This window comes from Odocoileus virginianus, chromosome 10, assembly GCF_023699985.2.
Source record: "Odocoileus virginianus isolate 20LAN1187 ecotype Illinois chromosome 10, Ovbor_1.2, whole genome shotgun sequence".
In the NCBI taxonomy this organism is placed as follows: Eukaryota; Metazoa; Chordata; class Mammalia; order Artiodactyla; family Cervidae; genus Odocoileus; species Odocoileus virginianus.
Window position 1 is genome coordinate 54,170,953 of NC_069683.1, and position 144,179 is coordinate 54,315,131.

At 42.1% G+C, this 144,179-nt stretch overlaps 2 protein-coding genes and 1 pseudogene across 2 annotated transcripts; all 3 read right to left on the reverse strand.

Moving 5' to 3' along the window:
• Nucleotides 1-14,794: 14,794 nt before the first annotated feature.
• Nucleotides 14,795-24,567, reverse strand: POU2AF3 (POU class 2 homeobox associating factor 3). The gene is made up of 6 exons (XM_020882292.2): nucleotides 24,538-24,567; nucleotides 24,083-24,248; nucleotides 22,653-22,747; nucleotides 18,433-18,487; nucleotides 16,817-17,046; nucleotides 14,795-15,456 (listed from the first exon to the last, which is right to left on the reverse strand). Exons 1-6 carry the CDS (start codon nucleotides 24,565-24,567, stop codon nucleotides 15,103-15,105), a joined length of 930 nt encoding a protein of 309 aa, XP_020737951.1. The 3' UTR covers nucleotides 14,795-15,102.
• A 10,130-nt stretch (nucleotides 24,568-34,697) lies between these two features.
• Nucleotides 34,698-72,415, reverse strand: POU2AF2 (POU class 2 homeobox associating factor 2). Its single transcript, XM_070472877.1, has 5 exons — nucleotides 72,406-72,415; nucleotides 62,612-62,721; nucleotides 39,156-39,198; nucleotides 36,557-36,855; nucleotides 34,698-35,462 (listed from the first exon to the last, which is right to left on the reverse strand). Exons 1-5 carry the CDS (start codon nucleotides 72,413-72,415, stop codon nucleotides 35,061-35,063), a joined length of 864 nt encoding a protein of 287 aa, XP_070328978.1. The 3' UTR covers nucleotides 34,698-35,060.
• An 18,272-nt stretch (nucleotides 72,416-90,687) lies between these two features.
• Nucleotides 90,688-91,237, reverse strand: LOC110152078 (adenosine 5'-monophosphoramidase HINT1 pseudogene; annotated as a pseudogene).
• Nucleotides 91,238-144,179: the final 52,942 nt, after the last annotated feature.

Here is a 144,179-nt window from a genome sequence, read left to right on the forward strand (position 1 = left end):
TTGCTCCCTTGGAACTGTGCCCTGCCCCCTAGAAAGACATGAGAAGTGCTGCCTGGGGCCCACTGCTGGTCTAGCCATGCCAGGCAAGCTGTGGGCATCAGTGCCAGCTGGTCCTGGCTGGTGGAGGCCACATATGGCTCCTACTGTGCCACAGCCCAGCAGTGAAACCCGACACGCATCTTGGCTCCACAAGGCGCTGGGCATTTGCCTTCTTATCGGGCTGGGCACATTCCATGACCAAGTGACCACCTGGGTTGCCTGTCAGGGTAGGTCCACTTCTGGCTCTGTGTGGATTTACATTGTTGCCTGTCTTGCAAGTTTTGCATTTTTGAGAGTCTGGCCTGGTGATGTGGGGGTTGGCATTGGGGGTGTGCTGCCTTGACTGCTGTCCTTGGCATGACTGAGGCATCCGGCATCCTGGGACAAGTGTGGTTCTGGTAGAGAGGACCAGGCTTTGAATCCTGCCCACCTTTCTTGATTGTACAACCTGGAGCAGATCACCTCACCCCTTTAGGCCTCACCCTCCTTTACCATAAAATGGAAATGGTTAAAAAAAAAAAAATACCCACCCTCAGTTTCATTTTGAGTATCAGATATTATAAGGAGCCTGACCTACCTTGCTAGGTGCTCCATAAAATTAATAATCATTTTTAACGGTAATCACTGCCTCTGGAATATTGAGAGCTCTGAGCTCTAAAATAGTGCTCAGAAGGGATGAATACAGGTACGTGGTATGAGGCTGCCTCTGTGTCTTTCTTGTGCAGACTCAGTAGAGACCCAGCTTCTAATCCTCAAATGGGTGAAGGAATTTGAGCTGAGTTTGAGCTTGTGGAAATCCTGCGCTCCAGCAGATTGCTCAGGAAGATTGTGTGATTGTGATAAAACTTTGCCCCTACGAAGTCTCTACTGGGCTGACATGTGTCTTGAAGGGAGTTTAGCTCAAACGTATCACCCAATAGGGTGCTGTAGCGATCATAATGGGCAAATGGCCACTTCTCATCTGTCATATCCGGGGCTCAGTGGAGAGAGAACACTGTAGGTGTCAGAGGCACTGGGGTTTCAACTGTAGCTTGCCATCCGGTGACCCAGGGCACATTCCTCCGCTTCTTTTGGTCCCCTTCACATGTCAAGAGGGCTGCATTCCTCTGCCCTCTCTTGTCCTCGGCATTTACAAGAGCCCTGTGAGGTCAGCATTATGATGATGGTTTGTGTGTGTGTGCACGCGTGTGCGTGTGTGAGGGTGTGTGCGCATGCGCTCAGTCGTGTCTGATTCTGTGTGACCCCATGGTCTGTATCCTGCCAGGCTCCTCTGTCCCTGAGATTCTCCAGGCAAGGATACTGGAGTGGGTTATCACCTCCTTCTCCAAGGGATTGTCCCAACTCAGGGATCCAACCCGCATCTCCCATGTCTCCTGTGGACAGGCAGGTGGATTCTTTACAGCTGAGCTACCTGGGAAGCCCACTATTACTGAGCAATCAAACCTGGGTCACTTAAGTGACTTGCCCAAGCACTCCTGTAAGAAACCCAGAGTGAAAACAAGGTGTCACACCAGGCTTGAGCCTCGTGTTGAAAACTTCATCCAGATCCCCCGGGATCCTCTGGAAGAAGTTCTGGCCCAGTGGTCCAGTTTGAAACCTTGAGTCCTTTCTTTGGCATCTTAATCACTGTGCTTTTCCAAATGAAATTCCTCTCCTCTGGTAACACTGACAGGATGTTTGCGTAGTGTATCTTTGAGAACAATCTCAGGCCCAAACCCTGTCATTTTATGAGAAGTTGGTTAATTATAAGGCACCACCGGCCTGCAGCATGGAACAGATAGGGTAGACTGACTATTTTCGGGGGTTGTAAAAATTCTCTGGATGGCTATTGCCAAAAACAATTTCTAAAATGGACTGCAAGGTGGTTTTAACAGAGACATTTTTGGGGAGGGGAAGTCCAGCTTTATGGAGTCACTAAGAATAATGGAGGTTGACCTGGGGTTTTGATTCTGATCAATTCAGTCTGAAATCAGCTTTATTCTCAAAAACCTGGCCAATCAGCCTACAGCCCTGAAGTCCCAGTCATGTGAACTCAAGGCAATTTTGGTGAGAGGGTGGAGGTGGTTCTGGTAGATTTAGGCTTATTTTCTGAGTTTCAATAGGTGGAATGACCCTTTAGGTGGAAGACCCATGGATTAAACATAAATTTTATTTTCCTCCAGCAAACGAACAATTCACAATGGCTGGAGGAGATGCTGTGCTTTTTGTGGACGCAGCCTTAGCACTGTTTTCTCCACTTGGGCTACCCTGGTCAGCAGGAGCACACGGCAGCTGAGCAGGGAGCGGGGAGGAAGAGGAGCTGCAGGATGGACTGCACTTATCGGGAGGAGACCCTGAGACCTCTGCTAGATTTGAACTCGCTCAGCTCCCAGCTTGGAGAGCCAGGGGCAGACAATCCCCATTCCACACGAGGAGATGAGGTTGGCACACGAGACGGCTGATGGTTGTGTGAGTTAGGCCAAGACTGCAGGCACAGTGGTGTGACTGGCAGGTTTCGAGACTGGAACTTGGGAGCTGGCTGACCTCTCAGCCTCAGCCCTCTGGCCCCTAGGTGGGTACCATTCTCCCCCCACACACTTCATGGCATGTAAGTGAAGGGAACCAGAGGACCAAGTGCTCCTCAAAGTGTTCCTTGAAGCAAAGGTAGCCGAGTCTTGTCCTTCCCAGTCAAGCTGCCGAACCCATCAGTCTCTCTTTGAGTGTCTACCTCTCCTTCCTGGCTTAGGTGGTGAGGAGTCAGGAGGCATCCCACAGGGGATGTTCTAATATCCTCGCTCTTGTCTCTTTTTTAATCAGCACCTGAGATGTGCTTGGAATAGGGTCCTTGCCTTCTCCTCTTCCTCTCACTCTCATTGGTTGCTCTCTTTCTCCTCTTCCTTCACCCTCTGTCTGTCTTCTTTATTCTCTTTCCCCAGCCCTTTCTGCTTCCCTGTTTTGATGTGTTGATTTTGCTTCCTACCCCTGACAATCTTGCCTCCTTAACAGAACGAGGGGCTCCCTGAGGCCAAGGACCACGACTTGAACTTGTGTCCCATCCGGCATATGGAGAGAGCCTCTCGAACCATTTGTCAGCGTGGTTCTCAGTGAGCCTGTGTTCCTCACGGCCCGTGACTGCACTTCAGAGTACTTCCTTCCCTCTCCAAGCCCTCCTGGACTGCTTTCCTGGGCTGTGGCTCCTCTGGGGCAGCTTCAGTAGCTGATGGGGGGGCTTGCCTCTGCCTTGGATGGCCCGTCCTGTCCTCAGCCCCATCTCCACCGCCAGCTGCTATCTCTACTGCACAGACCCCGTTCAGCAGCCGACGAGGGCTTGGACAGCGACTGGGCAAGGCTGCAGTTCCCCATTCTCGGCCATTTCTTTATCCCTCTTCTGGCAGCAAGAATTCTCAGTGACTGGAAACACTAAAAAAGATCCGACCCAGCCTGTCTGAAAAAATAATGCAAACAAAATAAAAATGGAATTTGTTGAACTCTACTTGTAAGATATTATTGTAGACAAACATACATCATTATCCAACTTTAACAGCAAAATCTTGGCTTTTCATGGCTGGAGACTGATGGAAACTGAGACCAAAATGCAGAAGTTGTGTGACAGTGGCAGTCAGGAAGTCTCCCTGGATGGTTTAATTGGAACCCTAAGGTCAATAGCTCATTGCCAGCCATCTGGTTAGCTGTTTCATGTGCATTTTCACTGAGTCCTCCAGCAATCCTAGGAGGCAAGTGAGTGTTAAATTTTTTGCCCATTTTATACACAAACTACTGAAGCTTAGGAAGAGTTAAGCAGTTTAGCCAAAGTAATGTGCATAGAGATTTAAATCTGGGGTGACTCGGGCTGGTGCTTACATTCATAGCTACTATATCGTACTACCTCCAAAAACAAGTACAATAACAAGTTTGGAAAGCTTTCAGGAATCAGTCCCTGGACTGAGGCAATCTAATCCATAATGAGCTCTCTGATTAATAAATCATCACATTTGCCTCTGTATACATTTACGTGTTTGGGTCTATTAGACTAGCCCTAAAAAGTATACTGTTTTTACTTTTAGACACTATTACTATGGTTTGTGTAGCTGCCACAGATGAATAAACATCCCAGTCCCTTGCTACTCAGAGTGTGGTTGAAAGACCAGAATTGCCAGCCTCAGCTGGGAGCCTGCTAGAAATGCAGGGTCTCAGACCCCACCCCAGACCAGCCCAAGCACAATTTCCACTCTAAGGAGAGCCCCCAGGGACCCACATGCACATGGGGTGAGCTGGGCTCACAGCTTAGCCCTGTGGTGGGTTACCTACACAGTTGAAGACAGAGCTAGCTAATTGATTTATGATTCAGTCCACCCAGTTTTCCAAAGGAACACAACATTTTATTATTTAAAAAATATTTAACCACTCCTGATGTAACTGATAACCCTGACTAGCTCATAAAAACTAACCATTTAAAAACATTTCTGTTAAACAGTGAAGTTTACCTGAATCCAAATACCTGGGCATACCTCAAGTACCTCGTTCACTGAACACCACCTGCTTTCTGTCTAACAACTTCAGAGTCATTCCACAGGATGAAGTCCTTGAAAGTGGCTCAACGAAACATTTAGCCAGCTATGCACACTATTAGAGAAAAGAATAAGGATAATTACTACTTACTGAGTACTTTCTACTGGGGGTCAATAGTGAGTTATTTGTAATCCTATTATTTTTAGGGATGGCATGGGATGTCAACTTTTGCATCTCTTCTGGTTTATTTTGTAGAAGAGAATTTCATGTAAAATTGTGAGGTTTTATTGACAGGAACTATCTTAGAGTTCCTGCAGAACTATCTATCTGCAGAGTGCCTGGTACAGTATTTTATACAGAGTAGTTGCACAGTAAGCATTTTTAAAAATAAAGGACAGTCCAGCAACTCCAAGCTCCTCCTAAGGATGTTTCTTAAAGACACCTTTTGATTTTTCTTTAAGACATTAAAAACGTTCCATGGCATCATGTGAAACAGAGCTCTACTGCAGCAGTTTCCTCGCAGAGACCATGGCAATAGCTGATCAAATTCTCTTTGTTTCCTTTCTGGTCTGCATCAAGTTTTAACCACAGCTTTTCATTTCAGCCTTTTTTTTTTTTTTTGTCAGTCAGGGATGCCTTCTTTCTTTTGATGTTGTTGTCCATGGATGAAGAGTGGGTTAGTGGTATGAACCTCAGGAGAACTCTCTCCTAGAACTCTGTTCTAGGGCCTTTCTTAGGGCAAGGGGGTCATAGACTATGGGCTTAGACAGATTTAGGTTTGAATTATATTCCTCTAACTTATTGACCTGGTATTTGACTCAATCTTTCTGAACTTTAGTTTTCTCATCTATAAAATGGGATACTAATACTTAACTTATTGGCTGGTTTGGGGGACCAAATGAGCTGATGGCAGGTAGGTGACCTAGCAGGCACAAAATTACCGGGAGCTCCATCTGCATAGTGATCAGCTGAAGTCAGCAAGGCCATGATTTTCTCCTAAAGAGCAGAGAGAACAGAAAAACCAGATAGTTAGGGAAGTTTTTCCCAAAGGAATGGATACAACTCTTTCTCAGACCCTGGCAGTAGCACAAAGCTCTCACAATCCCCATTCTCTCCAAGAGAATGATGGCCTCTTGTCTCAGTGTCTTAGAGAATTTGGAAAGCTCTTGGATAGTCAGGTCATGCAATGTGACCCGACTTCCTAAGCCTTTTTTTTTTAATTGAAGTATAACTGACCTATTACGCTGTTAGTCCCAGGTGCACAAACAGTGATTCTATATTTCTGTACATTACACGATGATCACTACAGGAAGTCTAGTCACCATACAAAGTTATTGCAGTGTTATTGACTATATTTCTCAGGTTGTACATTGCATCCTGGTGACAGATATGAGCTCCTTTTGATCAACTTAAAAAAAAAAAAAAAGCATTCCACAAGTTGTTCCCAGGACAAAACCAATTTTGAAGAGTTTTTCTGAATGAGTAGGTTTTACTCCTTTGATTTGTGTGCTTTGGTCACTAAAACCCAGAGAGGTTAAGGCACTTGTCCAATATCACAGAGCCAATAGGCAGTAGAACCAGGAATCAAGCCCAGGTTGGTCTGCTCCAGCGATCGTAAGTCTGGGCTGTATGGCATGGTGTCTGGGAAGCTGGATTCCCACCCCCCTCATCCTGCTGCAGGAAGGAGACAGACAGATGCTAGTGCTCCTGTCTTCCCTTGCACAGGTGGGAGGGAACACGGCGGCTCAAGCTCCGCATGGCTACCCAGATCAGGAGGCTCAGTTCTGTCCTCCCCAGGTGGCCTCCTCCAGGCAAGCAGCCAGCGCCGCTCCCCCCCACCCCCACCCGCCCCGGCCCCGCTGCTTGGAACAGGGAGGGAATGGGATGGGGGGATTGGGGGTTCCTCCTCCAGCCATTCCCATCTCACGGAGAGGAAACTTCAGGGAAGGACAGCCAAGCCCATTATAGCTTTGATCCTTCCTGCAAAATACTGGGAGCACAGAGAAAACTTCAGCCTTTTCATTTTCTTATTCGCAAAGCTCGGCGAGTGAGTGCTTAAAAACTTGTGGAGGAGAACTTTAGAGGAGCCACGGGGAGGACACTCCCCGTCCTCCCACCTGAGTCTAGCTCTGCTTGCTAAGCCCGTGGCAGAGACAAGCGGCTCAGGCGAGCCTGGCTTCTCCGACCCAGCTCAGACTGGCTGCAGCCGATGTGAGCTGCGCTGGAGGGAGGAGATCGGGGTCAGGAGCCCCACAGTTCTCTCCTGCCACACCCTTCTGCAGGTCCTCAGCCCACTGCCCTGGGCCCAGACTCCAGTGAAAGGTCAGAAGGATGTCCTTGCTGTGTCCTTCTGTTTCAGGTCGAGGGTGGCAGGCAGAGGGGTTTACTCAGTCTGGGGCGGTGCTCAGGCTGGAGCCATCTCACTAGATGCGGCCGCTCTCCATACCCACCCCTCGCTGGGCTGGTGGAGGCTCGCAGTGTAGGAGCAGGCTCCCGCAGAAGGAAGAAACATTCCTGTGGCTTCCTCGGGCCCCAGTGCACGGGAAATAGAGACCCAGAGCCCCACAGAGCGTAGGTGGGTGTTCCCACCGCCTGGTTCAGGGCCTCAGTGGAGACGCCAGGAAGGTTCCCCGGGCGGAGCATGGCAGGAGGTCATCTGAACAAGTCCGATTGCGTGTCCCACCCACCGAAAGTCTTTTTGCAACATGTAGCAAGGAGCCACGCAGAGAGATGTTCAAAGGTTATGAGCGTTGACATAATGTCAGGCCCCGATTCCGGGTTGGAATTCTCTGATAATAACAACCAGAGTGGGAGATGTTTACTGTTGGCCAGGGTCTGTGCTTTTTATGAAACTTTAAGAAGTGCTTTTCAATAACCTTAGGAGTTTTGAAGGGCTATCAAAGGCTGGATTTTCTATTTGTCCCTTAAGGGGAACTAAACAATGAGGCCCACGTCTCTTCTACCTCTTGCTTCCCCCACCATCCCGCCCCCCAGTCGTCTCTTCCTCAGTAGCTCCTTGTTGACCTGTAATGGCTTTTTGTGCAATAAAGAACTTTTCTGCCAAAAGACTGTCCTGTCCTGGGACAAGTCACTTTGCTGCTCTGGACTCAGTTTCCTCGCCTGTGGAAAGAGGGTTGATTGGACAAAACCACTGGTTCTCAACACTGACTCTGCATTAGTATCTTCTGGGTGGAGTCCTGAAAACATACGAATGCTTACTTCATAGATACCCATACATCCATGACACATAAATGCACACATGTATAAAGGGTGAAAGCTGCATAAGATTTGTAGTCTAGTTAATAGCACTGTACCAATATCACCTTCTTGATTTTGCTATTGTACTGCAGTTAAAAGATGTCAGTCACCACTGAGAGAAGTTGGGTGAAGGGTGCATAGGACTCTAAGTACTTAGTACTATTTTTGCAACCTCTTGTACTTTTAAAATACAGAGTTGAAAAAATTCCTAATGCCCAAATTCCACCCCAGAGATTGTGATTCATTTGTCCAGGACTTGGATGTCAGTGTTTTTTAAAACCTCCTTGGCTACTGTAATATGCAGCCACAGGGTTCAGAGCTCCTGAAATAGATGATATCTGGAATCCTTTCCAGCCCTAAAATATTATCAGCCAAATTAATCTCAATCCTTCCTCAAACTATTTAAATGTTCAACTTGTAGGGGTCATTTTTATTTTTAAGTTTATTACCCACTGCATAAGGTGTTCTTTTATTTGTCCTAAAGTTACCCCTTGTCTGAGTGACCTAAGCTTTCATTTTCAAGCACCGTCGTCCTCTGGCTGGATCTTGGAACTGCTGCTTCTAATAGATGTCCTCTCCCTGGGTTTCTTGCCTCTGCCATGGTTGACATTCATGGGTGGCTGTTCATTTCTTATTCACCCTAGACCACAAACTCCTGCTTAGATGCGGCCAGCTGAACACAGGTCTCAGCAGACTGGGGCGAATTAGGCAGGCTTCCATTTAAATTCTCCTTACTTTATTCTCTGTACTTCCACCCAAACCTCTATGGGTAACCCAGACTTTTGGGAACCATTCAGGTTAATCAATAGGAATTATAATGTGGGAAACGAAAGATTCAAACCTAATGCTGAATGGGACTGTGCTTGGCATTTGAAAAAGAAAAAAAGCATCCCAAATTTAAATCTCTCATAGGGATTCCACTTGAGGATTTTCCCCTGTTCTAATGCTAAATCCCATGTCCTCTGATGAATAGTCTTTTTAGAGAACACCCCTTTTTTTTGCACAACCACAGAAAAATTGTTACCCTACCCATCTTTAGGGAAAGTGTCATCCACGTACGAATTGATCTCTTTTGGTTATCAGGGCAATCCTAGGACTTGAGTAACCCAGCAGAGCTCATCTCAAAATTTGGCTATTCAACCTCGAGTCACACAGTGCGGGAGGGACGTGGGCTTCGCTAGGACACACCTATGTGGGCTTCGACAGGTCTAGTTCTGACAGGCTAAAGGCGAATGTCTCCTCTTTGCTCCTGATCACCCAGGTAGAAACAAACAGATGTCTCTCTCTCTCTGTCACGTACACATATTTTCCTGGGACCAAGTTCGTGTTCTCCATATTAAGCAGGAGAAACTGTTTTCTGAATGGACACAGATTCCTGCCCTCAATGAGTTTAGAACTTTATTATTGTGTGGACCTGTCTCCTCTCAGATTTGTTCATCCTTCAGCTCCTACATCTTGCCCAGAGGCCTACCAGAGTGTAAGAAACGGGTAGGCCTTTTAAAGCACAGAGCTGCCTAGCCCTGAATACCCCTCACCCCTGTCTTGCTGCACTAAAATCTAGTCATTAGGGCTTTGTGATACCCTGCCTCTGACCAACTTTTGCTTCTTCTGCAGGGAATCTCTATTCTTCATCCATATGAAGAAGCGAGGAAGTGTGAAGGTTAATTTTTTTGTGCAGTCATGCCACCATTGTGCAGGCATCACAGAGGGTTTGAGGATTTAGAAATCGTTTTAAGTCCATATTTCTTTTAATCTATGATAGTCACAGTTTTCATTGGCTTTGACTCTAATTTATTTTAGCCTTCATCTTTCTAGAATGAATAATCATTTTAAAAAACCATTTGCTACTGAAAAGGGGCACTGCATGGCCCCTCTCCTCAGCCCTGCCCGGCTCCATCACTCCAGTTATTCTTATCTGTACCTTGCTGTCTGATGTCCACTTGCAGTCTTAGGCCAGCTGCCAAATGTCACTGCTCTGGGCCATTGATTGAGGTAATGGTTTCCAAATATTTACTACTTTAAACTTTGTCTCATCTTATCTCTCTCAGGCTTCAAGGTTTGACCCTAATATACATTTCCTAAGAATCTGAAAATCACTCCATGCCCATCCTCCCAGTTTTAAATTTTAAAAATCACATCCTCATTTTTTTGTGTGTTTTTAAATTTAATTTAAATTTTTTATTAGAGGATAATTGCTTTACAATGTTGTGGTGGTCTCTGCTGTAGATCAATGCAAATCAGTCATCATCATATTTATATGCCCTTCCTCTTGAGCCTTCCCCACGATTCTGCCCCTCTAGATCATTACAGAGTGCCAAGCTGGGCTCCTTGTGTTACATAGCAGTTTCCCACTAGCTATCTATTTTTACACATGATAGTGTATATATGTCAATGCTACTGTCTCAATTTGTCCTACCCTTCCCTTCCCTCGTTGTGTCCACTAGTCCATTCTCTACATCTCTCTTTTAAATTTTTGACTGGATTTTGAAGGCTTGTAATCAGTCTTGCACATGATAAGCACTTAATCAATATTTTGTTTTATTAATGTCCCTAATGGTTCTGAATGGACTTCCCTGGTGGCTCAGATGGTAAAGCATCTGCCTACAATGTGGGAGACCCGGGTTCAATCCCTGGGTTGGGAAGATCTCCTGGAGAAGGAAATGGCAACCCACTCCAGTATTCTTGCCTGGAAAATCCCATGGATGGAAGAACCTGGTAGGCTATAGTCCATGGGGTCGCAAAGAGTTGGACACAACTGAATGACTTCACTTTCACTTTCAATGGTTCTGAATAACAAAAATATTCATTCATTTGAACTTATATTTATAACCTTATTAAATGTCTCTGTGGTATGAGGAACTGGCTACAAATATTCGTGTCCAGATACACATGCAACTTTTAGGGCAAAAGATCAAATTCCAAATAGATTATTCCTCCAGGTCTAATGCATGGAATGTATGCTGAGACATTAGTAGTTCTGACTGTGGCATCAGATAAACAGAACTGGAGGACTCTGTCCTGATTTATAGGTTGTGTGACCATGGGCAAGTTATTTCATCTCTCAAAACAGCAATTTCATGATTGAGAAAAATGAGACCATTATAGTGTCTATCTCGTGTGGTGTTTGAAGATTAAACGAGATAGGGCCCACTGTGTTGGCCCACAGAAAGAACTCAGTCCATATAAACTATTATTATAGCTTCTAAGTTCTTGTAAGTTACAAGGGAACAATCCAGACAGGGAACATCAGTGTTTTTTCATTTTATTTTTAATTGGAGGATAATTGCTTTACAACATCGCATTGGTTTCTGCCATGCATCCATATCAGTGTTTTAAATGTAGACAGAGGACCACCTATATCAGAATCAACTTAGGACTTACTGAATGAAAAAAAAAGAATCAACTTAGATACATTTAAACGGCAGATGAGTGGGCCCTACCACTGACTTAGTGATCATGCTTTTTCACACTGAGGTGCTGTCGCTGCTCTCTCAGTCCTGCCCAGACCTTTCCGACACCATGGACTGCAGCACGCCAAACTTCCCTGTCCATCACTATCTTCTTGAGCTTGATCAAATTTATTTCCATTGAGTTGGTGATGCCATCCAACCATCTCATTCTCTGTTGCCCCCTTCTCCTCTTGCTCTCAATCTTTCTCAGCATCAGGGTCTTTTCCAAAGAGTCAGCTCTTCACATCAGGTGAACAAAGTATTGGAGCTTTAGCTTCAACATCAGTCCTTCCATTGAATGTTCAGAGTTGATTTCCTTTAGGACTGACTGGTTTGATCTCCTTGCTGTCTCAAGGGACTCTGAACAGTTTTCTCCAGTACCACAGTTTGAAAGCATCAATTCTTCAGTGCTCAGCCTTTTTTATTGTCCAACTTTCACAACTGTATGTGAGTGACTACTGGAAAAACCAAAGCTTTGACCATATGGACCTTTGTTGCCAAGGTGATGTCTCTGCTTTTCAATACACTGTCTAAGTTTGTCATAACAAGGAGCAAGTATCTTTTAATTTCATGGTTGCAATCACATCCATGGTGATTTTGGAGCCCCCCAAAATAGTCTGTCACTGTTTCCACTTTTTCCCCATCTATTTGCCATGAAGTGATGGGGGTGGATGCCATGATCTTAGTTTTTTGAATGTTGAGTTTCAAGCCAGCTTTTTCACTCTCCTCTTTCACCTTCATCAAGGGGCTCTTTAGTTCCTCTTTGCTTTCTGCCACAAGAGTGGTGTCATCTGCATATCTGAGGTTATTAATATTTCTCCTGGCAATTTTGACTCCAGTCTGTGCTTCATCCAGCCTGGCATTTTACATGATGTACTCTGCATAGAGGTTAAACAAGCAGGGTGACAAGTTAAACAAGCCTTGAAGTACTCCTTTCCCAATTTTGAACCAGTCTGTTCTTCCATGTCCGGTTCTAACTGCTGCTTCTTGACCTGCATACAGGCTTTTCAAGAGACAGGTAAGGTGGTCTGGTACTTCCATTTCTGTAAGAATTTTCCACAGTTTGTGGAGATCCACACAGTCAAAAGCTTTAGCATAATCAATGAAGCAGAAGTAGATGTTTTACTGGAATTCTCTTGATCTTTTTATGATCCAACGGATGTTGGCAATTTGATCTCTGGCTCCTCTGCCTTTTCTAAATCCTGCTTGAACATCTAGAATTTCTCAGTTCATATACTGCTGAAGCCTAGCTTGAAGGGTTTTGAACATAATTTTGATAACATGTGAAATGAGTGCAATTGTACGGTAACTTGAACATTCATTGGTACTGCCTTTCTTTGGGATTGGAATGAAAACTGACCTTTTCCTGGGCACCTGTATTTTATCCAGCTTCCTAGGCATCTACCGATGAGAAGTGGTCTAGATTGCCTCAGTGCTGCCATGCAGCTCCCGTGTCACTGTGTGGGCTGCGGTGGGGAAGGAGTGAGGTGGACTGTGTCCATTGACTTTGTAGTGTGTCGGGGGTTCTGTTGCCCCCAATTTCTGCAAAGATCTTAAGGACCACTTTATGTGCTTTGTGCGCAGTCATGTCTGACTCTTTGTAGCCCCATGGACTGTATATATCCTGCCAGGCTCCTCTGCCCATGGGATTTTCCAGGCAAGAATCCTGGAGTGGGGTGCCATTTCCTACTCCAGGGGATCTTCCCAACCCAGGGATTGAACCTGCATCTCTTGCATCTCCTGTATTGGCAGGTGGATTCTTATCCACTAGCACCACCTCTGAAGCCCATTTTAAAGTTGGAGTTATTCATCATAATACATGGTAGAGATATTAGCTCTTGTCTCACATTTTTTTAAATGAATCTTTTTCCATGCCAGATTTAGGGGAAAATTAAGGGGCATGTGAAGAAAGAGCCAGAAACAAGGAAGCAGGAAGTGCTCTCTATTAATGCTGCAAGGTCACCGATTCAGAAGGCAGAGGATAGAAGTGGGGAATGAAAAAAAGAATGGCATCCAGGAAAGAGATTTTGGTGCCAACCACTGGACATCTGTGTGTTCTTTGCTCTTTGTCCCTTTGAGGCAGCTGCTGGGGGTGGGTACAAGGTGTGCAGGGGCTTTGGGCTGTGTGCACAGACATTTGTTGACAATAGACCAGTTTCAGTTTGGTTTGAAACTATTAAAATTTTATTTTTATTGGTGTCTCAGAAAAGCAGTAATTGTTCTGTTCCCCTGGCACATCTATCCCAGAGGCAGGTTGTAACTTGACCTATTTGCCCAAGCCTTAGTAGAGCCCCCAGGGAGGGGACAGTCAGATGGTGTCAATTTGAAAGCAAATGTGTCTCCTGATCCAAAGAAACCCACTGAGGTGGAGGTTCACCTTCTTCCCCTCCGTCTCCCAGCTCTTGTGCTTCGCACCGTCCTCTCCTGTGGACAGTCTGACCCAGCTGGAAAGCTCTGACTGTTTGTAGGCAGCTGGGAACACAGTTTTGTGTCCACAGGGAGGTTGGGTTTAATGGAGAATGATTCCTCAGGTTCCTGAACAGTCTTTCACAAATGGCAACTCCAAATTTTCACCAGTGGAGAGTAGGGAGCAACACTTGGTGTTTTTCAGACCCAAGCGCAGCCACTTATTGGCTGCCTGACAGTGGGCAGGTGACTTAACTTCTCTGAACCTCAGATTTTTCATTTTGCAATCAGTGTTATTGTGAAAATTAAGTGAGATGACATGTAAGAAGATCAATAGATGCTTCTGGCACATAGGAAGGGCTCAGAAAATGATAGCCGTGGGCAGTACCAATGGTACCAGTATTGCTTCCATTGTGCTGAACCTCAGGACATGGAAAATGCCCCCAGACCTCACTGTGGAGATGAAGTGCTGTGCCTTCATGCCCTCAACAAACAGGATTCAACAGTATAGTTTAGGACAGATAGCTTTAGTAGCTCCTCTTCACCTTGAGAGACAGTTGGCCTTGTTCAAACAGATTAATCCACGGAAGTTCAGCTGTAAATAACATGGTTGATCCTATAAATCAATCTGTAAATAAGTGATGCATATTTAAAGACCTAAAGCAGAAATGCAGAAATAGAAAGTAACAAAGAATTCTAACCTTTGTGGTACACCAATTGCATGGCAACTCTCAAGAGAAAGATTAAGTATTTGCCCTCGAAGTTTACAAAACAGGATTTTGGGTATGAAAAGAATTACCTACAGTTTAACTGTGCTGTAGGTAAGATGTGCTTTTGGGGCATCTTAACCTTCTATTGACCACTGATAGGCATGAGAAACTACTGATGCATACACGTCTTTCTCTGATGTTACCCAAGACATATACCCTTGTCTAGCAGTGGAGGTTGAAGGTCCCTCTTCAGCCATCACAGCTGTGTCTACCCTCCATGTGCATCGGAGCCAAGGCACCTCACCACATTAAAATAATTTTCAATCTGTGAACAAGTGGGATTAAATAATAAAGAGTAAGTTTTGATTTCCAGAGTAACTTGATATTATTCATATCAGTTGGGGAATGACTAGTGGAAAATTTAAACAACAAGCCAACTTTTAGTGTACAAAATTATTTATTAGTTAAAAAATTATCATTTGTTCGTTACACAAAAAAAGTAAAACAACCGAGTGTTCCCTACAAAAATTTCAACCGTAAGCATACAAAATAGAAGTGGCACTATGACTGAGCCTGAGGACTCCATCTTGATGCCGAAATTAGTGTCAGAAAACCAAAAACGGTGACATGTAAACTGCACCTGTGATATTTTGTTAGCTGGTTGTATATTTTGAGTTGTCATCTAGAGGTGGTAAAAAAGAAAAGAAAAAAAAGATGTACGCATGCCATGTTCCAAATAGACGTCATTTCTATTAACTGTAGCAGATGTCCCAGTTTGTTTCCCTCTTATAGAAATCACTGCTTGCTGCTGCGGAGGGAGCGAAGTTCACATAGTCTGTGCTGGGGTAGGAAAAGCAGTCTGAAGCTCGGAAGGCGTCCAAGCATTCGGCCTCACAGGAGGCGCAGCAGCAGACCGAGGCGGGGGCGAAGCTGTCATACTGCGCGTGCGCGTAGGTGCAATCTCCCGAGGGGTGGCCGCAGTTCCTGGGGTCCAGTGCGGGGAGAGCGGTGTGACTCTCCGGGGCGTACGAAGGCAGCTGAGCAGGACAGTAATTGTAGTCTAAGGAGCCAGACAGAGTGGAGGAATCCGAAGGCGATTCTGGCGTCTAGAGAGAGGAAAACCAAGGACCCCAAAGCGTGATAAATTAGACAGGATTAGAAGAGCTGAATAGAGCGGATTTATTAACTCAGAGTAAAAGAACATTAGGGGTAAAAGAAAAAAGGCACAACAAAAGCATCTAACCCAACCCAAATCTGCAGAACTAATTTTATTTGCTGGCTGTGTGATTTCATGACACCACATTCTCTGTTTACCTATTTCTTTCCCAACAATAAATTGCCCTGCTTCACTGGCTTTCTTTGTTATAAGCATACTTTACAGGATGCTTTGTTCTTGAAACCACAGAATCCCATTGTGCCTGGTCACCTGCATATCAAATCTTGCTGTGTGCCTCCAGGTAAGCGGCAGGCACTCTGGATGTTCCTGCACACCCTTGACTGTGGAGAACGAGGTGAACATACACAGACAGAGCTGGGATCCTCTCTGAGCCAGTGTCTGGGAGGCTCCCAGACTCCAAACTACTGTTACAGGCACTAAAGTCTTGTCCTCTGCTCCCTCTTAAGCGGGTCCACAGTTGTTACTGAGAAAGCCTAACTTGGAAGCTGGAAGAGAAGTGGATGTTTGGCGGGCCCTGTGGGTATATCCTGTAGAGTTAATTTCTTATCCCCTTAAAATTCACTCAGATACCTACATGGACTTTTGACAAACCAAAAGTGAGAAAAAATTTACATTAAAAAAACACTATTTTTAAAGTTTTTAACAGTATCTAAAAGACATCTTTTAACAACTGGTAACTACCAATGGAAGCCTCACTCCATTTAAACTGATAACACATTTTCAATAATTTAAGGTCTGATATGAACAGACAATGTAAATGTTTTCAACTATTAGGGCTTCATTTTTTTACCAACCATCTCAGACCAAAATGGGCTCTTGTGCCTGTACCAGACCAATATGACCAGTTAGGAGAGCCAATTAAGTGTCAAAATAAAAAAGAATCCCTTATCAGATAACAATTTGCCTTGTTGACACAGCCTTAATTCCATTTTCTAGAACTCAAAAATCCAAGGGCCATTGTTTAAATCAGTGATTTCCAACGAAGAGAATTCTGAATTTCACAGTTAAAAACCATTAAAGGAATATTGCCGGGAAACCTCTTTTTATGGCCATACACCAATGTACTTGGGCATGGCTGACTGGGGAAATCATGATTACACGTGTTCCCAGAGGTTTTTGCCCTTCAATGTGTGGCTATTTCTACCTCCACTGGGTTTTACATCGGTCTTTGCTTGCTTCCTGGATGATTTCCTTGTTGATAGTGTTTGTATGATTTCTCACGAGATGATACAAACTGTCTGCCCCATAGTAGGCAATAACAGGTTTTGTGAAGAACAGAGATAAATTACCAGGCTCTGGTTAAAGCAGAAAGGGGCAGCTTGGAAGCTGTCTGGGAAATAGTGTGGAGTACTTTGCATGGAACTGAGCGAAGGATCCGGGTGTGTCTCTGGCTGAAGGTAGGAATCAAATATCTGGTCCAGAAAGCCTGGGTTTTCTTCACAAGAAACACAACTGGAAAATTCTCGGGGTTGGAAATAATTGGGTGTGGAAGGAATTGGTTCGGGCTCAAAATACAGTCCTAGAAGAAAAAGGAACAGGAGAGGTTTTGGTTTAAAAACTGCACTTACATATTTGAATGGAGTTCTAGTCTATATTCTGAGTATTTACTATATCTAGGGGGAAAAGGGGAAAGTTTGAGAAAAGTAAATAGGCAGGCAATTTGGATTTTTTAAGTTGCCTTAGTTAATTCAAGCCCAGTGAAATGAATCTGATTAATAACTTGGAGATTTATTCAGAAGGTGAAAAGAAAAGAATGGTGATCCAATTTCTGTCCAACTGTCACAGCCAAGCTCAAACTTCCACTGTCCACTTTCTTGGACTATAAGCACCAACACCCAGCCCCTATCTGCAGTCCACGTGAACCTCATCTCTCAAAAGTAAACTGTAGAGTTGCTTGAGGCTTTAAGAAAACTGATGCCATGGCAAATAATCCTCTTGATCTAGGGTTAATTGCTTTCTAAAAGTTTTCACACCTAGTAACTTATATTTTGAGAAGTATTATAAATGGCAACACAAATCATTAAAGGGAGAAACCAGGAGTATAGAATACAAACTAGTACTGTTTTATATTACAAAAAACAAAAATGTTTCCTTAGTGAACATGTTACGTTACACGTGATCAAGGAATTAATCTAAGTGCTTACATACCAAACAAGAATAGTTCTGAAAACATGACTCCTTTTCCATTTTAGTATTAATAGGCCCCAATTCTGATTATTATCCTGAAATGTTCAAAGAAGATAGGCTTAGAGGAACAACAGAACACTGGAGGTTTTGAAGTCTCAAGGCTCCTTTAAGGTTAAGTTAAAGTGGCACATTCAGTGGGGAGTTCCCATAGCACAGGTTTCCTTATAGATGACCTCCTTCAACTCTGAGCTGCCAGTAGCATAGGTAGGAGTGTTTATGTAATAGCATTATTTGTATGGGCTGAGAAAACACACTTGTTTGAACTGCTTTCTGAGAAGAGAGAAAAGAAAGGGAGGGAAGCCCCTGTCCGCTAGGAACTAAGTGAAACAAGAGCAAAGGCATTATTCTAGGACCGCCGGATGTTCTGTTTTCCACCTAATAGTACACTTAAAAGATAACAGGTTTCAGAAAGCAATCCTGATCTTTTAATCAAGATTAGTTACTTGGAAGTGAGGACCTGGAACTAATGTGAGGAGCAAGCTCTTGGGACAGAGTAGATAGCAGAGAATAGACAGTTCAGAAATGAGGACAAAATGTTGCACCTGTTTCCTTGCTGGGCTTATATTTGGAGTCACCATGCCTTTTTTTTCACCTTCTGATTGGTTGGATTCCAATTAAATGGTGGTGCCTATCTTAACCCCTGAATCAAGTACTAAAAGCCTTTCGAGATGGACTTTGCAAGTGTTTTTGAGGGAATTGTAAGGCTGGCTGTACTGACCTGCAGAAGATGGTGGGACTGGGTCTGAAAGGTGGACACTGTTGCCTCCGGACTGCTGCCAAAGCAAGATGACCACAAAACAAAGTGAAATAAGAGTTCTTTAAAGGGAAAGCTAAAACATTTTGACATGAACTATGTTGCCTTCTACTTTAAGGTAAGCCAGATCCTTTCTTCTAAAAAAACTTGCTGTTGTGAAATACAACTGATGTTATATCTTATTCAGATACAACTTTTATTTTTGCTTGGGGATTTTTTCTAATGTCTCCCACTTAAATTTTTATTAATTTTGATAAAAATTAATTTAAATAATTTTTATATTACATAAATGAACAGTTCAAGAAGACTCAGTAGTCTGTTAAATGATTTAATTTAAAATTAATAAGAACTAACATTTATTTAATCCCAACTAGCTATAACTCAGTCGATCATTTTCCCCAAAATCTTCTTACACTATCTGTTGGCTTAGTCCTGGATAGCTAAAAATAGTCACATGTTCTTCCTAGCTATGATATGTTATAACAGAAAATATTTTCTTAAAGTCATAGTAACTTGGAGCTTATCTACATTGTAGTTAATGGTTGGGTTGGGAAATATTTTACTTCTCTGGACTTTTTATGCTATTTTCTTTAAAGTTGCTTTCTTCACTACAATAAATACCTGAAGTTTACCAGTCTGTTCCTTTTAACTATTCAAAGTAAAGCAGCCTGTGTCCTCTGGTTAAATTAATAACGGTACTAACCGAGTAATTTAGGACTTTTTTCTTTTAGGTTTCAGGTGGTGGCTTTAAAGTTTAAAGGGACCAGCCTTGCTCCGAGAGTCTGTGCTAGGAAGCAGAGCTGCGCACGCCCATCTCCTGTCTCTCGGGGTACTCCAAACACCCGTCTCCTGTCTCTCGGGGTACTCCGCATGCCTGTCTCCTGTCTCTCGGGGTACACTCACAGCTGTATACTGAGCCGCTGAGAGCCTGCAAAGTCAGTCGCTGCTGAAACAGGAGGTGGTGTTAATTTTGAAAACGATCCATGCTGTAATGTCATGAACCAGGAAGCTGGAATCCTTCACCAGCTCTTTATGCAAATATTTGGCTGCAGCTTGAGCTCAAGCACTTGGAAGGAGTGGGTTTTAAAAACTCGGCTTCATTGTAGAGCTCTCATTAACCCCATTCCTCCCCCGGAATGGTCCCTTTGTAGACCTCCCCAGGTTATCTCCCGCAGGTATGTTTACAATATTTTACGTGATATTATCTCGCTAGTCATGGGTTCACTTTCTACTCTACTCCAAGAATACAAAGAAAGTCTCCTCTCTCTAGATTTCAAACAGTGCAAAAGTCCACAATCTATGATTTATAAAGGCACATCATCTGTTTAAAAAAATTAATAGTAGGAAAGGGTAAATTATGTTTTTTGGTAAGTACTAATTCAAGTTTCTCTTTATCCTGTGGGTGAAAGAGTTATGTGTGTGCATGTGCATGTATGTGTGTAGGGCTGTTTGTAAACTGATTCTGCTGAAGTAAGCTTTTGAAATTGATAAATCTGACATGCATGTGTGTCTCCTGGCACTATCGGATACCTTAACATTTGTCTCAATCTATACCTTCCATCCAGGATTGCCTTCTTAAAATTTTGAATTGTGGATACTACTCTGTCTTTATAACAAATTATGATAAATTTCTTCCTGCTTTACATATTTGACAAAAATACGTAATTTGGCTTAATGCTTCCCAAAGGTCTCCTTTACCCACTGAACAAATTGGAGATGATCTCTGTTAAACCAGAAGCAGGCATACATACACTGTCCCCTGCTACCTGCCATCCGTGTCTACTGACTATACCTCCTAGGCTTCCTAGAATCCCAGATCCTTCTGCTGGTTCCCAGTGAGGAATTTTACATCTGACTCTCATAGTTAAATCATCTTTGTGTTACTCCTCCATGCCTGCGAGGACCTGGGTGGATATCATCTTCCAGAAAGCAAAGCTGGGGCCAGCTTTGCCCTGCATGTTCCTGCAAAGCACTGGTTTAAAAGTACTGCTTGATTATTTTTCAGAGAGGAATTCAGAAAAATTTAGATAAATCAAACTGCTCTAGGGATTAGATACTAGTCAGATACACAAATGAAATGTTTCAGCCTTGCTTTCATTCCAGCAGCTAGCTAACAGGGAAACAGTGGGCAAACCAATCCAGAAGTGGCCAAGAATAATACAGTAGCCATGTGCAAGTGAGGCTTCTCCACATTGTAGCTGGAGCAGAATTGTACAAGGTACCAAAGCCCCTTAATGAAAGATTACATTTTGTTAGGAACATCCTGATGATGTGTTTTTTTTTTTTTTTTTTTGGTACCAGTAGTATATCCTAGTTTCTTTGTTCCTGGTTTTATTAATTTTAAAATAATCTCTGAAATAAAGGAGTTGGTAGTTAAGGCTACCAGACTTCTGCTCAGTACAGTTGGATCTGCAGGAAGATGAATTTAGGGAGCCAACAGGTGGGAAGGTTTTTTTTTTTTTTAAAGAATAAGAAGGTCTTGGTCCCACTTTTTGCTCTACCATTAGCAACTGTAAGGCTTTGAACTTTAGCTGTAATAGAGGCATACAGATCCCTGATTCACTCACCTCTCCTGGTTATTGTAAGAACTAAAAGAAATAGTGAGTGTGCAAAAGTGCTTTAAAAGAACCACTGGAAAGCCCTCTACAAATGGAAGAAAGTTTTATGGCATGAGCTGAAGTTCTACATGTGGAGGCACTGACTTTGCATGCATGCTCACTGGCTCAAAAGTGTCCGACTCTTTGCAACCCCATGGACTATAGCCTGCAGGCTCCTCTGTCCATGGGATTACCCAGGCAAGAATACTGGAGTGGGTTGCCATTTCCTCCTCCAGGGGATCTTCTCGATCCAGGGATTGAACCCACATCTCCTGTGTCTCTTGCATTGGCAGGTGGATTCTTTTACCACTGAGCTACCTGGGAAGCCCACCGACTTGACATCTAGCAAATATAAAATTTGTGCTGCCAATGCTATATCACAGCAACCTCTAAACTCCCATTAGAACTCTAAACTCTGAGCAAAGAGTGTGAGTGAACACTAGTGAATATCTGGCTTTTAACTTCTGATTCTAATTTTATTTTAGCTACTTTTCACAAATAATAATAATGATAGCTAACATGTATTGAGCACTTTTTAAGAGGAAAGTGTTCTTCTAAGTGTTTATGTGCAATAACCCACTTACTCCTCACAGAATCCCATTATCTCCAGCATAAAGATGAGGAAGCTGAGACACGAGAGACTGAGTAACTTGCTCAAGTCTTCACACCATGGAGGAACTGGGGTCTGAACCCAGTTCACTGGTTCTAGAACCTGTGTTCACCACTGCTATGCATCTTCCCCAAAAGGCCCATTTTATGAAATCAGGCATTGCACACAAACAGCACTGGATACAAAAACTGTTGTGGGACAGATGCCAATAAGCTGAAGACAGGACCACTGGCAATATGGGCCCATCCTCCATATCTGAATCTACACCCAAACTAACCCAAAGGCAACTGTGTGATCAAGGGCTCTCAGCGATGAATTGCCCTCTCTTGGGGGAAACCACCCTAGTTTATTTGGTTCTGTTGCTGAGCATTCTTGCTAGTATCTTCTGCTTTAGGATGCACGTAAAGTGGTAGGTACCCTTATGACTGCCCAGGTCTATCTCATAACCCAGAACTGCTTAAGGCTTCATCACATATAAGGAGGTGGTTCTATATGCCAAGCTGTCTCCTCTGAGGCTACACAGCCCCTTTCAGCTGGGTAATTTCAGTGTTTGGGATCAGAAGAATGAGGACAGAGGGTGTGTGTGTGGTGGTGGGGGGGGGGGGGGCGGGTTCCATGGAGAATCGCCCCATGAAGGGCTCCCTAAAAGGACATTTCTGGGAGAGATTTCCTTTGCCTATGTGAGGACATACACTATCTTCCTACAGAATAAGAACCTACTTACCTACTGGCTGCATTGGACCAACATGCTCGACTATGATCAGTGAGGGCTGGACTCCCCCAAATCCTGAGCCCTAGAACATGTCTGTTTTCTGTGGTGAACTGGGATGAAGGTGGGCACAGATGTCATAAGATCAGCTAAAGAAGGCCAGCTCTGGGGATGGTGATGGGCCCAGGGAGGCCTCCTACACCTTTCCGGACTCAGGGCAGAATGAAGCTGAACATGATCTGGGAATGAGTGAAGGGTTCATGCTTACGGTTCCCCCTGAGGCTGCCTGATGTGCTCGTCTCTGCTGCAGCAGCTCCTTCACCGTGATCTTCACCCGGACACCTTGATACACCTTAGGTTTTTCTGGGGAAAGGCAACTGAGTCAGTGGTCAAGTGTAAGGTCTGCAGTGTCAGGCAGGGGTGTAGGGGTCTTTATAAACTAGGCATCTAATGCCAGATCTCCAGGTCTGGATAACACAAACAGAATGCTAAAAGACAGATGGGAAAGAAACTCAAATTTCTCAAACTTGAACGGATGAAGAGATTACCACGGGCAGGTTTCAGGGCCCCAGTGGAAACAGAACCTATGGAAATCTGTGGGCCCACCCACCCCAGGCTGGGCACAGGTTTTTCTGCTCAGGAATGTGGAGACCAGTCTGGAGAAGCGCTCCTCCTTGGCTCAGTTAGGGAAACCCAGGGTTCTGGTCTGGAAGAGAGACGGGGGAGGGGCTGGATGCTTCAGCACTGACCTAGCCCACCCCACTCCCACTCCAGTGCAAGTTCCGAGTCCCTTCCTTTCCCACGGGACCAGTCGTGGCTTCTGGGGAGCCTCTAACCTCAGTGCGCCCCTGGCCTGGAAGCCAGCCCTGGGGCAAGCAGCGGGCGGGTGGGGTTTGGCCGACCCTGGTCCTTGGATCGGTGAGGGCTCACTAGGCTGAGCCCAGTAAAGGGTCCAGGCGTGAGAACTGCCCCCTCCCTCTCGTCTTTTTCTCCTGCCTCCTCTCTCCTCGCCCCCTTTCTGCTCCTTCGCGTCTTTCCCGCCTCCCTCCTTAGGCCCCGCTCCTGCTCGCCCCTTTTCCCGTCTCTCCCCACCCCCTCCCTTTCTGGGGCTGGCATTTCCCGGCGGCGCCCGAAGACTCCCAAGTCGAGTCCGCGCGGCGCGAGCCCTGGGGAGGCGTGCGGGGCGGCCCAGGACCGCGCGCGCTCGGCTGGGAAGCCGCCCTCCAGAAGGGGCCGCCCCGGGCTGCCGGGCTCCCGGGACAGGCCGGGCGCCCGAGGGGTCGGCGGGCAGGGCGTCCGGCGCGCCGGGAGCTCGGGGCAGCCGCGGCCCCGAGTGGCGGGTGGTGGTGGGGGAGGGCGCGGAGCCGCGGTGAGTAGGTCGGGCCGGGCGAGCATTCGCGGGCGGAGGTGGCCACGGGAGTCCGGGCGCGACTCCGGCCCTGACCTCGACCCGGGAGTGCGCGAGCGCGGGAGAGCCGCGCGGGGTGGGGGCGGGCCGCGCGATCGGCCCGGGCGCCCGCGACCGTGTCGGGCCGCCAGCGCCTCGCCTGGCCACTGCGGAGACCGCCGCAGGACTGGTGGGAGCCCCCGGGGCCGGGTCCCGGGAGCTAGACGTCTCCCCCCGCGAAAGGGGTCGCGCAGTTCGTCGCCCAGACCCAGGGGATCCCGCAGCTGGCCCGCGGGGCCTGGGCTCCGCACCCTCGCCGCCATCCACCGTCTCCCGGAGACTCCCTCGACGGGTCCGCGGCCCCACGGGCAGCGAGTGCGGCCCGGGGTCCGCGCGGGAACCGCCACGGCCCGGCTCTGAGCGGCCGGCGCGCGTCCCGGGCTCTTCGCGAGCCTCTAGCTCCCCCCGCCGCCGCTGCTGCGCGCGCAGAGTCCGCGCCGCCGAGAAGTCCCAGGGTCACATCTGTGGCCAAGTGAGAGGGCCGGTGGTGGACCGCGGGACGCGGACCGCCGCGGCGGTCAACTGGGTCTCTGGGCCTCTGCCCTGGGGACCAGGCGCCGAGTGGGAGCGGCCACAGCGTGGCCCGTGCCCTCTCCCGATCCCGGGCTCCTACTTGCACGCCCTGACTTTGTGCCTCTCTGTTCCATGCAGGAAAAGTCGTGGAAATACACCCGGATCAAAACGCCCCTCGCCCTCGTGACCCTACCCCAGAAGAAGCAGCCGAGTTACCCGACATCGTGGTCAGCAGAAGCTGAGGTGGTGGCTGGATGCTGCAGCTGCAGGGAATCAGCGTGGAGGAGGGCTCCTGTGCAGGGGGAGAAGCAGAGATGCAACATTTTTAAAGTTTCACAAAGCATCCAGCTGCACCCAGGTTCCTGGAGCAGGAGACAAACAGAATTAATGTTTTATACCTTCGGGTATAGGTTTGAGTTTTTTCCCCCTCATGCCAAGTATTTAAAACCTCTAGAAACCCATGATTTGACAATCAATGATTGCGCGATACTTTCAATTTGAATATTCAAAGGCTTAACAAAATGGACTATCTTCTGCAGAAATCCTGCATACAGGCACCCCAGGGAGAGTCCACAGAAACAGGGAGTGAGACCCCTTTGGGTCCTGACCCTTGCTTTTACTGTATTTTGAGCATTTTGCCCACCTTCCCACAGAGAGAGCAGGAATCCTCAAAGATGCTCTGTGTTTCTGCCTCAAAGGGAGCTCTGGGATCCCTGAGTGACCTAGGCTGCCCTTCGTGTCCACCTGAGCCAGACTGACTGGGCTGACTGGTTTCCATCTCCTCAGTCTCTGTTTTAAGGGAAAAGCTCAGGTTTTGGGGAGTGAACATGGCCGCCAGTAGGTATGGCCTGGCAGAGAGTCACTCCGGGCCCAGGTTGTAGGCTGGAGGCCCGCAGAGGCCTTCGCTCTGCGCCTCATCTGCTTCTGGCCCCGCCTGGCCACGTGCCGGCTTCCCTCCCCTTTCCCCCACTCTCTCGTCTGTGCCCCAGACACTGGGGTTTCAGTATGGTATGCCTGCACGTTAAGACCCTTTGCTCCCCCCCACAGAGCTGGGGGTGCCTCTGGGGCCTCACCCTCTGGAGAGTTTCTGAGTCTGGTGGTTTTTCACTGTGAAGTTCCCTTTTTCCTTTTTTTTCCTCTCCTCTTTTTCCCTCTAGAGCCACCCCTGCCTTTTGACCACAGGAGCATGTTTTGAGAAAGGATGATAAGCTTGGCTTCTGCTCATTTTAGCTGAAAGGATATGGATTTGGGTTCAGGCCTTCACACTTGAGGTGTGAGGTGGGAGGGCTTTGAGGTCAGCTGCCCCCTCGGTCGCAGCCTAATCCCCTCACTGATGACCTGAGATTGTGCGGGGTTATGTTCTTCAACCACCTGCTGTACCTCTCCTGTGTGATTTGGAAGCTCGAGAAGATACGAGTGGCCCAGAGAGGGAGTGGGTGCCAGGCCAGATCCTCTCCTAGCCCCCAAGGGAAGGCAGAGTGGGGTTCCCTTTCCAGGTAAGCCAAGACATTTCCATGTTGCCAGGACAGGCAATGTTTATAGGCCCCTTTTCTTTGTTCTCTGAAGTGCGAACAGTGGATTTGAGCAGAAAAAAATCCAGATGCTCTGGGATGTGTTGGTTGCAGGGTTGAGCATGCAGAGGTGGAGAAAGGAGTTCTCTAAGAGTGACAGGACACCAAGAGTGTGATGGATAAGTTGCCTGACAAGTGGACCCATGTCTCTGGGGGAGGAGATCAGGGCTGGGGACCCTTGAGGTGGCTCCTGGCGGTAGATTTGTCTCCAGTCTACCCGGAATCTGTCAGCTCTGGAGCCTCTTTCTCCAAAGGCACCGAGCCTGTGTTTTCCTGATGGACCTCAGGACCAGCCTGGTGAGGAGGGGAGGCCACCGGGAGTGAGAGAGGAGAGCCCCTGTTTCCTCTCTCCATGTCCTGTTGTGTGTGGGCCCAGGCCTTCTCAGGAAGCAGTGAGTCAAGCAGCGTCAAATTAGGGACAGTCTCTTGTCCTCCTAGCTTCTTCCATGACTTCTTTTCTCATTTGTCCTCCTTTTTCTTTTACACTTATTTTCTTTTGGTTTGCTTAAAAAAAATCTTCTCTTGGACCTTTGTGGTGTTACTTTTTTTTTTTCTGGGTTTCTTTTTTTTCCGTCTTTTTTTGCCATTACTTTCCTCCATTCCTTATCTGCATTGCTGTTTTTTTTCCTGGGCTTTGTGTGTGTGTCTGTTTTCCTGTGTTCTGGGGTGCTCAGTTTTTCAGGCTTAGTCACCTTCCTAATTTCTCCTTTCATGAGATGGGCAGGGATTGCAGGAGCCATAGAGTGCTTTTAGCAACATCATGGAAACTGATGCAGTGATTGGTTGCCCTTTGGAGAAGGCAGGCAGGGCTGGGTGAGAGGTGAGCAGTGTGGAGGCCACACACTCTCTAGGGACAGCAGAGACCTCTCTGTCCCTTCCTCCAGAAGCCTCTGCCCAAACCAGAGCAGCAATTCTGGGGGCTTCTGTGTTGGCCCCTAGCTGAAGTGATGGGTGTTCCAGTGCTGTGGCTAGCTCTCAACTTTGGAAAACTGGATTTCCTTAGGCTGGAGCTCTGATTTGAGAAACAAGCCCCCCCGGTCCACTCCTGCCCCAGTTTGTAGCCTAACATTAAGGGGTTTGGTTTCTACTGTTTCTATAATTGCAAAACCCTGGCACAGATACATTAGAGCCAGATGCCACACCAGTAGGGATGAGGGAGCATTCTTTCTAACTTGCGCCTGTAAATTCTCCTTGTGGGGCCACGTGAGTCCTGTGGTCTGGAGCAGTGATCTTGGCTCTGAGACCCCATAGCCTTGGATGTTCCTCGTAGACTTTTTAGAGTTTGTCCTTCATCAAATGTTTGTTGCATGTCAGGCACTGAATGGAAGAACCTCCCCAGATCCCAGACAAGGAAACGGGTCAGAGGGATGAGCAACATGATCAAGATTACTGAGCAGGTACATGGCAGGATTAGGAATCAAAGTTTCATAAAGCCCTTACTCTTAACTATTATAGTTATCTTCCTAATCTTTTATAGCAGACGCTTTCACACTTTTTAGACTTCAACCCACAACTAAGAAATTCATCTTACACGTTCACATACTATAACAGTATTTATATGTTTATAGAATAAATTTTCGTGGAACAATGTACACCTATGCGTGTAAGATGTTCTGAAATTTTCTGTTCCATCTTTTCCATCTCATATTATTTAGAAAAAAGTCTATATTGATTGGGAGTCACTGAGATAATTTAATGATCCGCAGATGAGTTGTGACTAAAAACTGGGAAATATTGGCTCTGAGACGTGTAGACACACTTGTAAGAGCGTGCTCAGACAGCACAGCTGTTGTGTGTGGACTGTGTGCTGTTGGCGTGTGTGGGGAGGCTGGGGCAGTGCAGATACTGAGTGGAGAGTGGTCTGTAAACACTGGGGTCACTGGAACCCCGAGAAGAGGCTGCCTGGAGGGGAGGAGGAGCTGCTGATTAGGCTAATGACAGCTTGTGTACCCTGGACTGGGAACTCTTCTTTCTTGCTGGGGGCATGTGCTGTGCTTAGTCATTCTGTCATGTCCAACTGTGTGTGACCCCATGGACTGTAGCCCTCCAGGCTCCACTGTCCATGGGGATTCTCCAGACGAGAATACTGGAGTGGGTTGCCATGCGCTCCTCCAGGGGATTTTCCCAACCCAGGGATCAAACTCACGTGTCCCACACTGCAGGTGGATTCTTTACCATCCGAACCACCAGGGAAGCCCAAGAATAGTGGAGTGGGTAGCCTATCCCTTCTCCAGGGGAACTTACTGACCCAGGAATCGAACCAGGGTTTCCTGCATTGTAGGTGGATTCTTTACCCACTGAGCTACCCTCATGGCTGCCTGCTAAGTGTCTGCCCTGAGGTCCTGATCATCACTTTGGAGTTTTTAGTAAAAGACTGAAAAATAAAATGTTGTGGACTTTAACAGGTTCTCTTGACTCAAAATGTAACATAGGGTCCTGATGTTTGAATGTTTAAAGGGATCTCTGAGGGACTGAGACAGACTTGGAGTGTTTTTCAAACATCCCTGCTGGTGGTCGTCTGGCTAAGGCTCCCTCTACCCTTGGGTTGAGCTGTAGGCCTGTAGATGAGTTTTGAGGAAATGGGAGCTCACTGCATGTCAGGCAGCCTGTTCCACTGCTTTAAATATAATGATTGCTGGCTGAGCCAAAATCCAATGTGTTGTGTTAGTTGAATACCATCTACATGCTTGGCCTGGTATCAAGCACCAGGAATACAAAGACACATAGTCCTGCTTTCTGCCATCAACTGCTTGGTGAGTAATGTGGATTACCTGTTCTCCCACTTCCACATTGCTGCTCCTTCATTATGGGTCTGTCCAGTACATTCATTGGTTCATTCATTCATTCAATGAGTGTATAATGATGACCTGCTTTGACTAGGCCCAGATAAGCCTGAAGAAATTCACACTTCCTTCCACTCCTACTGTAAACCTTTTCTTTTTTGAGGTTCACCATCCATAGCTTCTCTAAGTCTTCATGTATTACAGTATTTCAGATCTCTGAGCCACTGATCTTAGAAACTCTTAGTTGTTCCTTGACCGTCTTGAAGTCCTATAACACCAGAATAATGGGAATAGAATACATTTCTTTTTAAAGTTTTAAGCTGAATATTTTAACTGAAAAGTTTTGGCAGGCTTTTGTATGCAAATGACACTGCAAAGCATTGTATTTTTCCCCCAAAGTAGGAGATTTTATTAAATTACACACATTTGACACATGGATATGGAAAGACTTTCAGTATAAGAAAAAGGAGTTTATTCCCTCTAAATTTGACTATGACTATAAATTCTCTTTATTAATGCAAAGCTCTTTTGTCATTCTTACTGAGGAACACTGTTACCAAACCTTGTGGGTAATATCAAGTTCCAAAAATATGGAGGAAACAAGTAGTTACTGGGATCAGTGTGAATGCTTGGTCCATATGAAAATGACCAGGAACACTATTATACAAAGGTTATTTAATGATTTGTAGTAAGTCAAACTCTTTCCATAAAACAGATTCAAAGTTTTTACTTTAAGAGACTTCCATGGGGAATGAGCATTTGATAGTTTATCATTTAGGAAGATACCATCAGATTCTTCTTGAAAAGTTCATCTTTTACTTAAGACATTTTTATTATGCAACATTTAAGACATACAAAAGCATTAAGATTACCATGATAAAAGCCTATGAATATGTTATCAAGATTAAGAAATATTATCAAGGCTAAGAGATAAGTAACATAACTCATTTATATTTAATTTTTTGAATTTTTCCACCTAAGATATTTGGTTAAGAGAGAAGGTTATCGATTTTCCTAATGTGAAGAGCTAATTCTTAGATACTATTTGTTTTATCCACATTTTTTCCTTTCAGAATTTGGACATTTTTTACCTATTTTCCTTTTGGCTTGTAATATACTGACAATTGCATATTGTAAACCCACATATCTTATTTATCAGAAATTATAAATAAAGGACACTTTAATATCAAAGATCAAATAAGTCATGGTCTCATCATTTACAAATAAGTATAAAAGATTTTCTTATTATTTATTTAATGTGATCTTTAGGGATTCTAATTCCTAATCTATTTATCATATTTGTTTTAATCACATCAGATATAATACCGAATATTGAGTAACTTCTATTTCTAAGAATTCTTAGTAATATTTATAGTCTACATAGATCCTAAATGAATTCATAAAACATTTTCTGTGCTACTTCAAATGTTCAGCGATTTTCCTTGTTAAAGACATTTAAAAATACAAAATCAATCATCTTAAATATATTACCAGTAAAACTTAATATCCAGTACTGCCTGAGTTTGCAAAGAGTATGACTAAGTCAAACACTAAACCTAGTGAGGATTTTTCTTATACATCAGAACTGTCATCCATGGTGTTGGGATCTAAGTTGTTATTCATCTTTGCGGTATCATTTTTGCTCAATTTAACAAAGACTAACGGAACACCTACAACCTGCTGGACACTAAGCCACCTTCTGAGGACATAGAATTGAAACAACCAGGAGTCTTTTCCTTGATGAGTCTAGTTAGAAAAGCCTCTTTAGCCAGAGGTACAATTTTGCACTTAACCCCTCAAGAGTCAGCATTTATCGAGTATGGTATATAAGATGAACAGTGAAATATTGTTTTCAACAGAAGGGCTACCTGATAAAGAACTTAAAGACAGAATGTAAAGAATGAGCATAGGGCCTTCCCTGGCGGTCCAATGGTTAAGAATTCGCTTCGCCATGCAAGGGACATGTGTTTCATCCCTGGCCAGGGAACGAAGATCCCACATGCTGATGGGCAGCTAAGCCAGGGTGCCACAACTACTGCGCCCGCATGCCTGGAGCCAGGCTCCGCAGCTAGAGAAGCCGTGGCAGTGGGAAGCCCGTGCAATGCAACCAGAGTAGCCCCACTTGCTGCACCTAGGGAGAGCCCACATGCAGCCAGGGAGGCTCGGAGGAGCCCAATAAAATGCGTGAGTGAGCGAACAGTTCTAAAAGGGTATGATTTTAGTGTTTTTTTTTGTAGAATGATTGTAATGTAATGTGACTTAAACCTTGGACACCAATTGTTATTTCAATTCTTTAAATATAGCTGATGTTTTATTTTTATGAATGTATTATTTAGATTTACATAGTGAAAATGGATCACAGAGATACTACTAATACCTTTATACACACACACACACAGACACACACAGACATAAAGACACACACAGACACACACACACATACAGACACACACAGACACATACACATACACAGACACACACACACACACACACACAGACATACAGACACACACACACAGACACAGATAGACACACACAGACATACAGACACACAGACACAGACACAGATAGACACACACACACACACAGACACACACATACATACAGACACACACACAAACACACACACAGACACACATATACACACATATGCATATACACACACAGACACACAGACACACACATATATATATATACAGACACACAGACACACATATACACACACACATATATATATACACAGACACACACACACATAGATACACACAGAAACACAGACACATACACACACACACATATATATACATACACACACAGACACACACACACATATATACACATATGTATATACACACAGACACAGACACACACACAGACACACACATATATGCACACATACACACATATATACATACACACACAGACATACACACAGACACACACACAAAGACATATATACATGCAAATATTTATTTTACTATTGAGGTTAGTAATTCTTTTCCCTTTGTGGAACTCTCTGTATAGTACTCTAGCACTGAAATCTGCTCCCTGTCCACTATCGTGCCATCATATTGCATTAAATAGTAACTGAGCTGTAGCGAGTCATAATGGTCATTTACAAGCAGTTATTAAATAAATGAGGTAAAGCTATGGTTTTCTTCTCTCATTCTTTGGGGTTTGTATAATATTATAAGAGAAATGCAAACACTTTCAACTACATTCTATAATACCTGTATTTAGTGATTTACAGGCAATTGCCTGTATTTTAGTTTTCGCATGGGCAAATTTTGCTTTCCATTTTTTGCGGACATTATCCTCTAGGGAGATTTCTTAGCTTGAGCTTGATATCACCATCTCTGCTTGCTTACTTTGTTTATTTTAAACTTGCTATTGGCGTATAATTCACTTACATTGTTGTGTTAGATTCAGGCATACAGCAGAGTGAGTCAGTTATACACACACATATGCACTCTTTTTTAGATTATTTTCCCAACAGGTCATTATAGAGTATGGAGTAGTTTCCTGTGTTATACAGCAAGTTCCTATTAGTTATTTATTTTATACATAGTAAGGTGTATATGTCAATCCCTCTCCCACTAATCTCTGCTTATTTCACACCTTAAGGGACCTAAAAGGGATGGTGTTTTGAACCTGAGCTTTTAAATTTTCTCTCACTTCCCCAGGAAAGCTGTGAATCTGAGAAGAGCAGGTTTAATAAGGAGAGGGAAAGGAGAAGGTGTATTTTTTTTTTTTTTTTGACATCATGCATTATTACAAAAAGGTACAGTTAAGTCTCTGGCATGCTCTAGGAAACAGAGAGTACTTGAATGGGAAATGGAATAGGGAAACAGAATTAACTTCCCTGACATAAGTTTATATCTTGGTCTCACTTTTTAACAAGTATTGTAAATTCCCAGAGCAATAAAACAGAATTAAAATACATACAGTATAGCAATACACTGGCAAGCTAAAGAGAATTCTTAAAAATTATTTACTGTTTGGAATTATTACTACCATTCCCCACTCCCCTTGACATTTTAGACTGGAGAACTGGAAAGGGTACTAAACAGCATATGGGCTGGTGTGTGTCTCCTTTTTTATTAATTAAATTTCCCCAACACTATGAAAGGACTTGGGTGCTCTAAGAAGGATGTAGACACCACTGGTCACTGAGCTCTACTTATCTGAGAGCCAGGTTGTGAGAAGAAGAACATGACAGGTGAGCAGAAAGCAGCAAACCAAGAGAAATAAGCATGCCTAATATTTAGTGTTATAATCAAATCAAAATTAAAGTTACAGGAACATATACTTATGATTTACACATACATTTTTAATTACTGTGTTGTGTGCTACTTAGTAACACATAGAAGCGGTAGATGACTATAATGATTATCAATTTTATACAGTCAATCTAGAAAAGTGACTTTAAGACCCTTCCTTGTGAAGACTCCTGCACCTCCAGGGATGGCCAGATCTTCTGACATGGGGCTTGTCGTCCAGGTTTGAGTGAGGCTGGATGACAGATGGCTCTGCCAAAGATACTGGCAATCAGGACTAAGTTCTCCAGTTTCATCAGACTTCAGAAGGGCAGCTCCCTCTCCCACTGTAGAATTTACCCTCTTCCATGGTAGCTCAGAGTGAATACTGAGCAAAGTAAAGATTAGGCTGTGGGAAGGAGTGTGGGAGGAAGGAGTAGGCCGGTGACCTGGGAGAGTATGGTCCAGCAGCTAGGTGCTCCTTCCATCAACGTCTGTTCCTCTGAGGATGCTCTCCCAGGAGTGGGATGAAGGGTGTGAGTAAAAGAGGCTCCTATTCAAGCATTTCTGTGGGGATGCCACAAATCAGGAGTGTGTTTGCTGAACCAGAATATACTCTTGAACACCCAGAGAAGGAGGAACATCAATTATTCACTTCTAAGTGTGAATTAATATCCGTTTTTTACTTTCTAGACTTCTAAACAGAGTGTGGGACCCTGTCACAGACGATGCGATGGAAACTGTTTTGAGTGGCCTTGGGCCCCCAGGAGATGGAGGGAAAAAGCATTGGATTAGGAGAAACCTGAAGGGTTAGAAAAATGTGGTGAAGGGAATAAAGAAAGGAAGGTGGCGAGAAGACGAAAGGAAGATTCTGGGTGTAACCTGTGGAGCTTGACACAGGCTATGCGAAGTTAAAGTGTGTGTGGGGTGTTTATGATGGGCTTGGCCTGCAGACAGGCATGTACATGGTGGGAATTACTGTGAGAGCTTAACTGGCAAAGGAATCCAAACCAATCAGACTTATATGAGACAGACTGATGCTTCAAATGTCAGTTTCTTCATTTAAACAAAGCAAGACCTATATATTTCTGACCAGTGAGCCACCAACAAGGTCTCTCTTCAAACAGGAGCTGTGTGTACACCTGACGGTATGTCCTTCTTCAGAGGCCCCTTGCTTCTGGCGATCTGCAGCCTGTTTTTTCTTGCCAACAGTTCAGGCCTTCTGTCTGCGTTTTCCTTATAATGCATGCATTCTTATTTGATTATAAGAATGTCCATTTCACTAATCTGCTCTGATGACTGTTGGTGTATTCCATCAGAGAAACCATATCTAGCTTAACTGATCAAAGAGGACATTGGTCAAAGAAAGTTTTTGGCCTTTATTGTTTTTTGGATTAGCCTAATTTTTGGACATCCTGGGCTTTAGTGCAGAGTCAAAACCATATAGTTATGAAGTCATAGATAGTGTCCTGGCTTCATCCTACTTTAATGACAATAAAGCATTTTTTTATGGCATCACATGTGTTACTTGCAAGTTATTATTTGTTATTTGCAAGTCACTGTAAGGAGAGAAATGTATATAATACTTCACACTTTATAAAGTCACATGGTATAAAGTGCATTTTGTTTTATGTGCCCTAATCTATTTGACACCCTATGCATTATCTTTTATTGAGGAACATACACAGTACATAACTAAGAAAAATTAGACAGGAAAATCAGTATGTTTTATGAGCTGCATAAAGTTTTTAATGTAATTTAAGGAAAACTATCAGTGCTAAAATGATACTTCAAAGATAACAGAAGATTCAGAACACAGTGGGTTATTAAATTCCCCCCAAAACCTCACTGTGCGGGTTATTAAATTTCCCCCAAAACCTCACTGTCAGGCTGTCTATCTAGAATATGGTCCCTGACACACGGAATTCACATTGTGGTGTGTTTCAGTGGGGTTATGGTGGGTGGATCACAAAGAAATGCCGTCATCTATTAACAAAGGGTGGCACAACGGCTTGTCCTGAAAACCCACTTCTGAAAGAACGGCCACACCACAACAGTCTGTGAATACAGAGAACTGACTTCAAGCACAGAAGTCCTCTGGTGCCCTCAGTAAGCCCTGCGGCACTCGTATGCCCCCCACGCCAGGCTCCCGTCTTCTTTGGTCCACGGAGAAGCGTCCTGGAGGGCAGAGGTGTCTGCCCCCTCGTCTGGGGAGAAGGGCCCCACCTTGGGCGGTGGGTCATTGGACATCGTCATGAAAGAGGTGAAAGGGTAGGGGGCCGGGGTGGGGTACCCCTGCGTGTGGTACAGATCCTCCAGCGCATGCAGTGAGTAGGACTGAACCCCGGTGAGGGGCCCGCCGCAGCCGGCGCTCCTGTGCTGGGCGACACCGCCCGACTCCAGCTGGGAGAGGCAGCCGGTGTTGGGTGCCAAGCTCTGCAGGGCATCGGCTGGCACGGGGTCTGGCTGGCTGAGGCCTTCGGGCACCGTCTGCTCCCACGAGTCCCTCTAAGGAGGACGGAAAGGTCAGTGGGGTTAGTCCCTAGGTGATGGTCTGACGGGGACACATTTCCTTCCCGACACAGGGGCTGCTGGCCTGTGTCTTCCACAGCCTGCTTTGGAAGCACAGCCTCGCTGCGCTGCCCAAGGCCTCCTTACAGGCGGCTCTCTCCTCTGCTGTGGGGCAGTGAACCTTCTAGTGCCTTTCTCGAGAATTAAGTGTGCGTGTAAATAGAGTCCTTTCCCCAGAAAACATTAAAAGAGTAAATGTGAAAATAATAAAATGAACATTTAGGCAGCATTTCATCTACCCCTGGAAGGAGAAGCCTCTAAATTACAGGGTGGGCTTCTCAGGGGGCTGGGAAGGCTACCCTGCCCCCAGGGAGCAAAGACCTGGAGCCTCATAGGTTGGGGGCTGGAAAGGTTTAGGTCTGATTCAATGCTAGGTCACTTACTAGCTTCCTGCCTCTGAGTGCCTCACTTGGTTCATCTGTAAAATGGGGCTTTAATAACTGTACCCTGAGTTGTTGCCAGTATTAAATGAACATGTGCACATGATTCCCACTCTCCGGAGGCCTGTTTGGTCTAAAACCCCAGGCCCACAGAGTCATTCCTTTGTGGTCGCAGGCTTTACAGCTTTGTATAAAAAGGTGATTCGTGTTCTTTCTTATAGACTCATCTCGGGAAGGACTGCGAGAGGAGAAGTTCCAAAGGGGAGAAATACCGTGGGAGCGGGAGGAACGAAGGGGAAGGAGAGAGGCGTCCTGATGCACCTGCCCAGGGGACGGCCTCGCTGGGTCTGCGAGGTAAGTCAGTGCTCTGTCCTCAAGCGCTGGCGGAACAACGGGGAACATCCAGCGGAATCCTTGGAGTGTTAACGCAATGGCTGTAGTCCCGTCCTATTCAGTCGTCCCGCCCCGACCCCTGCATAGACAGAGACTCCTACAGCGTGGCTGGCACAAATCCCCGAGGAAGGCTCTCTGGGCGTGGATCCTGGCCTCTCCCGGGGCGAGCAGACCCTTGGCTGCTGGGCGCACGGGCTGCCCAGGGCCGCGGGAACCCCGACCTTGGTGACCCCCTAAACTAAGCCTCTGCGTACTCACCAGCATGAAGTGTGCGGGGTCGCTGGGGAAGGGCGGCGGCAGGAGCGGCGGCAGGGGCGAGGCGGAGAACAGGGTGCCGCTGTTGGGGGTCAGGGCTGTGGGCCGGTGGTCCCCGTAGGGCTCCGGGAAGTAGGGGTCCAGCAGGGCCGCGTGGCCCTGCCCTGCTGAGGACTCGCAGCCAAAGGGCTTGGCCCCGCTTGACGTGCAGGCGTCGTTGGCAAACTGCTTGGTGTTGTGAAAGTCCGCGTCGGAGAGGAAGGATCTCCTGACACCATAGTACCCTGACATCACCGGTGAGCCTGTTGCCAAGGGGAACACAGACGGGCAAATGTTTACTTGGAGGAAGTCAAGGCATATCTATGGCAGCTGGGTCTTTCCACGTGTGGCATGGTGTTTCTAACGCAGGCCTGACGCCAAGGCCAACATTTAAATAGATAGATGGCTTGAAAAGCATTCAATAGAGTGGCATTACCGCTTTTAAGTACTCTGGCCCCCCAAACTGATAGGTTTCAGGTTCGAGCTGCCTTTGGTAATGAGCTCACTTTACATGGAGATATTACTTCCCAGTGTCTCTCACATACACATTTTTTGGGTACACCTTCTGTCTGCGAGGCACTCTACTAGGAAGTGGCTGGGCTAAAGAGGACAGGATAAGAATCCCCTGGCATTTGCTGTTATCTAATGAAGCATCTTTTTCACAGCTTCTGAGCCTTGTCCCCATAGATTAAGAGACTGCTTCTGGGGCATGCTATGTGAGATTCAGTTTCTCTAGATAAGGTGACACTGACCTCACCCCGAATCAGAGGCAAGTTGTACTCTTCTTTTGATTTTTGTACACTGGTGGTGACTTGCACCTAGCAGGCAGCGGAAAATGGTTTGCCTTCTTTTGCTTCTGCGAAGCCAAGTTAGAGGATCACGGAAAACGTTTTCTGGCTTTGAAGAGTCTGGTGTTATTTGCTGCCCTCTCGTGGCCAGTTTGAGTCCCCACTCAGCTCCCCTGGGCCCTGCTAGCTTGAGAAGGGAAATCCTGGCCCAGAAAGCCCCTCTTGGTGGAAACCTGGAGAGGCCGAAACTAAAAATCTCCTTTAAGGGAAGGCCAGTGAAGTAGTCCCAAAGGAGAAGAGATGTGTTTGCTAAATGTTTTCTGAACCTGTAGCTCAGTTGTATCAGGGCACCCTGTATCATTTAGGAGCATAGACTCAAAGACTGTAAAACAGATTTTTTTTCCCCCCAGCTGGTGTTGGGTGTGATCCAGTTAGCTCAGACCTACTCCCTTAACCATAAAAGAGTTGAGCTGGGAGGAAGTTGTAGGTACTTGTCTTTCTTACTTTCCACGATCACAGTGGACTGCTTCTGAGCTTTGTCCCTGCCCACCCTGCCCACTCTTCTGCAGGGAGAGAAGACAGACTCATCAAGACCCTCCTCCTTGTTACCCTGACTCAGTCGTAGGTGACTCTCCAGACACAGCACTTAGACCCCTGCTACCCAAGGCAGCACATTGTATTGTGCTCAACACTCTTTTGTCTGAGCGTAGTCCTCTTTCCCATTGACCCACCAGCCCTACGTGGGAAGAACTTACATCTTACACATTTTCTGTAAACCCAGTAATATAATACTATGTGCAACAATTCATGTAAATTTATTCATTCATTCAAAAGAAATCAAAATTCCTTGCAGACACTTAACAGCACAATTCCACTCACTCTATTTCCATCTTAAATTCTATAGCCCCTGGATTCTAATCTGCTCATGAATTTGAAAGCTGCAGTTAGAGGTTTCATCATAAGCATACTTCTCTTAAAAAAATACCTGTGCCCATGAAAATCAATATCAAAAATAAGGTTTTGTTTCATGCCATGAATCTATATCCATTGTAGTGGTTAAGGCTGCGAACAGCAAGGAGACTAAGTAAAAAAGGCTACCAGGCTCTCCTGTCTGCATGTCCAATTTCCAAATAAAAAAACACAGAGAAAAAATCCTTTGCTGTTTAAACATGTATTTTTTTCTCCTTAAAAAGAGGAAGAGCCATTCCAGATAATGAGAGAGGCTGCAGAAATTTTCTTCTGTAGAATGGAGCAGATACAACCAAATTCCAATGACAGTAAATATGATTGGAAAACACGGTATAGAGATATTCAGGCATGCGGGATCTTCTGCTCTAATTTCTTTCCCTTATCCAGCTCTGAAGATGACCCACATTAATGGAGAAAACTCCACTTCTGAGTTTGGAAGTGGAATTCTCCAGAATACTGGAGTGGGTTGCTGTTCTCTTCTCCAGGGGATCTTCCTAACCCAGGGTTTGAGCCGGGGCCTCCTGCATTGCAGGCATATTCTTTGCAATTTGAGCCACCAGGGACGCTGTAAAAGCTGGATGAAGGGCCTAATTGCTATTGCTTTTGCCCAATAAGCTTATACTGGACAGAACTCATTCCAAATTCAGGAACGGCTGCCATGAGGTCTGATTTTACATTTTAAAAATAAGTATGTCAAAGCACCAAAATGTTCAAAGTCTTGTAAGGCATCTATGGAAGAATGGAAGCCTAAATGCCTGATTTACTTCAAAGGGAAGGAATCGACCCCCTTGAACTGCAATACTTACCTGGCACCGGGCCAAATGGAGACTGAGTGGAACCGACACTGCCCTGGAAGAAAGAGGGGCATGCATGTTTTATTCTTTAAAAGAATTTTAATTGGCGGATAATTGCTTTACAATATTGTGATGGTTTTTGCCATATATGAAAATGAATCGGCCGTAGGCATACTTGTGTCCCCTCCCTCTTCCCTCCTCCCTCCCCACCCCGCCCCTACAGGTTGTCTTTAGTTGCAAGTTTGAACTTAAGAATACATTTCACAAGTTTTATTTTCTGCTGCTCAGAAACTGAGAGTTGACAACAAGTTGAATACAAGTACCAGAAAATGAACTTCTACAAGGGACAGAAAGAAATCAAAGTTTTAGATTCTGGTAAACATGCCAAAAAACATAGACTACGTGAAAGGAAATCATTTATCCTTTTTTTTCCCCTCTACTGTTTGCATTAATGAAAGTGAAAGTTGCTTAGTCATGTCCAGCTGTTTGTAACCCCATGGACTATACAGTTTATGGAATTCTCCAGGCCAGGATACTGGAGTGGGTAGCCTTTCCCTTCTCCAGGGGATCTTCCCAACCCAGGGATCGAACCCAGGTCTCCCACATTGCAGGTGTTCTTTACCAGCTGAGCCGCAATATCCTTCCACATATCCTTCCACAATACGTATCAGTGATTTATATAAATGGGCTATGGACTTCCCAGGTGGTGCTAGTGGTAAAGAACCCGCCTGCCAATGTGAAAGACATGGGAGATGCAGGTTTCATCCCTGGGTTGGGAAGATCCCCTGGAGAAGGGCAGGGCAACCCACTCACTCCAGTATTCTTGCCTGGAGAATCCCATGGACAGAGGAGCCTGGCAGGCTACAGTCAGTCCATAGGGTTGCAAAGACGACTGAAGCAACTTAGCATGCATATGACACACATGTTTATATAGGTACATACATACACAAATAAGGTTGTATTCGGTTTTACCGTTGAATGGCCCCCTTTTAAACTGGCTGCCTCCCTGTAGAATGGACGTTTCACTAAGGGTAGAAACCTTGACTGTGACTTGTTCTCTGCATCCAGAATAGGGAGTGATTCAAAGTAGACACAATAAAAACATGTGGAATAAAAATAGCAGTTTAATGAGCATAAGAGGTTGAGGATGTTGTCAGCTGAATTATGTCTCCTGGAAAGATACTGAAGTCATAATTACCAGTACCTGTGAATGTGAACTTATTTGGAAACAGGATCTTTGAAGCAGTAACTAATTAATTTAAAACGAATTTACTCTGAAGGCTTGTGGGCCCTAAATCTAATATGACTGGTGTCCTTATAAGAAGAGCGAAGACAAACACAGATGCAGAGGGGAGAAGGCAGTCTGAAGAAAAAGGCAGAAATTTGAGAGCTACAGCTTCAAGCTAAGGACCACTAAGTTTTGCCAACAACCTTCAGATGCTGGGGAAGGGGGCACTTCCCCAGTGGCTCAGCAGTAAAGAATCTGCCTGTAATGCAGGAGATCCAGGAGGTGAGGGTTCGATCCCGGGGTTGGGAAGATCCTTTGGAGGAGGGCATGAAAACCCACTCCAGTATTCTTGGCTGGAGAATTCCATGGACAGAGGAGTCTGGCAGGCTACAGTCCATGGGGTCTCAAAGAGTTGGACACGACTGAAGCAACTAGGCACCCAAGCACCTACGCCAGAAGCTAGAAAGGGGCAAAGAAGGGTGTACCCCTAAAGACTTCAGAGGAACTGGTCCTCCTGACAACTCAATTTTCGACTTCTAGCCTCCAGATCTGTAAGAAAATAAATTTTTTTTTAAGTTGCTTAGTTTGCGGTAATTTGTTACTGAGCCTTAGGCATGCCCTAATACAGGGCGTGATTGATGATGAAGCAGAATTCACTGCAGTGTGAGAAGGGGCACTGTAGGAGTAAGATGGGGTGAGGTGGAAACTTAAGTTGTATTAGGAATGGGGTGGGGAACACGTCCTGGAGGAGGAGATGCTCAAGCTGACTGCTGAAGGAAGGGTATCCAGGTGTGTTGAGTCTTAAAATGCCAATTCTGGCTCCAAGATGCCCAGGAACAAACTAAGTGGAAAATGTAGCTGTAAAAGTGAAGAGGTATCAACATCCACTTTTTCGGATTTGAGTTCTTAGTCCTGTCCTGACCCTGATAATCCTACAGACTCTCAAGCGTTGGAGGGATTTTATGGAGTCTTATTCACCCAGCACTCAGTGCTGAAATCCTCTCCAATGTTATTAACCCTGGGTGCATTCAGCCTCTAGTGATGGAGAACTCAGCACCCTCTGAGAAAGCCAATTTCTTCTTTGGCAACCTCTGTTACAAAGTAGGATGAAAATAGTCTTGAACTTAATTCGAATCTCCTTGATCCATACCAAATAAGTTAAACCCTTCTTCCATAAATAGCTCTTCAAATATCTGAGAGTAACCCATCATCTCCCAACTGTCTTAATCAGACTGGGCTGATATAACAAGCACCATAGACTTGGTGGCTTAAACAAGAAACACTTCTCCAAGTTATGGAGGCTGGAAGTTTGAGATCAGGGTGCCAGCATGTGTGAGTTCTTTGCGGGGCCTTCATCCTGGTTTGCAGATGGCTGTTTTCTTGCACTGCCTTCATGCAGCATAAAGAGAGATCATCTTTCCCATGTGTCTCTTCTTACAGGAGCACCAGTCCCATTCATGTGGCTAAACCCTCCTGACTTCATTACCTCCCCAAAGGCCCCATCTTAAAATACCATCATACGGGGGACCAAGGCTTTAACATATGAATTACGGAAGAAGGGGGTGAGGTATACAAGGCTTCCATCCGTAGGACTAAATTGGAATTCTATCTTCTCTAGGGAAATATCCACCAAGTGGCAAGTTTTATTTTCTTGGGCTCCAAAATCCCTGAGGATGGTGATTGCAGCCGTGAAATTAAAAGACGCTTCCTCCTTGGAAAGAAAGCTATGAAAAACCTAGACAGCATATAAAAGAGCAGAGACACCACTTTGCCAACAAAGGTCTGGATAGCTAAAGCTATGGTTTTTCCAGTAGTCATGTACAAGATGTGAGAGTTGGACCATAAAGAATGATGAGCACTGAAGAATTGTTGCTTTTGAACTCTGGTGCTGGAGAAGACTCTTGAGAGTCCCTTGGACTGCAAGGAGATCGGACCAGCCAATGCTAAAAGAAAATCACCCCTGCATGTTTGTTGAAGGGACCGATGCTGAAGCTGAAGCTCCAATACTTTGGCCAGCTGATGTGAAAAGCTGACTCATTGGAAAAGACCCTGATGCTGGGAAAGATTGAAGGCAGGAGGAGAAGGGGACGACACAGGATGAGATGGTTGGGGGGCATCACCAACTCAATGGATATGAGTTTGAGCAAACTCTAGGAGATAGTGGAGGACAGGGAAGCCTGGTGTGCTGCAGTCCATGGGGTCGCAAAGAATGGGACACGACTGAGCGTCAGACACGGCTTAGCGACTGAACAATAGCCACTCAGAGGGAGCACGGTATTTGAAATTGAAGACTTTGGAATGAGTGTCTATATTTGAATCCCGGCTCTGCCTGTTGTTTGCTATGTGATCTTAGGCACATGATGATTAAATATGATCTTATATGTCATGCACTGAGAATAGTTCCTGGTTTTGAGTAATGAGGGCATAAGTATTAACTATTATCACTCAGATGCATTTTTACATATGGTTTATTCCTATAAACATGTCACCATGTCTGATGTTAAAGTTTTTTAAAAAATTATTTTACTGATGTATAGTTGATTTACAATGTTGTGTTAACTTCTGCTGTAGAGAAAAATGATTCAGTTATACACATTCTTTTTCCTATTCTTTTCCATTATGGTTTATTATAGGATATTGAGTATAGTTCCCAGTAGGATTTTTAAAAAATTTTTATAAAATATCCATTCTATTTATAGTGGTTTGCCTCTGTTAATCCCAAACTTCTTAGTAGGTGAACAATATGTGTGGGGTCCAAGGTGGTGTAGGTCAGGATGCTGTGATGTCTTGTACGGGAAGGAAAGGAGGTAGTGATTAATTAGAGAAGAGCTTGTGTTCGGGCACGTTTTCCCATGTTGCCAGGGCCCATGTTATCTAGTGTTTCCCTCTGCTCTCCGGCTCTTTCTGGCTGGGTCTCTCCTCAGAGGCCCGCGCCAGGGTCTGTTCCCTCTGCCTCTTGCCTCAGCCTCCTTCCCTGGGGAAGGAGAGTGTGGCAGGGTGGTAGCCGTCCTGGGCGCTGCCTCGGGGGGTGTCCTGTTGCCTTCTTGCCTCCGTTTCTGTCTGCCTGCTCCCCTTAAACTGCTCTGGCCAAGGCTGGGGCCAGGAGGGAGGCTTCCTGTGAAAGGCGGGGTGCATGTCCAGCTGGACAGACAGAAGTGTGAGCGCCTCTCAGTAATGCACCAGCATCAGCCGGCCCGGCCCTGGCCTCGGCCTGAAGCGTGAGCAAAGGTTACCCTGGGCTCACGCAGTCCCTGCAGCATCTGCCACCACCAATGCCACCAACAATCTCCCTCCACCCCTTTTCCTTCTGCCCAGTTTTACTTATTACTGTGGAATTGCCTGCCCTGTACCCCCAATCCAGTTTTAATACCTGAAGAACTTTCATAATGACTAAGCTAATTGATTTTATTTGTTATTTGATGAAAAGAAGCCTCTTGTGTTCGTTTCCCCTACATGATTTTGCCCTTTACCTGCTGTAGAAATTAAACACTATTTCCATTCTTTATGGGTAGTCATAAAATTTTACCTTGCGTATTTAACAAAGCCTACAAAGAGCATCTTAAGCCTCCCGCTGACAGACAAGACCTTAGGACACTAACTCTTTTTGCTCCTCTCCTAATTTGCATGAGTATGTCATTTCTTGAATTTTTAGCTTAAACCTCCACAAATTAAACATGATTATTTTCATCATCATTTTGCCAAGTAAATATGTATTAGAATTACTACACGTTTATCATTTCCTTTGCTTATCTGTCCTCCAAACTTTTTTCTAGATTCATTGTCCTTCTTCTGAAAGAACCCTTTAGAAAATTCTTTTCCTGTAGGTGGTGGTGGTTTAGCCTCTAAGTCATGTCTGACTCTTTATGACCCCATGGACTGTAGCCCACCAGGATCCTCTATCCATGAGATTTCCCAGGCAAGAATACTGGAGTGGGTTGCCATTTCCTTCCCCAGGGGATCTTCCTGACCCAAGGATTGAACTCGTGTCTCTTGCATTGCAGGCAAGTTCTTTATTGACTGAACCACCTGGAAAGTCGGTGTTGGTGGCAACTTCCAGCTTTTATGTAACTGAAAATATAATTCCTTTTGCCTTTGTACTTAAAAGATACTATTTCTGGATTCACAATTGTAACTTTACAAGTATTCTTATCTCAGCACTTTAAAGATTTCACTTCACTCTCTTGTGTCTTCCATGATTGCTGTTGAGAACTTTGTTATTAATCTTACAGATATTCTATGTAACAATCTTTCTTTCTTTTCTGACTACCCTTTAAAGTATACTCCCTTTGGTTTTAAGATTTTTCAGCTTCACCTCCTTTTATCTTGAAATAGATTTTTAAAATGTATTCTGATTGTATAGGATGTGCTTCATGTGACTGGGGATGCATGTCTTTTGGAAAAGTTTCAACCATCTTTTACTTAAATATTATCTTGTCTGTATCATCTGTATTCTCTCCTTCTGAGTCTTCGATGTTTGTTAAATCTTTTACTTTTATCCCCAATAAATTCTCAACTTCTTGTTACTTTCCCTCTATCCATGATTCTATGTTCTATGTTTTGGAACAGATTGGCATAGATTTCTTCAGCTCTATATCCAGTTCACTAATTCCATCTTCAACAGCAGCTAATTTGCTGTTTAACTCATGCATTGATTTCTTTTAGTATCAATGATTAGATATTTTCTCAGTCCTAGGAATTCTATCTGATCTATTAAAAATATTGGTTGGTCTTTTGTTGAGTGTTCACTATTTATTATTATTATTTCTGTTTTAAAATTTTGTATTTGGTTATGCTAATACCAAAATTCTCCAAAAGTCCTGGGAATTTAACTTAATTGTTTATGCTGATTCTCATTCCTAGTGATTTGTTTCCTGATGCATTTGGTAATCTTTGATTGAAACATGTATCTGGGTTGACCTTAACCTGTGAAAATCTGAGTTCCTAACGTGAGGTTGGGTTTCTCCAGAAGATTTATGCTTATATTTCTTGGGAAGCAGCTCCCTTCCAGGCTCCCCAGTTCCAGGTTTAGCTACCCCAAACTTAGCAAAACTAGCTCGAGGACCAGTCAGTCTTCATATAGAAAGCTAGTTTGGGCCCCTGTCCTTTGTGGACTCTGCCTTTCCATTGTGATTATCTTCTCATCATTCAGTGTCTTTATTTCTGCTCAAACATTTCCCCTCCTTTCCATGTCAACCCTCAAACCACCCCACCAAACCCCCTAGTTTTACTGGTTTCCCTTATATCCTACCAGCTCAACAAATCAGCAAAAAATTTTTATGCAGGATCCAGTTTTGTTGTGGGTATAATCTCCCCACCTCCAGACCATTGACTCTGCCTGAAACAAAATCACATCCCTAAGGATTAAAAATAGAAGTAGATGCTGTCCTGTCTTTCACACACCAGATTTAAAAATTTTTTTTCTACGACTTCCAACATTTTCCAGCAGAGATATGAGTTATAATAAAATTCATAAGCATATACTTGTAGAAATTTTATAAGCACACTATTAAGCACATGACCAAATATGTTATATTACTATCTCACTTAATTATTAAACCACCCCAGAAGGTAAGTAATATTATTTTCATCTTAATGATGAGGAAATTGAAATAGAGAATAACTCAGGTTCCTCTGCAGGTAGTGTTGTTGCTGGTGATAATGGTATGATTTCAGGGTCTGTTTCTTTAAAAAAATTTTTTTTATTGGAGTGTAGTTGATTTATAACATTGTGTTAGTTTCAGGTATATAGCAAAGTGAATCAGTTTTAGATATACATATCTCCACTCTTTAAGATTCTTTTCTCATATAGGCCATTATGGAGTATTAAGTAGAATTCCCTGTGCTATACCATAGGTTCTTAGTAGTTATCTATCTTATATAGAGTAACGTGTATATGTCAGCCCCAGTCTCCCTATTTATCCCCCACCATCCCCTGTGAACTGTAATTTGTTTTCTACATCTGTGATTCTACTTCTGTTTAAAGCTTATTTCATAACTACCACACCAGACTGCCTTCCAGGAGTTTTAATAACTTGAAAATAAAAGTGGGAAAACATCATAGTTTAAAAATTTAGTATAAAGGAGACTTAGGATATTCAGCATTACTGACTCAATGGACCTGAGTTTGAGCAAGCTCTGGGAGTTGGTGATGGACAGGGAAGCCTGGTGTGCTGCAGTCCGTGGGGTCTCAAAGAGTCAGAAACGACTGAGTGACTGAACTGAACTGAACTGAGGACATTCAGAGAAACCAAATAATTAAATAAATGCTCCCAAAGAAGATTCAGTGGGAATCTTATATTTCTCTGTGTTTGTGTGTGTGTATATATATATGTGTGTGTGTGTGTGTGTGTGGGTGTATATATATATATACACACACACTTCCATATCTATATCTATCTATCTATACATTTTTAGCCTTCAGTGAGTATTCCATTTTGGGGGGAGGAGTTCAAATTAATTAAGGCATAATTTATGTACAATGCAATTTCCAACTTGTAAGCATATTATTTGATCAATTTTGACCATTTCAAAAAGCTCCTATATGATCTCCCCTATTGTGGTATAAAACATTTCCACATAATTAATTATTTATAGCTATAATCAGTGCTTATGGTGACCTGAGAAATATTTAGATTGGATAAGTCATATAAAAGGCAATGATAGCACACAACTTTTGTTCATCTCACAGAACATAGAAGAGTTCTAAAAGGCCTATGTTGGGACCAGGAAGGGTTTCACTGGACTGATTTCAGAGCTGGTATCCCAGATTCATATGTTGAGAAAGAACAGCCTAAGACATGAGCCTTAGATACGCACTAGGTTTCTTTGCCCATGTGAAGGGAAAACACATTTCTTTTTACCTTGTTCAAGATATTATATTCATTCAGTTGCATCTCACCATATGAATTCTTTAGAAATAATATTGAAATTAATATTGAAAAGCCCATAACTTTTGACCAAACAAGATGGTATATAATTTTTATTTTGCATACAGCAAACAACAGGATCTTGCAATGCCAGGTAGCCAAATTTAGAGGTTTACATTTGAATGAAATTTGCCAGTGTGCAACTTCCTGTAGCTAACACAGCAGCCTCACAGCTGCCCTGAAAGCCCCTCCATGAAAATGAGTTAATTTGAACTAATAGGTCACCATGATAGTAAAGTGATAAGATCAGGAGTTTCCCTTTACTACATTCATTGTCACTTTTATGACCCTATACTATTTTTAGGTGCCAGCCTGAAAATTGAAAGACCATGTGAGATGTACTAAAGAAGAGGGCTGCAAGGCGTGTAAGATTTTTCACGATATATTTTAAAAATTCCGACTATATAGTTTGAAAGTGTCTCTTTAAACTCGAAGATATTGCTGCTGCTGTTAAGTTGCGTCAGTCATGTCCGACTCTTCATGACCCCATGGACTGTAGCCGACCAGGCTCCTCCGTCCATGGGATTTCCCAGGCAAGAGTACTGGAGTGGGTTGCCATTGCCTTCCCTGAAGATATTGCTGCTAATGCTTAAATAAAAACCATAACCTCTGCTGAATGGCTGGGATTCCTTTTCAAGGAATTCACAGTATATTTAATTTCTCTCTGTCATCATATTGATGATTGGGAGAGAGGTAGAGATGATATACTGAACATTTTAAAACCATGTTTTAATAAGTGAATTGAGAACAACCATTAGTCACACAATTTTCCTCCGACTTTGAAATGAATGCCAGGTATAACGTTGTCATCCTTTAAATAAGTATCTGTGTTAGGATGGAATACTTTCTTCCTCCACAAGAAAATCGGCATAGAGAATTAGATGCCTTAGCTAATGTGACAAGTATGTAGTAGAACTGGGGCATTCTGATTGGTGTGAACTCTTACGCAGTGACTCAACTATAACAAGCCTGTTCTAATAAGTCTTATTAATTTTGCAAAGTTTGAAAAAGGTTTTGATTTATGAACCAGTTATCTGAGTTACCTAGTAATTTAGCCATAAATATTGATAAAAGAAATACTCCATAATGAATAGGAACTAGAGTTTTAAGCATCTACCATGTGTCAGAAGCTTTATGTAATGTTATCTTATTAAAAAGTAGATATTATCATCTCAAGTTTACAAAAGAGGAAACCAAGCATCAGAGAAGTTAAGTAACGTGTCCCAAATTATCTATCTTATAAATTACAGGACGAGGATTTAAACCCAAACTCTCTGATTCTAAGATTTACTCCCCTTCAAGCTCTCAGTGAGGTAACCAGTAGGTTCTGTGCACTAGACCTTCCATCAAACCAAAGATAGCTCCTGGCGCTTCTGACATGCTGAGTACAATGTTGAATGCTTCAGGTGCTAGAAAAAATGCAACCAAAGGGCTTAGATTAGGATCTACTTAGGGACACAAGCCATTTGCTATAGATTAAGTATGGCCACAATTAATTTGCAGCTCTTCCCATCAATAAGTGGCAGACCTCTACTGGTCTTGAATCTGGGATGGTTTTGTGACTTGTTTTGGCTAGTAGAATGTGGACTAGCATTTTATGAATACCTCCTTCATGCCAGACTCTATGCCAGGCACTTTGTATATATTAGTATGTATTTCATCACTTTTAGTAATTAACATTTGTGTACTTTATATACTCTGCATAATGCTAAGTGACACTGTTTCATTAAAGCCTTGCCATTATACCAATGAAATAGATCACTGTGATTCTAGATTACAGATCGGAAAACTAGTAGGCGGTGTAAAGACTGTCAAGGTCACAGAACTAGTGAGTGACACAGGCTGGATTCTAATAGATCTGCTCGAGCTATGCACGTAGAGATAGGGTAGGGATGAGGGTAGCAGTGGCTGTGAGCTGCTGTCCTGAGGGAAGTGACTGAACACCACACTGTAGGTGATATATGAATCTTATTTTGAAGGATGACAGGAAATCAGTAAGCAGGTAGGATAAGGGGTCTCATTGTTGAAGGGCAAAGCAAAGGCTCAAATGTGTGGACAGCATGTCACAGATGTGGAAATATGCAGACAGGAAAGCTGGAGGAAGGAGCAAGTGCCAGGTTATAAAGAGCATTTTTTTGAGCCAGGCTGAAGGAACTTGGACTTTGTCCACAACAGGAAGTGGTTCTTTAGATGGCTATTAGCAGTGTAGACATACTGAGAGTGGCATTCTAGGAAATTTCATCTGGGGCTGAAAATGATGGTCAGAAATGGTTGGCGTGGGGAGTGTATGGGCTCCTGGAGCTTCCCAGATCTGTGATACAGGTCCAACAGGCTCTCGGTGGGGCAGGGTCGGGGTGGCCAGCAGGTGACGTTTATATCCACTTCTATTTGGCTTTGTGTTGGAGCCTGGTGAAGGCTGATATTCGCCCTGTGAGTGCTAAGGGCTGCTGGCCACCTGTCCCAGTTGTACCAATTCCCAGGGCTCTCTCTCTCTTTTCTTCTTTATCTCCAGCCTCCCCGTTGAGACCCGGGTGTAAAGAGGGGCCTGGCATGTCTTGCTCATATGGCCCTATTTACAGAGGGAAAAACCCTATGTCCTTAAATGATTTAAGAGGTCACTGTATAGGTCCAATCCTAAAGCCTGTAAGAATTTGTGAGGAAGTAATATTGAAACATAGATCTTTAAAAACATTTGCCTTGATTCTATAAAGCCTAGATTATAGAGTATTTATCTCACAAAGAAGAGTTGATTTGGGGCACTTTATCTCCAATATCTCAGGTGACAGTAGGGACTATGCAATTGATATAAGATGGAGACATGTTAGTATGAAGTGCTTTGCCTCATGCCTTCAAACATATAGAGGTAAAATGAAGACTAAAACAGATCTGCTTAAATTTTGTCTTGGGAGAAGGAAATTCAGCACAAGAACACTATGCATTTTTGTAATAGTGTGTGTAAATAACATAGATTTTGATATTGATTAACTTGGTGCAACAACTTAATTTCTTTATAATAAAATGTCATAGAGAAATTCTGGAAGATTGCACACGACCCTGGGAAGTAGAACAAGTAGGCAGGGAAGGTCAGTAGACTTAAAAAAAAAATTATACTGTTTTATTAAGTTTGAAATTTTACCATGTGTTATTTTTGTAATTGAAACTAGTTAATAAAAATTAAAAGCCAGAATTTAGGTCTTGTATCTTTATTGTAGATAAATTAAAAAGAAAAATTAAATTAATTAAAAGTTAAAAAGAAAAATCTGTGGTTACAACTGTCTTATATTCCTGGTCTATGAACTATTTTATGCCCTTTGGAAAGTAACACTATTATAGAATTCCAAACTTCTGACAGTTTCTTAAAATTTTACTGTTAAAACTTTCCTGCTTGGCACAAAATTATGTCCAGGCTGCCTCTGTGAGAAAGTTATTTCTGTTGCCTGAGTTACAAAATGAAATACATTTTTTTTTTTCACCTTTGGGTCTTGGCGTGGCTTTGGAATGTTATTTGTATTTATGTATATCAATAGCTAAGTTAGAATGACAGGAGCTACTGGGATGCACATTAATAAATGGTATCGTACAGTTTGGCCAGAACGAAATGTGCAGAACTTCAGCTCTGCCAGATGGACTTGCTATGGCTGTTTCACTGAAAAACTTGATTACTTTTGCAAGCTGAGTAAAAGAATTCACCACCAGGAAATATTTCAAATTTCATGACATTAAAAACAACCACTACAGAACCAATAAGACAGCCAAAAAAAAAAAAAAAATAAGGTACTCGTAAAAAAGTTTGCCTTTATTATTATTATTATTAAAAAATTTCTGCAATTGTGGAGGAGCAGGTGGTTGGGTGGGGAACATGGACTGGAAATGTGGAAATGTGGTTCAGTTCTCCAAACAGGCAGGACTGTGGGTTAATTAAAGTCAGACAATGGGCCATTTTGAAAGCTTTAGATAAAACATTCATCCAAATGAATGCCAGGGATATAATATGTACTTCTATATTCAAACACTGGCGTTTTGTGTTTACAGGGCATTGCTTGCTTGGAAAATGTTTGTTTCTTTTTTTAAATTCTTTCTGGGCTCAGAAGGGGGTTAGTTGGCAATGTTAACAAGCAATATGCAAAGCACTGTGCTATGAAAGTTGTGAAAGGTGTGGGGGAGCATTCCCAGGGTAGACACTGATTCCCTTTATCGATAACCAGACAAACATTACAAATGAATGGATCCTTCTGCTAGCAATTCAGAAAAAAGTAACAAGGGCAAGTGAGATGTACTCCTTAAGGAAAAATCATATTTTTTCCTAAGAATTTATATTCAAACACGAAAAGAACAGGTACTTCTAAAATATTTTTTTTAAGTAAGAGAAATAAAATATTAGCAAAGCAGGAAGATACACACTGGGCCATCTGATGACCATTTGCTATGCCCAGGCAAGCAGGAAATTCTTATTAAATCCAGAGTACATTACAGGATGGGTTTATGAGAGTTGAAGAGATGAAAACTAATTTTTATGGTAAATTTTTAGAAATCATAGAAGAGCATGAAGGTTTCTTGTAATAGCAGTGGTCCAGATAATTTGCACTTGTGCGTACTCATTCAGTCATGTCCGACTCTTTGCAACCTCGTGGACTGTAGCCAGCCAGGCACCTCTGTCTGTGGGGGTTCTGCAGGCAAGCATACTGGAGTGGGTTGCCATGCCCTCCTCCAGGTTATCTATCCAACCCAGGGGTTGAACCCAGGTCTCCCTCATTGCAGGTGGATTCTTTACCTCTGAGTCACCAGGGCAGCCCAATTTGCACTTATATGTCTTCAAAGATTGAGATGCCTCTGACCATGAAATCAACAGAACATGCCTGTTCTCTGTTGTCTTGACAAGTCCAGAGAGGACTGCAATGGCTGTGATGTCTTCCGTGAATTTCTATGTGGCCAACCACGTACATTTAAAGCATGGAGGAGAGTAGGAGGGCATGGCAACCCATCATTCCTGTCTGGAGAACCCCACGGATAGGGTAGCCTTGAGGGCTGCAGTCCATACGGTCACGCAGACTCAGACAGGACTGAAGCGACTTAGCACGCATGCACAAATCAGTTTGTGGGCTTATTTATATTCTGCCTCTTCCTTTCACTTAGAATTTTCCTTGCTATTTAATACCACCAGTAGAATATCAAAGAGAAATAGCACAATATATATAAATTGCCCAAGTTTTAGGAAACTTTGGAAATTGTATCTTGATTATATCTATCTGTCTTTAGCATGGAATTCTAAAAACCACCCAGGAAATGAGATTCTTGGTAGTCTATCTCTCTCCATCTCTTACCATATATTCATAAGAAGATCAGACAAGGAAATGGCAACCCATTCCACTACTCTTGCCTGAAAAATCCCATGAACGGAGGAGCCTGGTAGGCTGCAGTCCATGGGGTCGTGAAGAATCAGACACGACTGAGTAACTTCACTTCACTTTTCACTGTCATGCATTGCAGAAGGAAATGGCAACCCACTCCAGAGTTCTTGCCTGGAGAATCCCAGGGATGTCGGAGCCTGGTGGGCTGCCATCTATGGGGTCGCACAGAGTCGGACAAGACTGATGCGACTCAGCAGCAGCAGCAGCATAAGAAGATAAGAGCAGAAGGAAATTACCCTCCCCTTTCCTTACTAGCTATTTTATTTATTCAGCGTATGCATATGATTCTTTAGTGTGTACAACTGTGAGAGAGTGCTGGAACACCATGTAGGTTGGGAGAGCATCTAAGAGGTGAATGACCAGAGTGAACTGGTAAGCTCGGCATTTCCCTGAGCCTGGGGTCTCTTCCAGCCTTCAGAAAGGAGCTGAGACGGTCTCCTCCTCCTAGAGTGGGAGAGTAGTATATTACCTCCTGTCCCAGGAGCGAGTCATGCGATATCAGCCTCTCAGGACAGGTCGGCAACTTTCAGAAAAAAAATCAGACTTCAGCAGAAGGCAGAGCAGGGTAGCAAGCTTCAGGCAAGAAGAGGTCAGAGTGAAGTGGGTTGGCTGAGGCAGACCTAAAGAGCTCAAGAAAAGCAGCAGAAAGGCTTCTGTGGGGTCTGTGTGGACTCTGGCTCCGGAAATGCTTTTCTGTTTTACAGGGAGGGCCAGGTGCCATAGAGAGCCCAGGAGAACACAGGTCCAGGAGAGGTGGGGGATGGCTGAGAGGAAGGACACTCCAGTAGCAGGTTCTGGGATGGAGCTAGAGATAGGTTCTTGAAGGAAATCAAGTCCAGTTTCTTCCAAGATGTCTGGGTATCAAAGCAAAGGAAGGTCCTGGCTCTGGTTTGCATTGGGTGTGGCATCATCTGAACGGTATACAGAATCACTGCAGGGACAGGCAGGGAGACAGACGTGTGGTTGAGAAGGAGCAAAAGACATGGGGCAACGACCTGTGTGGAGTTTGGAGGGGGAGCTCAGGGCTGAGCAGAGGACCTGAAGCAAAGGGGTAATTTATTTCCAAAGCTCGTCCTTCCTTGGACCTGAAATGTGAACTTAGAAGGCACTATGGTGGGTAAAAGAAAGACTGTGAGGTCCAACAAACCTGGTTTCAAATCTATGCTCCATTGATTCCTACCCGATTCTTAGTTTCCCCATCTGAAAAATAGATATGAGTGTCGCCCTCTTAAAGCTATTGTGCTCCTTGTTGATAAGTGAAATTTACTCTAAAATGAATAAATGAAAATATTTGTGATATCTTTACTTTGGAGCCTAGAGGAAATGTTAGCTATTATTATTAAGAATTCTTATTTACCCCAAAGAAAATTGAGGGGACAGAAGACTCAGGCCCAGAAGTCACCTCAATTGTTCTATCCGTGCCAGTCTTTGACTAGATATTTAAGCTAGTATAGAACACTTGCACTCTTTGTAATTGTTCTTGTGCCTTATGTGATTTTTCTATTGCCTATTTCCCTTGCAAACTCAATTTGCAACTCTAGCTGAAGTAGAAGAAAGGAGGTTTATCTTTCTCAGAATAAAGAAGGGATTACAGCTTGGCTTTGGGTAGATCCATCAGGTCGGTGAGTAGGGTGGAACATGTTCTGGGGTCGGGAAAATTGAGCAAAGCAGGAAGAAACAGCTGTACCCAGTGGGGAGAAGGGGGACACATCAGAAACACTATGAGTACTGGTCCCCTCCCACCTGTACCATTCATATGATTATATAATCCTTTGTAACTGAGAAAATATAGACTTAAAAAAGTAATTTGCTAGGTCAGTAAATTGATAACTCATCCTGATCAAAATGCTGAGACTTTTCTTTCTTCCTGCCATTTGAAGTTCATGTTTTCATAAAACAGTCATACATGGTGGTGGTGGATAAGAATAATACTTGATTTGTTATTAGAGAATAGTTATGTTTTTGGATATTTAGGACTGCAGGATGGGAGCAGTTGACTCTATCTTAATGAAATGCATGAAGCTGAAGCTTCAACTTAGCCATCTCCTCATGTATAATGTGGGCTTTCCTGGTAGCTCAGCTGATAAAGAATCTGCCTACAATGCAAGAGACCTGGGTTCTATTCTTGGGTGGGGAAGATCCCCTGGAAAAGGGATAGGCTACCCATTCCAGTATTCTTGGGCTTCCCTTGTGGCTCAGATGGTAAAGAATCCACTTGCAATGTGGGAGACTTGGGTTTGATCTCTAGGTTGGGAAGATTCCCTGCAGGAGGGCATGTCAACTCACTCCAGTATTCTTTCCTGGAGAATTGCCATGGACAGAGGAACCTGGTAAGCTACAGTTCATGGGATTGCAAAGAGTTGGACATGGCCAAGTGACTAAGCACATGTACATGGGAGAACTGAGTGGTATAATGCTGGTATTGCTGAGTCAGAAGAAAAGTAATGTTGCTAACTGTTGCTTCCATTATTTTGTTGTTTCATTTGCTCACAGTGAATCAATTTTTCGAATCTACAAAAGGCATCATCTGATGCCTTTCTAGTAGCCAATTTATTTACACAGTATTAGTAATGTAGTACTTAGTAATTAGTAGTAATGATGACAGAAGTATCTATTTCCCCAGGTTGCTGTTCAGAGCTCACCACCACCTATGGATATCTTCCTTTTCACAGCACACTAACATGACAGATAACATTTATCAAATGCTGCCATGCTCCAGATACTAGGAAAACCATAAAAGCTGCCATTTTCTGAGCATTTACAACATGCCATGCACCATGTACGGCCAACCAGAGGCTATGGGCATAGAGGGGAGTGTCTGGGATACCTCTGCAAGCAAGACTAGAACTAAATTTTGAAAGGTCACACACTAGGCCACTTCACTTCTCCACCATTTAGACCAAGAGGGTCCACCAACTGCGTATCACAGAGTCTCTCCTCTCTCTCTGGACGGTCACCCCCCCCTTGTGTTCTTTTGAACTCTGCCCCTCATCACTGCCCACCTGAGTTTTCTTCTTTCCCAGCTTAGCTCAAGGCTCATGCTCCTCCAAGAAGTCTTTCACCTTCCCTGACCATGTCTTGCCCGCCCTCTTTTCAGCCTCTGCCTGCTCACTGATGGTCACCGTCCTGTGTTTGGGCTTGGATACCAAAGCTATCTTTTAATTTTTAATCACTTATTTCATGTGTAATTCTTTCTCTCAGCTGGGCTGTACATTTCTTCAGTTCAGTGAATTTCTTATATCACTTGAATGCTAATGTTCATTGGATGAAATATTTAATGCTCTAGCATTGAACGCATACCATGTGCAAAGCCCTTGACACATGTTAAATCTAACGCTTATGATAACTTTGGGAGGCAGATATTATTATCTTCCTTTGACACTAAGATTAAAGTACCTTTACAGTCATCATGCAGTTGGCAAATGGCAGTGCTGGGATTTGCATTCAGGTCATCTGGATCCAGAGCCCAAGCTCTTCATCATGCTATGCTGTCTGTGTCTTAGATGAGAAACCCTTGCGAATCTGAGCACTGAGGGTTCTCAGATGACAGAGTGATCTGAAACTCCAGGTCACGGATGCTGGAATTGGAATATGAGCTGGTTCTCAGCAACTGAGATATATTTCAAACCATAGTGAGATGGGAACATTTGAAATACGAACAGTAAAGAAGTAAGGGGATGGGATAAACTGTTAAAAGTTTGAGTATTAAAATTGAATACTGAAATAGGACCAACCAGACTCTACTTTTATTGACAAGGACAGAGGCCCAGAGAGGAGAGAGGAATTCCTGGAGACCACTGATAGCCAAAAGGGGGGTCAGTCAGTCAAACAGACTGAGGAGGGAGCAATTTCTTTTTTAATGCCACGGAGAAGTCTCAGAAGTGTTTTCCAAAGTTTCAGGGAAATCAAAGAAACTTTGAGATGCTATAACATGCAATTTTTAATTGCCTATTTCCATTTTTTAATACCTCATGAGAAGCTCAAATGCAAATCACAGATACGGACATCATGTTTACACTTGGTGGTAACCGAAACGCGCACGTGACTGGTGCCACAAAACAGCAGCTGGATACAGAACGAAACAAATCTCTAACTAGCAGTCCTGACAGAAAGACAGTTGTTACAGATGGAGCTGGACAATGTGCATCTGTTCGACAGTTAGAGGTCACCGACCTCTCAAGGAAGATCAAACACTTTCATATAATCTATGTCATAAATGCATTATATGACTTCCATTCACCTTCTGTTCTTCCAGTTTTTTCCATCAGTATGTACTGTTGTCATGCTTCTTTTTGTGTTTACAATGTTAACTTCCAAAAATAATCAGGAAAGGGTGATTAACCGAGATACCCAGCTGGCAGTGCAGCCTTATCCTATATGTTCTTGATGTAGAGATTTTAGCAGCTAATTTAAGCGTAAGGATTCAGGAAAACATAGAAAAAGAAAATGACTGTAACTATTGAAGCTTACTATTTGGAAAGGAGATACTTGAGTTTAATATAAAAAGGATCATGTCGAGTGGAAATAGATTTTGGTCTGTGTATGCATATGGTATATAATTCAAGGCTGGTCTAATCCAAATATATTTCTCATTTGGGATATAGCTCCTCAACATTTTTCTCAGTTTGGGTCTTCTAAAAACCACCAGGAGTCATCGTTTGTTTTTCCTCTGGTTTATGTAGAATATTAACTTAAAATCACTTTCTTATCTATTTCCTTATTGTTCTTCACTATAGCATTTTGATGAATGAGCAGAACAGGATAACTGCTAGGATGTCCATAAACCAATAAAATAGAGTAAACATCAGACCCTGATTACCAAGCCCATTCTTAACCCCCAACACTGCACTGTACCCCCCATTCCACTACTCAGTTTTAAATCCAAGCTGATCTCTGTTTCCTATTTAGTAAGTTTAGATTTTTTTTCCCCTCATGCAACTGTTGTATATTCAGTAATTTTAAATGAACCTTAATCATAGTTTGAGGAAAAATCAATCAGAAATCTCAATAGCCTGCAAACTGTTCACTGAATTTCAAAACAAAATGAAAAATTATGGCTATTAGATTTACAGCCTCTTCTTTTTAAAAAATTATTTATTTATTCTAGTTTTATTTATTTTAGCCAGGTTTATTTTTTAAATTTGATTAATTTTCAATTGGAGGATAATTATTTACTACGTTGTGTTGGTTTCTGCATACATCAACATGAATCAGCCATAGGTATACATATGTCCCCATGCTCTTGAAACTCCCTCCCACCTCCCACCCCATCCTACCCCGGTGGGTTGTCACAGAGCACAGGTTTGAGCTTCCTGCGTCATACAACAAATCCCCACTGGCTATCTAATTTAAATATGGTAATGTATGTGTTTCCACATTGCTCTCTCGATTCGTCCCACCCTCTCCTTCCCCCACGGTGTCCAGAGGTCTGTTCTCTATGTCTGCATCTCTATTCTGGCCCTGCAAATAGGTTCATATCCGTGCCATCTTTCTAGATTCCATATATATGCATTAATATACTATATTAGTTTTTCTCGTTCTGGCATTTCATTTTATATAATAGTCTCTAGGTTCATCCACCTCATTTTTATGGCTGAGTATTATTCCATTATGTATATGTACCACAGCTTCTTTATCCATTAATCTATCAATTCTTCTTCTTTTAAATTTTACTAATGATAGCTGAGAGTTCACTGAAATTTGTTAATATTGTTAAAATTTTTCAATGAATAGTTTTTATGAAAAGTCATTGAAATAGTGTAATTGAAAACAGTGCAGCATAAACTTACATCAAAAGTCTAAATATACATCTTTTGGTGGTAGATGCTGGTGAGTGGCTCCTATTTAAAGTGTTCTAGTAGAAAATCTAGTAGTGTAGTAGCGAGTAACACAGAAAAAAATTGGAAAAATAATAAAAGGAAACAATTACTTAAAAACAGATACACATGATAATAGTTCTGAAACCACAGGATTATGGCTAAAATGAACAGAAGTGGTTTTAAGTCCATTCTTTGGTGAAAGACTCTTTGGATGCAAGGTATTTTTTCCTCTTTGATTCCTACTTCAAAAATGTGAAAACATTTCATGGTATCAAAAACAGATGTTCATGAAGGAAACTGTGGTAAAGATGAGTCAACATAACCCATGTAAACTTATCCAAGGACTGTCACAGTGAGCAGAACAGAAATTTGGGCATCAAATAGATGCTTCCTAGAGAGTACTTATCTGAGGGACACAGTTTTCGTATCTGTGTACTAGTTTCCTAGGGTTACTGGAACAGATTACCGCTACCTGGGTGGCTTAAAAACACCAAAATTTATTCTTTCATGCTCTGGGGGCTGGCAGTCCAAATCGAGGTGTTGGTGGGACTTGCTCCCCACGGGGCCTTGAGGGGAGCCCCCACTCTGGGCCCTCCAGCTTCCTGCCTGATCACGTGGCCCCAGCTCTGCCTACTCGGTCACGTGACCACGTCCTCTCCTGTGTGTCTTCTCTTTGGTGTGTTCCTCGCATAACTCCCTTCTGTAGAGTTCATGGGGTTGCATTTAGGGATCAGCTTTTTCCTAAGAGCGTAAGTGCCTTCACTCAAGATCCTTTACTTAATCACATATTTTGCCACTTAAGTGAGCATTCACACGTTCCACAGGATTTGCAGTAGAATCTTTTGGCTCTGTTTTCTGGCCTGCAGGTGTGCTAAGTCACTTCAGTCACGTCTGACTCTTTGCGACCCCATGGACTATAGCTCATCAGGCTCCTCTGTCCATGTGATTGTATCATATGAGGAGGTGGGGCCTTTGGGAAGCGACTGGGTCATGAGGGTGGAGCTCTTATGAATGGGATTAGTGCCCTTATAAAAGGGCCCTAGAGTGCTCTCTGTGCTCTTCCACCAAGTGAGGACACAATGAGAAGCCTGCAACCCAGAAAAGGGAAAGGGCCTTCACCAGAACCTGACCATGTTGCAATCAAAACTCGGACCTCCAGCCTCCAGAACTGTGAGAAATGTTTTCTGTTCATAAGCTTGGCTTCCCAGATGGCTCAGTGGTAAAAAATTTACCTGCCATGAGGAGACACAGGAGATTTGGGTTCAATCCCTGGGTCAGGAAGATCCACTGGAGGAGGAAATGGCAACCCACTCCAATGGTCTTGTCTGGAAAATCTTGTGGGCAGAGGAGCCTGGTGGGCTACAGTCCATGGGGTTCCAAAGAGTCAGACATAACTGAGTGCACATGCACACACGCACACAAGCTACCCCATCCCATCTATGGTATTTTGTGATGACAGTCCAAATGAATGAAAACTGCATGAATCAGAGATGATTCTACTCCAGTCCACATTGGTTTTTCCCTTTAAAAATGGTGTGGAATTGAGCATCAGAAGACTTGCTACTTGTTAACTGTAACCTGCAGATAATCTCTTCCCTTCTTTTGTCCTCAACTTTTTCAACTATAAAATGTAAAACTACATCAATATCAGTCTCGAGGGGCTAGGGTGTCCGTCAAATGAGATAACACACAGGAAGTGCACTTTAAACTGTGCTTATGTAAATAGTGTCCCAGTCTTCATATCACATGGCAATGCTGCCCAGTCTTTTGTCTCGAGTATTCAGTGTAGTGCTTGGTTATATGGTCATATATTTTTAAAATATATATATAAATATATATAATATATTAAATATATAATATTTATATATGTACACATATATATTAAATATATATATTTTAAATAATATATATTTTTCCTTTCCACCAGGTTATTTGATGTTTAATGGCACAGACCATGTATCACATGGTTCCTGTATACACTTCTGTATAGCATTCAGTGTCACTGGGCCAGTTGCAATAGCTCAGCAAATTCTTATCTGGGTAGAGATAAGAAACTTGGCTGGGGGGAGGGGTTTGATAGCTGCTCTTTGCTCTGTGGTGAAGTTCTTATACTGTGATGTGCAAAGAAATCACTCAAGGAGCTTATTAAAAAATGACCATTCCCTGGCCCCAGCCCTGTAATAACTACGTTCTTAGACATGGTACAGGGACGAGCAGTCTGCATTTTAAAATGACAATGTAATATGACTTACTATTGTTTATATTGTTATGTCTTTTAAAAAAGCTAACACATCAAAAAAAAAAAAATAAAGAAAACACAGTCACAGAGCTTAAAAAAAATCATGTTAGGGAATTTTTAAATAAAAATATATTTACCTCCACCATTTGAATAGGAACCTCTTTGTCTTGTTATATAATTCCGCCTGGTACAGCGCCTTATCATTGTGTATGTGTTTCCATGACGATGTCGAGGAGGGAGTTATACCCTGACTCACACGGGGTAGACACACAATCAGCTCCTTGCCTATGGCATTGTGCTCATTTCACTCTTATCTTCCCAACTGACCGCACACCTGGAACTTTAGCAAGTTTCACAATCCTAGCGGTGGCAGTGGCCAAGCACTCCACTTGCATCCATGAAGCTGTGGTTCACTCAGAGTAGACTCTGAATTCTCTCTCTCTCTCAAGAGACTCGATTCATAGGGAAACTTTTAACTCACATTCCAGATGATCCTGAGGAAGTTTTACAAGGAACATGGTACTAGGAGCAGACGAGAAGCCAATTATTCAGATTTCTGTTTATTAACTAAGCTCCGTTTGTTGAACTAGAAGACAAGAGGAGGTTCCAAAGAAATGAAGACCCCAAAATACAAGGGGTTCTTAGATGGCAGGAAATTGAATCTGGAGTCAGTTCACTTGAAACACGTCCCAGAAGTTTGACTCTGCAGCAGTGTTGAAGCTGGTGCTGATGTTTGGAGCAGAACACACTGGAAGAACCAGTTTGCCCTGTGTCCCAGCCCCTGTGGTTGGTGTTATATGTGGCCCCCTCCTTTATTCTTGGTTATCTGTTTCCATGTCCTGACCCCAGCAATGCCCTGGGGGATGTCTGATATTCATGTTGTTATATTTCACCCAATAAGGTGAGTGATTATATACCCAACCTGATAGCCAACTGCTATCTCCATTCAAGAATCATTGTTGGAGATTTGGGTGTAACTACTTAAACATTTTAGGTATAGAGAGGGGCTATTTATGAAGACAAGGGTGACAGATTTTAGACTTAAGACAAATCCTACCAGGATTTTAAAATCTGATTTTGCATGTTACAGAGAAGTTGTTTGTTCTTAAGTTGTCTCTATCAGATTTAGAATAGCCTGGGGGTGAAGGTCTGCCTGCAGTGTGGGAGACCTAGGTTCGATCCCTGGGTCAGGAAGATCCCCAGAGAAGGAAATGGCAGCCCACTCCACTCTTCTTGCCTGTAAAATCCCATGGACGGAGGAACCTGGCAGGCTGCAGTCCATGCAGTCGCAGAGTCAGACATGACTGAGTGACTTCCCCTGCTGTGGGTGAAGGTCAGCTTTATTTCTACCAGATGAACCATTGCTAGTTCCTGACTGGGGTAAATGAAAATATCAGGATACATCATCCTTTTATACCCATGAGGTGAAGTGGGCAGCCTATAAATTCACAGAGGTCTTGGAATCCTTGTTCATAGATTGACATATGTGCCATAATGTTAATAACAGTAATTATATAGTGTGTGTGCCAGCTAAAGGAAGACCCCATGGACTGTAGCCCACCAGACTCCTCTGTCCATGGAATTCTCCAGACAAGAATACTGGAGTGGGTACTTATTCCCTTTTCCAGGGGATCTTCCTGATCCAGGGATGGAACCCAAGTCACCAGCATTACAGGCAGATTCTCTACCTTCTGAGCCACCAGGGAAGCCCTGGCTAACACTTGCTATGGAGAATATCAGACTCAAGAGGTGAGAGACTGGTGTGAAGATGAAAGGAAGGGGAGATAACTAACCTTAATAGAGGACTTAGCCCCCAAAGACTTTAGAATGTATTTAACTGAGACTTACATTAAATCTTGAGTTACTTGTCTGCCTGGATCGTTTTTCGGCCAGCAGGTCTTTGACCGTGTGCTTCACTCTCACTCCTTGATACACTCGCTTGCTGTAGTCTCCTGGGACTTAAGCAAATGGGACAGTAAGAATCAAATGTAGATGGTATAATTAGGTTAACCTCCCTAGGGATGCATTCAAAGACTAATTTTTGTGATGCTATTTTCTTATTAGAATGTTAGACTTGAGTTTGAAGTGATTTCAACAGAGGTCATTTAGTCCTATATCCTGGTTCCTGATAGAAACTGACCCAAGCTTTGCTTAAATGAAAGAAAGACTACTCCCCCCTTTACACAACAGCTCCTCAAATTGTCCTCTTTTTTGTATTCTTGCTTTCCCAAGACTTACTCCTGAAAGATTTACAATGTATGCTCTAACTACAAGATCAAGGATTGGATGCAACTTGAAATAATGCTTAGGATATGGTACAAAAGTTGGATTTGTATGATTCAGGTTACAGAGTGACATTCTTGCTTTGTCACCTTCCTACCTGATGTGGGTGAACAGGTCAACTGGACTGTTTTAAGAAGATAATGTTCTAAAGAAGGAAGTTATTTTTTATCTCTTCACTGCACTAATACTTAATGTATTTTTATTTTTTAAATTTTATTTATTTATTTAGCTGCAACTAGTCTTAGTTGCAGCCTGTGGGATCTACTTCCCTGACCAGGGATCGAACCTGGGCTCACCTGCATAGGAAGTATGGTGCTTTAGCCACTGAACAACCAAGGAAGGCCCCTATTAAATATATTTTTAATTTCTGAAATTAAATACAAGGCTACTTGTGTTATTTCATTTGATTCACTTCACAGATGAAGAAACTGAAGTTTGGGGCTAAGTTATTTGAAAGGCTTCATAGCTGCTAGTAAACAGTTGAGCTAGGATCCAGATTTAGGTCATATTGTAGTTCTAATTACCAAAAAAAATCCTTACTTTTCATCGTGACAAAATGACAGAGAGATAACAGACAATAGACAAAAATATTTCCCCGATGTTCTGAAATTGGCAGCACTGCTTCCATAAGCAGTGACTTCATTGTCACTGAGGATGGTCAGGCAGGGAAAGAAACACCTTTAGTCTGGAGTGTTATAGAAAGCATTTAAGCACTGAATTAGCAGTTGAACTACAGGGATTGCCAGATATTTTCTAACTCTGAACTCCTGTTCTATAGTAGGTTGGTTGGTTTCAATTAATTTTAGTTGAGGTGTTGCTGGCTTACCAGCACTTTCAGCTGGCACAGAATTCAGCATTAGTCTGTATGGCATAGAATCAAAAAATCTTCTCTAGTCTAGGATTGACTTAGGAGTCAAATCTTATTACAAAAAGAATAAAAAGAAGGAAAGAAAGAAGAAATCCAAACCAAAATGAGAGGTAGAGTGGAGCGTTGGGTGAAAGAGGCTGCTGGCCTGGCAACCAGTGCTTGCTGACTTCATATGAGCCACTGACTTCGGAAAATTACAATTTCTCAGCCCTATTTTTTTTCATCTGTATAATGGGTATAATAATCTCTGTAAAACTGACCGCAAAATTTTATAAGATATACACGTGAAAATGCTGTGAAAAGTACCAAAGTAAATACAAAATGTCTGTACACAATGAGGGAGACAAAAAACAAATAAAAAAACCCCATAAAAACTAGGTTCCAAGACAATTTATCATTCAATTCAAATAAAGTTCACATGCAATCTGATTTCGGCAAAACAAAGTTATTTGACTGATCCTTTGGGTCTTATTTTGACAGGATTTGGTCTATATATCTTTTAATTAAAGAGGCTTGGAGTATCTCTTTCAAATCAGCCTCAAATTGAAAGCTTAAGGATTTTATGTTTGTTCCAAAGGAATCTACATGTTGCTCTTAGAATTGTGTCTGAGGCCTTATTTTGGGGGGAAACACCAAGAGTACATTTATTCATCAATAATTTATTGAGTATTTTTTAAGTGTCAGGCATTGTGTTAGAGCTGGGGATACAAAAGAACATGTTATCTTGTGGGAGGCAAGAAATACTCAATTATAAGGCAAATGTGCTAAGTACAAGTACAGAAATATGCATGAACAGAATACTCAGAAAAACACAGAGTGTGGCAATTCTTCATGAGCGTGGGGACAGATTTAGGGAAGGCAAGTTGATAGCAAAGGTAAGAGGTAGGTATGATGATTAATGGGCAAGAGCAATCCAGGAATGGAAGGCAGCAGGACAAAGGCCTGGAGGCAAGACCAGAAGGAGGGAGAAAATGAGGTTGGGGAAAGGAAATGAACGAGCCTCAGTCATGAAGTTTCTCGTGGGTAAGGGAGTTTGGACTTTATCTTATTGGCAGTGAGCCATTGGAGCTTCTGGGTATGGGGGTAGTGTGGTTAGGTTTGCATTTGAGATAGATTTTTCTAACAGTTGTATGAAGGGCAGATTCAGATTTAAGAATCACAGAGCCACAGGGAGAACAGTCAGCAGGATTCCAGGATAATTCATCCAAGAGATTGTGGGGTCTGAGCAAGGGTTGACAGGAGGGCGAGGAGAGGACAGTAAACAATAATTTGGAAATTATTATTTAGATGTAGGAGGGGAAAGGGGAGGGAACATTCAAGGGTGATTCTCAAACTTCCACCATGGGATTGGTCTGGGGACACATGTTTCAGAGCCATCACAATGCTGATAGTAATGAAACCAAGGAAGAGAATAAACTTTCTTGGAATGTTTGCAAATTAGAACCATACCATTGTGCACTGGCTTCCCAGGAGGCCCTAGTAGTAAAGAACCCAGGTGCCGATGCAGGAGACAATCCCTGGGTGGGGAAGATCTCCTGGAGGAGGGCGTGGCAATCCACGCCAATATTCTTGCCTGAAGAATCCCATGGACAGAGGAGCCTGGCGGGCTACAGGCCACAGAGTCAGACACGACTGAGGCAATTTAGCACACATGCATCATGGTGCACACAAAGACCATATGCATCTGGCATGTTGGGATAAATAGGCCAGGCTTCTCCCAACAGCTCAGAGCATCAATATTTTGGGAGCTCGTACAATGATGATTCCTAACACACTGGTTGGGAAGTTGTAGACTAAATGATCAAAGATAGAAGCCTGGGGAATATCCACATTTGAAGGGTTGTCAGAGGAGATGGAGGGAACCCTCCATGAAATGGTTGGAGAAGAACCAGAAAAACAGCAACAACAAGAGAATAAGACATTACAGAATTTGAGGGAAGGAATTTTGAGAAAGAAGGAAAAAGAATAAGATACAACAGAATTGTGCAGGAAGATAAGGACTGCAAAACATCCATTGCTTTCACTCCAGTAGCTGGTGTTGACTTAGCAAGAGCAGTTTTGGGAGTGTGAGGTCATCAGAAGCCAGGTACTAATGTCATAGGCAGAGGTGGGGACAGGGAGACTACTTCTTGAAGTTTGAAGTAGAAAGGGAAATAAGAGGTTGGATGATCATTGGAGAGATCTACAGGGTCAAGGAGAGGTTTGTGTATGTTTTTGTATCCATTCAATGAATTCCTGGAAGGAGATACTTGAGAATATTTGAACAGGAAAAGGGAGGGACTGAAGATTTAGGAAAGAGGGAGAAAATGATGGAAGGAGATTTCCAAGAGGAAGCAAGAAATTGGGGTCAAGGGCACAAGCTGGCTCTCAACTTTTGAGCCTGGAATAAAGAAGGGCAGGGGAGGGGTGGTGGTTGGAGCATGTGGTCAGTAACTAAGACACCTCTGGGGCCCATCTAGCAGCCTGGTATATGACAGTGATTCAAGCACTAAAACAGAACAAAACAGGAGTCAAAGCAAGACAGAAAAGTCCAAGTGAGAGTACACACCAGTGATCCTCAGTGTGAACCTGGGGTCAGGAGCAATAGCACTGGCTAAGAATGTGTTAAAAATGCAGATTCTCAGGTCCTTCTCTAGATATACTAAATCAGAAACTGTAGGGGTGGGCCCAGCAGTTGTGTTTTAACAAGCCCTTTGGGTGATTCTGATGTTCTCTGAAGTTTGAGAACCTTCAGAGGTTCTCAGATATACACATGAGTAGGGATTTTATGTTTCCTGTGGAGGCGGGGGCCAGCTCTAACCTAGGCATTCCTAGCTGAGCAGAAAGGGGGAACGTCTGGCTGATTGATGGAAGTGTGGACTTGGGTCTGAGAAGTCTGGGGTGGATGTTGAAGAGGTCCAGGCTGATCCTTTGTGTGTTTGCAGACTGTCTTGTTTTTACTTTTTTGGGGAAGGGCTTTTCAATTGATGGGTTAAATCTGAATTACTTATTTGTGTTTTATGTGTATGCCAAAAAGCCTAGAGGAAATATACCTATTCTAAATAAGTTTAACAAATAACCACATAGAGACTAATAGAGGGATAAAATTCATGAGATGACAAACAAACAGATCAAAACTTCTGAAGTTTTGCCATAAGAAAAAAATCAGTCTTACGTACCGGTTGGCACTGACTTTGGTGCAAAATATGGGGCTATATGCCGCAGGGGATGCAAAATAAATTTAGAACTTACAACAGATGTCCTCAAAGGCACCTTATTTTAGTGAGAGAAATAGACATTCACTTGTGAGGGATTAGGGGAGGGGGAAGAGTGTATTTTGGTTTGTTGATGAAAACTTTGTGGGAAGGGATGGGACTTAAGCTTGATTCAGACTGACGTGGATAGGTTAGGAGGAGGGAGAAAGGTCATATATATTAGACTTGGTATGAGCAAAGGCAGAGGCAGGCGGGAAAAAGCAAGACATGCGGAAAGAAAGGGGACAAACTAAGGTCATTGGAATTAATAGATGTAAATGCCATCAATATACAGATGAAGTTCAAATGGGTACCCCTAGCCCAGACCTGTCCTGGACTTTATACTTCGACGTCCATCTTTTTTCAGATGTATAGTAGACGTTTCCAACTCCACACGCCCAGCTCTGAACTTTGTTCTTCCCTCTGTATTTGCTTATCTGAAACATTCCTGTCTCAGTGGTGATGATGGTGCTGCGCTCAGTCGTGTCCGACTCTGCAGCTCCATGGACTGTAGCCCACGAGGCTACAGTAGCCTGCTAGGCTGTAGCCTGCTAGGCTCCTCTGTCCATGGACGTTTTCAAGCAAGAATATTGGAGTGGTTTGCCATTTCCTACTCCAGGGAATCTTTGCAACCCCGGGATCGAACCTGCATCTCTTGCATCTCCTGCATTGGCAGGTGGATTCTCCACCACTGTGCCACCTGGGGAGACCCCCTCCTATCTCAGTTGATGGCAACCCCATTCTTCTGATTGCCCAGAAGCTATAGAGTCACTCTTGGTTCCTCTCTTTTCTCTCAGACTTCACAATCCATCCTTTAGGAGTGTCTGATGGTGCCACCTATGAAACAGACCAGAATCTGCAGACTTTTCTCCAGCTCCACTGGTAATCTGTTTGTTAGTCACTCAGTTGTGTCCGACTCTTTGCAACCCCATGGACTGTAGCCCACGAGGCTCCTCTGTCCATGGAATTTTCCAGACAAGAATACTGGTGTGGGTAGCCATTCCCTTCTCTAGGAGATCTTTCCAATCCAGGGATTGAACCCAGGTCTCCTGCATTGCAGGCAGATTCTTTACCATCTGAGCCACAGGGACGTGCCACTCCCCCCCCCCCCCCCCAACCTGCTGCTAATGTCCAGGTACAATTGACTGTCCTCTCTCATAAAGATACTGCAGTAGCCTTCCAACCTATCTCTTTGCTTCTATTCTTCCTCCATCCCCAGTCTATCTAAACACAACAGCCAAAGTGATTCTTTCTAAAAAACAAGCTCCAGTTGCCTCAGTTCTCATCTCAAAACCACAAAATGGCTCTCCATTCTACTCAGAGTAAAAGCCAAGGTCCTCACGATGGCCCAACATAAACTTGTGCCCCCACATCTCGGATCTCATCTTGTGATACTGTATGTACTGCAGACAGTTTCTGAAACACATCAACCCACCACTTCTGCCTTAGGACCTTTGGATTAGAGGCCGTCCCCTCTATCTGGAACATTCTTCCCTCCGCCACCCACATGACTAAATGCCCTTGTTTCCCTCAAGATTTGGCTCAAATGTCATTTTCTCAATGAGAACATGTTTAATTTAAAGTTGCAATTACCCTCTTCTACTTTTTCTATGCGTCGCTTGTCACTTTTTAAATATCCTATATACTTTCCTTATTTATTAAGTTTATTGTTAATTGTCTTCCTCTCCTTTGCTAGAATGTAAGTTCCACAAGGATGGGAATCTTTGCTTGCTTTACCTCATTGGAACATTTTAAGTGCCAACGCCTAGAACAGCACTTGGCACTTAGTAATGTGAAAGTCACTCAGTTGTGTCAGACTCTTTGTGACCCCATGAACTATACAGCTCATGGAATTCTCCAGGCCAGAGTAATGGCAAGGCAGTTAGTAGCCCTCCAGTAAATATTTGTTGAAAGTATTTTTTTTTTTTTTTGGGTTGAGAATAATGGAAATGTTGAAGGTCTTGAAAATCAGGCTGTAAAAGTCTATTCTTTATGTTGTAGATGGTGAAAACCACTAATCCTTTTGAATAGGGGAGTATTATGACTTTACCATATTTAGGAAGATTTGGAATTCTGGGGGGAAGATTAATCTAAGGGCACACCTCAGGATGGGTTAAGGATGAAGGCGCAGAGAGGATGGAAAATGATAAAACAGTGACAGGCTAGCCAGAAACTTTGGAAATGAACAGGAAAGGGCAGGTTTAAGGAATCTTAAATGTCTCTTTCAAAAGAACACACACACACACACACACACACACACACACACACACACACACACTACCATGATTAAGAAGAGAACTAAGAAGCCAGGGAAGATTGGTTCTGACACAGAAAAAAGAGTTCAGTTTTGAATATGTTGACTCTGAGGTTGTGGTGGCTTAATCAAGTGAAATTATCCTGTGGATAGATAAGAACTTCGACAAGGGTTAGAATTGTATATCTAAGAAACCTCTCTAAAACTATGCTAACTAAAACTATGGAAATAAAGTTCTCCAAGAAAACTTTTCGGCAAAAGGAGTAGAAATCCAAGCCCTGAGCCCTGGGAAAAGGTGATAGTTCTGATGCCCAGGGAAAGGCAGGAGATAGGGAGGGTCAAGGCAGACGCAGGTGGGGGACGGGGCAGAGATGTAGGCATGTGATGCTGTGGTGTGATAGCAACAGGGACCTGAAGGAAAGAGGAAGTGTAGAGAAAGAGGAATAATCAGTGGTGTTAAGTATCTGGGACCTAGTAGGTGTTTAGTGACTACTTGTGGAGTAAACAAGATGCCTTAGAGAATCTAAGGAAAATGGGGGCACAAAAAGAAGGCTAGAGATCTTTAGAATGTGGGAGAGATCAGTTTCATCTGGGGCATGGGTGGTAAGAAAATAAGGACAATGGGGATAAACCAGGCTCTGAAGTGAATACAAAAAAGTTTAGTTAAAATACATGTTATTAAAACATGGAACCTCATAACAATTCTTTAAACCTATTACCCAGATTACTCTTCCTGTTTTGGGGAATTGAAAGTTCCTTAACCTACCCTATCCTCCTTTTTAAAAGAGGAATGATATTTAGAGTTTAAAAATATTGCCTGTATTCATATTTCCAAATGTTTCCCCCCTTATACACTGTCTATTTAAAGAACACACACCTGCATAAACCAGGAGATGCTGAAGAGTTTTTATTCAAATACTCTAGATACAGACTTGCATTCAGATCAGTTGTTGAGAAAACAAAGATGTGTTTCCAGAGAGAAAGCACAAGCAAATTTGTTAATAAGAATCCATGTATCCTTTCGAATTTCGGGGAAAAATTTATGCATTAGTATTGTGACTATGTATACTTGGCAAATTGTCTCAGTCATGCCTTCTCCTCATTCCTGTTCACTTTGAAGAAGAACTTGGCCCATAGTAGATTTAATGATGTTATTGCTTTAATATTGTTTCTGAAAATTTAATTTTTTTCTGTTAAATCAAACTCATACATTCTGCAACTGGTTATTAAAAATGTAGGATATTCCTCAATTGTTTTTAGTTATGAAATATGAAATACTTTTATGACATTTGAAGCACCTTATTTTACTACTTTTGATGATGGTCTCTGGAATACATTTTCTTGCTTTTAAACTCCTTAGAGTCTCTAAGCAGGTGTGTGTTACATAAGGTAAGGAATTAAAAAGAGAGTTTGAAACAAAAAGAGGATAAAACAAAAAACCATCCCATAACTTTAGAAAACAATTCATATTTTGAGTTGCAACATTAGATAATGGTAAAGTTAAGATAATAGACGATGTCTCTCTGAATTGTAGTTCCTGATGGTATGAAATACAAGTACACTCTCACTAAAGTAGAACAGAATAAACATCCTGAATGATGGATTATTGGTGAACAGCATCCGCAGTGGTTCCATTTCTCTGCTTGTCAGGGAAGTGCCAAGAGTGAGGTCTTGGACAGGCCAGTGGTAATACAGTGTGCTGGCCCACTGTCTGGCTCAGGTGCCAGTTCTGGGGCTGTGGGTACCCTCTTGGCCGCCACCAACCTCAGCCTGTCTCGCTCAGGACAGAAGCACTCTCCCCTGGAGGAGGCAGATCCCCGTGTAGGATACAGTGCTTCCTCCATGCCCACTAGAGGCTCAGTGTGTGTGGCTCTGCTTCTGGTCTGGGGAAATGATACCATACTTGTTTATTATGGGAAACCTCCAGGAGAGCACAAGGGAAAACAAGTTCAGCAACTAATTGGGAAATGTTCAGTATATTAATTTATACATACTGCTTATGAAGTTTTACTCTGAAATAAAGACTAAAACTTCTAAAGAAGTGGAGCTAAATTAGTTAACATGTGAAGATTTTGTAGAAGTTTGATTTACCTATTACCATAGGCACCCACGAACCCCTCCCAGTAGTCACCCTCTGGCACTTTTTAAGCCTCAGAATTAGATCCCAAAACTTAAAACTTCCGTTTATAACCAGTTCTATACTGCAGGAGACAGATCTCTTATGGCTTTTTAAAAATTTTTTGGGATCAGTCTTTGAGAAGTTGTAGAATTTAAAAAAATATTAATTTTTCTTTCAAGCTACTTTACAAAGCATTTAAAGAATATTTCTTCTATTATCATTTATTAAAATTTACAATGCTAACTTTTAAATCTCGAGTTTGTGTCTGAAACACAAACTTGAGGCTAATATTAAACTAATATTATTATGTTGACACTGATATCTGTATCCTCAGAGTGAAAAAACCAGGAAAGATCTATATACAGCTTGAATTCGTGTAATAACAGCTCTTCTTTACCATGTGTATGTGGAAAGTCCTTCATCCTTAATCTTAAAAGCAAGATGCATGAATAAAAGATATTTCAAGCTCTCTATAAATGTGTATTCTTCTCCTGCACTTTTCTTACAGTTGAAAACTTGCTAGAAATTGTTACATCTGATATACTATATGGCTACACTGGAAAAGAATGCTTTAATATCCAGGTTCTTATTTTATAAAAATAATGTTCAGTAGAATTGATCTTTCAGAAAACATATCCTCATGTACTTGATACAGCAAAATAAATCCATCAATTAGTAATTAAATGTGAACAGAATTGTGAAAATATTATCAAGAGTTCTAAGTTGTTGGTCTCTGGTCTGTTTTGATATCTTTTCATGTTCGAGCTAGAGTTAGGGATATTTCTTCTTGTCCTTTGCTTTCTGTTATAGCTTTGTGATGTCAAAAATAAACACTAGGCTTCTCAAAGTTTTAAAAAAAGTTTTAGATAATTGATATTGACTCACCACTTTCCATTCTGGATGGTTCTGGTAAATTTCCTTCTTAAGGCAACGTAGGATTTCAGGTGAATGGTGGATTTTCCTTGATAAGGGAGCCAATCTCCTGGAAAGGTCAGCCTGATTCTGATGGGAAAGGCTTCTTCTGTACATGGTAATGATGCTTCTGAAATGACTTGCTTTAGATTTGATTAAATGCAAATCCTTTGGTGTCTGTTTCTCTACAATTTGCATCTCCAGTGTAGATTATATATGAAGGTACTTTTTCCTTCCCCAAGTAGATTTTTATTCTGTAACAATGAGTTTCCATTAGGAACAAACTCTCTTAAACATTTATTATGGAAACAAGGAATCTATAATTTGTTTTATGAATAGCAGTGGAATTTTCTATCCCTTTTACATAGAGTTTGGTTTTGAAAAATACTGTGTATGAAAGAAACATATTTCCCAGTAGGAAATATAGGTATTATACTGTTAATTTTGTAATTATGAATACATGATTTTTATAAGCTACGTATCTTTTAGATATAGATAGAATTCAGAAAGGAAGTTGTTTTTGTTTAGGAATAAAAAGAAAAGTGAATGTCACTTTAATACAATGGGATAACTTTTTATCATATATAAAGCATAAATATATTATCTATATTAGAGGTTTCTAAAACCTGCCAGTACTACAGAATCACTAGTGGAGCTTGTTAAAAATACTTTTACCCAACCCCACAGCCAATTCTAATTCAGAATCATCTGGACTAGGGCTCAGAGAGCTATATTTTGAAACAAATTTTTTTGAGTTAAAAAAGAAATTTTTTTAAAAAAAATGCACAGTCAGCATGAAATCTTCTAGATCAAAATTTAAAGAAACCAGATTTGAGGTCCTTTCTGACATTTTCATTATTTATTTTTACCCGCTATTGCAGCTTAACCTAATTTTGGTCTCCCAGTCTTGAATAAAGTTAGTTCCTGGTTGTTCTGGATTTGTGTAACACTTGGTGTTTTAAGACTTCAGGCTCCTCTGGTGGCTCAGACAGTAGAGAATCTGCCTGCAAGGCAGGAGACCAGTGTTTGATCCATGGGTCAGGAAGATCCCCTGGAAGAGGCCTTGGCAACCCACTCTAGTGCTCTGTCCTGAAGAAACCCTGTGGACAGATGAGCCTGGAGGGCTACGATCCACAGGGTTGCCAAAAGCTGGACACAAATAAGCGGCCAACACTTCAGGCCTTCAAATAGGTGACAACAAATGTTCCTCCAACTCTGCATCACATGCACATTTCAGAGAGATGGAGTCCAGACAACAGTGGTTGTGTTTTAGTCAAAGGGTGTTCTGGACATCTTCCAAGGTCCTGGAGACTGGTTCAGAAGATCAGCATAGTTGAAACTGATTTCATAATAAAAACAAAAAATTATCTGCCCTTTATTCTCTCATTCTCTCATGAATGCCCAGAGGAGTTTTCTAGAAGCTACATGAACTGTGCTACTGTAACATATTGAATGGAGAAACAGATCGAGTCCAGCTGTTTTTCTGAAGCCAGACAGTCAGGCCATTTGTAAAATTGTAAAACAGTGCTACCCTTTTCAATAAATTTGTTTAGAGTTTGGAAATCATAGCTATTTTTATGAAAAGTTATTTATGTTGACATGTTATGGTTTATCATAACTATTTTAAATGAATAATGAATATTTTAAATACTATTAGTTTTAACTTACAATGTAGTAAATATATATGAATAATAGTCCTATAAAAAGCTGGTTGATGTCCTCATGGTGTATAAAAAAGTAAGGGGTTCTGAGACTGAATAGCTTGAAAACTCTCCTCTGGAAGAACATTTGTAGTTCAAATGAGTTTCCAGAATGTTCTAACTCACAGTAGATTTGAGGACGTTGTGTCTGCATTTCTGTTACTGATAGACTACACCTTTGTGGTCTCCACATTTCTATAAGAAAACCAAAATGACAAATTTATTTCAATTTTCCAGTTTCCTTTACCTGTTTTCTTTACTCTTTTAAGCAAATGAGAAGACACACAGAGAGGATAACCACATTGGTCCCAGAGCCTGTGATTTTTATCCTATTTTAAGCAGGAGTGCCCTGCTGGGCATCCAAATTCATTCTTGCTTACTCTTTGAACCAACAGCTCTATATTAAAATAAAATATAAAAATTTAAGCCACAGCAAATTCTCTAACATGTATATTCTTCTCAACACTGTAGTTTTAAAAGAGCTGGAACATTATAAAACTTTCAAGTATAATAACCTTTTACAAACATAGATACAGCACCTGCTGCTGAAAGAAAAGAGCTCATCCTCCTCAGCATGGCACTTCTATGGTCTGGCCCATCCTACCTTTCTTTCTGTCTACCATTTCTTCCCCTAGCACAGCCTCCACCCCAATGCACAGTGTGGTCCTTGACTACCTGCCTCAGAATTACCTGCAACACTCAATCAATGCAGTCTATCTTAGATTTACTGAATCAAGGATAAATCTGTCCATCCTGTCAGATAATCTGCATTATACATTATAATTGTGATTCTTAATAAATACTGAAGGTTAAGACTTGCTCTAGCTATAACCGACCACTCAGTGATTTTCAGGATTCAGCAGAAATGCTACCTTCTCCAGGCAATTCGCTTTTATACTCATCAAGATGGATTCAGTGGCCCATTTCATGGTGCTTCTTGCTTGAGTCTCTAATGGCACAGCTTTCTATGCTGGTCAATGGTTTTTGCATAGCCAGCCCCCATCCTCAGCCAGAATGCCTCTCCCTTCTGCTCTGTATTCTGCTCTTAACTGTGTTGATGGTGCTGTGCACCTAGAAAGTCCCCAGTGAGTGCCTGCCATGCTGAACCCTGCTACAGAAGGCATCAGAGATGCGAGTTACTGGGTAGAAGTAGCAATATGAGATAAAGCATAGCAGAGGGAATTCCATTATTTTTCATGGTAGAGAAATGCTATCACAAGTACTGAGTTAGCCAGAAAGTTCATAAGATGTTACACAAAAACCTGGATGAAGTTTCTGGCCAACCCAGTATAATCTTTCTCTTTACATAAACTGAACACAACTGAACACAACACCAAAGAGTTTGTAATCATCTTCCTGTAGGCTGCTCCTGCATCTGTATCATAAATTTTCTAGAAACATTTTAATCTAGAAATGTCTAATACACTGCAGAAGCATTTCAGAGATTAGACATTATTGGGACAGCTGAGATGCACTGAAGTTGAGAAATTGGTTTGCAATCAATACAGGCTTGAACTTTAAAAGTAGGCTGTAGTACACTTGCTGTATTTGCATAGAACTCCAGAATTGTTTACATAGAATTAGATACATTTAAAAAGAAATCCCTGGAGAGAACAAGATGGTGGAGGAGTAGGTGGATGTGGAGTACTTCTCCCTCCACCGGTGCATCAGGAATACACCTTCAGACATAGAAGTGGATGCCGAACAACAGCTGAGGGTGGACAGGAGTACCTGACCAGAGGAAAAGAATGTATAGAACCATGCAAAACTCAGTAGGATGAAGGAACTAGGGGGAAAAACAGGAGTGTTAGTTGGACTGGACCTGCCCTTTGGGAACTTAAAGAAGGGATCCAATTCCCACATCAGGGCAATTGTCTGAGTCAGAGGAGAGACATTTAAGGCTGAGAGGGTAACAGCTGATCTGTGGCAGCCTAAATGGAATGAGAATCAGACAGTCCTTGCTGCAGCCATACATACCCTGGACAGGGGTGCAGGTCCCCTGGAAGGTGCAGTGGCTGGGAGCTGGAGTTTGGGGACTGTGGAGCAATCCCAGGGCAAGGGCTGCTGTTGATTGCAGAGAGGGGCATTGAGGGGATGTGAGGAAGGAGGTTGTGGTGGGAAAGGGCTGTGGAGGAAAGCCAGGCAGCCATGGAAGCAAGGCGATACTGCTGTCATGCCTAGCGGGTGGAGCCATCACCATAGCCTCTTTCTCTCTACACACCAGCACCTGAACAATAGAGAGGCTGGCCCAAAAAACGCCTGAGGCACTGAACTACAGAGTAGGACCCCAGGCAGGGTGCCCCTTTAAGTGCCTGACATGCTGATCTACAGAGTAGGACCCCAGGCAGGGCGCCCCTTTAAGTGCCTGACATGCTGATCTACAGAGTAGGACCCCAGGCAGGGCGCCCCTTTAAGTGCCTGACGCGCTGATCTACAGAGTAGGACCCCAGGCAGGGCGCCCCTTTAAGTGCCTGACATGCTGATCTACAGAGTAGGACCCCAGGCAGGGCGCCCCTTTAAGTGCCTGACATGCTGATCTACAGAGTAGGACCCCAGCCAGGGCGCCCCTTTAAGTGCCTGGCGTGCTGATCTACAGAGTAGGACCCCCCAGAAGGGCCCTTCTATGTGCGTGACGTGCTGAACAGCAGAGAAGGACTCCAGGCAAGGGAGCCCTCAACGTGCCTGAACGGGCGGAGCTATGGAGAAAGACTAGCCAAAGAGGACTTCGATTGCCAGCTACAAGAGGCTGGAATAAAGACTCTGAGAGGACCATAACTCCTGCGGCAGAGGCAGCCTGTCCCTGCATACTTGGCGCTGCCAGGGTCCCCGCAAGCCAAGCAGCTGCGCCACCTTCATGGTTAACTCTCACTGGGGCAGAGCTGCCACAGGCAAAACACGTCTTGCATCTATGCACTCAGGGTCGCTTCAGTTGTGTCCAACTCTTTGTGACCTTATAATCTGTGGCCCACCAGGCTTCTCTGTTAGGGAAGTGGGTTCTCCAGGCAAGAATACTGGAGCGTATTGGCCAATACTGGTTGCCATACCCTTCTAGAGCACTATATTTCCTGCTGCCCTAGCTGCCAACTCCCCTGAGAACCTGGTGCTGCCGGAATCCCTGTGACCCAAGCAGCTGCACCACCTCCACACCTGGCCCTCACAGGGGCAGACCCAAGTCCTCCAGGACAGCCTCAGGAGCAAACCCCAGTGCACGACCCATATGCACAGGTGAAAATAAAACCACAATTGAAACCAGGGGCAGTGTGGCCAAAGAAGAAGACCCAAAACCTTCCCACCAGCTATACAAGCTGCAGATTAAATTCACACAACCAACTGGCCAGACTCTGTGTCTATGGAATATATAAAAGGCTATTTAGAGCTCCCACAGAAGAAAGTGAACTCCTTTTGATAGCTGTGGACTTGGAGGCAAGAAGGCACAGGAGTAGGACCAGATTAGGATCTGAGCTGCCTCCACAGCAGGTCCAGAGATCAGCACAGTGTTGGGGGGCATCCTAGGGAGGCGAGGTGGACTGTGACTCCCAGCGAGGGAAAGGACAGCAGTGACTCAAGAAAAACATTTATTATTCTTATGTTTTGACTTGTTCTGTAGATTCTTTTGGACTTTTTTCTTCTTCCTCCTTTCCCCCCACTCTGTTATAGTTGTTCATTTTATTGGCACTATGAAATCTAATTAAGCTTTTGAGCTTTTTTTCCCCCTCAGTCATATTTTTTATTGTTATTATAAACCTCTGCCACTTTTACAGTTCTGTGGAGTTCTCCTCCCCTTTTTTCTTTTCTCTTTTTTTAATTTTAATTTTTTAAATGTATTGTTACTTTTTCTACATTTATTCATTTGTTTGCTTTTCCTACTGTTCTTTTCCCCTTGCAGTTAATCTTTAATGTATATAAATCTTCTTTATCTACCTCTATTTAACTTTGCCTATCTATTCTTTCTTTCTTTTCTTTCTTTCCTTTCCTCTCAATATATTTGTTAGCTTTATTTTCATTGCCTTATTCCCCAATAGGCACCTTGCTTTAGTTTTGTTTTCCAGTTTTTGCTTTAGTTAGTTTTGTTCTGGTAGATATCATTTTTGGTTTCCTATGTTTGCCGGGTCCACCTATTGTACTTTATTTTTGTTGGACTGTTTTGATTTTGCTTATGGGTATATGTGTATATTCAGTCACACTTTTCATTGTTGTTATAAACCTCTGCCTCTACATTGGGCTTTTGCAGTTCTGTGGAGTTTTCCTTTTTTCCCCATTTTTCTTTCTTCTTCCATTTTTTTTTTCTTTTCTACTTTTTGATTTTTAAAAACCTATTTTTTCTACATTTATTCCTTTGTTTGCCTTCCATATTGTTCTTTTCCTCTTGCAGTTAATCTTTAATGTATATAAGTCTTCTTCATGTACTTCTATTTAACTTTGCATGTCTATTCTTTCTTTACTTTCCTCTCAACATATTTGTTAGTTTTGTTTTCATTGCTTTATTTCCCACTTGGCATCTTGCTCTAGTTTTGTTTTCCAGTTTGTGCTTTAGTCAGTTTTGTTCTTAACCGGTAAATATAATTTTTGATTCCCTTTGTTTGCCTGGTCAATCTACTGTACTTTATTTTTGTTGGACAGTTTTGACTTTGCTTATGGGTATATATGTATATGTGTATATTCCATTATTTTAATTATTATTTGCCTGATTTCATAACTTCCCTTTGTCTGGGGTTCATCTTTGTTTCTCATTTCTGGATATTTGTGTAAATCTCACAATGCAATAACAAACCACTTCTGGAATCTTCATTCTTATCCCGAGGTCAAGCCCCGAGCCTCTGGAGTGGGAGCACCGACTCCAAGGCCCTAGACTCCCAGAGAACTAACCCTGGGGAGTATCAGATAGTGAGAACTCACACAAAGGAAACCATGTGAATACAAGACCCAGCATCACCCAACCATCAGTAGCAACCTGTGTAGGACACCTCATCTAAACAACAACAGAACAAAAATACAAACCAAATAATCAACAGACAGGATTACCACCTCACACAGCCTTGCCCATCAGAGGAAAAACAAACAAAATCTCAGCACAAATCTCACCCTATACGAAGTTTACACAAACCACTGGACCAAGCTTAGGATGGCAGAAACCAAAAGGAAGAAAGGATTCAACCTTTAAGCCTGGGAAAAGGAGACTTCAAACACAATAAGTTAAAAAAATAATGAAAATGCAGAGAAATACTACACAAATTAAGGAACAAACTAGAAACACCGGAGTCCAAATAAATGAAGAGGAAATAGGCAAACTACCTGAAAAAGAACTCATAATAATGATAGTAGAGAGGATCAAAAACCTTGAAAACAAAGTGGAGAAAATGCCAGAAGCAATGAACAAAGACCTGGAAGAATTAAAGAATAAACATACAGAGACAAACAATACAATTACTGAAATTAAAAATACTCTAGAAGGAATCAATAGCAGAATACCTGAGGCAGAAGAACAAATCAGTGAGCTGGAAGATAAAATGGTGGAAATAACTTCTGAAGAGTAGAATATAGTAAAAAGAATGAAAAGAACTGAGGAGAGTCTCAGAGACCTCTAGGACAATATCAAATGCACCAATATTCAAATTATAGGGGTCCCAGAATAAGAAGGGAAAAAGAAAGGGTATGAGAAAATTTTCGAAGAGTTAAGCATTCCCCAATATGGAAAAGGAAATTGTAAATCAAGTCCAAGAGGCACAAATAGTCCCATTCAGGATAAACACTTGAGAGAGAAGCCTTCTGATAAACTCTTCAGAAAGAAGCCAAGATGCATACTAATCAAACTAACATGCTGCTGCTGCTAAGTCGCTTCAGTCGTGTCCGACTCTGTGCAACCCCACAGACGGCAGCCCACTAGGCTCCCCCACCCCTGGGATTCTCCAGGCAAGAACACTGGAGTGGGTTGCCATTTCCTTCTCCAATGCATGACAGTGAAAAGTGAAAGTGAAGTCGCTCAGTTGTTTCCGACTCTTCCCGACCCCATGGTCTGCAGCCTACCAGGCTCCTCCGTCCATGGGATTTTCCAGGCAAGAGTACTGGAGTGAGGTGCCATTGCCTTCTCCATCAAACTAACAGACTAAACACAAAGAAAGAATATTAAAAGCAACTAGTGAGAAGCAACAAGTAACATACAAGGGAAACCCCATAGGCTTAACAGCTGATCTTTCAGCAGAAACGCTGCAGACCAGAAGGGAATGGCAGGATATATTTAAAGTACTGAAAGGGAAAAATCTACAACTAAAATTACTGTAACCAGCAAGGATCTCATACGAGATAGTTGGAGACATCAAAAGCTTTTCAGGCAAGCAGAAGTTAAGAGAATTCAGTACCACCAAACCAGCTTTACAACAACAAATGTTAAAGGGATTTTTAGTCAAGAAATACAGGAGAAGAAAAAGATCTATTAAAAAACAAACTCAAAACAATGAATAAAATGGCAATAGGAACATATATATCAATAATTACTTTAAATGTAAATGGATTAAATGCTCCAACCAAAAGACACAGACTGGTTGAATGGATACAGATGCAAGACCCATATATATGTTGTCTGCAAGAAACCCACTTCAGACTTCAGAACACATATAGACTGAAAATGAGGATGGAAAAATACATTCCATGCAAATGGGAGGCAAAAGAAAGCTGGAGTAGCAATCCTCATATCAGACAAAATAGACCTTAAAATAAAGAAGACCTTAAATAAATGAGGTTAAAATAAATAGACCTTAAAATAAAATAAATAAAGAGATAAGGAAGGATACTACTTAATGATCAAGGGATCAATCCAAGAGGAAGACATAACAATGTAAATAAATATGCACCCAACATAGGAGCAACTTTAATACATAAGACAAACACAAACAGACACAAAAGGAGACATTGACAGTAACACAGTAATATTGGGAAACTTTAACACTCCACTCACACCAGTGGACAGATCATCAAAACAGTAAATTAACAAGGAAACACAAATCTTAAATGATATATTAGATGAGGTGGATCTCACTGATATCTTCAGGACATTCCATCCAAATGCAGAATACACCTTCTTCTCAAGTGCACATGGAACATTCTCCAGGATAGACCACATCTTGGGTCACAAATCAAGCCTCAGTAAATTTAAGAAAATTGAAATCGTATCAAGCAAATGCTATGAAATTAGATATCAGTTACAAGAAAAAAAACTACAAAACACACAAACTCATGGAGGTTAAACAACATGTTTCTAAACAAGCAACAGGTTGCTGAAGAAATCAAAAGGGAAATAAAAAAAATTCTAGAAACAAATGACAATGAAAACATGACAGCTCAAAACGTATGGGATGCAACAAAGGCAGTTCTAAGAGGGAAGTTTATAGCAATACAATCCTACCTCAAGAGACAAGAAAAACATAGAATAGACAACTGAACTTTACACCTAAAACAACTGGAAATAGAAGAACAAAAACCTCCAAAATTGCTAAAAGGAAAGCAATCTTAAAGATCTGAGCAGAAATAAATGAAAAAGAAATGAAAGAAACAAGAGTAAAGATTAATAAAACTAAAAGTTGGTTCTTTGAGAAGACAAACAAAATTGACAAGCCTTTAGCCAGACTCATCAAGAAAAAAAGAGAGAAGAATCAAGTCAACAAAATTAGAAATGAAAAAGGAGAGGTTACAACAGACAATGCATAGATGCAAAGGAGTATAAGAGACTATTATGAACAACTATATGGAAATAAAATGGATAACTTGGAAGAAATGGACAGATTCTTGGAAAAATTCAATCTTCCAAGAGTGAACCAGGAAGAAATAGAAATTATGAACAACCCAATCAAGCACTGAAATTGAAGCTATGATCAAAAATCTCCCAATAAACAAAAGCCCAGGACTAGGCAGCTTCACAGGAGAATTCTATCAAATATTTAGAGAAGAGCTAATGCCTATCCTTCTAAAACTCTTTCAAAAAATTGCAGAGGAAGGAACACTTCCAAACACATTATATAAGGCCACCATCACTCTGATACCAAAATGAGACAAAGACAACACAAAAAAAGAAAACTACAGGCCAATATCACTGATGAACATAGATGCAAAAATCCTCAACAAAATTTTAGCAAACAGAATTCAACAACATATCAAAAAGCTCATACACCACAATCAAGTCGGGTTTATTCCAGGAATGCAAGGATTCTTCAATATATGCAAATCAATCAATGTGATACACCAGATTAACAAATCAAAAGATAAAAAACCATATGATAATCTCAATAGATGCAGAAAAAGCCTTTGACAAAATTCAACACCCATTTATGATTAAAACTCTTAAAAAATGGGCATAGAAGGAGCCTACCTCAACATAGTAAAGGCCATATATGATAAGCCTAGAGCAAACATTATTCTCAATGATGAAAAACTAAAGGCATTCCCCCTATGATCAAGAACAAGACAAGGGTGTCCACTTTCACCACTATTATTCAATATAGTTCTGGAAGTCCTAGCTACAACAATCAGAGAAGAAAAAGGAATAAAAGGAATCCAGATCAGAAAAGAAGAAGTAGAGCTCTCACTGTTTGCAGATGACATGATACTGTACATAGAAAACTCTAAGGATAGTTATCAAAAAATCACTAGAGCTAATCAGTGAATTTAGCAAAATCACAGGCTACAAAATCAATACACAGAAATCACTTGCATTTCTATATAGTAACAATTAAAAATAAGAAAGCGAAATTAAGGAATCAATCCCATTCACCATTGCAACATAAAGCATTAAATATCTAGGAATAAACTTACCTAAAGAGACAAAAGAACTGCATACAGAAAATTATAAGACACTAATGAAGGGAATCAAAGATGACATAAACAGATGGAGAGATATTCTATGTTCCTGTGTAGGAAGAATCAATATTGTGAAAATGACTATAATACCAAATGCAATCTACAGATTTAATGTGATCCCTATCGAATTACCAAAGGTATTTTTCACAGAACTAGAATAAAAAATTTCACAATTCATATGGAAAAAAAGACCCCGAATAGACAAGCAGTTTTGAGAAAGAAGAACGGAGCTGGAGGAATCAACCTTCCTGACTTTAGACTATACTATGAAGCTACAGTCATCAAGAATGTATGGTAGTGGCACTAAAACAGAAATATAGACCAACGGAACAAGATAGAAAGTCAGAAATAAAGCCATGCACTTATGAGTACCTTAATTTTGACAAAGGAAGCAAGAATATACAATGGGACAAAGCCTCTTTAATAAATGGTACTGGGAAAACTGGACAGCTACATGTAAAAGAATGAAATTAGAACACTTCCTAACACCATTCACAAAGATAAATTCAAAAGAGATTAAAGGCCTAAATGTAGGACCAGAAACTGTAAAACTCTTAGAGGAAAATATAGGCAGAACACTCAATGACATAAATCAAAGCAAGATCCTCTATGACTCACCTCCTAGAGTAACGGAAATAAAAAGAGTAAACAAATGGGATCTGATTAAACTTAAAAGTTCTGCACAGCAAAGGAAACAACCTTCAGAATGGGAGAAAATAATAGCAAGTGAAACAACTGACAAAGGATTAATTTACAAAATATACAAGCAGCTCATCCAACTCAATGCCAGAAAAATAAACAACCCAATCAAAAAGTGGGGAAAAGACCTAAACAGACATTTCTCTAAAGAAGACCTACAGATGGCTAACAAACACATGAAAAGATACTCAACATTGCTCATTATTAGAGAAATACAAATCAAAACCTCAATGAGATATCTCCTCACACCAGTCAGAATGGCCATCATCAAAAGTCTACAAACAATAAATGCTGGAGAGGGTGTAGAGAAAAGGGAACATTCTTGCACTGTTGGTGGGAATCTGAATTGATGCAGCTACTATGGATGACAGTATGGAGATTGCTTAAAAAAACTAGGAATAAAATCACCATATGACCCAGCAATCCCACTCCTAAGCATATACCCCAAGGAAACTAAAACTGAAAAAGACACATGTATTCTATTGTTCATTGGAGCACTATTTACAATAGCTGGAATATGGAAGCAACCTAGATTTCCATCGGCAGATGAGTGGATAAAGAAGTTGTCGTACATATACACTATGGAATATTACTCAGCCATAAAAAGGAATGCATTTGAATAACTTCTGATGAGGTGGATGGATCTCGAACCTATTATACAGAGTGAAGTAAGTCAGAAAGAAAAATATAAGTATAGTATTCTAATGCATATATACAGAATCTAGAAAAATGGTAGTGAAGAATTTATTTTCAGGGCAGCAATAGAGAAACAGACATAGAGAATAGACTTATGGACATTGGGAGAGGGGAGGAGAGGGTGAGATGTATGGAAAGAGTAACATGGAAACTTACATTACCACATGTAAAATAGATAGCCAACAGGAACTTGCTGTACATCTTAGGAAACTCAGACAGGGGCTCTGTATCAATCTAGAGAGGTGGGATGGGGTGGGAGATGGGAGGGAAGTTTAAAAGGGAGGGGATATATGTATACATATGGCTGTGAGGTTTGACAGAAAATTCTGTTAAGCAATTATCTTTCAATTAAAAAAAAAAAGGAAATCCCCAATTGGCAGTTTTCTTATTCCAAGGAAACAAGTCTTCTGCACATGTGAGTGGATGGTTGTTGTGGATGGATGTGGGTCAGTGACAGGTTTTGCCTGAGTTTGCTTCAGTTGCTGGTGGGTTCAGAAACATGGCACATGCCCTGTCATGCAGGTTGTTGGGTTGAAGCAAGGTCTGCTTATGGTCTGGAGCAGCCCATTCAGAAGGAAGGAGAAAACAAGGGTAAGTTTAGGTAGAATAAACATAAACCGACATAACGCAGGCACCATGAGTATTTGTCTCCTTTATCTTGCATGGGGAACACCCATCAGATACTCCCAACCACAACATTTCTGAATCAGCTTCCCCGTTCTTTCCAGGGCCGGGCACCTGCTCTGCATGGGTTGGGTAGTTCCTGACAACTTGGCAGGGTCTTCACTGACTAATGTTCGGTAAGGTGGTCAGGGTGGAGGTGAGGGTGCAGAAGGCAGGTGGGAGGGACTCCAGAGCAGGCTGCCAAGGTGGGAAGCATGGCACACTCTCTTCCAAGCCTTTCTTATTTCCATGACTGTTTATGAGTGAGGGCTGCAGGGAGAAATTAAGGACACCTGGTGGTGTGAGCCCCACTGCACAGTACACAGGGGCCTAGGGACACGCTTACTCTAGGTGTAGAAGGAAAGGAAGAGGATTCTACGGGGAGGCAGAGGCAAAACGTGCTAGTATCATGTGAGCTGCCTCTTAAACGGGTAAAAGAATGGGCATCATGACATAGTAAATATATACCCGGCATCTGCCCTTGATTCTTGACACAGAGCTTCTAAAATCTTTGTGATTTCCTGAGTGTTCGGGGTGCTAGGAGAATCTTTTTAAAATTTCTTTCTAATATTTGGTCTTTGACCCTAGTTCCTGGCACAGAACTCCTAAATCCCTTAGAATTTTCTGGATGCTAAGTGTCTTTTGTTCTAAGGAAGCGACACTTGATGGGTTCTTAGATAACTTCAGAATGGGTGCTGGTCATCAGAAAGACCAATCCATGAGTGAAAACTTGGAACTTTCAGCCTTACTCCTCATCTTCTAGGGAGGGGAGAGGAGATGCTGACTGATCGTGCGATGAAGCCTCCTTAAAAAACCCTGAACTACAGGGTCCAGAGAGCTTAAAGCTTGTGAATATATTGAGGTGTTAGGAGGGTGGTGCCCCAAAGAAAGTGTGGGAACTTCCTTCTTCTTGCTCTATGCATCTCTTCCATTTGAGTGTTCCCGAGCTGAATCCTTTACAATAAATGAGTGATAGTAAGTAAACTGTTTCCCTGGGTTCTAGGAGACATTCTAGCAAATTATTGAATCCAAGGAGGGGTCATGGTAAGTCTTGATTTATTGCCTGTTGGTCAGATGTACAGGTGACAACCTGGGACTTGTGATGGGTCTCTGAAGTGAGGGCAGTCTAATGAGACTGAGCCCTTAACCTGTGGAGTCCGCACGAACTCCAGGAAGTTAGTGTCAAAACTGAATGAAACGCCAGGGCACCCAGTTGGTGTCTGCCAAAAATTGGAGAATTGCTTGGTGTGTGAAAACCCACATATCTGGTGTCAGAAATGTTGTGAGTAGAGAAAGGAGTTGTTTTTTGTTGTTGTTTAGTCGCGAAGTTGTGTCTGATTCTTGGCCACTCCATGGACTGCAGCATGCCAGGCTCCCCTGTCCTTGTCTATCTCCCAGAATTTTCTCAAACACATGTTCATTGTGAGCCACACAGTCAAAGGCTTTGGCGTCAGTAAAACAGATGTTTTCTTGGAACTCTCTTGTTTATTCTATGATCAAATGGACATTGGCAATTTGATCTCTGGTTCCTCTGCCTTTTCTAAATCCAGTATAAACATTTGGAAGTTCATGATTCACATACTGTTGGAGCCTCACTTGGATAATTTTGAGCATTACTTTGCTAGCGTGTGTGATGAGTGCAATTGTGTGGTAGTTTGAACATTCTTTGACATTGCCTTTTTTTGGGGTTGGAATGAAAACTGACATTTTCCATTCCTGTGGCCACTGCTGAGTTTTCCAAATTCACTGCCATATTGAGTGCATCACTTCAACAACATCAACTTTTAGTATTTGAAATAGCTCAACTGCAATTCCATCACCTCCAATAGCTTTGTTTATCATGATGCTTCCTGAAGCCCACTTGACTTCACATTCCAGGATGTCTGACTCTGGGTGAGTGATCACAACATCATGGTTATCTGGGTAATTAAGATCATTTTTCTATAGTTCTTCTGTATATTCTTGCCACCTCTTCTTAATATCCTCTTCTTCTGTTAGGTTCATACCATTTCTGTCCCTTATTGTGCCCATTTTGCATGAAATGTTCCCTTGGTATCTTTAATTTTCTTGAAGATATATCTAGTCTTTCCTGTTCTATTATTTTCCTCTATTTCTTTGCATTGATCACTGAGGAAGACTTTCTATCTCTCCTTGCTATTCTTAGGAACTCTGCATTCAGATAGATATATCTTTCCTTTTCTCCTTTGCCTTTAGCTTCTTTTCTCAGCTATTCGTAAGGCATCCTCAGGCAACCATTTTGCCTTTTTGCATTTCTTTTTCTTGGGGATGGTCTTGATCCCTGCCTCCTGTACAATGTCAGGAACCTCTGTCCATAGTTCTTCAGGCACTCTGTCTATCAGATCTAATCCCTTGAATCTATTTGTCACTTTCATTGTCAAGTCATAAGGGATTTGATTTAGGTTATACTTGAATGGTCTAGTGGTTTTCCCTACTTTCTTCAATTTAAGTCTAAATTTGGCAATAAGAAGTTCATGATCTGAGCCACAGTCAGCTCCTGGTCTTATTTTGCTGACTGAATAGAGCTTCTCCATCTTTGGTTGCAAAAAGATAATCGGTCTGATTTTGATGTTGACCATCTGGTGATGTCCATGTGTAGAGTCATCTCTTATTTTGTTGGAAGAGGGTGTGTTCTGTTGCCAGTGCATTCTCTTGGCAAAACTCTGTTAGCCTTTTCCCTGCTTCATTTTGTACTCCAAGGCCAAACTTGCCTGTTACTCCAGGTATCTCTTGACTTTCTATTTTTGCATTCCAGTCCCCTATGAGGAAAAGGACATCTTTTTTGTTGTTAGTTCTAGAAGTTCTTGTAGGTCATCATAGAACTGTTCAACTTCAGCTTCTTCAGCATTAGTGGTTGGAGCATAGACTTGGATTAATGTGATATTTAATGGTGTCCCCTGGAAACAAACAGAGATCATTCTGTCATTTTTGAGATTGCACCAAAGTGCTGCATTTTGGACTGTTTTGTTGACTATGAGAGGTACTCCATTTCTTCTAAGGGATTCTTGCCCACAGTAGTAAATATAATGGTTATCTGAGTTAAATTCACCCATTCCAGTCCATTTTAGTTCACTGATACTTAAAATGTCCATGTTCACTCTTGCCATCTCACATTTGACCATTTCCAATTTACCTTGATTCATGGATCTAACATTCCAGGTTCCTATGCAATATTGTTCTTTACAGCAACAGGCTTTGCTTCTATCACCAGTCACATCCACAATTGGGAGTTGTTTTCACTTTGGCTCCATCTCTTCATTCTTTCTGGAGTCATTTTTCTTCTCCAGTAGCATATTAGGCACCTACAGACTCAGGGAGTTCATGTTTAAGTGTCATATCTTTTTGCCTTTTCATACAGTTCATGGGGTTCTCAAAGCAAGAATACTGAAGTGTTTCATCATTTCCTTCTCCAGTGGACCATGTTTTGTCAGAACTCTCCACCATGACCTGTCTGTCTTGCATGGCCCTACGTGGCATGGCTCATAGTTTAATTGAGTTAGATGAGGCTGTGGAAGGTTCTTCAAGAGATGGGAATACCAGACCACCTTACCTGCCTCCTGAGAAGCCTGTATGCAGGTCAGGAAGCAACAGTTAGAACCGGACATGGAACAACGAACTGGTTCCAAATTGAGGAAGTAGTATGTCAAGGCTGTATATTGTCACCCTGCTTATTTAGCTTACATGCAGAGTACATCATGAGAAACGCTGGGCTGGAAGAAGCACAAGCTGGAATCAAGACTTAAGGGAGAAATATCAATAACCTCAGATACAAAGATGACACCACCCTTCTGCCAGAAAGCAAAGAGTAACTAAAGAGCCTCTTGATGAGAGTGAAAAAGGAGAGTGACAAAGCTGGCTTAAAACCCAACATTCAGAAAACTATCATGACATCTGGTCCCATCACTTCATGGCAAATAGGTGGGGAAACAATGGAAATAGTGACAGACTTTATTTTCTTGGGCTCCAAAATGAATTCAGATGGTGACTGCAGCCATGAAATAAAATATGTTTGCTCCTTGGAAGAAAAGCTATGACCAACCTAGATAGCATATTAAAAAGCAGAGACATTACTTTGCTGACAAAGGTCTATCTAATCAAAGCTACGGTTTTTCCCAGTAGTCATGTACGGATATGAGATTTGGACCATAAAGAAAGCTGAGTGCTGAAGAATTGATGCTTTTGAACTGTGGTGTTGGAGAAGATTCTTGAGAGTTCCTTGGACTTCAAGTAGATCAAACCAGTCAATTCTAAATGGAATCAGTCCTGAATATTCATTAGAAGGACTAATGCTGAAGCTGAAACTCCAATACTTTGGCCATCTGATGTGAAGAACTGACTCATTTGAAAAGACCCTGATGCTGGAAAAGATTCAGGGCAGGAGAAGAAGGGGATGACAGAGGAAGAGATGGTTGGATGGCATGACTGACTCTATGGACATGAGTTTGAGCAAGCTCCGGGAGTTGGTGATGGACAGGGAAGCCTGGCGTGTGGCAGTCCATGGGATCGCAAAGAATCAGACAGGACTGAGCGACTGAACTCAACTGAACTGAAAAAGATCTTAGGCAGAGAGAGGGCAGGGAAGGTGCTGGCATGCCCACTTTATTTATTTATTTATTTTTTAAAAATTTGAAACATTAATTATATATTTTAAATACCATAAACAAAGTAAAAAAAAAGACAGAAAAAAATTCACTTGTAAGACATATACAGCCAGTATCTCTAATCCACCCGCCAAAATTTTTTTAAGTCACCAATAAATTAAAAAGTTTAGAAGAAAAACAATTTGCAATAAAATGTGTCAAAATCTACTAAAATGGTCTTGGGGATTAAAAATGGAAGGAATTTATAAAGAAAATAAGCAAAGAGACAAAAGCAGATAACAAGTATTAAATAAATTTTAGAAGCTGGAAAGTGCCTATGTGAAGGAAAGCAGAGAAGCAAAGCCATCTATCCTGCAGAACCTCAGAAAGGCTAGGGTACGTGGCAAGACCAAAAATAAGTAAGTTTTGTTGTCAGTCTACATAAGATCTCAGACACTGAGATTTACCTACCTCAATTCTACATAGCCAGATTCATGCAAAACTTAAAATATTTTTGCTAGTGTGCACATACACATTCAAAACAATGAGTTTTCAATTTGGAGAATTAATTCTAAATAATATGTTTTCAAGTCTTTATAATAAATACTCAGTGTTAGACTAATAAGGAAACACTACTGTATGCCTTCATATGACCATCAAAGTTTCTGTGAGAAACGTACTTTCATCCCTTCCAAATTATCTCCAATAGTCCAGGGAAAACATGTGAGCTGGACATCAAGCATTTCCAGTGCCACAACTGTCACTTTCTGGATCAATCACATTACTTCCTTTGTTCTTAGGGGGGGTTAAAAAAATTGGATTAGAAAATCTTCTCCTGGACTGATACTTTACTCTAAAAAGCATATTTCAAAGATGAAGCTAAATGTATAAAATTTTTAAATTTGTCTTCAAAGATCAGTCACACTGTTATAACCACATACGTAATGCTGAGTCCTCTTTGGGGAGAAAAAACAAAACCTTCCCAGGTATGAACTCTACCTTCAAACATTCCAACAAGCATATTTTTAAAAATAAGTCAAATACAGAATTCAGACCATGCAACAATGTCTTTTATTATGTATGGGTTTTTTAAATTATTTTTTCAATATCTCCATACAGAGGCAAAAAAAAAAAATTGTTAAGCATATTAGAACTTGCAAACCTGATCACTGCATAGAGAAGGCAACATTATCTCTATAGCATGCTTAACCAGGAGGCCAGTTCATCTGCCAACCTCCAAGAACATGGAGATGAACATGATAGACAGACTGGCCCCCATCTGAACCTTCATTCACCACCATTCGATAGCCCTTCTTCAGGCCCAGATCAGCAGCACATTTCTTGCCAACAATCATCAAATGCCCAAGAAGACTTTCATCATCATCTTCTGCTGCAGAAATCTGGGATATATGTTTCTTGGGTATCACCAGAAAATGTGTTGGTGCTTGAGGGGAAATGTCATGGAAAGCAAGACACTGGTCATCCTCATAAATGATTTTGGCTGGGATTTCCTTGCGAATGATCTTCCCGAAGATTGTGTCGCTGCCAGGCCGGGCGACCTGAGCTTTGGCGATCTCATCTGCCATCTCTGCCTCCCTCCCGAGCAGCCGGCCGGGGAGGGGCATGGCCACTTTAAACCAGGTAAATTGTCATTCAGAGGGACCTACCTAGGGTTTGCAGTGGAGGCCTGCAACTCTCCTCCAATCCTTCTACATGTGACCAGTTTCTGGCCACAAGCTTTCCTTCAAATCTGAAAACAACAATTTTGCAAATACTCTGGCATTGGGTGTAAGGAAGGTCAGTTGAGAAATGAATTGTGGCTGATAGGCTATTTATGTTGGAAGGGACACTGGAGATCAGTGGCTACACTCAGTTTTCATGGGAGAAAAATACAGTCCTAGATCTGTTGGGTCAGAGTAAACCACCTCCCTGGAAAATGATTAAATCGCCCCTGGTTGTCTGTCTGATAGAGCAGGCACACTGGCGTTACAGACATGAAGGGTCTGCAGGACCCCTAGAGGCTGCTTTGGCCGCAGGACATGCTCTAGGGGAGATTGACTGGAGCCATGGAAGAAGAGGAATGAGAGTGCCTAAAGATGCCTTCGGGACGCAGTTATTTTATTTCTCAGGTGACACTATTCTGCAACACCTCTGGATCCTCCAGGAAGTAGTGAGATCGCTGAGAAGTTCTCTTTAGGGCAGGGAGGTGATGGTTATTTGCTGAGCAGTGCATAGGGACTGAAGAGGGTCTTAGACCTTTAGTCTTACATTCATAGAAACCAATCAACTTCCTGAGGTTGTTTCCAGAGTCCATTAGTGAGGGATTGGGGATTGGGGAAATGCTGAGCGGGTGGTCTGTTGGTACTGAAGGGGAACGCTGCTGCCCCACCCTGCCCCTCAATCCTTTCTCTTTGATGAAAGAAGACACCTCTGCGTCCTTCAGCCATGGCATCTGAGGGAGAAGAAGCAATGATGAAAGGATGGAAATAAGCCCTCTTCTCAACCAGAATTTTGCCATCATAAAGTTCCTATATATTGAGGTTCCTGAATGTGACAGTGGAAGTGGAGATCTTGATTATACAATTCAAGACGGAGACTCAGTAGATTTTATTTAAATAGAGATTTTATTTCATGTGTGTTAGGTGCAAGGGCATGCAAGCCCATGAGGGGATTCTTGCTTTCTGATCAGACCTGTGCCTGAAGCTTGGCCGGAGCATACTGCTGGGAGGAGCTGTGGGGACTTGGCTGTGTCCCCCAACCAACAGCTTCAAGTCAGATACTTTTGCATATTTTCTACCAAAAAAAAGTAACATGCCTCTATGGTCTTTAATATGTGTTTTAATATGTGCTTCTACAAATATATGCTTCACTTGGGTGTCATGGACACTGGGCTTTTGCTTTGTACGAAAGACCTGGAATTGTGACCATTTCTCCAAAAATGAATGTTTGTTTCACTAATATCAGATTTATATTCTACTGCTGCTGCTGTGCTTTGTGTGAACATGGTATTTTAAACTTTCAGGGTTATCACAGCCCAGTCTATTTGAAGACATTCTGAATGACATTTATATCCAATATGCATGGTACTAACTAGGTGTATCCTCGGGTGACTCTCTGCCCATGTTTGCCTGGGACATTCCTCAATTACTCGTGTCATAGCGTCCTGTCTGGTTAGTGTCCCCTTTCACTCTCAAGAGAGTTTCAGTTTGGAGGATCAGATTCTGTGGTCACCTTGCACTTAGCTGCTTTGGGGTGGCAGGCTGAACAGGCTTGCCAAGTGACCCGGTTACAGTGATACAGGCAGGGATGAAAAGTGATAGCTGCTGCTCGGACATCGGGGACTGAGAGGTGCCACTCAATTTCAGAGAGGAAACCAGAAAATGTAAATGTCTCAGAATCCATAAAATAAAGAACTCATATAAGATTTGTGTGTCTTGAGTGTTCATTTTCCCAAGCTGCTAACTTTTTCCTCCAATAAGGAGTACAAATCCAGTCTCTTCAGTCCTTAAATGGATCACTTGCTGTGTGTGAAGAAACCATAAAATCCATCCCCTTAAGGGGCTCATGCTTTAGTGAGGAAGATAGGAAACAAATGAATGATTAGCATGCAGTGGGATGAGCTACTCGCAGATTATTATGTCTGCCCTCAAAGTGTTGACAGTGTAGTGTAGTATTTCTGCACCATTTTAAAATTCATGACTGTGTTAAATATTAAAAATCTTCTCTTCCTAAAGATTCAAAAGGTGGCCAGTTCCTCCTTATTTCTCCCCACACTTTCTCTCTTCTTCCTCCACTTTTCTTCTTCTCCTCCTCCACTTTTTTCTTAGAGGAAAAAAATAATTCTATTCAAATTAAGGCAGTTCAAAGAAGAGCATCGGGCTCTAATAATGGCACAAATTTCCTACTGGTGTCCCAGACAGGGTGTTCAGAAACCAAGAAGGCCCCTTAGAGAAGGAAGCATTTGTGTTGAATCTTAAAAATGTATGTATGTGTGTGCATGTGTTTGTGTATGTTGGAATATTGTGAAAAGTTTCCTATTTACCCATTTTTTCTATCCTACAGATAATCATCATTGTTAGTTTCTTGTTTTTTTTTTTCCCAAGGGTATTTTATGCATTTACTAGTAAGTACAAATATAAACTTTTATCTGGCTCCCAGCTTCCACAAAAAGTTGGCACGCTATACACACTATTTTCCCAACTTCTAATTTTTGACTCTTAATTGTCTTGGAGATTATTGTTTTAAATTTCTACATAATACTCTTTTGTATGAATGTGCCACCATTCATTCAATCAGCTTCCTATTAATAAACATTTGATTTCTTTCCAATTTTCTATTACAAATATTTTTATGACAGATAACCTTGGACATCCATAATTTCATCTGCATGCGAGTGTATCTATAGAGTAGATTCTCAAAGTGGAATGGCTGGGTCACAGGTAATGTGCATTTATTTATTTATTTAAATTTTTATTTCTATTAAATTTTTCCTAGTTTTATTAAAATAGAATTTGCATATTACATTTTATAACTAAGGTATGCACTATAATGATTTGTTGTGTGTATATATTAGAAGGTTATATGCATTTTAAATCTTGAGACACATTGTCAAATTACATAGTTCTTATATCAATTTTCCTTCTGCCAGTGATGATGGGAGGGCTTATTTCCCACATCCTCATTGGTAGTGTGTGTAGTAGAGAAATAATCCCTGGAACCCATGACTATGTTAAGTAACAATCAAAGAAGAATTAAGGTTGTTAATTAGCAGGTCTCAAGATAGGGAGATTTTTCTGGATTATCTGGGTGGGTCTCATGTAACCACAAAGGACCTTAAAAGCAGAAGAGGGAGGCAGAAGTGTCCTCAGAGAAGAAAGGCACAAAGAGCTGCAACGCTGCCGGCTTTGCGGATCCTGACTTGAGACCACCAGCCAAGGAATGTTGGCAGCTCTGGAAGCCAGAAAGAGCAAGAATGTGGATTCTCTCCTGGAGTTTCCAGAAGGAAAAGCAGCCGCTGACATCTTCATTTTAGCCCAGTGAGACCCATGCTGACTCTAACCTATGAAACTATAAGATATTAATTTGTTGTGCTCAAGTCAAGTTTGTGTAATTTGTCACAGTAGCAATAGAAAATATACATTGTGCTGTCAAATTTATAGATCTTTGCTAATCAAAAGTGATAAATATTATCTCAGCATAGTTTTAATGTATATTTCCCTGATTATGAATAAAATTGAGCTGCTTTTTATATATTTATTTCCTTTTCTGTGAGCAGTGTACTTTTCTGTTGATTGTTTTCATTTTATCAAAATCTAGGAATATTTTATAAGTTGAGATCAGTTTTTTTTCTGTGATATGAATTGCCAATGATTTCCCCCAAGTTATCATTGCCTTTGACTTTGTTATGGCTTTAATTTTTGTAGTTTTTTTTCCCTACAGGATTTAGCAGGATGTATCAATCGTCTCTAAGTCTTCTACTTTTCAAATGAAAAAGTCTTTTTTAAATAACAGTTCTATAAAGGAATTCTTCCATATTTTCCTTTAGTATTTTAATTAATTATTTTTAATCACATCAATCTTGGATTCATTTGGAATTCAGATGGCAACGCTATTATTTGAAAAGTTTGTTTTTCCTATGCTGACTTGGGATGGCTCTTATTATAATCTAAATTCCTGTATGTATTTTAATGTATTTCTTGACTTCCTATTTTGTTCCATTAGCCTATGTACCAAAACAGCACCTTTTAAATTATTGAGACTTATGTTTCAATGTCTAATAGGGGTATTTGCTTCCTTAACTTTTCTAATTTTGTTTTTCTCCAAGTGAACTTTATAATTAGCCTAAGTCAAAAAAGAAAAAAAGAAAAAGAGAGAGAGAAAAGGAGAAAACTCTTCTGATATATTTACCGATTGGGTTCATATGACTTACATTTACAAATTAATGTTTTTTCATTTGTTCAATAAAAATACTTCATTTGATATATTTCTTTATTGTTTAATTTTTGTTTATATTTAAACAGTTCTCATGAAGTTTATTCCAGATACTTTGTCTACTTTCTTGATATTGAAAAAGGACTCTTTTCTTCTATTATACTCTGGATTGTTATCATCTGCATATTTGAAAGTTGTTGATTTCTACATACTCATTCAGCACCTCTCTATGTCACCAAATTTCTTATCACTTCTAGTGGTTTTACAGTTAGTTGTATTGTTTTTTTCAAATATACAATCATATCATCTGGGGGTATTTTGTTAAATTATATATTTATAGAAAATTATACTTTTAGTCTGGATTTTCAAGTTTATTTGTGTAGAGTTGGGTGGAGGAGACTGTTGTGATTATTTTAATTTCTTATTTATGTGTGATGGTTTCTCATAAAAAGTTATTTCTTTTCATGTATGCTGGTGCTTTACCTTATTCTTAACTAAGTTAGCTGCTAGTTTATTCATTTTTAAGGCACACTTTTTGTATTCATTTATTAGTTTTGCTTTCTAGCTCATTAATTTCTTCTTTACAAATTCTTTTTTAATTTTAATTTTATTGGAATATAATTGATTTATGACATTGTGTGAGTTTCAGGTGGACAGCAAAGTGATTCAGTTACACATATGCATGTACAGTATTCATTTTTTTCTAGATTGTTTTCTCATATAGATTATTCCAGAATATTTAGTAGAGTTCCCTGTGCTATACATATACAGTAGGTCCTTGTTGATTATCTACCTTACATACAGTAGTGCCTGTATGTTCATTCCAAGCTCCTGATTTATCCTTCCCTCCCAATATTTTATGAATTCTTGACATCTATTTTCCTTTGGTTTATTATGTTTTTCCTTTCCCAACATCCTGTGTTATTTTCCTAACTTTCCTAACTCACTGTATAACACATTTGTTTTTAGTTATCTCAGTTTATTCAGATACTATCCTGAAAGTGATACTTAAACATTAATTATCAGGTTGAAAGACTTTCCTCCATTTGGATCATCTTGGTATCCTCTTTGTCTTTGACATATTTGCAATTTGTTGAGAAGCTTTTCCTTTTTCTCCCAGGACACTGAGCACTTGCTTTTCAGGTAAGTTTTCTTTTTCTTCCCCTGAAGTTTCTTCCTTATACTGTTAGCTGTGTGGGTTTTCTAAAGTCCTGCCCATGCCCTTGTTTCAGCCAAGGTTGGCAAATCTGTGTTCTCTTACCCTCCAGGTCTCTTTCTTTATAGACTGTCCATATCATTTACTAGAAATAACTATTGCCTCAGTTTCAGACTTACATTTTGAGCTCTTTTTAGAAATGTCTCTCTAGGTTTTCTAAGAGTTTAAGCTTAATATTTGAAGCTAAACTCTTTACCCTACCATCTGCATCCAGTCTCTTTTATGCTGTGACTTCTGTATCTCAGAAACATCACCACTGTTTGAGGAGCTAAATCCTGACAACTCTGAGTTATGTGCTATTTCTCCTTTCCACTTCCAACATTCAACCAGTTGTCAAATCCTGTCAGTCCTGCCTCCATTGTGGCTTTCCTTTCGGGTTTCTCTTGGTATCTGTAACTCGATTCCAGCCTGTGCTTTCTTCTTCTTGACTGTGGCCGTGATTTTCTATTAATTTATCTATTTCCAGCTTTCCCCTTCAGTTCAACTATCAGGATCAGCTTCAGAGTTCTGACCATTCATCGTCCAACTTGAAATATCAGAAATTATCCATGACCTGCAAGTGAAGGATTGGTTCCTTGTCTGGTCCTCTGCAATGAGGCTCTGATCTCCCCCCAGAATCTTGCTCAGCTAATACCCTATGTACTCTTATGCTCATTGCTTCCTAGATTTCCTGCATTTTATTATCTCCAACTTTGTCTCATAGTGCTTTTTTTCTGCTGGTAACCTTTTATTATCTTATTTTTCTACTGAAATTTTGTTTATTCTTCAAATTCCACCTCATGAACAGCTTCCTCTGTGAAGACTTTCCCGTTGCCTCTGGTCTAGAGCCATTCATCCCTCATTTCATCCCTACAGACTATCATGCTGGATTTTCTTCTCTGAACACATCGACTCATTTACTTGCTTTATCTTTCCATTAGATCTTGAGTTCCAATAAGACTGAGACTGTATCTCCTGAGGAATGTAACCTGGCACCCCTTTTAAAAAAGTTTTTACTTAATTTATTAATATACTGTTTCTATTTTATGATTTGTATTTTTGGCCGAGAGGCATGTGGGATCTTAAGGGATTAAACCTGTACCCCTGGCATTTTAAGGTGAAGTATCAACTATTGTACTGCCAAGGAGATATCCCCAGCACCTTTTACATAGTAAGTGCTCAAGTATGTATTGAACGTTAAGAGAATTATCTAAAAACATGATGAGGAAATAAAGCAGAAGAGTCCCTGGTCTGTGACCAGCCAACAGCTTGTGACTTTTCTGAACTATAACATGATAGAGAAAGAAACTTTATTTTTAAGCCACTGTAATTCAAGGTCTCTTTGTTATGACAAATTAGTCTTCCAAAGTGGGTACATATAAAAGGCTCATACAGTAAAGAATCTGCCTGCTGGGCAGGAGACTCTGGTTCAATTCCAGGGTCAGGAAGATCCCCTGGAGAAGGGAATGGAAAACCACTCCAGTATTCTTGCCTGGAGAATTCCATGAACTGAGTCTACAGTCCATGGGATCACAAAGAGTTGGACGTGACTGAGTGATTAACACTTTCTTTTCATGGGGAACATGATTAGATGATGCCATCAACTTTTATCTCTCCAGACCTATTCTGATTCTTTGAATGCTTGTGTGAAATGAAAAAGAAAACAAAAACAAAAACAAAAAAATGCACTATGAGAACGTAGAGTTAAGTTTTACTTGAGAACTTACTGAGGACTATAGCCCAGGAGATAGTCTTTATACAGCTCTGAGGAGTTGCTCTGAACAGGTAGTGTGGGAGTCAGTATATGTATGATTTTGTGAAGGGGTATGTGAAATCAAGCAAACATCTTGAATCTTGGTAGAGTGTTGCTGCTCGTCACAAAGAGCAGATGTTCCTGTTAATTACTTTAATGCTTTTCTAAGTATGAGAATATGTAGGAAATTGGGTTCATAATACTTTTCTCCTGAAAATGCATAACTATCTGAAGTCCTGTTCTGCCAGTTTTTACCCAAGGCACAGAGTGCCTGCTTGCTGATCTCCACCCTGAACTCATTTCAGGCTGTATTAAAGGTCAGTGATCACAGTGGTTAGGGATTTCATTCTTGAAAACCAGATGGCAAGTTTGTAGTTGGAGTTTCTCTGTCTCTCCAGGTTTTTAGAAGTAGTTGGGGGAGCCCAGCCTGTTGCCTGGTTTTCTGAGCTGAGCCCTACGACGGACCCTTCTTAACAACCACCTTGACTTGACTGTACCTGACACTAGAGCATGACCATTGCTCAGAATTCTAGAAGCTATTATTACCTTACATTACCCTCTTAGCTGTCCCTATGACTCTCCATTGTCATATATCCCAGCTAGCTAAGTTTGCTGGGGGTATTGACCTGTCCCATCAACCTCTCTCCCATGGAGCTGGCTGACACTTGTCTCAGGTGAACTGCCTTGCTCTTGCTTGGTCTGGTCCCCTTTGGCTTGTCCTTAGCATGTCCATTAACAAGGAACAAGGGAGAGAGATCCACTAACAGTTCCTGAAACTGCAAGGAAGATGTGGTATCGCCTACGTCAGTGCATTCTGCAGCCCTTCCCTCTATTATTCTGAGGTTTCTGCACAAGTTCAGGGGAAACATTTTGAGAAGAATCACTCTTTCCTTCCCTGCTCCTTCATTACCAGTACCTTCTCTCTTGAGCTTTCCCCATATGTTGAATAAGACCTACAGATAGATATCTAAGTGTTAGTAGTTCAGTAGTGTCTGACTCTTTGTGGCCCCATGGGCTGTAGCCCGCCAGACTCCTCTGTCCATGGAATTCTCCAGGCAGGGATACTGGAGTGGGTTGCCATTCCTTTCTCCAGAGGAACTTCCCGACCCAGGGATTGAACCTGGGCCATGGACAGACCCTGATGGGCTAGAGTCCACGGGGTCGCATAGAGTCAGACCTGACTGACTAACACTTTCACTTTCACAGGTACCTAAGATGGTTCCTAATCCTGGGGAGAGATTTTAGGAGGCAGAGTTTTTCAGTCTGTTGTAGAGTAAGTGACTGAGGGCTGCGGTTTTGTCTCTGGGATTCTAGCCCTTGTTTTGCTCCTGATACGCTGGGTAAATCCTTGAGTGGGTTGACGTTAAAAAGAAAAAGACATCTTTTAATGATGTGTGGCTCAAGCTACAGAGGGCACAGAAAGGCTTTGAGCATGGGTAGTTTTTGCTTTTAGTTCCCTTTTCCTGTGTTGAATGAATCTTTGCTTCCTTCGCTGCCTCTGATTCTCCAGGGACATCTTCTGGGCGTATTTTCAGTTTGAGCCACTAGGTGGGGCTTTGACCCTATCAGTCACTCACCGAAACCGCTCCCTCTGACAACTGGGCTAACAGCGTAGATTTTTCAGGAATTGCAGACAGGGAAGGAATGTATTCTTTTCTTCCTGAAAACCTTGCAAGTCAATCCAAATGCTTTCTCCTTGGCTGCAAGAGGAGAAGGAGGCCATTTCCCCAACTTCACTGCTCATTCTTCTGACTCTTCCCCCTGCCCTTTGCTGATGGTGGAGTAGGTTATGGCATCTTTAGATGGTGCTGGGGTGTGAAGGCCTTTCTTGTTCACCAGAGGAAGCAAAGCCAGCGGTTAATCTATTGCCTCATATCCGAACCTGGCTGTGCTCATAAACTATATAAATGTGAGCAAGTCACATTTATATACATTTCTCCTTACCTCAGTTTCTTTATCTATAAAATGGGAATAAGGAGGGGACTTCCCTGGCAGTCCAGAGGTTAAGACTTCACTTTTCAATGCATGGTGTATGAGTTTCATTCATGGTTGGGCAGCTAAGATACCACATGCCTTGTGGTCAACAAAGCAAAGAAAAACAAAACAAAAAACCCCCAGAAGCAATATTGTAACAAAGTCAACAAATACTTTAAAAATGGTGCACATCAATTTTTTTTTTTTTTTTAAATGGGGATGAGAAAAGTGACCTAATTTGGGATGGTTACATTGTGGTAATGTAGGTAAGATTTATTGGCACTGTCCAGGTTAGGTGCTAGATCAAACCAAGTGAACTTTAGACCTTGGTGGGATCAATCTGCCACCTCACTGGTGTTGGTGAGAAGATATTGGTTCATGTCATTTCTAGTCTATTTTTTTTTTGCAAGAAGAAACTGATATGTCTCCTGCTGCTAGCACTAGAACACTACCTCTGACCAAAAGTTGATAGAAGACTGTTAGTCCCTCCTGGTCTTGAACTTCTTCCAGCTGACTATCCCTTTGGAGGCAAAGCCTCCAGACCACACATCTGTGTTCCAACTCAAGGCTAGCTGCTTCCCCACCGTTAGTTTGCTCTTGGCACTTTCTCCTATGTAACCATTGGTATCTAACTTTGCATTTTGTTTTTTACATTTCTAAGTCCTCAGCTAGGCATAAAACTTCTGAAGTCAGTTTGGTTCAAAAACATTAATTCCAGTAGCTCTTATGGCCAGGCGCTGTGTCAGGATGCTCTGTACCTGCAGAGGTATTATTACTGGAGTGTGTATTGTCAGTCCCAGCAGCTGAGCAGTAGGAACCAGCTCCCTTCTCATGGCAAACAGTAGGAATGTAAAGTCAAGAGATCAGTGAGTGACTACTGAGGATGCAGCACTGTGAAGGGAGAGAACAGAGTCCTCCAGATACACCAGGCCTCTATTCTCATTATCAAGTTACAAAACGAAATTCACATCTCCTCAGGGTTCTCAGACAATCACGGAGGGAATAACCTGTGCTCTATTGATTATAACTCTTTTTATCTCTTAGGTTTTTCCTAATTATCTACACTCCATATTCTTCAGACTTCTTCTCCAAGTAGTGACTTATTGACTGACTTTAGGGTTAAGTGAGGATGAGAGGAAGCTGAATCCTTTGTGGGCTCAGGAATTTCAGGCACAATCCTCTATAGGTATCAGGCATGGGAGGCTCCTGAAGACTTGAACGTCTGCTCCCTGTCCCCAAGCAGCTGACTGGTTTCCTTAGCTTTGTAAATTGTCCTTTTCTTGATTGGCTCAAGATGAATGTTTTGAATAGGAGGGGATTTCTGTGCCTACATGCGCACACACACACACACAAACATACACACACACACGGACACAGTCTCACTCATTCTTGACAGATTTGTGCTTTGAATTCTGTGATGAAAATATTGTGTCTATTTTCTTTTAAACTTGTAAATTTTCCTGTGGAAGGCTGCTAAACTATGTGAAGGGATATTTCTCCTAATACCCCGCAACGGGCACTAGAGCCCACAGCTGAGAACATCAGACAAGAACTGCCTACCATAATGGAGCGTTAATCACTCAGTCATGTCTGTCTCTTTGTGACCCCATGGACTGTAGCTCACCAGGCTCCTCTGTCCATGGAATTCTCTAGGCAAGGACACTGGAGTGGGTAGCCATTCCCTTCTCCAGGGGATCTTCCCAATCTAGGATTAAACGTGGGTCTCCTGCCTTGCAGACAGATTCTTTACTCTCTGAGCCATCATGGAACCCCCATTGTGGAGACAACTATTAATTCATAGAGGACCCTGAAAGTACCTGCTTCAGGTTTATTGGGACTTAATGAATAGTCTCTTTTACCACCAGACACTTCCCTGGTGGCTTAGATAGTAAAGAATCTGCCTGCAATGCAGGAGACCTGGGTTTGATCCCTGGGTTGGGAAGATCCCTTGCAGAAGGGAATGGCAACCCGTTCCAGTATCATGGCCTAGAGAATTCCATGGATGGAAGAGCCTGGTGGGCCTCAGTCCATGAGGCTGCAAAGATTCAGACACACAGGAGAGACTGACATGTCACACTACCTGCCTCTCCTCCCCCTTCCCCCTCTACTCCAAGTCTGCACATGAAAATGGGGGGAGAGAGGAGGGAGTTAGGAAAAATGCCACTGATGTGTGACATTTGTGTTGAGGAGTTAATTCTTCCTCATACCTTGGGAGAGGAGTGAGCTATATGCCACTGCCCTTCCCCAACCCCAGTGATGGGGAGGCTCCCAAAACATTACCTGTAGCAATTGGGGAAGGGGAGATGGGCAGCTTGACCTCCAATTGGGTGACCTGCTTATCTGCCTTAACAGATCCCATCCCATCTCATGTGAGCAGGGGAAGCAGGGCTGGGAGATAGTGGGGCTGAGAGAGTTGTGGCCAGCGTGAGAATCTTGCGAGTCTGAAGGATGCAGTGGAAGGCATCTGGGCTTGCATCACGTACAAGAGCTTCCCACTGAGAGGGGCCTGGGTGATGGGCTGCCATGGTGCTATGGCTCATTCCTCTGGGAGTGGAAGCTGGAAGAGTGAAGGAGGTGGAGCCAGAGTCAGATCTCCTGGGTTAGGAAATGTGCTGGGCAGGGGCCAAGGAGCCTCAGCAAGAGCTCCTACAGTGAAGTGAGAGTCGCTCGTTCATGTCCGACTCTTTGCGACCCCATGGACTATAGAGTCCATGGAATTCTCCAAGCCAGAATCCTGGAGTGGGTAGCCTATCCCTTCTCCAGAGGATCTTCCTGACCCAGGAATCGAACTGGGGTCTCCTGCATTGCAGGCGGGTTCTTTACCAGCTGAGCTGTCAGGGAGACCCAAGAGCTCTCACAGGGCTCTTTGAAAGCAAGCGTTTGAAAAGCAATGACGTGGGTGCTGCAGTCCGTGGGGTCCCAAACAGTCAGACATGACTTAGCAACTAAATCACAGCAACATGGGGGTGTGTCTACAGCTAGTTAATGTTATCTTGAAAAGCAAAGCAGCCAATGGGAAGGGGAACCACAGGGCCTGGTTAAAGAGGAATCACCATTCTCTACCTCCTTTCCTGCGAACAAAGTGGAGAAACTAGCGCTCAAACAGAGGTAAAACAAAGGCAGCTTGTCGCTTCCTCTGCTCTATTCCTCTCTGGACTCCACAAGGGTCTGGGCCAAAACTGTGCTAATGGGAGAAGACGTGATACGCACATCAAGTCTGAGTTTCAACTGGACTAAGTTTTAATAATAGAAAATAACCAGAAAAGTTTTCAGATATGCCTAGGATGTCACTAAGGAATGCAAAAGTCAGATTTGATTAAGCTTGTGGAGGCAGTATTCAGAGAAAAGTAAAACTACATTGCTTTGTGGGTATCGTGTTCATACAACACTTAGTTGAGTCAGAACAATATACTCATTATAAGCACACCTTTTGAAAATGATTTGTCCCAAAAGGGACACAGACATCTATAAAAGAGGTATTTATAGTGCAAATTAGAGATGCTTTTATAGGAATGAATTCATAAAACTTTTCTGGTATAAAACACAAGTATTTCCTAACAGCAACATCTTGACAAAAAGCAAATAATAAAAAGCCACTTGGTGTTAAGTTTTAATAGATTTTCATGCAGTGTGAGGTGAGTGTTGGGAATTAACATTAAGGATTATTGGCCTAAACTTTCCTTGTTAGCCCACTTAAAGTAGACTCAAAATCCACCAAAGATTCTAAAAATCATGTTGATTTGCATTTCTCTAACGATTAGAGATGCTGAGCATCTTTTCATGTGACTGTTGGCCATCTGTATGTCTTCTTTGGAAAAATGTCTATTCGGTCTTTTGCCCATTTTTTTAATTGGGCTGTTTTTGTTTTTTGATACTGAGTTGCGTGAGATGTTTATGTATTTTGGACATTAACCCGTTGTTGGCCATATTGTTTACAAACATTTTCTTCTATCCAGCAGGATATCTTTCCATTTTGTCAATGGTTTCCTTTACTGTGCAAAAGCTCTAAAGTTTAATTAGGTCCCCTTTGTTTATTTTTCTTTTGTTTCTTTTGCCTTAGGCGACAGATATGAAAAATATTGCTATGATTTATGTCAAAGAGTGTTCCGCATCTGTTCTCTTCTAGGAATTTTATTGTTTCAGGTCTTACATTTGGGTTTTAATCCACTTTGAGCTTATATTTACGTGGTATAAAGAAATGTTTTAAAGTCATTGTTTTACAGGTAGCTGTCCAGTTTTCCCAGCACCACTTATTAAAAAGACTATCTTTTCTCCATTGCCATAAACATTTCTCTGAGCAGGCTTATGTACTAGAACATCTTTGGAGCTTTTACAGAATCTATACCTGTCTTAACTGATTCTGTTAAAATACTCAGCAACTAGGTGCTCCAGTTCATTCTCTTAGAAGTAACAGGTCCCTACAGAGCTTTAGTAAATCACTCTCTACTCCTCATCTCCATCAGTAAGTCAATAAAAAAATGCTCCTACCTAGTGTGAGTCACCAGTTTTGCCTGGATAGTAGGCATGGCTTCTCTTGGTCTATGATTATTTTCCTTGTCTGTTCATTGGCCGTCAATTGTAACCATTGCCTAAGATTCCCTTCTCATTACCCCTATGACTTAAACTTAGCCTAGCTTATTAAATTCTCATTTGGTCATGACATTTGCTCTGCTTGTTAGGCTCTGCTCTCTATCTTGGCTAAACATTTTCAAACTGCATCACTTCTTGTTTTTAAACCATTTTGCTTTGAAAACATACACCATGGGAGATGAATAAGGAGAGCAGTTTTGTGAAGAAGAAAGGATGTTGATTGGAAAGTATTTATGGCAGGGCCATATTGCTTAGGATCAAATCTGTGTGTTTCCTGACATAGTAGTACTAGTGTTAGTTGCTCAGTTGTGTCTGACTCTTTGTGACCCCCCCAACTGTAACCAGCCAGGCTCCTCTGTCCATGTGATTCTCCAGGCAAGAACACTGGAGTGGACTGCCATGCCCTTTTCCAAAGGATCTTCCCCACCCAGGGATTGAACCCAGGTCTCCTGCATTGCAGGCAGATTCTTCACCATATTTTTCTCCCTCCCAGTTTATCTTGCTCTCTCACCGGTGCCCAAGGACTGTTTTCCCCTTCCCAGCCCACATGCAAGCAGAGATAAAGAGAGTAAAGGAGATGCTGGCATAACGCAGGAGGAGAAAACTCTAATACATGCTTATGTTCATCAGTTTTCCCATCTCCAAAGATGAAGTAAGGCTGGAGCTCCTGGAAGGAGAAGAGGAGGAGAAGGGACAACAGACAGGAGTGTTTGAAGTGGGCAGGGGAAGACACCAAGGCTTGGTGAGGATTAGGGAAGGGGTGAGTGGTTGGTCTTCAGCACCACCACCATTGAATGGTTGGTGAGTGGTTGATCTTCATCCCTTGTGTGACCATTGTCCCATGCTCCTAGATCCATACAGGCCCCTGAACAGAGGGTGAGGAATGTGGGACACCTTGTGTGAGAAGGGGTTACAAAATGGAAACTTTATCCCTGCTCAAGGAGGAACATTTCAGAGCCAGTCAGAATTCCCTTTGACCCAAAGAAGCCATGTACATACTCCTGGTGTTACATACTTCACAATGAACTGAGCTGCTTTGCTAGCTTGTGGGTAAGAACGATGCATTAACTTGAGTTTTAAGTTCTGCATCTGGTAGTTCTGCTGCTGCTGCTGCTGAGTCGCTTCAGTTGGGTCTGACTCTGTGTGACCCCACAGAAGGCAGCCCACCAGGCTCACCCATCCCTGGGATTCTCCAGGCAAGAACACTGGAGTGGGTTGCCATTTCCTTCTCCAATGCATGAAAGTGAAAAGTGAAAGTGAAGTTGTTCAGTTGTGTCCGACTCTTAGCAACCCCATAGACTGCAGCCCACCAGGCTCCTCCGTCCATGGGAGTTTCCAGACAAGAGTACTGGAGTGGGGTGCCACTGCCTTCTCCACTGGTAGTTCTAGAGAGTCTAAATTCTCAATGGAAAGTGTTGTTAATTCTACAGATTCAAATGAATTACAAGGTACACAATATTTTCTCTGGGTAATGTACTGTGATAGCAATTTGGATGTTCAGTTTGATCTGAATGCAACATGGCTCTTCAGAATTGACTGTCTGATCTGGATCCTTCTGTGTACAGTGGATAATACACTGGTAATAACCAGTCCCAGTTTTTCAAGTGGTCAACTAGTGATTTGAATGGAAACTTAGAAGTCCACGTCTGGTTCCAAGTTATGTTCCAAATTATGTCCTAACCTCAGAGTCATGCTTGACTACCTTTGTCAAATTAGGTATACACAGATACACACCATCAACAAATCAGCAACTAGTATTTACTGAGTCAATTTGGGGGTTAAAAATTATGTTTCTTATATGTGTGTGTGAGTGTGTGTATGGAGTATGTGTGTGTATGCTTTGCAAAGAAGTAGAAGCTATGATTATAGCATTTGAGGAATTTTTAATCTAGTGAAGTAACATAGAAAGTAAGTTTATATTTAGAAGTTTTATGATTGAATATTTCTTGGCCCCTGAGTATGTGCTTATATACATAAATATTTCTTGGTCCCTGAATATGTGTTTATACATATTTACAGCAAGGCATCAAAGCTGACGTTTCAGCTGAGGCATTGAGATACAAAAGATGTTGTTTACCAAAATTATATGAGAGAAAAAAATGTGATTGTAATCATGTAGTAAATAGCTTTCTCAGACTGGTTTCTTTCACTTAGCAGTATTCATTTATGATTTATCCATGTCTTTTGTGTCTTGATAGTTCAATTCTTTTTATCATTGAATAGTATTTCATTATATGAATGTTCCAAAATATGTTTATATGTTCATCTATTGGAGGACATCTTGGTTACTTCCAGTTTTTGGCAATTACAAGTAAAATTGCTATAAACTTTTGTATGCAGAGTTTTGTGCAGACGTAAATTTTCAACTCAGTTAGGTAAATATCTAAGAATGTATGATAAACCTATATTTAACTTTCTAAGAAACTATGAAACTGTCTTTCTAATGTGCCTATATAAGTTTGCATTCCAACTATCAATGAATGAGAGTTATTTTTTCTTCATCCTTGCCAGAAATTAGTGTTTTGAGTTTCAGCCATTTTAATAGGTATATGGTGAAATTCATTTTTAAAGATTTAAAATTTCCTAATGGTAAATTATGCTGAGCATCTTTCCATGTATTTATTTGTTATCTATATGTCTTCATTGGTAAGATATCTGTTCATATATTTTGTCCATTTTTTACTTCAGTCGTTTGTTTTCTTATTGATGAATTTTAAAAGGCTTTTTTTAATATAAGTTTTCTTTTTATTACATAAGTGTTTTACAAAGACTTTTGCCCAGTCTGTGGCTTGTTTTTTCATTCTATTAACAATGTTTCTCACAGCAGAAGTTTTCTAATCTTAGTAAATTCTGCTTGCCATCAATTTTTTTTCCCTTCATGGATTTTGCTTTCTGTGTTGTATTTAAAAGTTCATTTTTGAACCCAATGTCACCTAGGTTTTATACTATATTTTCTTCTAGAAATTAAGTGCTTTGCATTTTACATTTAGATCTGTTCTTGAGGAGTTAATTTTTGTAAAAGGTGTAAGTTCCGTGTCTCAGTTGACTTTTTTTTTTTTTTTTGCTTATGGACATCCAGGTGTTCCAGTGCCATTTGTTGAGAAGACTATTTTTTTCCCCCAGTGGGTTTCCACTCTCACTGCGAGAATCAGTTGAATGTCTTTGTTTGGGTCTATTTTTGGACTCCTTGTTCTGGTCAATTCCAATGCATATTTCTCTTCTTTTACTACATCATGCTGTTTTGATTACTGTCATTTTTCAGATTGCTTTTTAAAGCAAAATATGTAAAATCATACCTGCCCTTAGTAATACCTTACACTCATAAGTAAGATTGAGTGGAGAGTGAAGAATTGATTAATTCTTGAACCAGTGTTTAATTTTTGAAATGAGATTGTATTTTGTTATTTAAAGTAACTGTGGCAATAGCTACTACCTTAAAATTAATAGGAAAGTCAGAAAACCTGCTAAATTCTTATCTAGTGCAGGGGCAAAGCTTCTTTCACTGACTAGCTTCATAGGCATTGAGGAGACGGATTGCAAGTTGTTTTAATGAAATCCCACTCAATAGACTTATTCAATATATCTGTCCAATATATAAGTATGTTACAACTCATATAGCAGTTAAATAGCTATTTCATGGACTTGGGATAACATGAATCAAATCATTTGCCTTTAACATTTTAGCTGTATCTAGCAAGCAAATACTTGATATGTATCATAAAATATGACAGCTAAATTATAGGTATTAATTCCATTTTCTGATATCACATTTCTGTTGTATTTTCTTTCCTTAATATCATAATATATTGATATAACCAAGATAAAAATGTATGTTTGGATAATGTTCATGATCTGCTTTGTTAAAAAACTATAAACTTTAGGTTGCCTTAATAACTTATTCAGTGTTCCAAACTGTGGATCTAGCACCACATCAATTATGCATTATGTTATATAGTACAATTATTATTTAAGGTATTTTCCATCTCTTATCTAATTTTATGTCTGAGACAAATTTTTTTTCTTTTTAAAATTAATTTATTTATTTTAATTGGAGGCTAATTACTTTACAATATTGCAGTGGTTTTTGCCATACATTGACATGAATCAGCCATGGGTGTACATGTGTTTCCCATCCTGAACCCCCTCCCACTTCCCTCCCCATCCCATCCTTCAGGGCCATCCCAGTGCACCAGCCCTGAGCACCCTGCCTCATGCATCAAACCTGGACTGGCAATCCGTTTCACATATGATAATATACATATTTGAATGCTATTCTCTCAAATCATCCCACCCTCGCCTTCTCCCACAGAGTCCAAAAGACTGTTCTTTATATCTGTGTCTCTTTTGCTGTCTTGTATATAGGGTCACTGTTACCATCTTTCTGAATTCCATATATATATGTTAATGTACAGTGTTGGTGTTTTTCTTTCTGACTTACTTCACTCTGTATAATAGGCTCCAGTTTCATCCACCTCATTAGAACTTATTCAAATGCATTCTTTTTAATAGCTGAGTAATATTCTATTGTGTATATGTACCACCGCTTTCTTATCCATTCATCTGCCGATGGACATCTAGGTTGCTTCCATGTCCTGGTTACTGTAAACAGTGCTGTGATGAACATTGGGGTACACGTGCTAAGATAAAATTATAATGCGCCTTTGCTACACTTAAAGCATGTGGTATTATTGTGAGTTGCTTATATGAACACCGCTGTTTATAACTGCTCTTGGCCAGTGGTAACAATTTTAAGCTGCTAAGAACTGACAAATATATTAAAGCAGCTCAGAAACTACTAACCATTTTCCTAGTAATCTGTCTTGATTATTTTCCATTTTTTCCCATGTTTGCATTTTGAAAAAGAAAGATATTGCTGGACTTCACCTCCTTGAAGAAGTAAACCTTTTTAGGTAAGACTGACTAGTTAGCCTAAATTAGGGGTCGGTTATCTTTTTCTATAAACTTTTTAAGCTTTCTGGACCATTTATTTTCTGTCTCAGTCACTTGGCCACTGCAGCATGACAGCCATCATAGATAACATGAGTTCTAACAAAACTGTTTATGAAAAGTACCATCATTTGGCCAACAGGCTGTAGTTTATTGATCACTGACATAGAACAGGGGAACCTATGGGCTGGTAGATACCACCTAATGATCAGCGGCGGCATTAGATTAGAAATTAGGGCTACAATAAATAGGGCTTCGCTGGAGGCTCAGTGGTAAAAAACAAACGAACAAACAAAAACTCGCCAATGCAGGATATGCAGGTTTGATTCTTGGTCCAGGAAGATTCCCTGGAGAAGGAAATGGCAATCCACTCCAGTGTTCTTGCCCAAGAAATCCCATGGACAGAGGAGCCTGGCAGGCTACAGTTGATGGGGTAGCAAAACGTCAGATATGACTTAGCAACAGAACAACAATGATACAATAAATGAAATGCACTTAAATCAGCCTGAAACCATCCCTCCTGCCTTCTCTTGAAAAATTGTCTTCCACAAAACCAGTCCCTGGTGCCAAAAGGGTTGGGGACCACTGGTGTAGAGAATAGAATGTTCACTTCCAACTTTGTTTGGAAGTAAAGTGAAATTAAATAAATGCTAGCGGGAAATATAAATTCTGGCACAAAGTAGTAATTACAGTGAAAGTTCTGCTGTCTATTTGTCAGGAGTCCTTTAAGAAAATTCCCCAAGTATGGGAACTTGGTCTGAAAATGTTCAAGACGGAGAAAGAACTAGTATCATATGCCAATCTGTCTGTTCAAAGGAGGAATTTTAAAGAGGGCGGACTCTAGAATGGTGCAATCGAGCCACTGGAATGGCCTCACGTCTGTGTTGCCACAGTGGCCCCATGCTGATGAAGGGAGCCCCCTGAGGACTGAGTTATCTGGGGCATTGCAGGGAGAAGGAAGCAGACACACAAGAAGAGCTTAAAAACTGGTTCACGGGCCCAACTCTACACACTTACCTCGTAGGAAAGACTCTAGCCTGTCAGTAACAGCGTATTTATTCTTTTCAGAAGTTTATAGAATTTTGTTTTCGTTTTCGTCACTAACTGGTGTCTGATGGATTGTAGCCCGCCAGGCACCTCTGTCCATGGGATTTCTCAACAAGAATACTGGAGTGGGTTGAATAAGAAAACTACTGCTGGAGGCTGACAATCTGAGTGTAAGGAGAGTATAGGCTTAAAACACACACAACAATTTAAAATCCCCAGGCTTGTAGTCACATACTGCTGGGATAAACAGTCCTTATGTACAGACTATTGCTACTGACCTTTGTGGACAAAATTATGAAATATGGACCCAATCAACCAGAAGCATGGTGAAAATAAAGGGGTATTGACAACTATGTGTTTATGAGTAGATGTTGCTCAAGTTCAGTGAGATAGCCTGAAAAATAGCTTAAATAAACAGGGAAAAGAGTAATTTTCTGGAGACACATTCACCAATTGTTTAGCTGTCCAAAGTACACAAGGAACTACTACTATTAATACATATATTTCCTGGAGACAAAGGTCCTTTGGAATTAATACAGAATGAAATTAGGAGCCTACTTACTCTTGACCCCAGGTCAATGTGAAAATCTTAATCATACTCTGTCTATTGTTTTAAAAAAAGAAAGAAAAACATCCAAATGTTCTTTCCAAGAGTGATTCCAATACAAGTGGTTGAAATTATTAATAAAAAAAAGTATTGGCACTTAAAGGCATAAAATTATTTGAAACACTTCATTTCATAATGATGTTGGATAAATAAAGCATTGCTTTCCTTAAGTAAGGCCAGGTGTAGAAACAAATTACAGTTTTATTTTGTTTTTTTGCTGAACATTTTGGAGTTTGGTACTTGCATAAGATTGTTTCCATATAGTACAAACTGTTGTGGGGATTTGACTGTTATTTGGTAATTATGATTGATATTAAATTCTTAAGAATAATTTATTCCTCACGAGTTAATTTCATGCAAATTTTAAGTTTAGATGTGTGATACCAAAGCGATTAACTGAATAACTGCCAAACATCTTTTTTTTTCCTATGTAGGTATCATTTATATTGCTTGGAGATAGTTTGAAGTTATTAAGTTAGCTAAGGTTTCCAATCTTGTTGCCAAGAAGAAATGACTGAATACTTTTTTTATTCTGGTTTCACTCTTTTGCCTTATTACATGTTTTCAATATCTTCTTTTTAATGTAATAAATAAAATATAGCAATACATAGAAATGAGGACCCATTTTTACCCATCCCCAGTCCCTCTATCCTCTTTCTTACCCCGGAGATAACCTTTATCCAAATTCATGTTTTTATTTCTTGTATATGTACTTTAATTGCTATGTACTATTTCAGTATATGAATAAACCACAACTAATTCTCCACTTATCTGTTGATAGATACTTGAATTGTTATACTGGTATGAACAGTAAAGAAATCAACTTTGCAATTTTGTTTCCTTGTACATGTGTCTAGAAATAGTATTTCTAATCTGACTTTATTACAAAATCTCTCTCTTCTGCAGCTGTACCAATGTACATTACCAATTGTGAGTGAGAATTATCATGTGTCCACATCTTCAACAAACTCAATATTATCTGGCTTGTAATTTTAAAATTTGCCAATCTGATAGTATTGACACGAATGGGTTTTGTTTTATTTGCGTTTGCCTGATTACTATTCTCAGTGAACATCTCGCATATATTTTTCTTCCTTCATGTGTTTGTTATAGATAATCTGAGATGAAAGAGAATGACAATGGATCGGAGTGCCAGAAGTTTCCGTGGCTGAGAGTGGAGTTCTTCAGAAAACGAGAGACATGATTACAAGTTGACAAGTCAACAGGGAGGAGAGAGGAAGGAGTCACGGACGCCTCAGGATCAAGGGCACGAGAATGACGGTTTGGAAGTGGCACGGGGAACCCAGAGACCCCCCGTGGGAGGACATGGGGCTGCCTCCAGAAGGCTAAAAGGGCGTGGTCCAGGAGAGAGCCAGGTTTTAATTTAGGAGATGAAAAGAAGTAGCAAATACAAGGCGAGGAGTTGCTGACAGGGAGGCCCACGGACCCATTTGAGGTATTTGTAAGGAAAGGAATAGGTCAGAATTAGACATAGAGGCAGCAGTGTGGAGATGGGGATCGTGGGTGTGAGGCATGATGGGGTTGCCCCTGACATTCCTTCAGAGGAGGGTAGAAACCTGTGTAGTGGGATGGTCTTCCCTCAATGGTAGGACAGCTCCTAGGAGAGGGATTTGGCTTGTTGCTCTTACTCATTGTGGGTCCCAAGAACCTAATGTGGTGCCTTCATCTGAGTCCACAGTTTCCTGTTCTTTAAGAGACCTAGTTAAATGCAACCAGAACCCAGAGCCAGAAGCACTTGATAATTTCTGTTTCTAGAGCAAAGTTCTCAAAAGGAATTCAGAATTTAGAAATAAAATTTACTAAGCAGCTACCCTAAAAAGTACTTAAAAATATTTCTGCTTTAGCCATATAAATACAAAGTTATTTTCTTTTCAGTTTAGCCTTTATAATAACCTCACAGGAAAATGTTTTTATTATTTAAAACATGGCTTTCCACTGGGATTGCATTCAATGCAAACATCAGTCCTGAATGAATTGTGGATTATGTGGCTTCATATACTACATATTATGTGTTTACTTTGTACACAATGAACCACCATTAAAGGGATATATTTGGGGAACATTTGTTACTAGGAGTACTTTTGATGCTTATAAAAATAAAATTTTACACATTTTACTAAAATTTGGTGCTAGTGAAAAAATGTTTTCTTTTGTCATGTTGTATCAAATTTGTAAGAGCAAAGCAATTGCATCATTAAAAAAATACCAAATCATAAATCATCTAAATCAAAGTTCAGTTCAGTCTCTCAGTCATGTCCGACTCTTTGTGACCCCATGGACTGCAGCACACCAGGCTTCCCTGTCCATCACCAACTCCCGGAGTTTACTTAAACTCATGTCCATTGAGGTGGTGATGCCATCCAACCACCTCATCCTCTGTCGTCTTCTTCTCCTCTTGCTTTCAGTCTTTCCCAGCATCAGGGTATTTTCCAGTGAGTCAGTTCTTCATGTCAGTTCTTTGCATCTAAGTCACTGTAGTACTTATAATTTCTTGAAAATTTGTGAAGACTTTTCGAATTTATCAAGAGTCAGCAGTGAGGCTAGACAGAGCCATTAAGGCTGAAACCTACTTGGCGAGTGTCCCATGTCACGTTAGAAGATGGGGAGCCATATCCTGCTCCTGGATTTTGCAAGTCACCAGGTCGTCTCTTGTCTTTGCCTTTTGCCCAGGTTGAGATAACACATTTCTTCTAACTTTTGTATATTCTCTCAAATACTTAAATGTGAATTTAAATCTTTATTTAAATAAGCAAAATTTTGGTTTAATAAAAGCCTATTTTTAGAAACAAGAGAAGCAACGTTCAAGAACAGTAGGTCTTACTCCAGTTTATCTTTCCTTCTGCCCTTTAATTTTCCTACAGTCCCAACCTGAAACTGGTTTTTCAGTTCACAATGTTTCAAAAAAATGAAATTATCCATGGAAATAAGAATGCACCTAGCTCACCCCTTCTGGTCAAGTCAGTCAATCTGTACTTAAGCTTGGACAGTGAGCCAGAGACAAGTTTGCAAGCTTCTCAAAGGCTCCAAGTTGCTAACATTCTTTCATTCAACAAACATCCAGTGAGTGCCTACTACGTGCCAGCACTGTAGAAACCCTGGGAATACAGAGGGAATAAAGTGCTCATAAATTCCTGTCATCAAGCTGGAATTTGGCGTCGAGTATAGCTGAGCAGAGAGCCTGCTTCCTACGGGAAGTCCAGGAAGCAGGTGGTCTCCTGGTGCCTCCAGGTCTCTTCTCTAGCCACAAGTCTGACATAAAGGAGGAAGAAATACTTTCGCTTTATTTCCCTGAGAGTCCTTGTCTTTTAAAGAATCCCTACAAAGTCAGACAAAACCTGGTTGAGTTGCTGATGTCATAAGGAATTTGACTGATGTAGCATACAGACTTAACTGTCAGAGACAACCTCCTTCTTCTCAAAAGCATGTCCCACCCTTGAACGCTTCCCCACAGCCATTTTTCTCTGCAACCCTAGTCCCTCGATGCCCAGTCTCCAATCTCTAGTCCCTCTGTCCTGTCTCATCCAGGCACGTCACTCCTTAACTATACTACAGCGTCTCCCATCCATGTGCAGAGCTTCAACAAAGGAGATCTTAACACAGTTCCTGCCTTCTAATAACTTAGTTTCACAGAATATTTAAGGCATTTGAGATGTGATCATAAGTAGTGTGTCTGAAAAAAAAAACCTTCAGCAACACCATCATAAAAATACAAATGTATCAACATAATGGATAATATTTTTTCCTTCAAAGTCACTGCATTTGGTTAAATCCATAAATTCTGATATGTTTTTAACAATTAATTATATTATAATTGGGAATGCTTTGGGTTTTTTTTTTTTTTGTAATTTTTGGGTAAAAATCAGATTACTAAATTGTTGTATGTTAACACATAGAGCAAAGGATGACATGAAGACAGACAATCAGGTAGTATAAAGAATGTCATGGATTGTGGTAAAGGTGACGTAAGTGTAGCTTCTAGTCATGGGCAAAGACCCCACAGATGTTTGGAGTCCTATGTTTGGTCTTGAAGGAAGGATGAGTTCTGGATTGGGAGGAAGGTAGGACAGAGTGGTAGGGATGTGTTACAACCCTTAGTGGTATGTCTACTGGTTGGTTCTGTCCCACTCCATTTTGGTGAGAGGAAGAGTGATCCCTTTACCCAGTCATTCCTAACCAAGGTGGATAGGGACTGGATCTACTTTTGGGTGTGGGAAGATTGGTTCTTGTAGAACTGAAGCCTTCCAGGTTTTCTACCTGGAGGTTGGGAGGTTGCCATTTTCCGTAATCCAGGAATTAGGGTTTTAACATCTGTGGGGGAGTTAGACAATTAGTCTTTGGCCTGAACTAGAATAGACAGTGAGTTTGACCCAAGGCTCCTGCATAGAGACAAGATATTCAAAGGTCCATATCACCAATAAAAGTATAAATTAAGAAAATAATTGATACAAAGAGGCAACCAACAAACCTGTCTGTCATGGATGGAGAAAAGTTCCTAAGACATGTTAGGGACAAGTTTGTGCTTTATGTTTGCTTGGGGTTTGAATTTATGCTACCTGCTAAGGAATTAACATAAAATTTGTTCTGAACCAATAATACCCTGGCAAGAGGGAGCACAAAAGAACTCTGTAGGGGCAAATCCTTAGTTTGCATGGATTTACCATCAGTAGGGTCCTACTAAAGATGAACTCACAATCCATATTTGGCTAGCAGCATGTTCAAGTCAATGTTTCTTGTGGCCCTGGAATTTTGATAGGAGCCCCAAAGACTGAGAACAGCACATGCTACATCACTCACAAAGAACAAGTGGAACTTGTGGACTTTCTTTTGACCTGCCTTCAGAATAGGTAAGGATAGGCTTGAATATTGATTAAGAGGAATTTTAGAGTGAGAATTTCTTCAGAGAGAGAGAGCGAGCGCGCTGTAGTTGAACTAGGTGTTCCCTCCCACTCTCCCAGTCAAATGAGGGTGGGGTGAGGTGTCAAATATATACATAATAGGTCATGCTTAGACTAATGGTGAATATGATGAGTGTGTCGTGGACAAAGGATAATAGTTGACCCAGTTCTGTGAACCTGGGGTCCAAAGGTTTGGTGGGAAGTAGAGACAACATGGCATTGGTGCCTTTAGGTGATAATAGATAGATGAATGTTCTTTTTCTCTCCTAAAATGCCCAGGGTGCTCCTCAGAGATTCCCCTCTTCTGAGAACCTACATCTGCGTATTCCCAGTACGGGCAATTCTTCAATAGGGGCCACTCTGGAAAACCACAAATCCTTGGCTTCTTGGTTCTGCATTCAAAATATTCCTGCTGTAATTATCTCATCCCTCTAGGTGAACCCTTTCCTTAGTCTCCCATCCAACAGGTACATATCTGGCTCACTAGAAACATTCATTTTTACTCCCACTCAATGGAAATGTGGCTTCTTCCTGTGGTGGTCTTCTAGCATCACTTCCTCAGGGCATCTGGCCAGCCTCTTGCTCTTATATATTTCCGAGCATAAATGAAGGATAAAAGAACAGTTCCTACATCTCCTAAATCCCACAGATACAAAAAAATACTGAGTGATTATCCTGTCAAAAATTATCTTTTAAATCTATAAGAAGCCAAGAAATAACCACCCCAAACAAAGCCAAGATCTTGGTAAGAGTCTAAATCTAATGGTGTGCTTCTCCCATCTCATTCCCCTGCCTCCCTCAACTCTAAGTAGTCATCATTTTCAATCCAGTGTTCAAAATTCCTTGGTTTCATTTTCCCATAAAATTATTTTTGAGGTATAATAAACATACTTAAAATTGTACAAATCTTAATACTACCACTCAATAAAATCCTTAAAAACATTAACATGTTCAGTTGCTCAGTTGTGTTTGACTATTTGTGACCCCATGGACTGTAGCCCTCCAGGCTCCTCTGTCCATGGAATTTTCCAGGAAAGAATACTGGAGTGAATTGCAAAAACATTAATATGATAGACAAAATTCTGGCAAAACTTATTAAGAAAAAAATAGGAGGTAAGACAGACAATAATAAGAATAAAAGGGAACAACACTAGAGATCCAGCAAATATATAAAAAAACAAACATCTGTGAACAACTTTATGCCAATAAATTTTAAATATAAAATAGAAATTTGTCTGGAAAAATTTAATTTAATAAAACTGACTTAAGAAAAAAGAGAAAACATGTCTAGATAAATTATTACTAAAGGAATTGAATCAGTATTTAAAATGATAACATCTACCTTTCCCAAACAGACAAACAACAAGCAAATATCCATGAGACTCAGATAACTGCTGGCAAACCTGAAACATACACATTTTCTGTGATTCTGTGTTTTGATTTTGGAAATCATCTTGCTTTGTGGATGAAGTTGATCCACAGCCATATGAACTTAGACATGGTATTTAAAAATTTTTCAATCCTTCAAAAAAAATTCACAGGACTTAAAGAGATGTACATGAATTTTTGGCATCTTAAGAATTTCATAAATAAGTAATTGAGCCACAGTTTTAGTAAAAATCAGTACTTTGAAGGAACATTTTTCTTGGTTTAAAAACATCAAGTGTTCTAGATGAATGTGTCCTTTGATAGCTAACTTTGCTAATCAATTCATACCACTGGCTTCAGAAGCAACATATTTACAAACTGTGTAGGAATTACTGGAAATCCATCTTTTAGCTTAATTGTGTCATAGTAGCCCCTTCCTGGGCAGTTACAATGTTTTGAGAGACATAATTCAGCCCAGCTGTAGCTAGATCTACATTTTAATGAGCCCTGCTATGATAGTACTCTATTGGGTCTTCTTCAGAATTTTTGTTGTTGTTCAGTCACTAAGTCGTGTCTAGTTCTTTGCAACCCCATGGACTGAAGCATGTCAGCCTCATCTGTCCTCCACTATCTCCTGGAGTTTGCTCAAATTCATGTCCATGGAGTTGATGATGCCATCTAACCATCTTATCCTCTGCCACCCCCTTCTCCTTTTGCCTTCAATATTTCCCAGCAACAGGGTCTTCTCCAATGAGTCAGCTCTTCACATCAAGCAGCTAAAGTATTGGAGTTTCAACTTCAGGATCAGTGCCTCTGTTGCAGAAACCAGTACTCAAGAAACCAAGCACCACATGTGGAGAGTCGGAGAATTCAGGTTTATTACGCTGGTGGGCCCAGAGGAGTTAACACTCCAAGCTCTGAGCCCCAAACAAAGGGATTACAGAGTTTTTATAGACAGACTGTAGTGGGCAACACTAGCTGTTAATAGGCTGGTTTAAACTAAGGGGTTTCACACATGTGGGAACAGTGGTCAAGATGGGGAGGGGGATGCCTGGCCTGGACAGGCATGATTAAGCAGGTTTGCAGGGGCTGGGTGACTGCAAAGAGCAGGACAAGGGTGAGTGAGATAAACTCCAGTTCCTAGTATTGCAAGTCCCCACTTTCTGAGACTATGTGACCTACATGACCCAGACTTTGCAAGAGGCAAGGTGAGTTACAGAGGCAGAAGGAGGTAAAATTTTAACTTTTCCTCTTCATTCCCCACTCTTGATGCTTCTATCACTTGTAGAAAGCATCATCTCATGTTTTGACAGGACATTCAGAGCACCCCATTGTTTAGGGGGCTATATTGAGCTATTACAATTTGTAACTTTATGGATTCAATCCAGGAGGTTATGAACTGGGTAATTATGTTGAGAATACAAGGGCCAAACAAGAGTGCCACAAAGAACATGAAGAGAAGACCTGTTAAAGGGAGAAGCCACGATGCCCAGCTCCAGATATTGTTCCAGTCACCCCAGGAATTTGCTAGTTCCTCTCTCCTTTTTATGATCGGTTCCCTTAGCTGTTGGGCCATGTCCCTGACTATTCCTGACTGGTTTACATAAAGCAGCATTCTTCCTTCAAGAAGTGGCAGAGTCCTCCCTTTTCAGCTGTAGGTCTAGCCCTCTCCAATTCTGTAAAACCACCTCAGCCAGGGAGTCTAGTGGGTCCCGTAGGGCCTTTGAAGATTTGGCCACTCTCTCAATGTCATCTGTGAAGTCTTTGGATAGTGTATGGTAAAAGGTGACTGATGAAGCAATTTCTTCTATTCCCAAACCTATCCCAGCTGTGATCCCTAGACCAACTAGTAGGGGTATAAACTGGATGGCTCTTTTTGACTGCATATGTGCTGCCAGAGGTATGGTGAGAGTCTGGTTGTTAGGGACAATATTCATCTGGGGAGTGAGGAAAGCTAAGGTGCAGATACCCATCCAATTGACTGGTAGACATAAGTAAGCATCTGTCCCACAAACAAAGAAAAGGCCTTGATGGGGGCAGCACCATATTGTGTTTGTGGGAGGATGAGTGGGCCACTCACCTTTTAGAGTTTGATTACATTGGTCCCTGGCTAGATTGCCTACAGGTTGAGTTCCACCATCATTTGTAAAGCATTCTGGTGCCTTTTGAGTTAACTCAATTGCCCTTAAGACTGATCCTTGTAAGGATGGCTCTATAGGAGTTCCCATGGCTGTTGCATTATTTAATGGTGCTGGTGTAGCTAAGTACTGTGGCGCTCCTAAGGATAAGCAAAGCCAGCAATCCCTGGCCAGCTGGGGGTTGGTGTCATTAAGAAGGTGATGAGTTGCATTGAGAACCTGGTACAGATGAGGATCTAAGGGGGAGTTAACTCTGTAACCTGGGCCTATACTGCCAACAGGTAGAGCCTGATTTTTTAGGGCAAAGTTGGTCCATGATTTTGTTTGTCTGCATTATTGTCCCTGTCCAGCAGGTCTTTCCATTTATTTGGCAGATAGACACCTGTTCTGGGTTATAACATCTGCGTGGCATTTGGGGGTAGATGGAGGCACAGGGGCATGATGGTAATGCCATGGTGTCGGGATACCGCCCAGGGTTTGGACCTTCTGGTGGGGGAAAGGTAGCAGCAGTGGGGAGCATAACTGGAAAACATTTTTGGCACCTAGGCCCCTGGATACGCATCGCATGGTTATGGAGGTGGTAGGTAATCAGCCTATAGGATTGGCTATCTATACATCGTTCTAGCTGATGGTTGAGTAAGCAATTTTCCAAGGGTTGACTGTAATGTTGACAGGTGCATGATGGATAAGGAATGGCACCATCTGTTACAGCAGGGGACACCAAAAGGCTGCAAAGCAGCCTGCAAATAACAGGTAACTGAACACCAGCAAAAGGTTTTCTCCCCATCTCTGGGTTGTCACGGCTATAGCAACTGAGCCTATCGTGAAGGGGGGTCAGTTATACTGTGGGGCAATTTAGTTAATAGAGAGAAATGATCATAAGAGACATCTAAGAAGAATGTGGCTTCCCACTACAGGGAGATAACAGAGAGCTAATCACAGCTTTTGACCCAAATCCCAGTCCTGGGGTGTGACTGAAGCTAGTCTTATAGCAAAGGGCACAGCAATAATACCAATCAGGGGTAGAGTCCAGGGTTGACAATGAAAATCCATTGGTATTTTTATAGCCAGATCCTCAAGCTTCCACTGTGCATTGACCAGCCAGCTGCCGGAGTGTGGTTGGAGCAAGGCTGTAGAATCCTCAAACTTCTGCGGTGCGTTAACTAGTCAGCTCCTGGAGCGACTAGAGCAGGGCTCAGTGTCCTTCATGGGTGAGGGTTGTTGTTCTTGGAACCAGACCTTGAGTTCAGGGTTTTCAGGGTCTCAAACTGTTTCTCAGATGTCCTCATCACAAGTAGCTGCTGCCTTCTTGACTCTGGTGTGGTGGATCCAAGGGATGATGCCTGTAACTTTAACAGCAGTAGGGGTTTCCAGAACAACCATGTGAGGGTCTGTCCAAACTGGCTGAAGTGGTTCCTTTTTCCAATCCTTAACCCATACCTCATCTCCTGGCTGATAGGGATGAACCCAATTGCCCAAAGGAATGGGTGTCCTTTCTAAGGTTTCTTGGGCGATATGGTGGAAGACTTTTCCCAGGGCCTGGAGGTGTTGGGACATCTCCAGGTCAGCTATTGGTTGAGGGTTTCCCTTGAGTCTTCCTATCACTGGGGGTGTTCTCCCATATAAGATCTCAAAGGGAGTATAGCCTGAGGACCTTGGGGTGCACCAGGCTAGGAGTAAGGCTAGGGGTAACATGTCAACCCAAGATAATTGGGTCTCCTGACAGAGTTTAGCTAATGTAGTCTTGAGGGTCCGATTCATACATTCAACATTCCCTGACCTCTGTGGCCTGTAAGCAGTGTGAAGCTTCCATTTGATTCCCAGTGTCCTGGATAAAGTTTGGATTATCTCAGACATAAAAGCTGGCTCATTGTCAGACCCTGTGGATAGAGAGGCAGTCCACATCTCAGGATTATGTCTCTTAGTAAGGCCTTGGCCACTTCTCACGCCCATCCAGTGCATTGGGGGGGGGGGGGGTAGGCTTCAGCCCATCCCTAGTAGGTGCAGACTACCACAAGTAAATACTTATAGCCCCCACAGGTCTTGACTTGAGTAAAGTCTACTTGTAGATCTTCAATGGGCAGTGTCCCAACTGTCTGTACCCCTGGGATGGGTCTTGGTCCTTGGCTGGCGTTGTTTTGTGCATGGGTCACACATCTAGCACTGATCTGGGCACACAGGGTTGGGAGTTTAGGAATGAAATAGTAGCGGCTCAATAAACTCCCCAGAGCAGTTTTTCCTAAATGAGCTGTCTCATGATGCTGTTTTACCAGCTGGATTGCTGTATTGCTGGGGTCAAAGAGTCTTTGGTCTGGGAGCTTCCACCAGCCCTCTTTTTCTTTTATTCCTCCCTCATTTAGAGCCCTTTGATCTTTCTTGGTGTATCTCTGGGATGGAGGCAATTCTCGTGCCAAGAGGACCTTAAAGAGTGACTCAGGGCCCACTGTGGGGCTCGGTTGTGTCGCTGCCTCCTTGGATGCCTGGTCAGCCAACAGATTTCCTTTGCTGATTGGATCAGTTTCTCGCTGATGGCCTTTACAATGGATGACTGCCACTTGGGAAGGCTTCCAGAATGCTTCTAACAGCTGAAGTATTTCTTTTTTGTTTTTAATCTCCTTTCCCCCTACTGTCAATAGTCCCCTTTCTTTATAAATGGCTCCATGTACGTGTAGAGTAGCAAAGGCATACCTTGAATTAGTATAGATGTTGACTCGTTTCCCTTTGGGGTGCCTTAGGGCCTGGGCGAGTGCTCAACCTGTTGTGCTGGCCATCCTGGTGGCAAGGCCTCGGCCTTCACTATCTCACCAATTGTTGTTATGGCATAGCCTGCTTTACGCTGTCCATCTTGGATGAAACGCTTCTGTCAGTGAAGGGTTCCAGTTCTGGATTCTGGAGGGGGATATCCATCAGGTCTGGCTTGCTGGAGTAAATTTCATCTATGCCCTCTTCACAGTTATGATCGGGGGTTCCCACTTCTGCAGGTAAAAAGGTGGCAGGGTTCAGCATCTGCACAGTCTCAAGTTGGATCCGTGGGTTTTCTTGAAGCAGCCCATCCCGCGGCCACTGGATCCAGCCGTTCGGACAGGCATGTGACCGGGCGCCGCCGTGGCCCCGTTGTTTGTGTGAGGACCCCAGTGCAGTGTGATTTTTCTCACGTCCAAAGAGCTTGACGTCCCGTGTCACATCCGGCAGCCCTAATGCTGGAGCGCTGGTCAAGAGTCTCTATCTCCTCGGAGGCCTTTTCCTGTTCAGGTCCCCACTCTGGGGGTCCTTATCAGACCCTGCTCTGGCTTTAAACAAAGGGTTGGCAATTTCAGAGAAACCTGGTATCCAGATCAGACAGAATCCGGCAACCCTGAGGAACTCACGGATTTCTTTCTTGGTGTTCAGCCGAGGTATTGAACAGATGGCTTGCTTCCTCTCATGTCTGAGCACCCAATGCCGTTTTGAGATAACAAACCCCAGGTACTTGACCTGCTGTCTACAGATCTGAGCCTTTTTCCAAGATACCTGTACCCTGTGGTGGAGAGGAGAGCCAACAGGGCTTTGGTGCCTCTCCAGCAGTCCCCTTGAGTGGGACTGGCTAGCAACAGGTCCTCCGGGTACTGGAATAGAGCGCAGTTTAAAGTTTCTCCGGGAAAGGCAGCAAGGTCTACAGCCAGAGCTTCACCGAACAGGGTAGGTGAGCTTTTGAAGTCTTGTGGCAGTCGAGTCCAAGCCAGCTGTGTCTCTCCCAGTGTGTGGGTCTTTCCATTCAAAGGCAAACAAGGGCTGGTTGGCTGGTAACAGCCGGAGGCAGAAGAATGTGTTCTTGAGATCGAGCAGGTGGGCCAGCCTGCCTGAGCGGGTAAGAGACTCAGTAGAGTGTAGGGATTTGGGACTACTGGATGGATGGTGATCACTGCACTGTTGATGGTGCAGAGGTCCTGGACAGGGCGGTAGTTGTTCTCTCCAGACTTTCTGATTGGCAAGAGTGGAGTGTTCCAGGGAGACTGATCTTTGATTAGGATCACGGCATCTCATAGGTGCTGGATATGGCCCTGAACTCCCAGTCATGCCTCCCGTGGTACTGGATATTGTTGCTGTCTAACAGGAGTGGCTCCTGGCCTCAGGTCCACTACAATGGGGGCATGGTTTTTGGCCAAACCTGGGAGCCCCTCTCTGCCCAGACATCAGGGAATTCTTTTAGCAGGCTGGGGGATTTATTTGTTCCCTCATTGAGGAATAGAGGCACCATACATCTTCGCTGGGCACCGTCACAGCCATCATCAGAGCCGATTGGCTCCACAAGGTGAGGCTCACAGGCTTTCCAGGGGCAAAGGTGATTTGTGCCCCCAGTTTTGTCAGTAAGTCTCTACCCAGCAGGGGAATGGGGCATTCTGGTAAGTACAGAAATTCATGAGTCACCAGATGGCTCCCTAGCTGACATGAATGAGCCTTGCAAAATGAGTGGGCTGCCATATTCCCTGTATCCCCAACAAAAGTTGCTGTTGGCCTGTGAGGGGAGCCATAGGTGTGGTTACCATGGAGTGTTCAGCTCCAGTATCCATCATAAAAGTCATTGATTAGCAACAGTCATTGATTGGCTACTTTCATCGTGACTGTGGGCTCCTGGGGACCCAGGATCAGGGAGCCTGGTCTTTCCTAGACTAATTCTGTTCCGGCCAGGCTGATAAGGTTTTGGACAGCCAGCTCAGGCTGCTACCTTTCTTTGTTGGGTTGACTGAACTTCTTTGACCCTTTAGATGTCCCTCTGAGATGGGGGCACTTATTCCTCCAGTGACTGGTCTCTTTGCAATGGGTGCATTGGTCATAGTGTAGTGATGATCTCTTCTTAGTTTCCCCTTTCCATGAGGGAATGGTCTGTTTCACTGGATCTGAGCTCCTTTAATGCTTCTGCTAGCAGGGCTGCTTTCTGTTTCATTTTTTAATCTGCTTCTCATTGGGCCTCACGGTCTTGGTTCACAAAGACATTATTTGCTACCTCCAGGAGCTGTGTGGCATTCATCCCACTGAAACCTTCTAGTTTTTGGAGCTTTTGTTGGGGGTCTGCACAGGATTGAGCCAAAAAGGCAACATTAATCATCCTTTGATTTTCAGCTCTCTCAGGGTCAAATGGGGTGTATGTCCAGAATGCTTCATACAGTCTCTCATAAAAATAGGTGGGGGAATCTCATCTGCCTTTTGGATTATCGTTGTAATTTTGGACATATTGGTGGGCTTTTTGGCTCCCGCTCGAAGTCCATGTAGAACGGCATCATGGTATTGACCCAGGGTTTCTTGCCCTTGTCTGGTATTGAAATCCCAGTTTTGTCTCCAGCATTGCTTCTCGTGCCCATCCTACCGCATTTAAGACCTCAGTGGTGAAGACAGACATAAGGAGCTGGCGACAGTCATCCCATGTAGGCTGATGGGTGTGGAAAATGGACTCTAGGAGGTCGGTCACAGCCTGTGGTTTATCAGAGTATGCTGGGTTACGGTGTTTCCAGTTTAGGAGATCAGAAGTGCTGAAGGGCTGGTAACAGAGGATGTAGTGATCAGGCTGGACTGAGCCATCCTCCTTCGCTTGCTGAGGACCTTCAGTGTCTTGGAATGCCATCTGATGGGCCGCGGCCAGCTGGTTAGTTGTTTAACTGAGCAGAGCTGCCTCCCTACTGGCTCAGGGCTGGAGTCTTGCTCATGAGGTGGTGGGGACACGGAGGGAGGTGGACTGTCTGGCAATGGGTCCGGCACTGGCTGTGCTGGGGTTTGTGGACTCAGGGGAACATATGGCGGGGGCAGTAGTGGGTCTTCCACAGGATCTCCCTGGAATATAGTTTTTTTTTTTTTTTTCTTCTTCTCTTTCTCCAGAGTGATTGGGCCACAGATACCCTACTCTGTCCCTGTTTGTTCATGGGAAGTCTTGCCCATGCGGGCAGTGTCTGTGTTATTAGAAGCCAGGAGTGTGTGTATGGAAACTGACCTGGATGTCCTGGAGTCCCAGTGACTACCTGCTGTACTGCTTGGCCGGTGGGCAGGTCGAGCGTGCCCTCTGGCGACTGTCCAAATTCAAAGGATGGCCAATCGAGCTCACATAAATTACAAAGCTTCCTGGGGGTCATCTTGGCTCTGTAATCTGCTACAAAGCCCTTCTTAAAGTTCTTTATCATGCAATCTAAAACTGTTAGCTTAGAGGAACCTCCCCCATGTTGACAAATATAATCTACCTGGCAGGGTTTTGAGGAAAACCTAACCTCTTAGATGTCAGCTCAAGGAGTCAGTTGACAGAAGAAGAACCGGTAACCAATAATTTCTCCCTCCCTATGTATCCCGCTCTGAGTAGGTGGTGCAAAGACAAACAAGGGTGGGGTCCCCCTCAAAAAATGAGACCATTCAGGTGCCCACCTGGCCACATCCCTGGAAGGAACTTAGGTGCCTCTTAGAATTTGCGGATCAGTATAAACCCCTGATCCGGATCTGCCTTGCAGGGAGGGATTGGGTTCCCCCAAAGGCAGACAATGCCTTGAGCTGTATGAGGTCACCATGGAATGGCAAGTTAGGGCCCTCTTGGACTCTGTAGCCACAAAGGCCACGAAGCCACACAATCAAGCCTGAAGTGCAAGTGAATCAGGCCGCGCACTCATTCACATTCATTTTTTGTCTGCCCGGCCACTCTCCAAAGGGAGATTTAACACGCCTCTCTGCATTGCCAGGTCAGTATAAACCGACCCGGACCAGCCTCGCAGGGAGGGATCAAATCCCCCAGAGACTGGCACCGCCTTTCAGCCTTATGAGCTTGTCACGGAACCGCAGGTTTTGGACCCTCTCAGGCTCCTAGTCCGAGGACTGTGGAGCTCACTTTCACTTCCTTTAGTTAGCAATCATACATACACACTCACTCAGAGGTTATCATAATACCTCCCTTTCCCAAGTCCCCAGGTCTCCCTATCTGATGCTCCCTTCCTGGGAGCCCAAGGAGGTGATCAGTCTCCTCTTCTACCCATTGGGGTAGGTTCTTACCTAGGGACTGGCCCTGGGGCCTTACCTTATCCTGTGGCCACTCTTGGTGAGTTGGTTCGTCCCTCCTATGAGTCCAATTGGGTATCGGCTGTCCGGACAGTCGGATTGCCGGTCCAAAAGAGAACCCGGAATACCATCAGGTGGTGTGCCTCATTTGTGTCGGGGCTCCTCTGCTCTGACCTGGCCAAGCCACCAGTTTGGCAGTTCAAGGGGCTGGCATAGTTGGAATCTAGCTGGGGCCTCCAGAAGTGTTGTAGAAACCAGTACTTGAGAAACCAAGCACCAGACTTGGAGAGTTGGAGAACTCAGGTTTATTATGCTGGTGGGTCCATAGGAGATAACACTCCAAGTTCTGAGCCCTGAACCAAGGGATTACAGAGTTTTTATTGATAGACTGTATTGGGCAACACTAGCTGTTAATAGGCTGGTTTAAACTAAGGTGTTTTGCATGCTCTGGAGCAGTGGTCAAGATGGGGAGGGGGATGCCTGACCTGGACAGGCATGATTAAGCAGGTTTGCAGGGGCTGGGTGACTGCAAAGAGCAGGACAAGGTGAGTGAGATAAACTCCAGTTCCTAGTATTACAAGTCCCCACTTTCTGAGACTACGTGATCTACATGATCCAGACTTTGCAAGAGGCAAGTTGAGTTACACAGGCAGAAGGAGGTAAAATTTTAACTTTTCCTCTCAATGTCCAATGAATATTCAGGATTGATTTCCTTTATGATTGACTGGTTTGATCTCCATGTTGTCCAAGGGACTCTCAAGAGTCTTCTCCAACACCACAATTCAAAAGCATCAGTTCTTTGGTGCAGATTTTGCCTAATTATTCTAGTTATGTCTTTGACATTTTTTCACTAGTTAACTCCAAAACTCAAGTGATATTTCCCTGATTAATTAGCAGTTATGGATGGTTGACTTGGTTTATGGGTCTTTGCTTTCACAAAATTTGTACGTTTTAAATTTTTTACAAAAATATATTTTAACTTCTTGCCTGAGTTAACATGCAGAGTTTTGTGTGAGTTTCCTCCTCTGGCTAAGACAGAATTGATACTATAATTCTTCACTCAGTCAGTTATTCAAGCATCTATATATTTATTTATTCATCAATGATTTATTTTTCATTGTCTGTATATCAGGCATTCTTAGGTGCTGGGGACACAGAGATGAACAAAGTTCGGGCCCTTTCCTTGAATAATTCAGTACAGAGGGAGAGGAAAATGTGCTCGTAGATTTATGACAGTGGACTAGGGTAAATGCTATCAGAGTGGAGAGGACAAGATGGCGGAGGAGTAGCTGGACATGGAGTACATTTCTCTCCACAGATACATCAGGAATACACCTTCAGACACAGAAATGCTTGCAGAACACCAGCTGAGAGTGGACAGGAGTACTGACCACCAGAAAAGCTTATATCAGTTCAGTTCGGTTCAGTCACTCAGTCGTGTCCGACTCTTTGCGACCCCATGAACTGCAGCACACCAGGCCTCCCTGTCCATCACCAACTCCCGGAGTCTACCCAAACCCATGTCCACTGAGTTGGCGATGCCAACCAACTGTCTCATCCTCTGTTGTCCCCTTCTCCTCCTGCCCTCAATCTTTCCCAGCATCAGGGTCTTTTCAAATGAGTCAGCTCTTCACATCAGGTGGCCAAAGTATTGGAGTTTCAGCTTCAGAATCAGTCCTACAAATGAACACCCAGGACTGATCTCCTTTAGGATGGACTGGTTGGATCTCCTTGCAGTCCAAGGGACTCTCAAGAGTCTTCTCCAACACCACAGTTCAAAAGCATCAATTCTTCAGCACTCAGCATTCTTTGTAGTCCAGCTCTCACATCCATACATGACCACTGGAAAAACCATAGCCTAGACTAGATGGATCTGTGTTGACAAAGTAATGTCTCTGCTTTTTAATATGCTGTCTAGGTTGGTCATAACTTTGCTTCCAAGGAGTAAGTGTCTTTTAATTTCATGGCTGAAATCACCATTTGCATATGCTGCTGCTGCTGCTAAGTCGCTTCAGTAGTGTCCGTCTCTGTGCGACCCCATAGATGGCAGCCCACCAGGCTCTGCCACCCCTGGGATTCTCCAGGCAAGAACGATGGAGTGGGTTGCCATTTCCTTCTCCAATGCATGAAAGTGAAAAGTAAAAGTGAGGTCGCTCAGTTGTATCCGACTCTTAGCGACCACATGGACTGCAGCCTACCAGGCTCCTCCGTCCATGGGATTTTCCAGGCAAGAGTACCACGCAAAACTCAGGAGGACGAAGGAACTTGGGGGAAGAACAGGAGTGTTAGTAGGAGTGGACCTGCCTTTGGCAAGTGGGGGACCTGAAGCAGGGGTCTGATCCCCACATTGGGGCAATTGTCTGGGTTAGAGGAGAAACATTTAAGGCTAAGAGTGAGGCAGCCGATCTGTGGCAGCTTAAATGGAATGAGAATCAGACAGTCCTTACTGCAGTCATATGGACACTGGACAGGAAAGCAGGTCGCCTTGAAGGTGCAGCAGCTGGGACCTGGAGCGTAGGGATTGCGGAATAATCCCTGGGTAAGGGCTGCTGTTGACTGCAGAGAGACAGCCAGAGGAGACAGGAGGGAGGAGATTGTGGTGGGAAGTGCCTGTGGAGGAAAGGCAGGCAGACATGAAAGCAAGGCAGTACTGCTGAGTCATGCATAGTGGGTGGGGCCATCACCGGAGCCTCTCTCCCCCCTCACGCCAGCATTCACAGCTGAAACATAGAGAGCCTGGCACATAAAGCACATGAAGCTCAGAGCAACAGAGTAGGATCCCACCCAGGGTGCCCCTTTAAGTGCCTGATGTGCCGATCTACAGAGTAGAATGCCAGCCAGGGGGTCTCCCTATGCTCCTGATGTGCTAAACAACAAAGAAGGACCCCAGGAAAGAGAGCCTTTTAAGTGCCTGTACCACAGAGCTACAGTGAAAGACTAGCTAAAGAGGCCTTCTGATCGCAAGCTACCAGAGGCTCAAAAAAAAGACTCTGATAGGGCCGTAATTCCTGTGACTGGGGCAGTCCATGTGCCTGCACACTTGGCATCATCACCATGACCCAAGCAGCGGTGCCACCTTCACACTCAATCCTCACTGGGTGGAGTTGCCACAGGCAAAAAAAGCCTTGCATCTATGCATGTGGAGTCACTTCGGTCGTGTCTGATTCTTTGTGACTCTGTGGACTGTGGCCTGCCAGGTTTCTCTGTCACTGGGGTTCTCCAGGCAAGAATACTGGAGTGTATTGGCTAATATTAGTTGCCATACCCTTCTAGAGCACCATATTTCCTGCTGCTCTAGCCACCAACTCCCCTGAGAACCTAGTGCTGCCAGAGCACCTGTGACCAATCAGCTGCACCACCTCCACACCTGGCCCTCACCCAAGTCCTCCAGGGTAGCCTCAGGAGCAAACCCCAGTGCACGACCCGCATGCAGAGGTGGAGATAAAAATCACAGTTGAAACCCAGGGGCAGTGTGGCTAAGGAAGAACCCCAAAACCTTCCCACCAGCTGTACAAACTGGAGATTAAATCCACACAACCAACTGGCAGACACTGTGTCTATGGAATATAAAAAAGGACATTGAGAGCTCCTATAAAAGAAAGTGCATTACTTCTGGTAGCTGTGGATATTGGAGGCAAGAATACACAGGAGTAGGGCCAGATTAGATTCTGAGCTGCCCCCACAGCAAGTCCATAGACCAGAGCAGTTAGAGGCATCCTAGGGAGGTGAGGTGGACTATGACTTCCAGTGAGGGAAAGGATACTGCCAGCACAGACTCAAGAAAAACATATATTTTCCTTATATTTTGACTTGTCCTGAATTTCTTTTGGATTTTTTCTTTCTTTCTTCCCCCTCCATTGTAGCTGTCTATTTTATTAGCACTATTAACTCTAATTACATTTTTGAAGTTTTTTTCAATCACACCTTTTATTGCTGCTATAAATCTTTGCCTCTATGTTGGCCTTTTACATTTCTGGGGAGTTTTCCTTTTTTTTTCTTTCTCTTTTTTAATTAAAAAATTTTAAATCTATTATTTTTTCTACATTTATTCCTTTATTTTCATTGCTTTATTCCCAATTGGCAACTTGCTTCAGTTTTGTTTTCGACTTTGTGCTTTAGTTAGTTTTGTTAACTGGTGGATATCATTTTTGGTTCCTTTGCTTGCTGGGTCAATCTATTGTACTTTATTTTTGTTGAACTGTTTTGATTTTGCTTATGGGTGTATATGTATATGTGTATATTCCATTATTTTAATTATTATTTGCCTGATTTTGTAACTGCCATTTGTCTGGGGTTCATCTTTGGTTTCTCATTTTTGGGTATTTATTTTAATCTCATTTAATGCCATAATAAACCACCTGTGGAATCTCCATTCCTGGCCAGAGATCAAGTCCTGAGCCTTTGGAATGGGAGCACTAACTCCAAGACCCTAGCCTAGCAGAGAATTCCCAACCCTAGAGAGTATCAAACAGTGAGAACTCCCACAAAGGAAATCACTTGAACACAAGACCTGGCATCACCCAACTACCACTAGGACCAGTGCAGGATGCCTGTCCAAAAGCAAGCAAGACAAAAATACAAACCCAATCATTAGCAGACAGGATTATCACCTCACTCAAACCTGCCCATAAGAGGAGGGGGGTGGGGGGAAACACCTCAGCACAATCTCACCCTATATGAAGTTTACACACACCATAGGACCAAGCTTAGGAGGGCAAAACCAAAAAGAAGAAAGAATTCAACTTTCATGCCTGGGAAAAGGAGACCTCAAACAAAACAAGATTTAAAAAAAATGAAAAAGAGAGATACTGCACAAAAGAAGGAGCGAACTAGAAACACAGAAGTTCAAATAAATGAAGAGGAAATAGGCAAACTACCTGGAAAAGAATTCAGAATAATTACAGTAAAGATGGTCAGAAACCTTAAAAACAGAATGGAGAAATTGCAAGAATCAACTAACAAAGATCTAGAAGAACTAAAGAATAAACATGCAGAGACAAACAACACAATTGTTGAAATTAAAAATACTCTAAGAGGAATCAATAGCAGAACATCTGAAGCAGAAGAACGAATCAGTGAGCTGGAAGATAAAATGATGGAAATAACTTCTGAAGAGCAGAATGCAGTAAAAAGAATGAAAAGAACTGAGGAAGTCTCAGAGACTTCTGGGACAATATCAAACACACCAACATTCTAATTATAGGGGTCCCAGAAGAAGAAGAGAAAAAGAAAGGGTATGAGAAAATTTTTGGAGAGATAATAGTTGAAAATTTCCCCAATATGGAAAAGGAAATAGTCAATCAAGTCCAAGAGGCACAAAGAGTCCCATACAGGATAAACCCAAGGAGAAACCTGCCAAAACACATACTAACAAAACTAACAAAGACAAAACACAAAGAAAGAATATTAAAAGCAGCAAGGGAGAAGCAACAAGTAACATACAAGGGAAACCCCATAGGCTTAACAGCTGATCTTTCAGCAGAAACTCTGCAGACCAGAAGGGAATGGCAGGATATATTTAAAGTACTGAAAGGGAAAAATTTACAACTAAAATTACACTACCTGGCAAGGATCTCATTCAAAATTGATGGAGACATCAAAAGCTTTTCAGGCAAGCAGAAGTTAAGAGAATTCAGTACCACCAAACCAGCTTTACAACAACAAATGTTAAAGGGATTTATATAGTCAAGAAATACAAGAGAAGAAAAAGATCTATTAAAAACAAACCCCAAACAACTAATAAAATGGCAATAGGAACATGTAAATCAATAATTACTTTAAATGTAAGTGGATTAAATGCTCCTACCAAAAGACACAGACTGGCTGAATGGATACAAAAACAAGACCCATATATATGCTATCCACAAGAAATCCATTTCAGACCTAAAGACACATATAGACTGAAATTGAGAGGATGGAAAAATATATTCCATGCAAATGGAAGGCAAAAGAAAGCTGGAGTAGCAATCCTCATATCTGACAAAGTAGATGTTAAAATGAAGATTACAAGAGATAAGGAAGGACACTACATAATGATCACAGGATCAGTCCAACAGAAAGACATAACAATGTAAATATCTATGCCCCCAACATAGAAGCACCTCAATACATCAGACAAACACTAACAGACATAAGAGGAGAAATTGACAGTAACATGATAAAGTAGGAGATTTTAACACCTCCCTTACACCAATGGACAGATCATCAAAATGGAAAATTAATAAGGAAACACAAGTCTTAAACGATACACTAGGCGAGATGGATGTCATTGATATCTTCAGGACATTCCATTCAAATGCAAAAGAATACCTTTTCTTCTCAAGTGCACATGGAACATTCTCCAGGACAGACCACAACTAGGATCACAAATCAAACCTCAGTAAATTTAAGAAAATTGAAATCTTATCAAGCATCTTTTCTGACCACAAAAATATGGGACTCAATATCAATTACAAGAAAAAACTGCAAAACACATGAACACATGGACATTAAACAATACATTCCTAAATAATGAACAGATTACTGAAGAAATCAAAAGAGAAGTCAAAAAATTCCTAGAAACAAATGACAATGAAAACCTGACAACTCAAAACCTATGGGATGCAGCAAAAGCAGTTCTAAGAGGGAAATTTACAGCAATACAATCCTTCTTCAAGAAATAAAAACAGAATATACAACCTAACTTTACACCCAAAACAACTGGAAAAAGAACTTAAAACTTCCAAAATTAGCAAAAGGAAAGAAATAATAAACATCAGAGCAGAAATAAGTAAAAAAGAAATGAAAGCAAGAATAGTAAAGATTAATAAAACGTAAAAGCTGGTTCTTTGAGAAGACAAACAAAATTGACAAGCCTTTAGCCAGACTCATCAAGGAAAAAAGAGAGAAAAATCAAATCCACAAAATTAGAAATGAAAAAGGAGAGGTTACAACAGACAATGCATAAATACAAAGGATTGTAAGTGATTGCTATAAACAATTATATAGCTTTAAAATGGATAACCTGGAAGAAATGGACAGATTCTTAGAAAAGTTCAATCTTTCAGGACTGAACAGGAAGAAATAGAAATTATGAACAACCCAATTACAAGCACTGAAATTGAAGCTTTGATAAAAAAATCTCCCCAAAACCAAAAGCCCAGGACCAGATGGCTTCACTGAATTTATGAAACATTTAGAGAAGAGTTAATGCCTATCTTTCTAAAACTCTTTCAAAAAATTGCAGAGGAAGGAAAACTTCCAAACTCATTCTATGAGGCCACCATCACCCTGATACCAAAACCAGACAATGACAACACACACACACACACACACACACACACACACACAAACTACAGCTCTATATCACTGATGAACATAGGTGCAAAAATCCTCCACAAAATTTTAGCAAACAGAATTCAGCAACACATCAAAAAAGCTCACACACCATGATCAATTTGGGTTTATTCCAGAAATGCAAGGATTCTTCACTATACACAAATAAATCAATTTGACAGACTATATTAAATTAAAAGATAAAAAGCATATGATAATCTAAATAAATGCAGAAAAATACTTTGACAAAATTCAGCACCCATTCCATTTATGATTAAAACTCTTCAAAAAATGGACATAGAAGGAACGTATCTCCTCACAGTAAAGATCAAATATGATAAACCCACAGGAAACATTACTCTACTAAGATCAGGAATAACACAAGGGTGTTCACTCTCACCACAATTATACAACATAGTTTTGGAAGCCCTAGCTACAGCAACCAGAGAAGAAAAGAGATAAGAGGAATCCAGATCAGAAAGGAAGAAGTAAAACTCTCACTGTTTGCAGATGACATGATACTTTACATGGAAAACCCTGAAGATACTATCAGAAAATTACTAGAGCTAATCAGTGAATTTAGCAGAATTTCAGGATACAAAGTCAGTACACAGAAATCACATGCATTCCTGTATACTAACAATGAAAAATCAGAAAGAGAGATTAAGGAATCAATCCCATTCACCACTGCAACAGAAAGAATAAAATATCTAGAAATAAACCTATCTAAGGAGACAAAAGAACTGTATACAGAAAATTATAAGACACTAATGAAAGAAATCAAAGATGACATAAACAGATGGAGAGACATTCCATGTTTCTGGGTAGGAAGAATCAATATTGTAAAAATGACTATACTACTAAGTGAAATCTATAGATTCAATGAGATCCCTATAAAATTACCAATGGCATTTTTCACAGAACTAGAACAAAAAGTTTCACAATTCATATGGAAATATAAATGAACCGAAATAGATAAATCAGTCTTGGGAAAGAAAAATGGAGCTGGAGGAATCAACTTTCCTGACTTCAGATTATACTACAAAGCTACAGTCCTCAAGACAGTATGATCCTAGCACAAAAGCAGAAATATTTATGAATGGGACAAGATAGAAAGCCCAGAAATAAATCCATGCACCTATGGGTACCTTAATTTTGACAAAGGAGGCAAGAATAGACAATGGGGCAAAGACAACCTCTTCAATAAGTGGTACTGGGAAAACTGACAGCTACATGTAAAAGGATGAAATTAGAACACTTCCTAACACCATTCACAAAGATAAACTCAAAATAGATTAAAGACCTAAATGTAAGACCAGAAACTATAAAACTCTTAGAGGAAAATATAGGCAGAACACTCAATGACATAAATCAAAGCAAGATCCTCTATGACCCACCACCTAGAGTAATGGAAATAAAAACAAAAGTAAGCAAGTGGGACCTAATTAAACATGAAAGATTTTGCACAGCAAAGGAAACTATAAGCAAGGTGAAAAGACAACCCTCAGAATGGGAGAAAATAACAGCAAATGAAACAACTGACAAAGGATTAATTCCTAAGATATATAAGCAGCTCATACAGCTCAATGACAGAAAAACAAACAACTTGATCAAAAAGTGGTTAAAAGACCTAAACAGACATTTTTCCAAAGAAGATATACAGATGGCTAACAAACACATGAAAAGATGCTCAACATTGCTCATTATTAGAGAAATGCAAATCAAAACTACAATGAGCTATCACCTCATACTGGTCAGAATGGCCTGCATCAAAAAGTCTATAAATAATAAATGCTGGGAAGGCTGTGGAGAAAAGGGAACACTCACGCACTGTTGGTGGGAATGTGAATTGATACAGCCACTATGGAAGATGGTATGGAGAATCCTTAAAAAACTAGGAATAAAACCACCATATGTGACCCAACAATACCACTCCTAGGCATATACCCTGAGGAAACCTAAAGTGAAAGAAACAACAGATTTTTTTTTCTTTTCCTTTTTTTTTCTTTTTATTTATTTATTTATTTATTTTTCCATTTGTTTTTATCAGTTGGAGGCTAATTACTTTACATCATTGCAGTGGTTTTTGTCATACATTGAAATGAATTAGCCATGGATTTACATGTATTCCCCATCCCGGTCCCCCCTCCCACCTCCCTCTCCACCCGATCCCTCTGGGTCTTCCCAGTGCACCAGGCCCGAGCACTTGTCTCATGCACCCAACCTGGGCTGGTGATCTGTTTCACCCTGGATAATATACATTTTTAACAGAGTAGTTAAGGAAGCTAAATTGGGATCTTGGGATTCTTGTGTCAGAGACCAATCAGGAGTCCACGAGAAATAAAGAGATACTAGACAAAGCCCTGGTAGTAGAGTTAGATATAAATGAGTTGGGGGAAATTTCTGTGCTGGAATCCACAAAATTAGGTGGCTGATTAGATGTTTGGAGTACAGAAAGGAGATGCTAAGGACAACACTAACATTTCTGGAGCACCAAAAAAAAAAAAAAAAAAAAAAGTAATTGGTGGCATGGGTACATGAGGGGGAGTTAGGAGTCTGTTTTTTAAACTTGTTGATGGAAGTGCCTGTGGGCATGTGGGTACTCTGTAAGGGTCCAGTGGAGAGGAAGAAACTGAAGATCCAGGAGAAAGAGATGACAAGTGACAGAGCATGACCTTAGAGGAGGCATGAGCAATCCAGACACATGGCAAAAGGCTAGCTTTGGAGAGGATAAGTTTCTAAAGGGGCTTCTCAGTGGGTAAAGAATCAGCCTGCAAAGCAAGAGATGCAGGAGGTGTGGGTTCTATCCTTGGGTGGCAAAGATCCCTCAGAGGAGGGCATGATAACACACTCCAGTATTCTTGCCTGGAGAATTCCATGGACAGAGGAACCTGCTAGGCTACAGTCCATGGGGATCACCAAGAGCCAGACATGGCCGAGCGGACATGCAATCACACAAGCATACTTATCTCAATTTTTTACAACACAGTGGGAAGTTCCTTCCTTCCTTCCTCCCTCTCTCCTTTCTCTCTTTCTTTCTTTCTGTTACTAGCCTCCTATAATTGGTGTGGAGATCTGCTTAGAATAATTAAATCACTTTTTTAGGGTGATCCAGCTAGCAAGTAGTAGACCTAGGAGTCAAATCCAGTTCTTCTTGGAGAGCATAAGGAAAAGTTTGGCTTTGCTTTTGTTGTTCACTGATAACAAAGGTCCATCTGGTCAAGGCTATGGTTTTTCCAGTGGTCATGTATGGACGTGAGAGTTGGACTATAAAGGAAGCTGAGTGCCAAAGAATTGATGCTTTTGAACTGTGGTGTTGGAGAAGACTCTTGAGAGTCCCTTGGACTGCAAGGAGATCCAACCAGTCCATCCTGAAGGAGATCAGTCCTGAAAATTCATTGGAAGGACTGATGCTGAAGCTGAAACTCCAGTACTTTGGCCACCTCATGTGAAGAGTTGACTCATTGGAAAAGACCCTGATGCTGGGAGGGATTGGGGGCAGGAGGAGAAGGGGACGACAGAGGATGAGATGGTTGGATGGCATCACCGACTTGATGGGCATGAGTTTGAGTAAACTTCGGGAGCTGGTGATGGACAAGGAGGCCTGGCGTGCTGCAATTCATGGGGTTGCAAAGAGTTGGACATGACTGAGCAACTGAACTGAACTGACAGCTTTTCAGCTCCACTACTTCCCATTCTCATCTGGGCAAGAAACGTGGGGAGCTCCCTCCTTCGGGGCTGTGGGAGGTCCAAGCCCATGCAGGGAAGCCATGACATCCAGCTCAACCTCTAATCATGTGACAATGATGCCAGTCTCCTCTCCCTGCTCTCAAGGCATTTTTGGAACTTCTGGGAGCCCTGCTCTACTCTGCCCAGAAAGTGAGACTTAAAACTTTTCATACTGTTTTGGTGCATGTGCGGCAGCTTCAGTCTCAACATTTGAACCAAGTTTTGGGTAGGGGTCCATCCTACTCTGTGGGGTAACCACAGCTGTTACCATGAACATGATGTCTTGGAGATGATCACCACCATCACCAAGGGTCTTTCTTCTCTTCTTATTTAGAGAAGTTTAATGTTTTCTCCTCTGGGATAGGAGTTGAGGAAGGCAAGTTGGGCACATAATACACAAATGTAAGGATGGGGTGAAGAGGCAGCAACCAGGTTATAGGAAATAAAGAGGAGACTGGTGATTTGGTGGCTGCAGCAAGGAGGTGAGGCTTGCACATCTGTTAGGTGGAGTGAGGCACAGAAAACTGGCCCAGCAGGAATGAGAGGACTGCTGTCATCACTGTGAGTGGCCTGAACATTATGGTGGCTGTAGTTTGCATGGATGTGTAATTTTCTCTAGCAGGGAACTGCAGCTCAGGAGAAGAATCTGCATGGAATTTAAAGACCCCCTGAAATTGTTTAGGGGATCAAGGACTGCAGGTTAATAGTTCTTCTGACTGACAGATCCTCATGAAGATGAAGAACAGGCTTTGTTAGAAGAGGGTGGTGGGAGAAAAGAGGTGATTATACTTAAAAAAAAATAGGATTATATATTTTGTAGACTAGGCAGCCATCTCCAGGGATGGCTATGGGAGCAGCTGGCTGAAGTTAAGAGGATGCAAATATTATTGGAGGGGAGGAACCCTGGTGCCCAGGACACAAATGTTGAAGATAGCCAAGCTCCTTCCCCTCAAGTTCTTTCCCTTTGTAGAGATTGTATGTGTATAAAATCAGAATGGGAGGTGTGATGATTGATGAAATTAGCTATTATTTTCACCTAAGCCAGAAAGCTATTCCCAGTAGGATTACTGTTGGCAAGAAAAAGGAATTTTTCTCCAAGGTTGTCATTGACGTGGTTAATATATGCTATTGGGCATCTTCTAAGACAGCTTATACAGTTCCACTGGAATAATGAGAACCAAGGTCTGTCTCTCAGGCTCAAGGATAGTTGATGGTAGATTTTTCAATCTTAAATCTTTCAATCTTAAGTAAAAAAATGACTGAAAAAGATATAATGATATAACTACAACATGGAAGCTACCACATCTGATAGACTGAGAAATGCAGCAACTGGCCTTTCATTTGGAGGGAATTTTGTCTTGGTGTTTGTGACACTGGATCTTTCTTTATGACAATATTCCAAACAGGCTGTCCTTCACCAAGGAGTCAATTACCATCTGGTTGTTGGATTACAAACCGGCTGTGATCTTGAATAAGTGAAGGTTACATAAACTGAAACTATTCCTTAAAAACCAACCTAAACCGAATCAAAGCACTGTATATGAAAACAAATCAAAAGAAATTAACAATAGTCTTTTAGTGATACTATGGAACATTGTCAGTGTGAATTTGGAAGAGTTCCAGCTCTATCAGTGAACTTTCTTCTGTTCATCCAAAAACATTTGTATATTCAACTATGTTAGGTTTTCTGTTTATAAAAACTGTACTCAGTACTCAAATACTGAGTATTTCCTTTTGCTGGGTGAATGAGATCCACAGATCTGCAGAATACTTATATTTACTGAAAAGAATTAGTGTAAGATCAGAGGGAAACAGAGGCCCTCTCTACTCTTCAGGGGCTGAATGCAGATCGCCGTGCTCTGTAGGAAGAGTGGGGAGGACAGCCTGCCTGGGGAAGGCTTGAGGCAACTTCAAGGGTTGAAACAGCTGGAGCTGTTTGTCCATCAAAGGAAAGTGTAACCAAAACGTGAGAAGAGGTATTTTTCAAGATGGGGATGACTCTGGCTGAGAATGACTACTCATCTTCAGTTTAAACTTCTATGGATTCCTGGTGAGGGGCAGACTTTTGAATAATAAAATAACTGATCGAAACCATCTGTCTTAAAAACACTGTGCTGGCCTGAAGAGACTACATTATGCTCTATTAAAAAGGTTGAAACTGTATCTGAAGCCAGATGTGTGGCTGATTACAGAGCTCTCTGAAAGTTTAGGATTTCCCCCAAGATAGTCTATTACTGGAGGAGTTGCCCAAAATGAGCACACACACATTAAGAATAGCAATCATTTACTGTGTGTTTACAATGTGCCAGGTACTACATAAATTCTCCCTGTTTTCCTTGTCCAATTCTTTCTCTCTCAAACTAAAATTCCAGTCCCTAATTGCACTTTCTTCTACCTCTCTCTTTGTGTTCATACACACTTTTCTTCTGAGCTCATCTTCAGCTTCTTGAGTTCAGGGATCATGTATAGGGTGCTGTCCTTGAGATGCTAAAGTAGGTAAGGCAGGCATTTTGTGTCCTCACAGAACCTACGCACTGACCCACAGTGTTTGGCTTCACGTACAGCTCAGTTTTGCTGAATAGATGAATATATATTTATACAGGTGACACGCATTTGCCTCGACAGCAGCAGCCTGATGGTGACTTAATGAAACAGTTATATTTCTAGTATATCTGACTGACTCTTTGTGGCCCCATGGACTGTAGCCCGCCAAGCTCCTCTGTCCTTGGAATTCTCCAGGCAAGAATGCTGGAGTGGGCTGCCATTTCCTTCTTCAGGGGATCTTCCCATCCCAGGGATCAAACCCAGGTCTCCTGCATTGCAGGTAAATTCTTTACTGTGTGAGCCACAGGGAAGCCCTATCTGGACCATAGCCCTTGCCAGAGAATTGACTTGCTTCTTGTCTCACCATCCATATAGGGTATCTAACAGGTTTATGAGAGACAATCAGAGGTGTTCTGCATTTGTAGTGTATCAAATTATGTCTTACTTTTTAGTACCACGGTTAACACTGGCCCTCTTCTGTGACTTCAGTTCTCACTGATTTTGGTGGTATTCTGGATATTGTCTCCTCCAGTCACTTCCAAGATGTGGAGACCAAGTCTTCTGCTCTTTGACATTAAGGGTGCTTTTACTGGTGCCATGCACATCAATTCCTTATTAGTTCCCAATTTGTTGAGTGCTTTTATTTGACTTGTTCTTGATGTATTCCAGCTCTAGTTCTCACTTTTATGCATGTAACCCTCTCTCATATTAGACATATACACTTTTCTTGCTGTGGCACTCCACTTTTTATACTTTGAGTGAGTTCCTTGTCCAGCTGGTATGGCACCCAGAATTTTTATTTTTTAAGAGGTAGCCATTATTCCTCATTATTTACAATTTTGGATTCTGAGGACCAAATTTCAATGCCAAGGCATTTAGTCATTGACTCTACTCTGAGCTCACTAGATGCCTGGAAAGAGAGCAGCCTGGCATCACACTGGACGTGCACTCATCGCTATGACATTCTCTGCACAGGTATACATATGCTTGGTGTGAAGTCTCCAGTTATCGAATATCTTCAGTAACAAACCAATGTTGAAACTAACTCAATTGTTTGAGAATCTGAACCCTCCTTCTGTCCTCTACTTTGAAGAGGATCACTAAGCTGTGAAACCTAAGGTTTCTAATTTTCCTCACCTAATTTTCAAATCCAATGGCATTTTTTACAACCCTTGTTCTACTTAATCTAACCTTGTTTTACTTGACTGGTGACATTTTATACTTCTGACCACTTCCTTACTGAAGTTGGTCTTCTCCTGACTATTGAGACACTGCTTTCTCCTGGTTGTTTATTTTCTTCAATTTTTATTGAAATATAGTTGATTTACAGTTTTGTGTTAGTTTCAGGTGCACAGCAGTGATTCAATCACGTGCATGTATATCCTTTTTAAAAAATTATTTATTTTTTAATTGAAGGATGTTTTACAGAATTTTGTTGTTTGCTGTCCAGCTGCAACATGCATCAGCCATAGGTATACATATATTCCCTGCCTTTTGACCTCCCGCCCATCTTCCTCCCCATTCCACCCCTCTAGGTTGATTCAGGGCCCCTGTTTGAGTTTCCTGAGCCATACAGCAAGTTCCCATTGGCTATCTATTTTATATATGATAATGGAAGGTTCCATGTTATTCTTTCCATACTCTTTTTTAGATTCTTTTCTATCATAGATTGTTACAAGATATTGAGTATAGTTCCCTGTGCTATACAGTAGGTCCTTGTTGGTTATCTATTTTATATGCCAGGTATCCTGGAATGCAAAGTCAAGTGGGCCTTAGGAAGCACTATTATGAACAAAGCTAGTGGAGGTGATGAAATTCCAGTCGAGCCTTTTCAAATCCTGAAAGACGATGCTATGAAAGTGCTGCACTCAATATGCAAGCAAATTTGGAAAACTCAGCAGTGGCCACAGGACTGGAAAAGGTTGGTTTTCATTTCAATCCCAAGGAAAGGCAATGCCAAAGGATGCTCAAACTACCACACAATTGCACTCGTCTCACAGGCTAGTAAAGTAATGCTCAAAATTCTCTAAGCCAGCAATACATGAATCGTGAACTTCCAGATGTTCAAGCTGGCTTTAGAAAAGGCAGAGGAACCAGAGGTCAAATTGCCAAGATCTGCTCGATCATTTAAAAAGCAACAGAATTCCATGGAAAATATCTATTTCTTCTTTATTGACTATGCCAAAGTCTTTGACTGTGTAGATCACAATAAACTGTGGAAAATTATGAAAGAGATGGGAATACCAGACCACCTGACCTGCCTCTTGAGAAATCTGTATGCAGATAAGGAAGCAACAGTTAGAACCGGACATGGAACAACAGACTGGTTCCAAATCGGGAAAGGAGTCCATCAAGCCTGTATATTGTCACTCTGCTTGTTTAACTTATATGCAGAGTACATCATGAGAAATGCTGGGCTTGATGAAGCACAGCTGGAGTCAAGATTGCTGGGAGAAATATCAATAACCTCAGATATGCAGATGACACCACCATTATGACAGAAAGTGAAGAAGAACTAAACAGCCTCTTGATGAAAGTGAAAGAAGAGAGGGAAAATGGTTTAAAGCTCAACATTCAGAAAACTAAGATCATGGCATCTTGTCCCATCACTTCATGGCAAATAAATGGGGAAACAGTGGAAACAATGGCAGGCTTTATTTTTGGGGGGCTCCAAAATCACTGCATATGGTGACTGCAGCCATGAAATTAAGACACTTACTCCTTAGAAGGAAAGTTATGACCAACCTAGACAGCATATTAAAAAGCAGAGACATTATTTGGCCAACAAAGGTCCATCTATTCAAGGCTATGGTTTTTCCAGTGGTCATGTATGGATGTGAGAGTTGGACTATAAAGAAACCTGAGTGCAGAAGAATTGATGCTTTTGAACTGTCATGTTAGAGAAGACTCTTGAGAGTCCCTTGGACTGCAAGGAGATCCAACCAGTCCATCCTAAAGGAGATCAGTCCTGAGTGTTCATTGGAAGGACTGATGTTGAAGCTGAAACTCCAATACTTTGGCCACCTGATGCGAAGAGCTGACTCATTTGAAAAGACTCTGATGCTGGGAAAGATTAAGGGCAAGAGGAGAAGGGAATGACAAAGGATGAGATGGTTGGATGACATCACCAACTCAATGGACATGAGTTTGGGTAAACTCTGGGAGTTGGTGGTGGATAGGGAAGACTGGCATGCTGCAGTCCATGGGGTCACAAAGAGTTGGACAAGACTGAGTGACTGAACTGAATTGAACTGAACTGAATATATATCTATTAATTCCAAACTCCTCTTTTATCCCTCCCCTCTTTCCCTTTGGTAACTACACGTTTGTTTTTTATGTGTGTGAGTCTATTTCTGTTTTGTACATAAGTTCATTTGTATCATTTTTTAGATTTAACATGCAAGTGATATAATATATTTGTCTTTCTCTTTCTGACTTACTTCACTTAGCATGATAATCTCTAGGTCCATACATGTTGCTGCAAAT

What these genes read in the sequence shown, in the direction of transcription:
- POU2AF2 (XM_070472877.1), bottom strand. An exon ending in CAAGTAACTCAAGATTTAAT is followed by an intron (nt 39,199 to 62,611) that starts GTAAGTCTCAGT and finishes TCTTTCTTCCAG; the next exon opens with GGCAGTGTCGGTTCCACTCA. An exon ending in TCCATTTGGCCCGGTGCCAG is followed by an intron (nt 36,856 to 39,155) that starts GTAAGTATTGCA and finishes CCTTGGCAACAG; the next exon opens with GCTCACCGGTGATGTCAGGG.
- POU2AF3 (XM_020882292.2), bottom strand. Translation starts at nt 24,567, where the DNA reads ATGTCGGGTAACTCGGCTGCTTCTTCTGGG. An exon ending in ACTCGGCTGCTTCTTCTGGG is followed by an intron (nt 24,249 to 24,537) that starts GTAGGGTCACGA and finishes CTGCGCGCGCAG; the next exon opens with CAGCGGCGGCGGGGGGAGCT. An exon ending in AGGCAGCCTCAGGGGGAACC is followed by an intron (nt 18,488 to 22,652) that starts GTAAGCATGAAC and finishes TTGCTTTGGCAG; the next exon opens with CAGTCCGGAGGCAACAGTGT.